The 144,179-nt window shown below is 45.7% G+C and overlaps 1 protein-coding gene across 1 annotated transcript; it reads right to left on the reverse strand.

The window, feature by feature from the left end:
* Positions 1-13,867: 13,867 nt before the first annotated feature.
* LOC135873822 (ATP-dependent translocase ABCB1-like) lies at positions 13,868-79,309 on the reverse strand. The gene is made up of 20 exons (XM_065398436.1): positions 79,286-79,309; positions 77,888-77,947; positions 66,616-66,726; positions 64,095-64,220; positions 62,334-62,537; positions 61,669-61,839; positions 57,493-57,654; positions 56,376-56,600; positions 53,126-53,272; positions 52,072-52,176; positions 51,331-51,408; positions 49,865-49,948; positions 44,156-44,359; positions 36,843-36,943; positions 35,020-35,160; positions 34,359-34,515; positions 24,809-25,006; positions 23,722-23,928; positions 15,580-15,726; positions 13,868-14,065 (listed from the first exon to the last, which is right to left on the reverse strand). Exons 1-20 carry the CDS (start codon positions 79,307-79,309, stop codon positions 13,868-13,870), a joined length of 2,850 nt encoding a protein of 949 aa, XP_065254508.1.
* Positions 79,310-144,179: the final 64,870 nt, after the last annotated feature.

Genomic DNA, 144,179 nt, shown 5'->3' on the forward strand with positions numbered 1-144,179 from the left:
CCCCCTCAAGCCTACAATTCTTGGGGATAGGAAGGTCTCATGCTCGTCACTACTCTGAGATGCCCCTTTAGGTTATCCTGCTGTTTCTTGGTTTCCTTCAGCCAGAGACACACATCTTCCTTCTCCTTTATAGCATCCCTAAATTCTTTCCTCAGGCTTGCCAGGTCTCCTTCTGCCCTTAGGCTGCCACTGCTAATTGGGCTTGTATTTTGGACTCCCCCAGTCCCTTTTCTCTCAGAGTCTGGGTACCCACAGTAGCCTGTTCCACCACTGTGTTTGTTCCTACCTCTCCCTGGGCCCCCTCTGTCCCAGTCATTTTTTCCGCGACCTCCTTACTACCTCCTACTGAGCGTGGGAGATGACTCCCTGGCAGGTCTACAGCTGTCACCGCTGCATCCACCCTGACAGTCTCTGATCCAACCTGGTTCCCGGGCACCCCTTTCCTATCCTGCCTTCTCTTAAGGGGGCAATACCTTTTTGTGGCCCCAAAAGCCCTCATCGCACCAAAAGCAAGCTCCTTGTCTCTTCTTGGCCATGGGTCTCCCATAGTCATTCCCTTGTTCAGCCCCATCCCCTGGGCTAGCCATGACCCTGCAACTTATGAAAGGGCACTCCCTCTGTAGGTGCCCCTGTTGCCCACAGGCCTAACATGCCCATCCTCTCTTTGTTCTCCTGACAGGGGGATTATTTTGGGCTCTCGATCCTTTCCACTCTCTGATTGAGGCTTCAGTCCCCCATCCCAGTAGGGGCAATCTCTTTTCCAGTGTCCTTGCCACCCACAGGCATAACAATCAGTCAGCCCAGCCACCGGTCTCCTGGTCCTGGTACCTGGCTTCTCCTCATGCTCTCTGTGGCTTCTATTAAACTTTCTCCATAGGAGCTTTACCAGGGCCTGCTGTTGCTTAACCAGCTTCCCCAAATAAGTCTGGAGGTACCACTGTGTCTCCCATTCCTTCTGTTGGTTCTCCTGGATTTCATGCAGCAGGGTCTCGAACCTTCAGTGCTGTCTGTCAGTCCCTTTCTACCAGGGTACTGACCCCAGAGTCCAGCCTGGGATGGCACAACAACCCTCTGCAAAGAAGACCTCTGCATACTCTGGATCCATCATCCCCACCTTCAATATCTCGCCTTTACTCTCTCTAACACCCGTGTACCTGGGCAATCGTCCCCACAGTCCTCTCTCCTCCCCTTATCTCAGGGGTGACCTTGTGCCCACATTCTCCACCACGTGTAATGGGGTTCACTCACCACTCTGGTGCCTCCTGCTGGATGTCTTTGGAATTAGCTCTGCATGGTAGTGTGCCCTCTTCAGGTGGTGCCTCACTGCCATCACTCCTGCTCTAGGACCCACATCTCTCCAAGGACCAGATCATCCTCTTCAGTGACACAGCCCTCCGGCCTTGCCACACACTGGGGTTCCCCCTTCTGGGGGACCTGCAGTCCTTTGTTCAGCCACTTCCCTTAGTGGCAACTGCAGCGAACTGTCTGGCCACATGCTCGTGGCCCCAGCATCCTCTTTGCCCTTGCCTCAGGGCCTCAGCCTGTAAACCCCAGTAGCCAGCTAGGAGCTCTCTCTCACTCCCCTGGTCCCTGCTTGCAGCACTGCTCTGTCCAGGGTGCTGGCAGTTCTCTCAGCCCTCCAGAGACAAAGAGTATGTCTACACTACGAAATTAGGTCAAATTTATAGAAGTGGTTTTTTTAGAAATCGTTTTTATACAGTCGATTGTGTGTCCCCACACAAAATACTCTACGTGCATTACGTCAGCGGACTGCATCCACAGTACCGAGGCTATTGGAATTCTGGGTTGAGATCCCAATGCCTGATGGGGCAAAAACAGTGTCACGGGTGGTTCTGGGTACATGTCGTCAGGCCCCCCCCCTCCCTCCCTGAAAGAAATGGCAGACCATCATTTCACGCCTTTTTCCCTGGGTTACCTGTGCAGATGCCATACCATGGCAAGCATGGAGCCCGCTCAGCTCACCGTCACCGTACGTCTCCTGGGTGCTGGCAGACGTGGTACTGCATTGCTACACAGCAGCAGTTCATTGCCTTTTGGCAACAGATGGTGCATTACGATTGGTAGCCATTGTCGTCATACTCCTGGGAGCTCTTTTAGCCGAACTCGGTGAGGTGGGTCGGGGCACCTGGGCAGACATGGGAGTGACTCAGCCAGGTCATTCCCTTTTCAAGTTTCGTCTCATGGAGACTCAGTCCTGCCAGCAGTCGTACTGCACCGTCTTCTGGCGAGCAACCAGGAGATGACGATGGCTAGCAGTCGTACTGCACCGTCTGCTGCCAGCCTAAGATGTATAAGATAGATGGAGCGGATCAAAACAAGAAATAGACCAGATTTTTTTGGTATTCATTTGTATTCATTTGCTCCCCCCTCCCTCCCTCCGTGAAATCAACGGCCTGCTAAACCTAGGGTTTTGAGTTCAATCCTTGAGGGGGCCATTCTGTGTGACAGTTGTTTGTGTTTCTCCTTGATGCAAAGCCACCCCCTTTGTTGATTTTAATTCCCTGTAAGCCAACCCTGAAAGCCACGTCATCAGTCGCCCCTCCCTCCATCAGAGCAACGGCAGACAATCGTTTCGCACCTTTTTTCAGTGCAGATGCCATAGCACTGGGAACATGGAGCCCGCTCAGATCAACGCGGCAATTATGAGCACTGTAAACACCACACACATTATCCAGCAGGATATGCAGAACCAGAACATGCCAAAACAAAACCAGGCGAGGAGGCGATGGCAGCGCGGTGACGAGAGTGATGAGGACATGGACATAGACTTCTCACAAAGTATGGGCCCCGGCAATGTTCATATCATGGTGTTAATTGGGCTGGTTCATGGCATGGAATGCCGATTCTGGGCCCGGGAAACAAGCACAGACTGGTGGGACCGCATAGTGTTGCAGATCTAAGATGATTCCCAGAAGCTGTGAAACTTTCGCATGCATAAGGGCACTTTTATGGAACTTTGTGACTTGCTTTCCCCTGCCTTGAAGCGCCAGGATACCAAGATGAGAGCAGCCCTCACAGTTGAGAAGTGAGTGGCAATAGCCCTGTGGAAGCTTGCAACGCCAGACAGCTACCGGTTAGTCGGGGATCAATTTGGAGTGGGTAAATCTACTGTGGGGGCTGCTGTGATCCAAGTAGCCAGCGCAATCAAAGAACTGCTGATATCAAGGGTAGTGACTCTGGGGAAAGTGCAGGCCATAGTGGATGGCTTTGCTGCAATGGGATTCCCTAAATGTGGTGGGGCGATAGACGGAACCCATATCCCTATCTTGGCACCGGAGTACCAACCCAGCGAGTACATAAACCGCAAGGGGTACTTTTCAATGGTGCTGCAAGCACTGGTGGATCACAAGGGACGTTTCACCATCATCAACGTGGGATGGCCGGGAAAGGTACATGACGCTCGCATCTTTGGGAACTCTGGTCTGTTTCAAAAGCTGCAGGAAGGGACTTTCTTCCCAGACCAGAAAATAACCGTTGGGGATGTTGAAATGCCTATAGTTATCCTTGGGGATACAGCCTACCCCTTAATGCCATGGCTCATGAAGCTATACACAGACAGCCTGGACAGTAGTCAGGATCTGTTCAACTATAGGCTGAGCAAGTGCAGAATGGTGGTAGAATGTGCATTTGGACGTTTAAAAGCGTGCTGGCGCAGTTTACTGACTCAGATAGACCTCAGCGAAGCCAATATTCCCATTGTTATTACTGCTTGCTGTGCGCTCCACAATATCTGTGAGAGTAAGGGGGAGACGTTTATGGCAGGGTGGGAGGTCGAGGCAAATCGTCTGGCCACTGATTACGTGCAGCCAGACACCAGGGCGGTTAGAAGAGTACAGGAGGGCACGCTGTGCATCAAAGAAGCTTTGAAAACCAGTTTCATGACTGGCCAGGCTACGGTGTGACAGTTCTGTTTGTTTCTCCTTGATGAACCCACCCCCCTTGATTCACTCTACTTCCCTGTAAGCTAACCACCCTCCCCTCCCCCTTCGATCACCACTTGCAGAGGCAATAAAGTCATTGTTGCTTCACATTCATGCATTCTTTATTAATTCATCACACAAATGGGGGATAACTGCCAAGGTAGCCTGGGAGGGGTGGTGGAGGAGGGAAGCACCGGGTGGGGTGGTGGAGGAGGGAAGGACAAGGCCATACTGCACTTTAAAACTTTAAAACTTAAAAACTTAAAAACGTATTGAATGCCAGCCTTCTGTTGCTTGGGCAATCCTCTGGGATGGAGTGGCTGGGTGGCCGGAGGCCCCCCCACCACATTCTTGAGCATCTGGGTGAGGAGGCTATGGAACTTGGAGAGGAGGACGGTTGGTTACACAGGGGCTGTAGCGGTGGTCTGTGCTCCTGCTGCCTTTCCTGCAGCTCAACCATATGCTGCAGCATATGAGATTGATCCTCCAGCAGCCTGAGCATTGACTCCTGCCTTCAGTCAGCAAGCTGACACCACTGATCATCTTTAACCCGCCACTTACTCTCTTCAGCCCGCCACTTACTTTCTTCAGCCCGCCACCTCTCCTCACGTTCATATTGTGCTTTCCTGCACTCTGACATTGTCTGCCTTCACGCATTCTGCTGTGCTCTGTCAGTGTGGGAGGACAGCATGAGCTCAGAGAACATTTCATCCCAAGTGTGTTTTTTTCGCCTTCTAATCTTTGCTAGCCTCTGCGAAGGAGAAACATATGCAGCTGGTGGAGGAAAAAAAAGGGAGAGTGGTAGTTAAAAAGACACATTTTATAAAACAATGGGTACACTCTTTCATGGTAAACCTTGCTGTTAACATTACATAGCACATGTGCTTTCATAACAAGGTCGCATTTGGCCTCTTATTGAGGGTATGCCGATTTGGTGTGAGAAATCACTCACACAGGACCGGGCAACACAATTCGGCTTGCAGGCAGCCATGGAAAGCCACAATCTTTTGGCTTCTTTAACCTTCATAACACGTGGGAATGGCTTTACCCCTCCCCCCACTGCGTGGCTAACAGCAGGGAACATTTCTGTTCAGCCACAGGCAAACAGCCCAGCAGGAACGGGCACCTCTGAATGTCCGCTTAATAAAACCACCCTATTTCAACCAGGTGACCATGAATGATAACACTCTCCTGAGGATAACACATCAAGAACGGATATTGTTTGAATGCCAGCAAACACCGGGACCATACGCTGCAATGCTTTGTTCTGCAACGCTTTGTTCTATGCGCTACTGGCCTGGCATGGTAAAGTGTCCTACCATGGAGGACGGAATAAGGCTGCCCTCCCAAGAAATCTTTTGCAAAGGCTTTGGGAGTACATCCAGGAGAGCTTTATGGAGATGTCCCTGGAGGATTTCCGCTCCATCCCCAGACACGTTAAGAGACTTTTCCAGTAGCTGTCCTGGCCGCGAATGCCAGGGCAAATTAATCATTAAACATGCTTGCTTTTAAACCATGTATAATATTTACAAAGGTACACTCACCAGAGGTCCCTTCTCCGCCTTGGGTGGGTTCGGGGGGTACTGGCTCCAGATCCATGGTGGGAAACAGATCCTGGCTGTTGGGAAAACTGGTTTCTCAGCTTCCTTGCTGTAAGCTATCTTCAACCTCCTCCTCATCATCTTCCTCGTCCCCAAAACCTGCTTCCATGTTGCATTCTACTCCATTGACGGAGTCAAAGCACAAGGTTGGGGTAGCGGTGGCTGCACCCCCTAGAATGGCATGCAGCTCATCATAGAAGCGGCATGTTTGGGGCTGTGACCCGGAGCGGGCGTTTGCCTCTCTGGTTTTTTGGTAGGCTTGCCCGAGCTCCTTAATTTTCACGCGGCACTGCTGCGAGTCCCTGTTATAGCCTCTGTCCTTCATGCCCTTGGAGATTTTTTCAAATATTTTGGCATTTTGTTTACTGGAACGGAGTTCAGCTAGCATAGATTAGTCTCCCTATACAGCGATCAAATCCTGTACCTCCCGTTCGGTCCATGCTGGAGCTCTTTTGCGATTCTGGGACTCCATAGTCACCTCTGCTGATGAGCTCTGCATGGTCACCTGTGCTGATCAGCGCGCCACGCTGGCCAAACAGGAAATGAAATTCAAAAGTTCGCGGGACGTTTCCTGTCTACCTGGCCAGTGCATCTGAGTTGAGAGCGCTGTCCAGAGCGGTCAAAATGGAGCACTCTGGGATAGCTCCCGGAGGTCAATACTGTCGAATTGCATCCACATTACCCCAAATTCGACCCGGCAAGGCCGATTTCAGTGCTAATCCCCTCATCGGGGGTGGAATAAAGAAATCGATTTTAAGAGCCCTTTAAGTCGAAAAAAAGGGCTTTGTTGTGTGGACGGGTGCAGGGTTAAATCGAGGTAACGCTGCTAAATTCAACCTAAAATTGTAGTGTAGACCAGGCCAAAGTCTTTCTACCCTGGACTCATAGCAGAGAACTGCCCTCCTCTGCCCTGCAGCTCCCTTTTTATATGGGCCTGCTTGGCTGCTTCCTTCAGCCCTTCTGTGATTGGTTGCCTACTGCACAGCCTTCCTTGGGCTCTATTAACCCCTTAGATCCCAGTGTGGGGCAGGCACCCCACCACAGTGGGGAAGGGAACCGACCTGCCTGTCTGACTCCTAGCCTCAGGACCTAACAGAGTCAGGGAGGGAGGGAAAGGCTGGAAGCAGGCAGCCTCACCTATAGAGCACTTCTTGGATTAAATCCTGTGCTTTCTTGGCTACTCTGCCATGCCTGCAAGGGGCAGAGGAGCTGGCACTGCAGCAGAGCTCAGAGATGGTTAATCCCCCAAGTGGTTAACTGACCCAGGGAGGAGAGGAATCTTGGAGAGGGGGAACGCTGCTCCCCACTGCCCAAAAGCTGGGCAGAAACAGCTCAAATTGCAAAGTACAGGCAGGAGCAACAGAAACTGCCCCAGTCTGGTGCAGTGGAGGCAGAGACTCTGGCAGCAAGCAGGAGCAGAAGAGGTATGGCCAAAGCATGTGGAGCTGATCTGCCTCCACGAAGCTGCAGAGAGAGGAGAGCAGTCTGGATGCCCAGAATTGTGGGAGACACTGGGCTGCAGAAAGTACTGCATACAAGCCCCTTAACCACTGACTTGTACAGTGTGTGTGTTATAGTGAAAGAACTATTTCTACCATTAGGGTTACTATGGCAGTGAGTTCCACATACACTGGCATTTAAGTGGCAGGGGCTGGCACAGTGGCAATCATGCAACAGTTAACTTTGCTTGAAATAAGTCTAATTGAAATGGTAGCTATAGTGCCTGTGCCCCGTGGGAGGACTTATATGGGTGGACATGAAATATGTTACAGGTGTGCGAGGCTACAGGGCGAGCAGCCTGATAAATTTCTCTAGTGTAAGCAAAGCCTGTCTTCAAATGGAGACTCTTCCTTTTGAAAAGTTTTTGCTGTCATTGTGTCCCTTTTTTCTCCTGGTGTAGGAGAATGAAGCAAGACACTGCCAGATCTCTGTATGTGTCATTTGAACCCCTTTCTCCTTTAGGGTATTTTGTAGCTGTTTTTCAGCACCATTGCATCTATTATCCACGGCGTAGTTCTATGTTATAATGCAGATTAAGAACAGGCATTTTTGTGTCACAAGGGTAGCTATTTTCCTCGTGTAGACAAGGTCTTTGAGAGAGATAAGATGAGTGAGATAATCGCTCTTATTGGACCATTTCTGGTGGTGAAAGGGACAAGCTTTCGAGGTTACACAGAGATCTTCTTCCTCCTGAAGAAGAGCCCTGTCAAAGCTTGAAAGCTTGTCTCTCTCACCAAGAGAAGTTGGTCCAATAAGAGAGATTTTCTTGTCCCCCTTGTGTCTCTAACGCTATGTCTCCACAGCAACTAGACACCCTCGGCTGGCCCATGCCAGCCAACTCAGGCTTGCAGGACATGGGCTTCAGGGCTGTTTCATTGCTGTGTGGACTGTGCTGAAGCCTGAGCTCTGGGACCTGCCCATCTCACAGGGTCCTAGAGCCCGAGCTCCAGCCCAAGCCCAGAAGTCTACACGGCAATGAAACATCTCCGCAGCCTGAGCCCTGCGATCCTGAGTCGGCTGATATGGGCCAGCTGAGGGTGTCTAGTTGCTGTTTAGACATATCCTAATATCCTGGGACCAACACAGCTACAACAACACGGCGTACAAGGTCTTTGAGAGCACTTTCACTTCAAACTCTCCAGCAATGTCAGGTGAATAGACTTTAATGATTCTGCAGAGTATTTTCATGGTTCCCCTAATTGGGAAAAGTCATATCCCATTAACATTTAAACAGGCCAGCTCTTGAGTGACAGGAATTTTCCTAACTACTGATATGACATAGACCAAAAAGCTCTCCATTAGCCAGACATATTCACAATTATAAACACATAAGTAAAAAAGTCATTGGTATAATATATGTCGATTACAGCCAAGAATAGACAGATTATTTATTGCCTGTCATGGATTGTGTCACAGAATTTCATAAACTCGCTCAGAATTTAAATTAGACTCATAACGCTAATCCCTGGAAAATAAAGACACACTGATTTAGCATTTCAGCTGAATTGAATAAACTCTTATTATTTTTTCATTTCCCTAAATTATAGCAAATCTGTTTTTAACAGGGAGAAAGTTTCTAAGGATCTGAGGGTTGCAAATGGTTGTTCCAATGAAATTCTTCCTTATGCCCATAAGGCCATCATGAAGTAGCTTCTTTAGTGAGTTATACAATCCTCTGCAGATTTGAGATTGGTGTGAATAGGAGTTTTATAGACTGTAGAGGAGGTGAAACATTTGGGAAGGAAATGATGCTAAATGTTAAACTCAGCTACCACTGTGGAAATTGTTTGGCTGACAACCTGGTGACAGGTAATTCAAAAGTATGGATATCAGGGGAATGGGGAACTACAGCACCCATTGGGATTGTCCTACACTCTTGCAAATAAGAATACAAGGACATTTAACTCCTTAACACCAGCAGAATTGGCATCTCCTACTATCAGTTTGTCTAAGTATTTATACTATGCTCCTCACCATGGCTGCAGTTTGAATTAGCATGTATCAGTGTAAATTTGATTCCTGACCCCAAAGAGTTCATCAAATTTGACAGCAATTTATGCTGAATTTACAGGTGAGTTGAATGGTTAATTATGTTTTGGCTGCTCTCCAATATCTTGGTGCACTTTTTCTCTCTCAGGACTTCATACATTAGCAATAACCTAGCATGCTTAGATAAGCACTAACTAGAGTGACCAGATGTCCCGATTTTATAGGGACAGTCCCGATTTTTGGGTCTTTTTCTATTACCCCTCACCCCCGTCCCGATTTTTCACATTTGCTGTCTGGTAATCCTAGCACTAACATAACATACGTTGTAACATACATGTTTTATGCCCCTCCCCCTTCTTCAATGGGTTTGAGATGCCATTAGAGTCAGTGAGTAGATGTGGGCTGATGTTTTTTCCAGAATGCTGGTGACAACCAGCATTGTGGGCCAGGCTCATGGCCACACTGGTGCAAACTGGCCACATTGGGCAGGGGAGGAATCCTCTTAAGTAGGGAAACCCTCTGGCCGTGCAGCCCAGACAGCCTGCAAACTGGCCAAGACACGCTCTAGTGCTGCAGAGTGGCAAAGGTGCTGCCCAGTGTAGCAGCTGTGGCCAGGCAGAAGCGGGTGGGGTTAAAATGCCATTTTAGCCTACAGGTCCTCCGGCATGGCTCCTATGTCTTGTACCAGGTTGTTGCCTGTCGGTTCCAGAATTTGGCAGCTGCAAAGGTGGCTTAATACCACATTTGCCTCTTCACTGCTGGCCAGTATCTCGACCAGTTTGCAGGCTGTCTGGGCCTGTCTCTCCAGCTGATCTGGACTGGAAAATGCAAGTGGGTATCCTTCACTGGTGGGGTAAAACTGGGGTAAATATTAGAGCAGGCTGGTGGGGGGGGTGATTATGGTGGATTGGGAGAAGCTACCAGAGAATATGGCTGATTATGGGCCCCCCCCCCATGAGTGGGAGTGTTTGGCCATCATTTGTTACCATTAATGCTTGCACCACAGAGATCTGGTTAGATTGATGCAGCACAGCCCACATACTTGAACAGGCATTTGACTGTGTGGGGTTTCTGTTGGAAATCTGAAGAGGTGAAGACTTTGTTCTGTTTTCTTGGTCACTGGCTGTTTTATGTCATCTGGGATTTGCTTTTGTTGTGTTGTGTTTTATTGCTCTGGATTGTAATTATAATGGGAGACTGATATTGGTGTGCTTTATTATATTTACACTGAAAATAAATAAATATTGGTTCTTTTAAGTAGTGGGGGTGTAGAATTGTGGAAGACGAAGTGAACCGACCCATGTTACCTTCATCGTATTTGCCATTTTCCTGTTAAATTTCCTCCTTCGAAATACAAGTGAAGAGGCCAGATGTATACAGTGGGAGGTTTTCCAGATTCATTTTTTAAGAAGTGAGATGCAGCCACAGAGCCGTGTCCTTTCTCCACACAGAAGATCAGCATCATCATTGAACACACACTCCAAGCATAGACTAAAATACACTAACTAGCAAGAGCTGGTTGTTCTGGCCCCAGCAACTTCTAATCCCACAATATTTTAAAGAATGATCTGATACTTGACACCTCCAGGCCTTTTATTTCAAAACGATTTTTCCAGCAATACAGACTTGATTGAATTTGGCTGGCTATTGCCACAGAAGAATGCACTGATGAACAACGTTAAGCAACATGCCAAGGATGATGTACGTACAGTCATCTTCCTGTACGTCATATGTAATGCTGACACCTTTCTCTAAGATGGCAAAATGATAGGACCACATGTCTAATGGATGTGGCAGCTCATATGTACTGTCGGTTGACCGAAGCAGAGCCCTTTTCTAAAGCTTTAATGTCCAATTGTGCATGTCTCCTCCAATGTTTTGCCCAGCTCTATTAAAACAAGTTCAAAGTTATCACATTGGAAACAGATTGAGCAGTAAAAAGAACAGGAGTACTTGTGGCACCTTAGAGACTAACAAATTTATTAGAGCATAAGCTTTCGTGGGCTACAGCCCACTTATTCGGATGCATATAGAGTGAAACATATATTCAGGAGATATATATACACACATACAGAGAGCATGAACAGGTGGGAGTTGGTAAGACAACTCCCACCTGTTCATGCTCTCTGTATGTGTGTATATATATCTCCTCAATATATGTTTCACTCTATATGCATCTGTCATAACTATACAGGGAAGGGTAACAGCTCTCCTGTGTACAGTACTAAAATCCCTCCTGGCCAGAGACTCCAAAATCCTTTTACCTGTAAAGGGTTAAGAAGCTCGGGTAACCTGGCTGACACCTGACCCAAAGGACCAATAAGGGGACAAGATACTTTCAAATCTTGGGGGGGGGGGAAAGGCTTTTGTGTGTGCTCTTTGTTTGAAGGGTTTGTTCGCTCTTGGGACTGAGAGGGACCAGACATCAATCCAGGTTCTCCCCATCTTTCTAAACAAGTCTCTCTTATTTTCAAAATTGTAAGTAAAAGCCAGGCAAGGCGTCTTAGATTTACTTTGTTTTCTCAACTTGTAAATGTACCTTTTACTAGAGTGTTTATCTTTGTTTGCTATACTTTGAACCTAAGACAGAGGGGGTCCTTTGAGCTCTTTAAGTTTGATTACCCTGTAAAGTTATTTTCCATACTGATTTTACAGAGATGATTTTTACCTTTTTCTTTAATTAAAAGCCTTCTTTTTAAGAACCTGATTGATTTCTCCTTGTTTTAAGATCCAAGGGGGTTTGGATCTGTATTCACCAGGAGTTGGTGAAAGGAAGGAGGGGGGAAGGGTCAATTTCTCCTTGTTTAAGATCCAAGGGGGGTTGGATCTGTATTCACCCGGAGTTGGTGAAAGGAAGGAGGGGGGAAGGGTCAATTTCTCCTTGTTTAAGATCCAAGGAGTTTGGATCTGTATTCACCAGGGAATTGGTGAGAGGTTTTCTAAAAGCTTCCCAGGGTAGGGAATGGTGGCAGCGGACCAGAACTAAGCTGGTAGTTAAGCTTAGAAGTCCTCATGCAGGCCCCTACATTTGTACCCTAAAGTTCAAAGTGGGGATACAGCCTTGACAGCATCCGAAGAAGTGGGCTGTAGCCCACGAAAGCTTATGCTCTAATAAATTTGTTAGTCTCTAAGGTGCCACAAGTACTCCTGTTCTTTTTGCGGATACAGACTAACACGGCTGCTACTCTGAAAATTGAGCAGGAAAGCATTTTGGCCTCCACTCTACATTATCTGTGTTGATGTGACTATGAGATCCCATTAACTAGCTACAGATGTTCTATAGTTCATACATTACGTGACCTTAAAATAAACTAAGTTTGGCAATTCTCTCTGTGTAATATTTGAATGATTTTCTACATTTTTTATTATAGGCTTCACCTTTACAGTAAACAGACTTAACAATTGGTTCCAGTGTAAAAACAAAGCCAGACAAAGGGACACATTTGATTCCAGTTTGGATAATGGGGAAATACTGTGAGAACAGCCATTGATTTCTCTATAACCAGAAGTGAAAAGTCACTTTCCTGCACACGTCATGGAGGTGCCAGCAGAAACTGACCAGCCCTTCCCAATGTGTCTACAGAGGATCAATGGCCCATAGTGGGAGTAGCCCTTCCTGGTAGCTTCTGAGAAAAGCTGATTGGGCATGAGGATGAATGGGGAAGAGTATTTTGGCGAGGTTGAGAGCGAAGTTTATATGTTTTTTTATATTTTGTTTCCCTCATAGACCTAGAAGCAGGGAAACAAAAGGGGCAAAAGACATTATAATTATTTTTAATTTCTTTCTGTCACAAGTAAGCAGAGGCATCTGAAAGTGTGAAATATTCCAAGCTCCTGTAGGGTGTAAATACTAAACAAAAACCAAAGGTGGTTTTGATTTTGTCCTTGGCAAACCAAAAGGTGAGTTTGCCAGAAGCAAACTCAAAACAGAGCTGCCCGAGTCTGTCTGTCTGTCTGTCTGTCTCTCTAATAAGTAGATGACATAGGTTCCTCAACTGTTGTTTAAGCATGATGGTTGACTATATTAAGGAAAAACACTCTGATAATAAATAAAATATTATAACAGAGCTGTGTAAACCACTATGACTATACATGGATCGATCAACATTTCTAAAACTCCATTTAAAAAGCTGAAAAAAATGTTTAAATCTAACTTCATATGGTAAAACCCCCACACACAGTTTTTTGTTAAATAGCTATTTACATGGTTGACATTAATCAGCTCCAAAAGGCGCCATCATGGTCATTGGGTGAATAATAATTATTTTTAAGTCTTTTTGAAATAGCCTTAATGGTTTCAAAAGAACCAGTACGTTCTGTGAGGTCAATAATACAGGTTTTAACAATAATTTATAAACAAACAGTTTGTGATCTATTTTGTCAATACACCTCTATCCCCATATAACGCTGTCCTTGGCAGCCAAAAAATCTTACCGCATTATAGGTGAAACCATGTTATATCGAACTTGCTTTGATTCGCTGGAGTGCGCAGCCCCGCCCCCACAGAGCACTGCTTTACCGCGTTATATTCGAATTCGTGTTATATCGGGTTGCATTATATCGGGGTAGAGGTGTATATATTTCCATGAAAGGCTTGTAATCATTAATATAAAAGCAGATTAAAATTAACCAACACGCCCCAAAGGATTTTACCAATAGGATTAAGTAACACTAAAGCTGTGACACAAGTTAAAAATAAATGTCTCGTCTCTGTTTTTTACTACATGCCTGTGTATTGAACCTGCAGACATGTCAGTAATGAGGTGCATCCTTAATATTACTTAGCTGTGGGTTGTGTGTGTATTTATATAAATAGATTAGTTTGTAACATTAATGTTAATGAGAAACTTGTGCATTTACAAGTGCATAGTAATGTCCTTCCTTTGCCAGCAGCTGGCTGTGAGTCCCTTGTTCCACTACTTTTCCATTATGAATCACTGCTATGACATCAGCGTTCTGGACGGTCGTCAAGCGGTGAGCAATAATAATGCAGGTTCGACCCTTCCTGGCATCGTCCAAGGCTTTCTGGACAATCTGCAGACAGATGCAGTGAAAAACTTATTACTTGGAGAATCTTCCCTTTCACCTTTGCCTTTATAGTTCACATTATCACTTGGGTGTTCCTCACTGGGGTTTAGGAGTCCGTACTTCCCATGCATGAAGGAGGCCTCAAACACAGGGGCCTGATATTCCAACCTTTATTTGTGTGAGTAATTCCACTGAAGTCATTGAGACTACTCTCATGAACAAAGGCTAGCAGAATGAGCTCCATAAGGATCTAGTTTGGACCAACATAAAACTTAGATTAACATGCAACACAACTAATTTGCAGAGGTGTGATATTGGCTCCTTACCAAATGTGTGTGTTCTATTTGACATTGCATGCTGTCTGTTTCCAACTACATGCCAAATTTAGAGAAACTAACAACCTCTGACCTCCCTGCCATATGCACTTGTCCACGTGTTTGTCAGTCAGACATGCACAATACTTAGATCAGTTTGGAGAAATCAGACCAGCCAAATACATAGACATGACTAAAACTTGTGTGTTCATTGATAGTACCAGCAATGCCAGATACTTCTTGTTGTCCATAAAAATCCAAAATTCAGGATCCTGACATCTGGCTCACAACTGGATGGCGGTTTGCATGGTGGCATTTTTCACTTCTACTGCACCCCCATCCAAATGAACAGTTTATTCGTCCCTATGGAGTCTCCCCCCTCTCCTGGAGATGGTGGATGCAGTGGGGAAGCTCAGCCAGCTCAGCAGCAGAGGATAGCTTAATTACTCTCTCTTCACTGCACAACATCTCCTGAGAGGTGGGAGGTGTTGCTGAAGCCTTTTTTCCAAGCCAGCTGCTCCTGCTTGTCACCTCTTACCCTCTGAACGCAGGTGGATCAAAGGACTGGGAAGCGGACAGAGGCAGGACAACATTAAACTTCTTCATTGTTCCATTCTGTCCTGACAGCCAGCAGTTCTACTGGCAGAGTGGATCCCTCTCGGTCTCTGTAGCAACACCTGTTCACCCAGACAGAGCAGGAAATAGTGCAGAAAGAGACCCACTTTGCTGCTAGTGCTGCTGGCTGAAGGGACGAGGAAGGAGCTGGTGACTTGCCTTACAAGGCCTCCTCTAGTAGATCACAGTCTACTGTTTGAAGACACCTGTCTCAAACTCAAAGCTGCTAATTATGAATGGGATTTTCCAAAGTGCTCAGCATTGGCCTAATTGTGAACCCATTAAAAGTCCCATTGATTTCATAACTGACTTTGAAGGAACTGAGGCAGGCCCAAACTGAGGAGTTCTGAAAATCCCACTTTGTCTCCAGCCCCAAGTATTGCTGACTACCATCAGCTCCCAATTTAGACACCAGGAGTTGAAGGCACTCTACACCTTGCAAAAGCAGGCCGTAGACAGAGAGTGAGCTAAGGATTGTTCTGTGGAACTTTCAAAATTGTATTGTAGATGGAGCGCCTGTGCTCTTGCAGTGAAGCATTCGAACCCCATAATTTTGTGTGTATTACAAATGGTAGAATGCATATTACTAACCTTTTCACTTTCCATGTCAAGAGCAGATGTGGCTTCATCCAGAAGCAGAACTGCTGGCTTACGAACTAGAGCACGAGCAATTGCTATTCTTTGTTTCTGACCTCCAGAAAGTTGTGCTCCTTTTTCACCCACTCGGGTAGTATACTTCTGTATAAGTAAATATTAATTGTGAAGGAAAGTTAGAAAAGGACAGTTACCTGTTCCGTAACTGGTGTTCTTCGAGATGTGTTGCTCAGGTATATTCCACAGTAGGTGTGCGTGCTCGCCACGTGCACCAGTGCCGGAAGTTTTTCCCTTAGCAGTATCCGTAGTGGGGGAGCCCCGCTGCGACCCCTGGAGTGGCGCCTCTATATTGCGCTATAAAGGGGGCTGAGCACTCCCCCCACCCTCAGTTCCTTCTTGCCAGATAATTCCGACAGAGGGGAAGGAGGGCGGAATGTGGAATACATCTGATCAACACATCTCGAAGAACGCCAGTTACGGAACAGGTAACTGTCCTTTCTTCTTCGAGTGATTGCTCATGTGTATTCCACAGTAGGTGACTCCAAGCTATACCTGATGGAGGTGGGTAGGAGTTTAAGGGTTACCCGGGCGGAGTACCACCCTACCAAACCCGGCGTCATCCTGCGTTTGGGAGACGATCGCATAGTGCGATGAAAAGGTGTGGACAGAGGACCTTGTAGCAGCCCTGCAGATGTCCTGAATAGGGACATGAGCCACGTAGGCAGCCGATGAGGCCTGAGCTCTCATCGAATGAGCCTTTACTATAGAAGGCGGGGGAACCCCTGCCAGGTCATAACACGTGCGTATGCACGAGGTGATCCAGTGGGAAATCCGCTGGGTGGAAACTGGTCGCCCCCTCATGCGCTCAGCCGATGCAATAAACAGCTGAGGGGATTTCTGGAATGGACTGGTTCTGTCTAGGTAAAAAGCCAGCACTCTACGCACATCTAACATGTGCAGGCGCCGTTCCTCATTGGAGGAATGGGGCTTAGGACAGAGGACCGGGAGGAAAATGTCCTCATCTATGTGAAAAGCCGAGACTACCTTCGGCAGAAAAGCCGGGTGCGGGCGGAGCTGGACCTTATCTCTATGGAAGACCGTATATGGGGGCTTGGAGGTCAGGGCCCTAAGCTCCGAGACCCGGCGGGTTGAGGTGATAGCCACCAGGAACACCATTTTCCATGACAAGTGGGACCACAAACACGTGGCCAAGGGCTCGAAAGGGGGCCCTGTGAGGCGGGAGAGCACTAGGTTCAGGTCCCAGAGCGGGACCAGGGATCTAGCGTAAGGGAAGGCCCGATCCAGCCCTTTTAGGAACTGGGACGTCATGTGGTGTGAAAACACCGAGTAGCCCTGCACCGGGGGGTGGAAGGCCGAGATGGTCGCCAGGTGCACCCTGACCGAAGAGGGTGCCAGCACTTGGGTCCTAAGGGACAGGAGGTAATCAAGGATAAATTGGACAGATGCGGAGGAGGGGGAGGAACCCTTCTCCCTCGCCCACCTGGAGAACCGATACCATTTAGCCAGGTAGGTTTGACATGTGGACAGTTTCCTGCTCTCCAGAAGGACCTGTCTAACACCCTCAGAACACCTCCCCTCCTCCTCATTTAACCATGGACTGGGAGAGGAGGTCCGGTCGAAGCGGCAGCCTGTGCGAGGGGGCCACTGAAAGCTGCAGGAGGGTCCCGTACCAATGCTGACGTGCCCAATCTGGGGCTATGGGGATAATCTGCGCCCCGTCAGCCTTCACCTTCTGTAGGACCTTGCCTATCAGGGGGAAGGGCGGGAAGGCGTAGAACAGGCGGCCCGACCATGGGATTAGGAATGCGTCTGATATCGCCCCTTTGCCCTCTCCCGCCATGGAGCAGAATCGTGGGCATAGGCGATTCTGGGCGGTGGCGAACAGATCTACCTGGGGAGTGCCCCACTGTAGGAACAGCCACCTGGCCACCTCCCTGTGTAGAGACCACTTGTGTTGTTGGGAGAAAAACCTGCTTAGGTGATCCGCAAGTGTATTGCGCTTGCCGGGCAGGTGAAAAGCCCTCAGAAGGATGTCGTGGGCTATACAGAACTCCCACAGGAGCTGGGCTTCCTGGCACAAGGCAACGGAACACATGCCCCCTTGTCTGTTGATATAATACATCGCGGTCGTATTGTCCGTTAGGACTCTGACCACCTTTTCCCCTAGGTGCTGGCTGATGTCTATGCACACCAGGCACACCACCCTGAGCTCCCTGACATTTATGTGTAGGGACAATTCCAAGGGTGACCATCTGCCCTGGGTTTTGAAGCCCCCCACATGGGTTCCCCATCCCAGGTCTGAGGCATCCGACACCAGATCTAGTGAGGGAGGGGGTTCCCGGAAGGGGATACCCTGAAGCATTTTGCTCGGGAGGGACCACCATTCCAGGTCGGCCACTATATAGGGTGGCAACGTGACGACCTTGTCCAGGCCGTCCCTGGCCTGGGAATACTGGAAGGCCAGCCAGAGTTGGAGGGGCCTCATCCTGAGCCTGGCATGTCGCACCATGAAGGTGCATGATGCCATATGGCCTAGGATTTGAAGGCACACCCGTACCATTGTCACAGGGAAGGCCGTGACCGAGGCGATGAGACCTTTGAGCATCTCGAATCTGTCCTGGGGGAGGGAGGCCGTGTCCACCAGTGAGTCTAACAGTGCCCCTATGAAGTGTATGCGCTGAACCGGGACTAACGTGGATTTTTCCTCGTTTACCACTAGGCCTAGACTCGTGCAGGTGTCTAGCAGGAATTCCATCTGCGCCTGCACCTGGGACCGAGACTTGCCCTTGAGCAGCCAGTTGTCCAGGTAGGGGAAGATCTGCAGTCCGTTCCTCCTGAGGTGGGCTGCGACCACCGCCATGCATTTGGTGAAAACCCTGGGGGCCATAGAAAGACCAAAGGGGAGGACCGTAAACTGGTAGTGGTCTGTCCCTACCAGGCAGCGGAGGAAGCGCCTGTGGCCCTCGAAAATGTGGATATGGAAGTATGCATCCTGAAGGTCCAGGGCTGCGAACCAATCTCCCGGGTCCAGGGATGGGACAATAGAGGCTAGGGACACCATACGGAATTTGCAGTGAACCAGAAACTGGTTGAGATTCCGCAGGTCCAGGATGGGCCTGAGCCCACCTATCGCCTTCGGGATCAGGAAATACCGGGAGTAAAACCCTTTGCCCTGGAATAACCCTTTGTCCTGAGGTAACCTCTCCACCGCGCCTAGGGTGAGGAGGCGCGTCACCTCCTGACTTAAAAGGAGGGCGTGTTCTGGGTCCCCCGGGGCATCCCGGGACGGAGGCTGGTGCGATGGGGGTGAATCGAACTGCAGCCTGTACCCCTCGGCGATGGTACTGAGGACCCACCAGTCTGATGTTATACGGGACCAATGCACTCTGAAGGCCAATAAACGGTTGCCAAAAACCAACTTTATTAACTGGGGGGTTTCCCTGGCAACAGGCCAGGTGGCCCCCCGCAAAGAGTCAAAAACGCCTCTTCCCCTGCCTCTTGCCCTTCTGTAGGGATATTAAAGAAGGTACTAACAGTGATTCCCCCAAGAGACAGTGACCCCCTCATAATTTGTCCCCCATACTTTAAAATGTAACAGTTTCACCAAGTACAAAAATCTCTTGGGTCTTCTGTTAAAACTTGTAAGCTACTGTCTGTAGAAACCATTGATTATATCTATCCTGTGAAAGATACTTTACTACTATGTAAAACTTACAAACAAGTTAACTGACTTTGTTCTTGAAGTAATTGATACAATGTAAACAAACACTATAAGCTGTTAAGTGACTTTCACTTCATTCAATGGCTCCTAGGACAGACCCCCCACCCTCTGTGATTAAAGGGCCGGGAGTCTCAAATGAATTAGCACACACCCCGAAAGTGGTGGAGACAGTAAATTAAAATATGGTTAAGGTATGGAATGTATGCTGATGAATGCTTGATATACATGGATGGTTAGGGAGGTGCCAGCCTAGAAAGGAAGTATCCATCGGCCGAAGAATGTGTCAAGTGGATGACCAGAAAACCCCCGGAGGGTAAACTGGGATCCACCCCATCACCTGTAAGGATGAGAAACACAAACTTTGGACAGTGTGGAGCCACCAGGAATGTGCCACTTTGGACAGGAATGTGTGCCATCTGCTGATTGAGTCAGCAATAGCAGGATGAAACAGCTCCCATAAACTAACATAGGAATTAAATCCTATAAGAATGAACTCTCAAGACTGAGGACTTTGAGTCTCTTTGGTTCTGCTGCCAACCTCCAGGAGCATCAGATGCATCTGACACAGACTCGGCTCCATCCTCATGACCAAGATACTTGGCCAGTAACTTGGCATGAGCAACTTCTAGGCTGGTAACTATAACACCTATACAGAACTTGAATGAATGATTGTGTGAATGAACCTCTCTCTCTCTCTCTCTCTCTCTCTCTCTCTATGTGTGTGTGTGTGTGTGTGTGTGTATAAGAAATAAGTAGTCAAACAACGTTGTTTACTTTTATCTTTTGCTTTATAAGTATATTTACAATAAATGTGGCATCTTTGCCTTATCCCTCTTAATAAGATCCTGCTGGTTTTTATTCTATTGGTATAACACTTCGAGGGTCCGGGGCGTGGGGCCGAATGGGACTGGCGCTGTGATCTGCGCCTCTGGTCCCTAGGCCTCTTGGGCGGGGGCTCGTATCTGCCCGTTGCGGGGGGAGCCGAGGGCTGCGGTCTGGGTTTGTCCTTGGCTGGTGGGACATACAGACCAAGAGTCTGCAGGGTGGTGTGGGAGTCCTTCATCCTATGCAGATGAGTGTCTGTCTATTCCGCAAATAAAGCCTTGCCGTCAAATGGCAGGTCTTGCATCAGGGACTGGGATTCCACTGACAGCCCCGACAGCGAAAGCCACGATGCTCGTCGCATGGAGATAGCCGAAGCCATCGAACGAGCCGCTGTGTCAGCCGCATCCGAGGCGGCCTGGAGAGCTGCTTTCGCAGCCGTCGCACCCTCGTCAACTAGAACCCTGAATTCCTTCCTGTCCTTTTCTTGGAGGGAGGGCTCGAATTTTGGCAGAGACCCCCACAAGGTGAAGTCATACCTGCTCAGGAGTGCTTGATGGTTTGCCACCCTGAGCTGGAAACTTGCAGAGGAAAAAACTTTTTTCCCAAAAGTGTCCAGTCTCCTGGCATCCTTGTCCTTGGGGGTTGGTGCGGGCTGGCCGTGTCTTTCACGGTGGTTGACGGACTCCACCACTAGTGAGTTTGGGGTAGGGTGGGTGTACAAATACTCATGCCCCTTTGTTGGCACAAAGTATTTCCGCTCTGCCTTCTTGGAAATGGGCGGCAGAGAGGCCAGGGTTTGCCATAGTCCAATCGAAATGTTGGCTACCCCTTGGTGAAGCGGTAGGGCCATGCGGCCTGGTGCCGAGGAGGACAGGACATTAAACAAATTGTCCGACGGCTCCTCCATCTCCTCTGGCTGGAGCTGGAGGTTGGTGGCTACACGCCGAAGGAGCTCCTGATGAGCCTTGAAATCCTCCTGAGAAGGAGGGGGCAGCGCTGCTATGGACTTGTCCGGTGCCGATGAGACGACCGGTGCAGCCCCTAGGGCATCGGGCGGTGCCGGTAGGTCGCACTCCGCATCCAGGTCCGGGTGCGGTGCCAGTGGTGCGGCACCTGAGGACTACTCTCGGTGCCGAGGCGGGGACACCGAGGGCGCTTGGGATGCCCCAGCCACAGAGCGGGGCCTCAGCGATGCGGGCGCCTGGGGCCACGGTGCCCACTGGCACCACTGTCCTTGCCATGGCGCCCCTTGCCACTGAGCCATCTGGGGTCCTACCAGGGTTACATGTTCCTGGGGGACAGCGCAGCCTGGGGAAGGACAGCTGGGAGCCGAGGCAGAGGTGGCCGAGGCGCGCATGGTGCCGTAGGAGCGGCTCGACCGGTCCCGTCCATGTCGGGTCCGGCCCCGGGATTTATACCTCGACGATGATGAGATGTATACATCGGAGGTGCTATCTCTGGAGTCCCGTCGGTGACCGCGGCTACGACGACGCGGTGCCGGTGACTGTCGGGATGCACTCCGAGCATGGCGCGCGCCGTGATATGGTCGGTGGTGCCGATGGCGTCGAGACCTGCTATCACTGCGGCTGGACGAGGAGCGTTGACACTTTCTGTCCCGGCGCCTGCGGCCCCTGTGAGCCGAGGAAGACTCCGGTGACTCGCTCCCAGGCGACCCCGACAACGGAGTGGAGGTCTGTCGCGGGCTACGGGAAGGCCCCGTGGATCGAGCAGGGAGCTCGACCTCCGACCTGGCCGGTGAGGGCTGGTGAGCGGCCAACGGCAGCTTTCCTCGGGACCGGGGCCCCAACTCGGGCGGCCCACTCTGTACCAGCATGACGAGGATGTCGCGCGCTGCCTGGGCTGCCTCCAGCGTGGACGGAATCCTCATCGTCAGGGAGGCGCGTGCGGACGGGGCCGGACTACTCCGCTCCGCACGAGTCGGAGGTCTGGGTCCTGAGGGGGATCGTGGGCTGCCCAACTCGGGTCTGGCCTCACCCGTGTCCTTGTCTCGGCGCCACTGGGTCTTGCCTTGCTTCTTGGCAGGGGAGCGGTGCTGACTGGTGGATGGGGCTTCGCTCCACACCGAGGACGTGGTGCCCGGCGCCGGGTCAGATCGGCGCGCCGGTGCCGGAGCCAATGCTGACTCAATAAGCAGGGCCCGGAGTCGGATCTCACGTTCACGCTTAATCTGGGGCTTGAAGGACTTACAGATTTTACAGTGCTCACTTATGTGAGCCTCGCCCAGACAGCGAAGACACTCGGAGTGTGGATCGCTTCTGGGCATGGAATTGTGACAGGAGTCGCACGACTTGAAGCCTGGGGCTCAGGGCATGCCCCGAGCCAGGCTACTAACTGTAGAAACTAGTAACGGTCGAAGATCGTACTACTAAGGAAGACGCTGCAGCAATGCTTGTGCACAAGTTCAGACTACCTTCACTAGCGGCAAGAAGGAACTGAGGGTGGGGGGAGCGCACAGCCCCCTTTATGGCATGATATAGAGGTGCCACTCCAGGGGTTGCAGTGGCGCTCCCCCACTATGGGTACTGCTAAGGGAAAAACTTCCGGCACTGGTGCACGTGGCGAGCATGCACACCTACTGTGGAATACACATGAGCAATCACTCGAAGAAGAACAGAAAGTTATATTTTTAATAGCAGATAATGTACTATATTAAGCATTTCCATCATGAAAGAAAAAAGAATAATGTAATTGTTTTTAATAAAAAATAAAATTTTATAAGATTTTATTAACTGTTTGAATCAAAATGCATATCTACAGCTACACGTATATAGATAACTGCTCTGTAATGAAAATTCATTTCAGCATTAGAAAAAGACTAACTCCCAAGTGGTGAAACCACTGATGTGTCTAGTCAAAGACACCTGTACTTAAACATATAGAGCTCAAGAGACTTTTATAAATTCAAGGCCCTAGAGACCCACACTCAGGAGGTGACCCTTTATTTCTTACACATCCAAAACTTTCTTCTAAGTACATTTTTAAAAATTAGGTGGTAATGAAAAAGAAATATTGTTTTTTTCAATTTTCAATTGTCATTTTCAATTCCATGTAACTTTACAGGAAGCCTGATTTATTTGGGATTTTCCAAGGTCTTTCTCCATTTTGAGAACTAAGTCCATGGCAAACATGAAGGTTAAAAATGTACTTGAAACATTTTACCTTTCAGATAAGACTAAAACTACAGAAGGTTTCAGCCAAACACGGAAAAAGAATTGGCAAAGTTAATGAGAAAATGAAAATAAAGGTTTAGAATTGAATGTCTCTTTTATAGTTGTTATAGAACATCACTGTGGTAGAGGAAAACAAGAAAACTGGAGCTCAGATTTTGCATTTGAATTAGCTAATTATGACTGCGTATGTGTTAATACATATTGCAAGTTACATTTTTAAACATCAGCTTCCTATTTTCCTCTTTGAGAATTGTAAACACAAAAAAATAAGCTTTTTTTAAACAACAGAAAAGCATATTGTTTTGCATTAATGGGAGTTGCTTAGATAGGTCCCTGTGAATATTTACCCCACACTAAGAATGGAAAGACTTTTTCATTTACCTCTGGGAGATTTTCTATGAAGGTGTGAATATTTGCTGCTTTAGCTGCCTCTTCAACTTCCTCCTGACTGACAACCCTACTGTCGTCTCCGTACTGGATATTTTCAGCAATGCTGCAGTCAAACAAAATAGGCTCCTGTGACACAATACCCAATTTGGACCTTAACCATTGCAAATGCAAAGACTTGGTATCGAACCCATCTGCAAACTAGAAACAGAAAAAGGGAAAAATCATTCCCTGCAGAATGCAATACTCCTCCTCAGGTGTACAATGTACATGTGAAACACCAATCTGTAAAAATCCTCTGACCTGTGTTAGAGTTACAGTAAAAGTAAAGTGGTCAGTGAACCACTTCTGATCAAATAATAGATGATCAGATCTTTCATCCAAAATTGAACTGAACCAAAACTCTTTGAAAATTCAAAGGAAGCTCAGATAACCTTTTCCTCTCAGAAGTATTTTTTTGTGCACATCTGCTCTGCTAGCTTTCATAATAGATGTGGAATTGCCATCTGTAAAGAGATGTGCCCACAGAATTTCGATCTTTACTGATGAGGGCAGGGACCAGATCTCATGAGAAAGTCTGTTCATGAGCTTCTTAGATCTAGACAGTTGAAGAGCTCTAATAAGAATCCACATCTTTGGGCATTTATTGAAACATCCTTTGACTCACCATCTCTAGGCTATTCTTCTTGGAGCTCCCATCATCATTAATAGGACTTGCATCAAAAGTCTCATCAAGTGAAGAATTAGACCTCAAATTGTGTCATGTTAACATGACTACAGGACTAGTGACAAGGGTTACATTATGGGAAGTATATTCTAATGCCCCCTCCAATATATCAAGTAAATCAACAAAGAGATGCAAACTACTGATCTAAAGCCAGGACGGGGAGTCAGAAGATCCAAAGTTCTACTCCCGGCTCTACCTTAAGCAAGTCCCAAGTCTTCTCTGCAGTACCCGGACCCGTAACAACACTTATCCACCTCAAAGGGGTGTTGTGCAGATGATTTAATGTTTGTAAAATACTTTGAAGAACAGTTCTATAAGCTCTAAGCCTTAATAGCTTCACAAATCTCTTCTTACCACTTGTCCTGCCATAGGGTCATAAAATCTCTCCAGCAGCTGAATGGATGTGCTTTTGCCACAACCACTGCTCCCCACCAAGGCTAGTGTCTGTCCTTTATTAACCTTCACGCTGAGTCCTTGCAAAACTTGAGCTTCTGGTCTTGTAGGGTATACAAAATGGATGTCCCTGAATTCAATGTTACCATCAAACTGACTCTGGAAATGGTAAAAAATATAAATGTATGAAAGAAGACCTGTCTATCTTGTACAGAAGCATCAAACACAACTCAGTATGGTCATTTAAATGGAGGAGTTGACAAGTCAGTTGGAAATGGTATGGCATTTTCAAACCCAGAGCATTTTTGTCAGTTTATTATTGCTTAAATATGCAGTGACATTGGATTGGTATCTTCTGTGTACAGGACCTCCTTCTTGAGTTGTTCTTTTCTGCATCTCTCTCTCATTTATATCATTCCCTTTCAGCCTGGTTCGCATGGACTATCATTACTTTAGGTAAGTAAACAACCCTAATACCTCTCTTTTATGTCATCAATGCATATAATCCAGACACTATCATTGTGCGTGGAATACATAGTTCCTGCCCCTGGGAGTTCACTCTCTAAATAGTGTAATTTCAACACATAGTACACAGGATGAACATAGTACAAGGTGAACATCAGATCTCAGATTGGGTTAAACATTTTTACTTTGGTGGATTATTCATAGTTTTCAAGGACAACTATGTATTAAGTGTAGGTTTGAATAAGGAAAGGGTAGCTGATTGGCTCTCTTATGTAGGAAGGGAGCTCTGCGTATAAGAGGTAGCAAGGAAGAAGACTTGAAGACAAGGGCGAGTGAAGGAGATGTTAGGAGAGACTGCGGGAGCCTCCTCTGATGCCTGGGGGATGGGACAGCTCCAGGAGCACAATACCAGCACTGTGAGTACAATGGGCTCTTACAGCACCTAGAGAACTGGACTTTCAAGGTTTAAACTCTTTGGGCCAAATCTTAGCTGCACTGAAGTCAAAGGCAGCTGCTTCACTGGCATCAGGATTTGGCCCCGAGTGGTTTCACTTTCAATTAACGTCTTTATCCGCAAGAAGATATTTCCCCTGGAGCATTAGTAGTCTGGGTATGTGCAGCTGATTCAGGAAAGTAGTCAAGCACATGTGTGACTTACAGTTGTGCACATGAGTTACTGGCATGCTTACAGTATGTGCCTGAGTCCTTTTCTGAATCGAGGCCACTATCCAAAAGCTAGAATTCTAAAGCAATTTCAAGTTTCTGAAAGGCTGGTTCTGCTTGTAAAAGCATTTATGGAAAGCACTGAGAGACAATATGAAATGTTTTCAATTTACAAATACAAACATGAGTTTCTAACTGTCAACACTGGACTTTGAGAGACAAGCTGGGTTCTTTCCATCTCACGTATAATCACCAGGAACAAAAGGTTCTGCAGGCCAAGTTACGTCCTCATTAATACTTGTGCAACCCCTTTGACTTGAATGAGGTTACACAAATGGTGTATGCAGTGTTGTTATAGCCATGTCAGTCCCAGGATATTAGAGAGTCAACATGGGTGAAGTAATATCTTTTATTGGACCAACTTCTGTTGGTGAGAGAGACAAGCTTTCGAGCTTATACAGAACTGAAGAAGAGCTCTGTGTAAGCTCGACAGCTTGTCTCTCTCACCAACAGAATTTGGTCCAATGAAAGATATTAACTCACCCACCTTGACTCTCTGTTACACAGATGTAACCGACTGGAACTTAGGGTATGTCTACACTATGAAATTAGGTCGAATTTATAGAAGCCGGTTTTATACAGTCGATTGTGTGTGTCCCCACATAGAATGCTCTAAGTGCAATAAGTCGGCGGACCGCGTCCACAGTACCAAGGCTAGCGTCGACTTCCGGAGCGTTGCACTGTGGGTAGCTATCCCACAATTCCCGTAGTCTCCGCCACCCATTGGAATTCTGGGTTGAGATCCCAATGCCTGATGATGCAAAAACAGTGTCACGGGGGGTTCTGGGTACATGTCGTCAGGCCCCTCCCCCTCCGTCAGAGCAACGGCAGACAATCGATTCGCACCTTTTTACCTGGGTTACCTGTGCAGACAACATACCATGGCAAGCATGGAGCCCGCTCAGCTCAGCTCACCGTCACCATATGTCATCTGGGTGCCCGCAGACATGGTACTGCATTGCTACACAGCAGCAGCTAATTGCCTTTTGGCAGTGGATGGTGTATTACGACTGGTATCCGTCGTCGTCGTACTCCTCAGTGAGTTCGGTCAGAGGCACCTGGGCAGACATGTTTTGTCTCCTGGAGACTCAGTCCTGCCGGCAGTCCTATTGAACCGTCTTGACGATGATGGCTAGCAGTCATAATACAGCATTTTCTGCCAACCACCCAGAAGATGCCAATGGCTATCAGTCATGCTGCACTGTCTGCTGCCAGCTTAAGATGTAAAAAATAGATGGACCAGATTTGTTCTGTATTCATTTGCTTCCCCCTCCCTCCGTGAAATCAACGGCCTGCTAAACCCAGGGTTTTGAGTTCAATCTTTGGGGGGGCCATTCTGTGTGACAGTTGTTTGTGTTTCTCCCTGATGCACAGCCACCTTTGTTGATTTTAATTCCCTGTAAGCCATGCCATCACTCGCCCCTCCCTCCCTCCGTCAAACAATAGTTTCATGCCTTTTTTCAGCCCAGACGCCATAGCACTGGGATCATGGAGCCCGCTCAGATCACCGCGGCAATTATGAGCACTATGAACACCACGCGCATTGTCCAGGAGTATATGCAGAGCCAGAACATGCCAAAACAAAACCAGGCGAGGAGGCGATGGCAGCGATTGCAGCGCAGCGACAAGAGTGATGAGGAAATTGACATGGACATAGACCTCTCACAAAGTACAGGCCACAGCAATGTGCAAACCATGGTGTTACTGGGGCAGGTTCATGCCGTGGAATGCTGATTCTGGGCCCGGGAAATAAGCACAGGCTGGTGGGACCACATCGTGTTGCAGGTGTGGGACGATTCCCAGTGGCTGCGAAACTTTCGCATGCATAAGGGCACTTTCATGGAACTTTGTGACTTGCTTTCCCCTGCCCTGAAGCGCCAGAATACCAGGATGAGAGCAGCCCTCACAGTTGAGAAGCGAGTGGCAATAGCCCTGTGATAGCTTGCAACACCAGACAGCTACCGGTCAGTCGGGAATCAATTTGGAGTGGGCAAATCTACTGTGGGGGCTGCTGTGATCCAAGTAGCCAACGCAATCAAAGAACTGCTGATATCAAGGGTAGTGACTCTGGGAAAAGTGCAGGCCATACTGGATGGCTTTGCTGCAATGGGATTCCCTAAATGTGGTGGGGCGATAGACGGAACCCATATCCCTGTCTTGGCACCCGAGCACCAACCCAGCGAGTACATAAACCGCAAGGGGTACTTTTCAATGCTGCTGCAAGCCCTGGTGGATCACAAGGGACGTTTCACTAACATCAATGTGGGATGTCCGGGAAAGGTACATGATGCTCGCGTCTTCAGGAACTCTGGTCTGTTTCAAAAGCTGGAGGAAGGGACTTTCTTCCCGGACCAGAAAATAACCGTTGGGGATGTTGAAATGCCTATTGTGATCCTTGGGGACCCAGCCTACCCCTTAATGCCATGGCTCATGAAGCTGTACACAGGCAGCCTGGACAGTAGTCAGGACCTGTTCAACTATAGGCTGAGCAAGTGCTGAGTGGTGGTAGAATGTGCATTTGGACGTTTAAAAGCGCGCTGGCGCAGTTTACTGACTCGGATAGACCTCAGCGAAGCCAATATTCCAATTGTTATTGCTGCTTGCTGTGTGCTCCACAATATCTGTGAGAATAAGGGGGAGACATTTATGGCGGGGTGGGAGGTTGAGGAAAATTGCCTGGCCGCTGATTACGCGCAGCCAGACACCAGGGCGGTTAGAAGAGTACAGCAGGGCGCAGTGCACATCAGAGAAGCTTTGAAAACCAGTTTTGTGACTGGCCAGGCTACGGTGTGAAACTTCTGTTTGTTTCTCCTTGATGACCCCCCCCCCCGGTTCACTCTACTTCCCTGTAAACTAACCACCCTCCCCTCCCCCCTTCGAGCACCGCTTGCAAAGGCAATAAAGTCATTGTTACTTCACATTCATGCATTCTTTATTAATTCATCACACAACTAGGGGGATAACTGCCAAGGTAGCCCGGGAGGCGTGGGGGAGGAGGGATGGAAAAGGACACACTGCAGTTTAAAACTTTAAAACGTTAACACTTATTGAAGGCCAGCCTTCTGATGCTTGGGAAATCATCTGGGGTAGAGTGACTGGGTGGCCGGAGGCCCCCCCACCATGTTCTTGGGCGTCTGGGTGAGGAGGCTATGGAACTTGGGGAGGAGGGCTGTTGGTTACACAGGGGCTGTAGCGGCGGTCTCTGCTCCTACTGCCTTTCCTGCAGCTCAGCCATATGCTGGAGCATATCAGTTTGATGCTCCAGCAGCCGGAGCATCGACTCTTGCCTTCTGTCAGCAAGCTGATGCCACCTATCCTCTTCAGCCCGCCACTTGCTCTCTTCAGCCCGCGATTCAGCCCGCCACCTCTCCTCTCGTTCATATTGTGCTTTCCTGTACTCTGACATTGACTGCCTCCACGCATTCTGCTGTGCTCTGTCAGTGTGGGAGGACATCTGGAGCTCCGAGAACATATCATCCCGAGTCCGCCGTTTTCTCCTTCTAATCTTCAGAAGTCTCTGTGAAGGAGAAACATTTGCAGGTGGTGGAGGAGAAGGGAGAGGTGGCTAAAAAAGACAAATTTTAGAGAACAATGGTGTAACGGGGTGGTTACCCCGCTCCTGCCTGAGGGGTTTAAAACAGCCCTGGCAGAGGCTGGGGCAAAGGGAAAAGCTACTGGGCTGATTGGGGAAGTAGCCACAGCTGGGCCACACCCCAATCAGGCCCCAGCTGGCCCTATATAACAGGCAGGGAGCCAGGCACTCAAGAGTCTCTCTCTGCATTCAGAGAGAGAAGGGCCTGGCTGCAGGGAGCTTGACACAGGGTACCTGAGTGGTGCAGGGCTGGGGAAAGGCTGAGGAGCTGGGGAGCTCCAGCCTGGAAAGCCCCAGGCTGCAGCCTAGCGTTGGGCTAGAAGGTACTGGGGGTTGCAGAGGGCAGCCCAGGGGTAGGCCAAGGCAGCAGGTCCAAACCCAACCTTACCTGTGATGAGTGGCCTATACTGCAGTCTGCCCCAGGGAGCGGGAGCTAGTTGGTGACTGGCAGTAGCCTAGTGCTGAGGCAAGGTGGGGATAGTGGGTGGGGGTTCCCCAGGGAGGGGAGACCTAGCGTGTGGGTACTGCCAGGGGGAAGCACCCCGAGCAAAGGGGCACCGGGGTCCTGGGAGGGACACAGGAGCCGAGAAGGAGAGAATGAGTCGGATCACCGGCCTGCAGAGGGTGCTCCAGAGGCTGGTGAGCTAATTCCCTAGAAGACCAGCAGGAGGCGCTGCAGGGGTGAGTCCGGACCCTCTTACATATGGTGGAGAATGCGGGCATAGCGGTCCGCCCCTGACACAAGGGGCCAGGGCAAGGACTGTGGACTATTGCCCAGCGCAGAGACTTGAGCAAACACACGGTGGACCCAGAATGCGGGACTATTATTGGAGAGCCTGTGTGGCGCGTCTCGCCGAGCAGCAAGCCAGGCTGCTTCAGCTGCTGCGAGGGAGGGCACAAGGACCTCATTGGGGGCCAGGCACCTTGGGCAGGAGGCCAGTGCCAAGGCCGAGGAACTGTTGGGCCTGTGGGGAACCAGGACACTTGAAGAGGGAGTGCCCACATGGAACTCACAGGGCCCAGGCGAGCCCTGAAGGAAGGGCTGTGCCAGAGACAGACCATGGACAGACTCGAGTGCCCCCTGTGAAGCCAACAGGGGGGCTCCAATTGTGTTGGGCCTGTGGGGAGCCAGGGCACAAGAAGGGGGAGTGCCCTCATGGAACTCGCAGGGTCCAGATTAGCCCTGAGGTGGTCAGGGGTGGGCACTGGCTGTGCCTCCTCTGCCACAAGGGGTGCCGAGGAAAGCAGCCTAGCCCCCAGAGACGGAGGGGGAGGCCAGAGGATCGGGCCGGGTCTGAGACTGCCCCGAAGGAGGGGGTGGTGACGACCAGGGCCCTAGAGAGGGGATTGTCAGGGGCAGGGAGGCCCCAGACAAACCTGGGATCCCATGGGGGAGCTGAAAAGGCTACCAGGGGAACCCAAACCCTGGAGGAGGGGAGCAGGCTGCTCCTTGCACTGGAGAGCCTGCGAGCAGAGAGGGATCTCCTGGGGGCCCAGTTGAGGAAGATGCTGGGCAGATAGATACCCCCCCCTCCCGGTGGAGGGGATCTTGAGGTGGGGGGGGGTGTAACGGGGTGGTTACCCCGCTCCTGCCTGAGGGGATTAAAACAGCCCTGGCAGAGGGCTGGGGCAAAGGGAAAAGCTACTGGGCTGATTGGGGAAGTAGCCACAGCTGGGCCACGCCCCAATCAGGCCCCAGCTGGCCCTATATAACAGGCAGGGAGCCAGGCATTCAAGAGTCTCTCTCTGCATTCAGAGAGAGAAGGGCCTGGCTGCAGGGAGCTTGACACAGGGTACCTGAGTGGCGCAGGGCTGGGGAAAGGCTGAGGAGCTGGGGAGCTCCAGCCTGGAAAGCCCCAGGCTGCGGCCTAGCATTGGGCTAGAAGGTACAGGGGGTTGCAGAGGGCAGCCCAGGGGTAGGCCAAGGCAGCAGGTCCAAACCCAACCTTACCTGTGATGAGTGGCCTATACTGCAGTCTGCCCCAGGGAGCGGGGGCTAGTTGGTGACTGGCAGTGGCCTAGTGCTGAGGCAAGGTGGGGATAGTGGGTGGGGGTTCCCCAGGGAGGGGAGACCTAGCGTGTGTGTACTGCCAGGGGGCAGCACCCCGAGCAAAGGGGCACCGGGGTCCTGGGAGGGACACGGGAGCCAAGAAGGAGAGAATGAGTCGGATCACCGGCCTGCAGAGGGCGCTCCAGAGGCTGGTGAGCTAATTCCCTGGACGACCAGCAGGAGGCACCGCAGGGGTGAGTCCGGACCCTCTTACAAATGGGTACACTCTTTCACGTTAAATTTTGCTGTTCACATTACACAGCACATGTGCTTTCGTTACAAGGTCGCATTTTTCCTCTTATATTGAGGGCCTGCCGGTTTGGTGTGAGAGATCACTCATGTAGTGCCATGGTAAGCCACAGTCTTTTGGCTTTTTTAACCTTCTTAACATGTGGGAATGGTTTCAAACAGTAGCACCCTCATTTCCCATACCAAGCACCCATTGGGTTGGCCATTTAAAATGGGTTTGCAATGTAAAAGGAGGGGCTGGGGTTTCAGGGTTAACATGCAGCACAAACCCAACTACCCCCCCATACACACACCCAATTCTCTGGGATGATCACTTCACCCCTCCCCCCCACCATTTGGCTAACAGCGGGGAACATTTATGTTCAGCCGAGCAGGAATGGGCACCTCTGAATGTCCCCTTAATAAAATCACCCCATTTCAACCAGGTGACCGTGAATGATATCACTCTCCTGAGGATAACAAAGAGAGATAAGGAATGGATGTTGTCTGCATGCCAGCAAACACTGGGACCATACGCTGCCATGCTTTGTTATGCAATGATTCCAGACTACGTGCTACTGGCCTGGCATGGTAAAGTGTCCTACCATGGCAGACGGGATAAGACAGCCCTCCCCAGAAACCTTTTGCAAAGGCTTTGGGAGTACCTGAAGGAGAGCTTTCTGGAGATGTCCCTGGAGGATTTCCGCTCAATCCCCATACACGTTAACAGACTTTTCCAGTAGCTGTACTGGCCACGATTGCCAGGGCAAATTAATCATTAATCATTAAATACGCTTGCTTTTAAACAATATGTAATATTTACAAAGGTACACTCACCAGAGGTCCCTTGTGTGCCCTCAGGGTCTGGGAGCACGCCTTGGGTGAATTCGGGGGTTACTGGTTCCAGGTCCAGCGTGATAAACATATCCTGGCTGTTGGGGAAAGCGGTTTCTCCGCTTCCTTGCTGTGAGCTATCTTCATTGTCTTCATCATCATCTTCCTCGTACCCCGAACCCACTTCCCTGTTGCGTGATTCTCCATTGATGGAGTCAAAGCTCACGGTTGGGTTAGTGGTGGCTGCACCCCCTAACATAGCATGCAGCTCTGTGTAGAAGCGGCATGTTTGCGGCTCTGTCCCGGACCTTCCGTTTGCCTCTCTGGCTTTGTGGTAGGCTTGCCTTAGCTCCTTAATTTTCACGCGGCACTGCTGTGCGTCCCTATTATGGCCTCTGTCCTTCATGGCCTTTGAGACTTTTTCTAATATTTTGCCATTTCGTTTACTGCTACGGAGTTCAGCTAGCACTGATTCGTCTCCCCATATGGCGAGCAGATCCCGTACCTCCCGTTCGGTCCATGCTGGAGCTCTTTTGCGATCCTGGGACTCCATCATGGTTACCTGTGCTAATGAGCTCTGCGTGGTCACCTGTGCTCTCCACGCTGGGCAAACAGGAAATGAAATTCAAAAGTTCGCGGGGCTTTTCCTGTCTACCTGGTCAGTGCATCTGAGTTGAGAGTGCTGTCCAGAACGGTCACAATGAAGCACTGTGGGATAGCTACCGGAGGCCAATAACGTCGAATTCCGTCCACACTACCCCAATTCCGACCCACAAAGGCCGATTTCAGCGCTAATCCCCTCGTCGGAGGTGGAGTAAAGAAACCAGTTTAAAGTGCCCTTTAAGTCAAAAAAAGGGGCTTCGTCGTGTGGACGTGTCCAGCTTAATTCGATTTAACGCTGCTAAATTCGACCTAAACTCGTAGTGTAGACCAGGCCTCATTATCAAGTCTGCTGATGATGCACAAGAAGGAATAGAATCTAACTCACTCTCCCCCACAGCTGCATAGTTTACAGGAGTAAAAAGAAGTGAAAACATACTTGTATTGCTAAAGAAAGCAGTTTAACTCTGGGCTTGTCTTCACTACCAGGGAGATCGACACTGCTGCAATTGATTCAGCGGGTGTCGATAGCAGAGTGCTCTCTGATCGAGTCTGGTACTCCACTGGAACGAGAAGAGCAAGGTAAGTCGATGGGAGAGCATCTCCCGTCAATGCAGCACAGTGAAGACACCACGGTAAGTCGACCTCAGCTACATCGAACCCAGTTACATTATTCATGTAGCTACAGTAGCGTAATTAGGTTGACTTACCCCGGTAGTGTAGATAAGGCCTCACAATACACCCAACAGACAGAACAGGTGAATGAAATGTCATTCTTCCAGTCATTTTTCAGAACAGAACCGCACTTAAAAGTATTCTATTAATTTCTCAAGCAAAAAGGTATTAAATGGCACTGGGCAAATATAAAATTATTAAGTTATTGCTGTTAAATTTTACCCTACCTGTCTGGTCCTGTCTTCTGTGACATTGCAAAAGGCAATTTAACAAGATTAATACAATTAAGGACAATACAGTACCACCAGGTTTGTTAGTTTCAAGGACTTTCTGAATGGCCTTACCAGTTTTGTACCCTCTTCACTATAGCTGTCAATTAAGGGTTTCCGATCCAAAAGCTGAAAGATTCGTTGGGCAGAAACTTTAGCTTTGCCAAAATCTGGTGCCAAAGAAGCGGACTGCCCAACATTCATAGCACCAAATAGAACTGAAAAAAAGGCTCTGAAAATCAAACACAAAACATCTTTCAGTTCATCTAAAGAGAGACTTTTTTATTATTGTTCATAAATTATAAATATTGTTTTCCTTATTTAAAACAAACAGACTTAACACTATCTATAAATCTGAGAATTGTGACTTTTTAGAACTTTATGGCTTAGAAAAATTACACACAAAGGATTAGAAACAGAGGTTTACAGCTACAAATATTTTTATGGGTGACTAATGGTATGTAATTTCTCCATGCAGAAGCATTTCACAAAGCCCATTGTCTGCAATGAAGTGTCAACAGTAAAAGTTTCTCCATAGTAAATAAACTGAGCCAGACTCTATACATGCCAACACACCTGTTTCAAGCTTCCTCTCCCAGAAATAACCCTTCTGCCTGAATTGAACTCCTGACTGGATTCTAAACTGTTGGACCTCTTGCACTATTGCCTCAGTAACTAGACTGATACACAATTACCATGTGTTGAAATCACTGTCTTTGGACTGATGTGTACTCACATAAATACATTTTCAAAGTTTGTATAACAATTAGCAATGAGCCATGCCCCGAATCTGAAGATTGCTGCCTCAAGAAAGTAGTTTGCACATTGGGCTATTCCATAGGTAAGTCCATACAGGGGGGCTTTTGTTAGAGAGTCCCTGATAAAAGAAAAGATTTATGTTAAAGGAAAAAATTGTCATGAAATGCCAAGAGCAGAGACTGGTCGGGAGAAGTTCAGACCTTTGGATTAGGGGTGGCAAACCCTATACCTCACTCACTCAAATAATAAATAATAATAATTAATAAAGCTGCATGCTAGGGGCTCCATGAAGGTGCTTCTAGAGAGAACTTATGGCAAATGAGATCCCTTAATCCCAACTAGCTGTTTGTTAGATAGGTCCTTATGATAAAATTACCTTTAATAGTCAAAACATTTTAACACTTGAATGCTGGTTTCCAGAATAAATGTTTATGGATGGCCAAAGCAATCTGACACAAAGCAAACTGATAATTTCGATAAGTCTCTTATGATCTTTGAATGCTTGAATTTTTGGACAATTTGGATAAATGTAGTGGTCACCATAGAAAAATCAATGTCTACAACACAGCATAACTGAAGCACTGCGGATATTGCCTGTTCTGAGTACAGGAGGGGGGAAAGTAGCAACTCAGACCCTCTGTACAGTGGTGACTTTTAAATGGTGACCAATGTTGTTGTGTGGGACGGTAAAACTGGATCACCTTAATTATGTGCAGACCTTGCTGTGATAAAAGAAACTGGTTCTAGTTCTGACAAAATGATTTGTCAACAGAAAATGCAATTTCTGCACATTTGAAATTTTCCATTGGGAAAAAAGTAACAAAATATTTTATTCTGGGTTGGTTTGACCTGAATTGAATTATTTCTGCTTTGCACCCATAGCCATGTGACTCCGATAATGCATTATGCCACTCAGTCAGAGGGGAGACCACACTGCATCCTGGGAGATGTAGTCCACCCAGGGAGCCTGGCCCATAAGAGAGGCAATGTTCCAAAACAGGGAAATGCAGTTTGATGTTGAACTAGATAGAAACAAAAAGTTTCAGGTCAGTTAAACAAAAGAAAAATTAAATATTTCAATTATTTGGGAATATAAAAATATTTTGTTTTGAGAAAAAAATACAAAAATGGAATGATTTGCCATTTCTAAATTGAATTTTTTGTAAAAAAAATTTCTTTCCGTGAACAAACTTGATATATTTTCACATTTTGTCCCACTTCAGAGCAAAACAGAGGTTGAAATATTTCCCACAGGATAGAAATTCAGATTTTCACTCATCTCTAGTGCTCATATATTTTTTAAATGTTTTCCAAAATAGTTTCTCTATAAATCATAATATTGTGATACAATGACCTGCCAGGACTAGAGGCAAGTGCTAAAGCTGAGAATCCCATTTCTCCAATGAAATATATATATTTTTCTCATTCTGATGGTTTATAGAATATTGAATCATAAAACTGTCATTGGCAGAGGACTATCATTTTCAATCCCTGCTTTAACTTAAAACATATTTAAGGGGAAAGAAACAAAATGGATGGTAGATCATTTCATTTATACCAGGTCATTACATTCTCTCTCTCACACAAATATTGCATCACACCCAATAGCATCTAAGAACATATTTTAAAGAAACTGAGTAAATAGATTTTACCCTGCCAAAATCTTTTCAAATAATTTATGTGTTTAATATTTTCAGTCTGCAAATGAATGTAATATGAATAAATCTTGAGTTGTTTTAAATTAAGAAAATATGTATTCATTGCTTTTAAAAAACAGAATTGTTTGAGAGCAAATCCTACCTGTATGGACCATTCAAACTTGCATTATATCTCTCATAGAATGCATCTTCACTAGTTAATGAAGCCACAGTTCTTATATTTTCAACTGCTTCTGTTGAAATCTAAATAGGGAGACAAGACAGCTATGAAGTATTCTCTTATGTTTGAGTCTCCTCCTACCATTACGTAGTTAGCACATCTGTAGCACTTTTCATCTTTTGCTCTCCAAGTGTTTTTCTTTAAAAAAAAGGAGATTAAGTATCATTCTCAGGGAAACTGAGGCACAACCATTAAATTATTTTCCTAAGGTCACAGTGGTCTTTCTACTAAGTCAACAAGACTGCTATGTGATTCCTAAGTACTCCTCCCCCCACCTGTACATTTTGTTGCACAGCAGCATTAGCTGGCACTTTAGAAGCCATTAAAAGGTAAGAAGTTGCTCCTTGCTCTGAGTACACATATCCCAGGCAGCAGCTCACTGGAGGGCTGCACGCTACCTTGGTTATGCAGCCTGAGCGGCACATTGAGCTGGGTGAGCCCCACACTCCTACTACCCACCCCCAGTGGGGACTCCTGTTCCTGCTTCTGCCAGGCTTCCCCAGCCATGTGCCAGGCCCACCCAGTCCTCCAAAGCAGGCCCTTCCCCCACACACTTTGGCCAGCACTCCCACAGGGGTGACGTGTATTTTTGCTTTTCATTTTCTGGATTTCAGATGTTTAAATTTGCATGATCATTAGCCCCCCTGATCCTGGCTTCATTGGGGGGCAAGGTGAGAGGCTCAGACACTTCAAGAAGAACAGGGTCCCTAGATCCCAGCTCACATGGAGGAGCAGGGCTCCCCCAGATCCAAGCACACACAGAAGGGGAGAATTCAGGGCTGACACCCCACCCCCAAATCCTCAACTTCCTTTGCCACCCCTCATATTCCCCATCCTCTCCTCTCACACTCCCCCAATCCCCACCTTCCCCCTTATCTGAGCTCCCAACTCTTCTTCCCACCCCTACCACCCATCCTCATTTATCCCTCTCCTCATGTGCTGGCTTCCTCCTTTCCCCAGGGGTGCTCAAACCCCCCACTCAGCTCCAGGCCCCGCCCCCAGTCCACCCCTTCCCCCAAGGCCCCACCCCCATCCCACCTCTTCCCACCCCACTTCTTCCTGCCCAGTTCCTCTCCTTCCCCCGAGCGCACCTCATCCCCACTGCTTCCCCTTTCCCCCCAGCACCTCCTGCGCACGGCGGAACAGCAGATTGTGGTGGGCAGGAATCGCTGGGAGGGAGGGGGAAGGAGTTGATTGGCGGGGCCACCGATGGGCGGGAGGCGCTGGGGGGGGAAGGGAGGGAGCTGGCTGCCAGTGGGTGCTAAGCATCCACCAATTTTTTTCCACCCACAGAGTCAGCACCTGTGCCCCCATCCCTTGCTCTAGACCCCAAACAGCTCCCTTCTTCCCACTTACTCTTACACGGCAATCACCCCTTGTAATTAATTTTCTTTTCAAACATAGTTTGAGAGCCTTCTTAATTATCGGCTGTGCTCAGATTCCATTTCTCCAAATTAAAACAAAAGTTTACATTTCATTTTCAGATTTCTGCTCAGGGTGGGCTTAGAACTGCAAAGCGGCTAGAATCTGTGAACTTAATTTTTTTCCCCTGGAGGCTGTGGGGAACCCCATACTCAAATGACCCATCTTTGGATCACTCACCCTACCCTATGCTTTCATGACACATAGCAAATTTCAAGACAATCTGTGTAAACACACAGATTTTAGCATACTTAGTAGTCATCCTTTAAACAGGAAGGGCTTCCCCACCTTAGCTAGAGCAGAGCTGGTGCTCAGTTGAAATGCTGTATAAAATTAGAAGGCCAGTGGAGCAGAGGTGCTCCACACATCCATCAGCATCATAATAGTCTCAGAGAGCTGTGAAATGGCCCATTCATTTCAATGAGATGTTCTCAGCTGAAAGTGAACACCCAGCCTGAATTCAGCCAGAATCTAGCTCTGAGTAGGGTGACCAGACAGCAAGTGTGAAAAATCGGGACAGGGGTGGGGAGTAATAGGCACCTATATAAGACAAAGCCCCGAACATCAGGACAGTCCCTCTAAAATTGAGACACCTGGTCACCTAGCTCTGAGACATATGAACTGCTCCATTCATGCCAGTGGATTTTTCCATTCCCCCTCCCCAAGACTGTAGAGTTTCTGACATGCCCATTCTCAGCTCCTCACCCCTCTCTCAGCAGTGTATTCTTGGGGCATACTCTGAGCATGCCTGTTCTAAGCTTCCCACTCAGTGCACCCGGATTTCCCTGAGCCAAGCTCACATGGGGAGAGGTAGAGAGAGGGGGCCAGACTCCCTTAGAGGGACAAAGCACCCCAGATTCCAATTCATGTGAGGAGGTAGGGAGGGGGGCTTAGATGTCTCCAGAAAGCAATGCCTACTGCAGACCCTGGCTCACATGAGAGGGGGCATGGAAGGCAGATAGATCCCCACGGCTGGGCAAGGTAGCTTCAGAGCCTGGCAAACAGAGGGGGGTCAGGTGCAGGGCTCAGACACCCCCAGAGAGGCAAGCCCCCCCCCCAATTTCCACCTCACATGCAGGGGGTGGACAGAGAAGCTAAGACTCCCCTAGAGAGCTAGGGGGTCCCCGAGATTCAAGCACACACAAAAGGGACAGACGGGGAGAATGTGGAGCTGCCCCTATTCCCCCCAGACCCTCTGCAACAAACCCTCATGTCTGCTTCCCAGTATCCATTCCCCAAACCCAACCTCCTCTACCACCCGTTCCCATTTATCTCCCTCCCCATAATCCCCCCTCTTCTCCGTGCAGCCCCAAACCCCTCTCACCCTATTCCCTTAACTCCTCCATCCCCTAAAATGCTCCTCTCTTGCCAGCAAGCATTTGCACGCCTATATTTTAAAACAAAAATACTTTGATGACATTACACCCTCCTCCAAAATAAAAGCCTGATAGTAACAGATTTTAGCAACATGCCAGCCAAGCTTTTCCAGATTTTCAGCAAAGGGGGGCCGTGAACTGTCACTAGCTGGGGGAGTTCAGGAACAAACACTTACTGTGCATCTCTTCAGTCTATCCAGCTGCTTTGACCATATTCTACCTGCAAATCCTTTGGAGTTCGCTTTACATACGTGCTCAGTGTAACTTGTGGAGTGCTTGACCTTTACTCAAGAGCCTAAGTGGATGGCCAAACTCTTTTGCTGATAATGTTCTGAATCTTGCTTCCCCCAAAGGGCTAATGGATGCCATGCATTCTCTGGAGGTCACCCTCAAGTGAGTGAGACCCTTGTGCCAGGATTAGACCCGTGGTCTGATCTCTAGATGTGGGCAAAAAAACATTTCTAGAATGAACCTTTAGAAAAGCTGATTATTTGGTGGGAAATAACATCTTGAAAACCCCTTGGTCAAATGACCCCAAATTTGGATCACTACACGTATCTTGCACCCCCATAAGGTTCACCAATTTATAGTGGTGCACCTCAGGAGACGGTAGGGTAGGGTTAGTGACCCAAACTTGATATCTGTTGAGCCAGACGTTCTGGAGATATAAGCCCTAAAAACAGCCATTTTTAAAAAAAAGTTTCTAGGTGGTGGGTGTTTAAAAAAACCCAAAAACGTAGAGCTAGAACTCTAGATCTAGAATTCATAGGTAGATACTAAGGACTGGAAGATGAATCATAGACCACTGGATGGCTGTGAACTCACCCTTCAATTAACACTGCTAAAGATAAGTTAATTACAACACCCACCTAAGACAAAAGGAATTTTGAACTGAGTGGCTGGAGATTGCTACAATGTGAGAGTCATAGGAGGTAATTTCATTTTGGGAGAAATGCAATCAAAGCATTTGGGTGGAAAATTGGATGTGTAAACTTTCTTGGAATGAGGGTTGCCACTTGCCAAACCTCCAGGATTGTCCTGGAGTTTCCCAGAATTAAAGTATCAGAGGAGTAGCTGTGTTAGTCTGTATCCACAAAGCCACCAGACTCCTTGTTGTTTTTCAGGAATTAAAGATTAATCTTTAAAGATTGTGTCATGTGAGGAAACCTCCAGGAATAGGTTCAACCAGAATTGGCAACCCTGCTGGGAGGGTGGATTGGGGTAACTAGGAATAGGTGGTAGGGGAGATAAGCGGTTCAGGTGATGGAGGCACGTGACCCCCCAGCTCTGCCAGTGCACCCCCAGCCGTGCACTGCAACCCATGTGCCCCCTTTGCCAATAAACTCAAGCCATCCTGCACCTCAACCTTCCTGCACCCCAACCCCCAGCTTGGTCTTGGCATCCTAACTCCCTGCATCCCACAGCTGTCTTTGCACCCCAACCCCTCATGCTCCCCAACTTTCCTGCAGCCCCAGCCCTTCCAGTGTACCCCAACCTTCCTATACCCCACTTCTACCAGTGCACCTGACCCATTGGACCTCCCAGCTCTGTCAGTGCACCCCAACACTACAGGAAAGCTACTGGACGCACATTAATTGGAGAGTTCGTGGCCTACCAGAAACCATTACAAGCTCTGACATTGCACTGTTCTTGAAGATGGGGCACATCTATCGGAAAGGGGTCAGAGGATTTTTCTCTCAAACATAAAATTGTCAGTGTTTTGGAACACAAACCCTATCTGTGATTTCTCCACCAGCCTGCTACAAACCCCACCCTCTAGCCATTCTGAAACACGACCAGGAACACTATGCCACTGGAACACAGCTGTCCTTCACCCCAGGCACTGCATGTGAGTCAGCTTAGAGGAGGGAGGAAGTGACAGCAATAGAAAAGTTAGTACACAGGGAGTGAAAACTTCAGGGAGAGGTGTTCCCTGCTTGCAATAGGGAGGCCTCTGTATGGTAGTGGGGATGGGGGAATGTAGTGAATGGGTCAGAAGTATGGCAGGGGAGGTGTGCTGAAGCAGGGCTGGTGAGGCACAGCTGATGAATGTGTGTGTCAGGAGGTGCAGCTGGCTCAGAATGCTAATTGTGGAACACTAGATGTACAACTACCTATATGGCCACTACCTCCTAACGCCACCAGAGCTTTTCCTGTTTAAAAAACAAACAAACACAAAAAACCTTGGACATTCCATGGCAAAGAACGCCGTTAAATGCAGAGTTAAGGTTGCTTGTGGGTATGTCGTACCCCTGTAGAATGCTGTGTGGAACAAAACTCAAACTACTGAAAACCAGGAGATGCACAAGTAAGGTTGTGCATGCAAGCTTACCTCTGCCCTCTTTCCGCAGTGCCCAGTTAACACCCATACCTTTGCTCTGCCAACCCCGCAGCCGCTGACATGTACAAGCTCTTTACCTCCTTTTACAGCCCATTCACTGTCACCCACAGAATTCCATCTAACAATATTACAGGACAAGAAAAAAAAAAAAAGGCTGCCCACCCCATGTTCCCTACAGCTGGCAGTAGCCGATGGGAATTATTTGCATATACTCCAGTTGCAATCAGGATGCTAGGTGTACCTACACTAAATGGTGGAGACAGTAGCTGGGCCTGCTTGGTAAGTGTGTTGGTGATGTGAGGATGTGTGGATCACTCTGAGGTATGTGAGAGAGCAGAGCAGAGTTTAGGACAGGAGGAACTCTGTGTTTGCCACCCTCCAATGTCCGAACAAAGGGAGGAGCTAGGTATGTACCTTCAGGATCCTGTGTACCTTATATCATTAGCAGGGCACAGGGGCTGTATTAGAAAGGGTATTTTCAGTAGCAAGCTGGCATATAAGCAATCATTATCTATGCACACTCCAGGCAAAGTGAGCGTGCTCAGTGGCAGATGGAGCTGAACTGAAGAGCGGAGGAAGTAGTTAGCTCTGCTTGGTAGGTGTGTTAGCGAGATCTATGGATGACTTGGAGATGTGTGACAGAGCTGTGACTGAGATATAAAGAGATCTATGTGTGTGAAAAGGCAGGAGGTGGATGTGTACCTTCAGGATGAAGTATGTTTTTGTTTGTTTGTTTAAATGGAAATATCCTATCTCCTAGAACTGGAAGGGACCTTGAAAGGTCATTGAGTCCAGCCCCCTGCCTTCACTAGCAGGACCAAATACTGATTTTGCCCCAGATCCCTAAGTGGCCCCCTCAAGGATTGAACTCACAACCCTGGGTTTAGCAGACCAATGCTCAAACCACTGAGCTATCCCTCCCCCCAAATGTCTCAGTTCTATGGGGAATTGTGTAGGTTATGTCAGTAACAGGGCACGGGGCTTTAATTACAAAGATATTGCCAGCTGTGAGGTGGAATTTGAAAGGATTCTAATGCTTTCAGGATGGCTAAGTGAAAGTGTACGTTGAGATGGTATCCTGTATGTAACAGTAGCCCTACACTTAAGCTGGGAGGTGCGAGTCCCAGCTCGCATAGATGTACCCACTGTGCATAGCTATGGTGGCATGAGCAGTGGCTTGAGCTACCTGCATGAGTACAAACCCACCCAGACCCCCTGGGCACATACTACTTGTGAGGCTCTCCCAAGCCACCGTCCTGGCTACACTGCTCTTTTTAGTGCATTAGCTCAAGCAGAGCTAGCATGGGTATGTCTATGAGACCTGGGAATCACCTCCCAGCTGAGATGTACCATCAGGGCACGGGAGCTGTAAAAGGCTGTAAAGCGGTTCTCACATTGTACATGTATGATATTCTTTCTGGGGAGTTGGCTAAGTGTGAGAGTGAGCGCCACGATCTGGAACCTTCTGAATCTTTACAGTGCCAAGGACCAGTGAGAGTACATGCACAGTGAGGCATAGCTGAAAGAGGCTAGAGGGAAGCTAGCATGGTCAACCTTCCCCTAACCTTTTTTGTCCTTTCATAGTGTAAGATGGAATCCTGGGGGTGACATTGAATGGACTGTAGAAGAAAGTGAAGAGCTTAAACATTTCAGCAATTGTGGGGTTGGCAGAATAAAGGTATGTGTGTTAATAGGGAGCACTGGGGAATTACTGAAAGAGGGCAGAGTTAAGGTTGCCTGGGCAACTTTAACTCTGCAATTCCTGATGTTCAGAAGTTTGAGTTTTGCTCAACTCAAGATTCTCCAAGGGGATGACCTGCCACCAAGCAACCTTAACTTTGGGTTAACATAATTGTTTTGCCATTGAATTTCAAGGCAATATGAGTAACTGTGTGGATTTTAAAGCAATAAGAAAAAAAGTAATCCTCAACCTTAACTAGAGTGGAGCTAGCATCCCACTATAATAGAATGTCTCTCTTTATCACTGTTTTATTTAATATATTTTCAGAGTAATTTCTGTAGAAAATCACCACTGACAATGTTGTCCTTAAAACGATATAACATTATACCCATTTAGTTTATATTGGAGATCTTACTCGTCCGGCCTCTTCCAAAGCTTTTTGATCTTTTGATGCCTGACCAGCCACAGAGCTCAGTTGAATAGCACTTGCAGCAATAAGGAAAGGAATGCAGGCCAGGATAAGCAAAGTTAATCGCCAGTCATATACAAAAGCAATAATGATGGCGGTCAGAAGGGTAGCGGCAGTCTTAGTGAACAAGCCAAGTCGGCTTCCAGTAGCCTATTAAAAGCAAAAGAGTCCAAAGTTAATTCGTGAGACACAAAATATAGATCAAATGTATGAAATCATCGTTCACTCAGGATAAATATTCAGAGGGAGAAGAATCGTAAATGTTGTGCATTTAAAATGGACAATTGTATATGCAAAAACCCATATGGACAATTACGTATGCAAATACCCCTACGTGTGGGTGAGGTTCAGGAAGCCTGATGAAAATGTGGCCACATGGGCTCAATTCAACAAAAAATATCAGGGTCCTCCTGTGCCACAACAAGGCACAGAAATCATGAAGAGCCAACAGCCTCTAATTTGGGGCATGTCAGTTATTGGGTGCCCAGCTTAAGGCACCTAGGGCCTGATTTTCATAGGTGCTGTACATCAGCTGGAGATAATGGAAGCTGCAGGTTCCTTTAATTAGGCACTTTGTTTTCAGCAGCGTTAGCAGCAGGAAATGAGCGTTCACACCAAAGAGCTCTTCTCTCCCTGAGGATCTGCACATCCATGTCATCAAGAAATGTAAAACTGATAATTGGCACAAGGGATCTATGTAAACTGTGACAATACTCATGGCTCAGCTGAGCAAACTGTGGATTTTCCAGCTGGGGGCCAAACTGGAAAATTGGGGGGGGGAGGGGAATTGATTTGATTAGATCTGAAACAATTTTAAAAAAAAATTTTGTCGAATAAAAAAATAATACTTCAAATTGACCAAAACATTTTGGTTCACTAAAAACTCTCCCCCTCCCCCCCACCCACTCTTTTTTGGTATTGATTTGGCCATTTTGCAGTGTTTTTCTTCTCTTTTTTATTTGGTCAAATTTGAAAATGAAATACCATTTCAAAACAAAAGTAGAAATGGCATATTTTTAAATGGTCAAAATGAAACATTTAGACTTAAAACAAATCTCCCTTCCTATCTCTTTTGACTATTTGTCAAATTTTACCCAAATTCATGAATAGATTTGGGGTCCCTAAAAACACATATTTCAGCAAAAATACCATTCACTGAAAACATGTTGGCCAACTCTACTCATGCCTGCAGATGAAATGGAAAGTTTTGTGGAAACAATCCATCTTTCAATTATCGCACTGTGGACAAACCAAGAGAACCTTGGGTGGGAAGTATGATTCTTTCTTTGCTAGCCAGAGGCTTTCCTGCCCTCAAGAGACTTTTGTGTTCAATAAAATTATAAAACCAAACCAATGCCAAGATGAATTATTGCCATATACTCTAGGGGCTTATACATAAAGATCACTTTGAGACTTCAGCTAGCACAACATATGGCTGCCCACGTACTTAGCAGTAGCCGTGTTGTCTCTCTAATAGCCTGGAACCAAGGTAGGTGAGGTAATATCTTTTATTGGACCAACTTCTTTTGGTGAAGAAGACCTAAAGAAGAGCTCTGTGTAAGCTCAAAAGCTTGCCAATCTCACCAACAGAAGTTTGTCCAATACAAGATATTACCTCACCCACCTTGTCTCTCACTCACTGATATTTCTTTGTTCTCCAGAGCAGGGGTTCTCACCCTTTTCCTTTCTGAGCCGCTCCCCGCCCCAACATGCTATAAAAACTTCATGGCCCATCTGTGCCACAATAACTGGTTTTCTGCATATAAAAGCCAGGGCCGGCATTATGGGGTAGCAAGCAGGGCAACTGCCTGGAGCCCCATGTCACAGGACCCCCCGCGAAGCTACATTGTTCAGGCTTTGGCTTCATCCCCATGTGGTGGGGCTCAGGGAACTGGGCTTCAGCCCCATGAGGTGGGGCTTTGGCTTTCTGCCCTTGGCCCCAGCGAGTCTAATGCTGGCCCTGCTTGGCGGACCCCCTGAAACCTTCTCGCAGCCGGTTGAGAACCACTGCTCCGGAGAATGAAATGTTCTGATGTTCATTTTGATCTGTTAAGCTTTTTTAATAGTTTGGATCCCATGCACCACCTTCTTCCTGTTTTACCTTGACAGCTGGGATGATGGACCTTATCCTCAAGAATTAAGTTGCAGTTTTTAAAGGTTCAAGTAACACTGGTCTACAATTTTTGAGACGTCGTCTGCTTCAGAGATAAAATGTGCTATTTATTATGTATTTTGATGTGCTGAATTCAAATATGACAATTAAAACAACTGATTGGCTACTGTTTCTAAGATATTTAAGTTTTTACATTTTATGTCTCTGTATATTGTGTAGATAGTAGAGTTTTAATCATAAATTGTAAACCTAGGTCTTTTCATGTGTTTATGGTTGCTTTACATGATAATATTTCACCTGTCCTGTTTATGTAACAGTTTAAAAATCAGCAAAAGGGTTATATAAATAAAATTTATTATGAAACAAAAGGCAAAAAACTATTCTGTACATAGTTTAGTCCTATTCAGTGTCTACTCGGCGCTTCTTGGCTTGTCTCTTGTATTCATTAAATGGAGCATCTCTTGTCACTGTCCAGCAATAGTCTGCAAGCATTGATGGGCTCCATTTGCCCTGATAGCGTTTCTCCATTGTTGCAATGTCTTGGTGAAATCGCTCGCCGTGCTCGTCGCTCACTGCTCCGCAGTTCGGTGGAAAAAAATCTAGATGAGAGTGCAAAAAATGTATCTTTAGTGACATGTTGCAACCAAGGCTTTTGTATGCCTTGAGGAGGTTTTCCACCAACAACCTGTAGTTGTCTGCCTTGTTGTTTCCGGGAAAATTTATTGCCACTAACTGGAAGGCTTTCCATGCCGTCTTTTCCTTGCCACGCAGTGCATGGTCAAATGCATCATCTCAAAGAAGTTCACGAATCTGAGGACCAACAAAGACACCTTCCTTTATCTTAGCTTCACTTAACCTTGGAAATTTTCCACGGAGGTACTTGAAAGCTGCTTGTGTTTTGTCAATGGCCTTGACAAAGTTCTTCATCAGACCCAGCTTGATGTGTAAGGGTGGTAACAAAATCTTCCTTGATTCAACAAGTGGTGGATGCTGAACACTTTTCCTCCCAGGCTCCAATGACTTTTGGAGTGGCCAATCTTTCTTGATGTAGTGGGAATCTCTTGCACGACTATCCCATTCACAGAGAAAACAGCAGTACTTTGTGTATCCAGTCTGCAGACCAAGCAAGAGAGCAACAACCTTCAAATCGCCACAAAGCTGCCACTGATGTTGGTCATAGTTTATGCACCTCAAAAGTTGTTTCATGTTGTCATAGGTTTCCTTCATATGGACTGCATGACCAACTGGAATTGGTGGCAAAACATTGCCATTATGCAGTAAAACAGCTTTAAGACTCGTCTTCGATGAATCAATGAACAGTCTCCACTCATCTGGATCGTGAACGATGTTGAGGGCTGCCATCACACCATCGATGTTGTTGCAGGCTACAAGATCACCTTCCATGAAGAAGAATGGGACAAGATCCTTTTGACGGTCACGGGACATGGAAACCCTAACATCACCTGCCAGGAGATTCCACTGCTGTAGTCTGGAGCCCAACAGCTCTGCCTTACTCTTGGGTAGTTCCAAATCCCTGACAAGGTCATTCAGTTCACCTTGTGTTATGAGGTGTGGTTCAGAGGAGGAGGATGGGAGAAAATGTGGGTCCTGTGACATTGATGGTTCAGGACCAGAAGTTTCATCCTCTTCCTCTTCCTCGTCTGACTCAAGTGAGAATGATTCTGGTGCATCAGGAACCGGCAGTCCTTCTCCGTGGGGTACTGGGCGTATAGCTGATGGAATGTTTGGATAATGCACAGTCCACTTTTTCTTCTTTGACACACCTTTCCCAACTGGAGGCACCATGCAGAAGTAACAATTGCTGGTATGATCTGTTGGCTCTCTCCAAATCATTGGCACTGCAAAAGGCATTCCTTTTCCTGTTCAACCACTGGCGAAGATTTGTTGCACAAGTGTTGCAGCATATGTGTGAGGCCCACCTCTTGTCCTGATCTCCAATTTTGCAGCCAAAATAAAGGTGATAGGCTTTCTTAACCATAGTGGTTATACTACGCTTTTGTGATGCAAAAGTCACTTCACCACAAACATAGCAGAAGTTATCTGCACTGTTCACACAAGTACGAGGCATCTCTGCTCACTTTGGCTAAACAGAAATGTGTCCCTTTGCAAAATCAAACACTGACAAATAAGAGAGCACGACACTGTAGGATTTCTAGAGCTGATATAGGGCAATTTGTTCAGCAGAGTGATGTAAGCTTCGTTATGATTGCATCATCCATGACTTCTAGGAATAACAGGATGCAATTCATATCATGTATGACGCAATACCAGCTTCAGATTGCATCATTCACTGTTTTGCCTAAAAAGCAAGTACTGTCCAAACCCAGTCATAGATTTATTCATAGATCCAGTCAAAGATGTATTTTAGTCATTTCTGGTTTAAATTGAGATCCCTTCCCTTTATAACTCACTTATCCTCCGCCATTCCCAAGTCAAGGGTCGTATATACTGACCCAATAGCATATCTTGAAAACTAGAGCCAATCAACAATTTTAAGCATCATTTTTGTTCTCAGTGACCCAGAATTAGTAATGTTTGACTACATTTATTTCAGAAGCATTTTGGCTGTAGAGCAGTGTAATTATATGTTCAGTCAAATATTTGATTGATTCCCACTCTGTGCTGGCCAGTAAAGAGGAGATGGGAGGGAGTATGAAATCTAGTGAGTCTGAGGATCTAGTCAGTCTAGTGAATCCGGGAATTGAGGAAGATTATTATTATTTAAAGACGAGTGAAGTAGAAATTTAATTTTATTTTAAAATATTGAATAAATCAGGAAACTTATTACTCTTTGCTCATGAGTGAATTTATTTTAAAAAGTATGGCTGATTTTTTTCTTCAAAATTTTTTTGATCGGGTCGTGTGGTGGGAAGGAAAGGGGAGATTGGCAAATTCTGCAGAATTTGCCACTTACCTGCAGGATTTTCAGTGGCTCCTATCCTACACCACTCCCCGAAGTCTCACAGTCCCTCGTGCTTCTGCCATCACTGATACTCTGTATTAATGACAACTCACTTCACCCCATAAAGCCCACATAAACCGTCTTTCTGTGTATGAAATGCAGTGTACAGAGCTGGGAAGAAGAAATGTACCCATGTCAACATGAGTTCAGGCATTGGCTGCAATGCAATTCTCCCACACTACAGCCCCTCCAAGCAACTGAAGTGGGGCTTTAGGGCCACTTCATACACTGAAGACTTTGCTCCATCAGGCAGTTTAAGTGGTGCAGAAGTGCTTACACTGGCCCTTGGACATGGCTAACTTTTAAAGTTACTAAGGTGTTTACTTAGCCGCTTACAGCAAGGAAATGGAAGGTGTACGGACATCTGCCGAAGCTTTATAATCGTCATAAATTGGGACTAGTGAAACGGTTTCCAAGATGTTGATAGTGTGCTATTTAAATGTGTCAGCCAGTCTCTAGAGATGATTTACCAACTCGTTGTCCAAAATAATTTCATCGTCCCTGGGCAACACTGAAATTCATATTTGTAAGCAAAATGTAAAAACAAAAACAAACATACCCCTTTGACTTGTGAAGCATCTGTAGCTAGTCTGGTTAACAAAACCCCTATGGCATTTTTAGGATCGTCGTACCACCCAATCTCCTGCAAAGGAATAGATGGTTCCGTTATTTTTGCTTTTGCAAATGAAATGTTCTTATCGTAACTCAGACTTGTCAGAGTCATTTCTACAATGTATGGACATTTAAAGCTTGACTAGCATGTGTGTGTGGGGAAGAGAGAGAGACACAACATAACCATTAAGATACTCACTTTTCTTTTGTGATGAATAACATTTGTCAGATAAACTGAAAACGATCTTAAAATAAACTATTCTTACCCTCAGAACATTAAACTGTTAACAGTCCAGGTGCTAACACCTGCAAAGATTTTAGAATTTAGAGTCACGTATGTGTCATACACCATAATGACAGGTTTCAGAGTGGTAGCCGTGTTAGTCTGTATCAGCAAAAAGAACAAGGAGTACTTGTGGCACAAGTACTCCTCGTTCTTTTTACACCATAATGAGAGTGCCTTCCACGCCCATACCAACATCTGATACGCACAGTGCTCCTCTCGTCCACGTTTTATATTACACTGACTTCTGTAGACCTATTCCTGATCAATATGGGTGCATGTGGGAGGAGAATCAACTTTATTATCTTTAAAGGTAGTGGAAAAGAAGGAGAGGTTTGGGGTTTTTTTTGTAATTTTCCCTCTCCTCCCCTATCCCCTTAGAATGCTTCTGTGCATATGCAGAACCCTGTGATACCAAGCGCTACCAATGGGTGTGCAGGGTGCCTAATCATTCACCCACAGAGAATCCTCTGCAAGGAACAAATAGAGGTGTGTCCTTTCCCAGGGATCCATCAGCAGGGAGTATCCAAGGGCAGTCATTTTGCAATAATATTATTGTAAATCATTCACGATCCAGCTGGTCACCTTGACTAGAGAAATCACTCTAGTGAGCAAAGATAATGCTTTGAGAACCTATATACCTGTTATGATATGTTCCGTTTGCTATGGAGTTTGATGCAAACAGATCTAAACCTATTTATCTAAACATTTATATCATGACCATCAGGGTCAGATAGAGATTTAACTTCTGTTTTGTTAATCTCTGCAAATATACCAATGCACTCAGATACATGCATGTTTTATACACTCTTCAGGATGGTCGATATTGAAAGAGATGGCATCAAAATTAGACAGCTCTCCTAGCAGCACTGAGTTAATTTGTACATGTTTTTGCTTTATTTTGTTTTGCACGTGTGCTCAGAGACTTGCCGCTTGTGCATTGGTAAAGTTTCACTAAAAGGATGGGTTGTCTCGAAGCTGTATTGGAGGGAGGCTCTACACAGGCTGCAGAGAACCAGGAATTTTCATGCTGTTATACACACATCAGCCCACAAAAGCCATCTGGCTCACATGGCAGGAGTGCTGCATATTTGCTGTCTATCGCTCTGACCCAGAAACGTGGCCCATACCTGTTGAAGCAATGCTTTGAATGACAAAGATCGCAATCTCTTGGTCAGAACTTCTCCAGACTTTCCAAACATGAATCCCTGAAAAGGGAGAATGGGAAATAAAACAGTTGAATTGTATGTGCTGGGCTGTAAAGTCATATTTAGAACAACCCGCTGTAAATGTGATGATATTTCAACCATTCAGCCACACATTTTACAGAACCTACACAGTGTTTTGGGATATGGTTTCACATGTTAGTTTAAAGCTGGTGAAAGGTACCACACACATTCCTGAAAACTGAAGTTTCCTCATACTGCCCCCCCACACGCTTTCGCAGCCAGCTGCAGAGGTCAGCAGTGGAGTCACCTTCCCTGCTTACTCATTCCTTAGCCTCACTACTCACTCTGCTATCTAACAGTGCCGACTGGGCCGGTGTTTTTTGTAACATACACACCAATGTAGTGGAACTGGGCTGTGCCCAAACGCATTCCCCCAAGGACACAGAACGGTCAGCAGCACCTTTCAGACATTGAGGCCCTGGGCTGCTTTGTAACTGGCAATCGGGAAGGGTATGGCTCTGTATTCCATACCAGCCACTTGAGTCATTCAGTGGCATGGCTCTGGAACAATTTTTAAGAAACATAGTGCATACAAAGTTGCATTATGTCCCCAACATAGCCTCTCAACGAGATCTGAAAATCTTGACCATAATGTATGTGACCAGATACTCAGCTTTGACTTTTTAATGTAGTGAAGTTTACCTGGATTATGTGTGTTACTAAGCTGAGCACTCCCAGTACAAGACACATTAGAGAAAGCAATGTGGTGGTTTTGCTCCTTTTTTCAGGATCTGTTTCTTGAAAAGCCTATGTAAGAAAAGCACAAAGTGACCACCAGTTACAATAGCTCAGGAAACACTGTAGAAACTATTGAACTTCACCTCCTCTCAGCTCTTCCCCGGGACCTGAACTCTGCCACCTCTCAGCTTTCTGCTGCTGGCCAGGAGGTCACTCCACCTCTCCCAGCTGACCTGCCTCTCATCAGCTGCTCCTTCTCCAACCCTCCACCAGACCCTCTCCTCATTTGCCTGGGAGCTGCAGTTCCACTAAACCCTGCCTCCAGGCTGCCACTTCACCAGCTCTTATCTGCCTTCCACTGAATGCTGTCGTTCCGTCAGACCATCCACCTCCCCTCCAGCTGACTACAACACCCCTCTTCTCTTGCCCGAAGATAAAAGATTTCCTAAACATCTTGCTCCAACCATTCCCCCTGGCTGCTGCTCCAACTCCCAGCAGCTTCCAACAATCATATACTGGAATCCAAAGGAAGACTCCATTTCTTTCCTGCAATGATTCAGGAATTAAGGGGTTAATTATTCAGACGGCCCCTTGGACGTCCCTGGTACTTACAACCATGTTGGAATGCAAAGTACCTTGAAGGAGCTTACTGTCTGAAGAGAATGGGTACAATGCAAAGAGTAGGGTCGGGTACAAGGCAGGGAATGTGCTCAACAGTGGAGAGTGGTAAACGAAAACTGAGTTTGATAAGGGAACGTGATTTGCTTCACTGGAAAGGTGAAGTCATTCCAAATACGGGGCTGGAAAATAGGCAAGAAATCTCAAGTGGGGAGAGGAGATCAAGGGCTTGATCAAGTTCCTACTAAAGTCAATGGAAAGACTTGTAGAGTTCATTGACGGTGGGAGTAGAAGGAGGCTCTAAGGCATCACTAGAGAGGACTAGCTGGAGGGTCGAGCAGGATTTAAAGTTCTGCATTTGTGCTTGGTTCGTTAGTTTACCATACAGTTCTGAACTTACCCCAATGATTTTTCCATATAGAACAGAAAATGCAGGGTGGATGCCACCAGAGAAGGCAGCAGCAATCACGCCAAAGAATATATGCAGCCACTCAGGTTTGTTCAGAGCCAGAATTCTGGAATAAGGCACAGCCGGGAGATTTTCCTCCTACATAAGAGATAAAATTCAACTGTTCCCTGAAAGTTGTGGAACATGACAATTTCCGCAGCTAGGGGGTAAATCAGTAAACTGTCCTAGCAACTGTTCACAGATAATTCACCCCAGCCTCCAACATACACACTGAATGAGCAAACATATTGAAGATTTGCCACTCTGTAATTTAAGGTCTTAAAACTGCAATTGCAAGTCAAAAAAATCTGCAGGCATAAATTTAACAAAAGGTTAACTGGGGGGGTGGTGGATGGGATGGGGTATATATAGTTCAGTGAAATATCAAATAGGGTCAGTGACCATGGATTGCAACTTTAACACATGAATCATTATAACGACCTAAAAGTCTCACTGTTCAGAACACAAAGAGATCAGTCTAGTTCAGCCTCTGCTAAATGCTAGTGGTTTGGCAGTAATACAATTGGGTCTACTTATGTCAGTTAGTCTGTATTTTGTAAAAGACAAAACAGACTATCATTACCAGATGCATGGAAAAGGCATATGAAACAGTGATTTAGGCTTCATTTCCCTTGAAAAATACATGGCAGCTCAGTTCAGCTTCACTGAACTATTCAAAATGTCCATACATTTGTTGAGGAAGTTGTGGAAAATGAAATGAAAACATAGGAACTGGTACAAATTATTAGATGAGGTTTTCAGCCAGTTGCGATGGCCTCGCCTGGTTATCTTTGCCTGTGTTTCAGAGACTGGAAAAGCCTGTCCACACTTCAACCATACAAGCCTGCTGAACTTTGTGACATCAAAAATTGCATGTCTTCCCATCTGATTTCTTCACTTTACTGCAAACAGTATGAATTCTGAAGCCATGTATCTTGCCATCTATTTCCTCTGACAAGGCCCAAATGCAACGGTTATGAATAGATTAAAAGTGTGTTCTGGACTTCTGGGCATTGTAAGAATGCATCCAGTGCTTATTGTTTGCATCGTGTTCTACCAGTAGACTGTACTATAATAAAAAAAGAGCTCCTAGAGCAGGGTTTCTTCACTGGTGGGTTGCGACCCAAAATTGGGTCATCTGAACGTGTTAAAGGATCACAGGGCTGGATGGGCTCAGCTCCCCTCTCTGGCTTTGTGACCAGGTGCACGTGGTCGCAACGCCACTCTCACAAATTTGGTCTGGTTGGCCCCCTCATCAGGGGGGCCAGGCCAAACCTGAGCAGTGCTGCAACTTCTGAGGTTGCAACACCTGGAGGAAGGAGCCAAGCCCAGCTAGCCCTGCGGGACAGGAGCTGGGAGAACAGCTGGTATCCCAATCTCTGGTAAACACTGGCTCCCTGATGTAACCCCCACCTCACAGCTGGGCAACACTCCCTCTTCCATAACCCTTGTCCTGCACCCCACTTTGGACCCCATGATGTAGCCTTCCCCCACAGCCAAGTGATCCTCCCTCTGTCATACCATCTATCCTGGCTCCCAGCCCCCTCACCTCCTTCCCTCAACCTCTCACTGTAACCCTTGTACCCCAAATCCCCCCACTCCTTTACCCTCTTCTCTCCAGGGGCTGCATCAAATGTCTGTGGTTTTTGGGGAGCTATCAGTTTGCCACCCCTCCCCTAGACCTGTCTGCCTCCATATCCTTCCCCCAGCCCCCAACTGCACCTCCACACCCCTCTGCCCCCATTTCCTTCCCCAGACCTTCCAACTTCTTCCCCATTACATCCCCAGAATCCCAGTCTCTCCATTTTACCTTCAGCCCTTATTCCTCTCCACCCCTTATTCTCCCCCCCCCCCCACGGGCTGTGTGTGTGGGAGGGTTGTGTGTTTTTGGAGGGGGTGTCTTGGTTTACCACCCCTCCCCCCAGTTGCTGGTGGGGGGAGTTCCCCAGCTATTTACATCTGGCTAGAACATCTGGAATCTTAGCTCTGAGGCCCACCAAGCCCCTGATGGATCCCTGCAAAGGGGGTGGAGGGAGGAGTATTGAGTCTAGGAGTGTCTCAGGAAGTCTCTGGGTCATAACAGACCATTACAAATAGGGTCTGAGCTGAGAAAGGTTGAGAAACAAACAGAAACATCTGGCAAGGTTAGGTACGTTATGGATTCTGAAATTGTATTCACTAATCAAACCTTTTATTATAGGAGAAATCCCAGCAAAACTCCCATTGATTTCAAAGTCAGCAGGATTTCACCCTAAATTTATATTCTAGCTCTTTGCACTGGCAGATGATTGAAAAATGTTCTGTAGGTCTTCTACAACCAGCCTCATACAAGGATGTGAATAATTATACTGTGTGCAGTTCAAACTATATATATTCTGCAATAAAGTCCTTGCTTGGCCCCATGGCCAAGGTCTAATCCAGGGACCACTGAAATTCTTTTAATTGACTTCAATGAGTCCATTGAAGCAGGGCCTAAAACCTGAAGCCCTTACCTGGTTTTTATTCAGTTCTAACTCAGGAAAAATACTTAACATGAAGGGGAATTTTGTCTGAATAAAAATAGAGTAAGGACCTCAGGAGCTGGCCCAATTGAAACAGAGAGAGAGGTGGTTGGAGAAAAAGGTAAACCTTTTCTATCGTTTTAATTTAGGCTGCATTTCAAAATAGAGTTTTGAACATTTTCTCTGTTTAGTATGTGACCAACACTATTATTAATTTTGATAATTTCCATTTATATAGCACCTTTCATCCCAAAGTGCTTTAAAAACTGGTATACATATCACAAGGATCGTGTCATCCACTGGTAAAATGCCATGTCTGTGTAAGTAGGTATAATTTAATTACTTGAGTAGGAACGTGGCCAGGACAGTGGCCTTAACACCGTGATCTTATGAAGTTTGACAAGAGGTTGAGAACTTGTTTGAACATCTTAATAAAAAGATAACAAGCATAAAGCTCCTTAACACCATATTGTGTATCAGGTTAATTTGGTCTCAAGAGGTCAGACTGATTTATTTAGACCTGTGTTCTCCCTGAAGATTCCCAATTCAAGTATTCACCCAGGTCAATGATGCATATGACAGGATCATAGCAAAGGTGACATGGCTTAAGGCCTTTTAAAAAAAGAAAACAGAATCACCTTTGTTCCTATTCTCACAAGCTATCACTAAACTTTAGGATTAAACTAAATTTTAACACTAACCTCTTTCTCCTTTGTTTTCTTCTTCTTTTCAGATGACTTTTTCTTAGAAGAGGTCTTTCTGCTTTTATGCCTTCTGGATCCCTTAGGAATGCTTCCCATCTCAATGATTCCTGGTTCTTCAAAACCACCACCATCAGTTAGGTTCTCCATCCTGAGATCATCTAGATCCTCTTCCTCATAGTCTTCATCTTCTGACATCCCATTTTGAGTGTTTCCACCATGACCCTAGTGACAAGCAAAGAACAGTGATACACAGTCACAAGACACTTTGCAGCAAGGGGAAGGAACAGTATACTTGGTATGGAAACAAACAAAAACACTGGTTTCGTGGTCACTTTCACATTGTAATTTGTATAGGCCAAGTTCTCTGCCAGGATAAGTTGGTGCAGTTGCAACTTAAACCAGCAGAGAATTTGGCTCTGTATGTCCCCCCCCTGCTATCTATAAAGGTCAGTCAAATCTGGAATCTAACAGCTCTATGAGGTCATCCACCTCTTCTGCTCAGTTATGTTTTGACTCATTACTTTGGGTAAATATGAAGCACTGCTACCGGTGAAAAACAACCACTTCCAACTCATAAAGAAGATTGAATGATCAACTTTCACTCAACTAGAAAACATGCAGAAACTGCAAAGCGAAAATGGCCCAGCTGTTTGAGTGCAGAACCTGCATGTGTCAGCAATAGTATCAGTGAGATCATAGGCGCCGACACTGTGGGTGCTCCGTGGCTCAAGCACCCACCAAAAAAAAATAGGGGGTGTTCAGCTCTCCCATGGCTGGATAATGTTTTGTGGGCCCCTGGGCTGTGGCCCCGCCCCTGCTCCGCCCCAAGGCCCCGCCCACCACTCCACCCCAGGGCCCCTCCCTTGATTGGCCTCTTCCTCCCTAAGGCCCCACCCGCACTCTACCCAGAGATCCCATCCCTGCTCAGCCTCCCCCTCTCCCTCTCTCCCCCCTCCCCCCGAGTCCCTGCCCACAGGTCACACAGGAAGGGCACCCACCAGCGAATACAAAAATCAGCACCTGTGAGTGAGATATACAGATAATTTTCTGGAGTAGAGAGATGGCCAGTACATCTGAAGCATTTAGTCAGGAGTGCTCGATCACATCTCATTACCTGCTGCATCACAAGAGAATAGTAGACACCCTTCTGTGTCATGAGTTCATTGTGTGTTCCCTGTTCAACAACAACACCGTTGTGAAATCCAGCAATAATGTCAGCTGTCCGGATTGTGGAGAGCCGGTGAGCTATCACAATGGTAGTACGTCCAGCCCTAGCCTTACCGGGGGAAAAAAACGATAGATTTACTTTAAAATGTGGTGGAAAAAAAAAAATCTCTACCTAACAGCACAGCAATAGTGTGGAAAATACAAGCGTAAAAGCCCTTCTGACCCTTTATAGCTGATCATTATTTCCATGCATACTGTCTGATTTAACAGCCAAAGGACACTTCTGATTACAAAATACACATTTATAATAATGACAGGGAAAAGTGGATTAATTTTATAGGCTACTATGCAAGTACCAATTCCTATAGCTAAGGTTGCCTGACACTTCCAATTGTAAGATGCTTATAACTTTGCCAAGATTTAATTATTTGGGCTGAAACTTTCCATGCTGGTAAATGCCTCGGCTGTCTTTTTTTTTTTTTTTTTTTTTAATTTCAGCAAAAATGGTTCAATGGTTTCTCAGAATGAGGTTAGAGAAAAAATAATGTTGTTTTGCACATATTAAAAAAATTCTTATAACTGTTTAATTGAGAAGCTTTATCACCTAAATGCTCGAGAGCAAGGACTTGAAATTTGGAGGAGATGGGCATGTCTCACTGGTTATCAGGGATGTGCCTTTTACCATTCCCATGAAAATCTGTCCAAATGTGGCCGAGTTATGAGGCTCTGAAAATCTCAATTTGCATGTGTTCAGTAGAGACTTCTTAGAGCTCAACAGCTAAATTCCCCAAAGAGACAGTCTGAGCTCGCTGCATTGTATGACAGGAGTGCACATGCGCCATCCCCACAGAGAGACTAAGCATGTTCCAGCTCAGGACTGTGGGGCCTGAGCAGGACTTTGCCTGCAATTTCTCCTCCCTATAGTCAGGGGGAGTTGTGGCTCCAGGCACAGGAAACAAGAGTAGGGAGAGCAAAATGAACAGTGATTATGGAAGGAATCAAAGTTATGCAGGAAACCCACCTTATTTGTTGCAGAAGTTGTAAGGTGTGTAGTGAATGAGGCAGAGAATTGCAGGAAAAGAAAGGATGGTCTCGTTGTTATAGCAGTTGAATACTGCCCTGGAGAACTGGATTCTAGCCCTGTCTCTGCCACAGAGTTACTATGTAGGGTGACCAGACAGCAAGTGTGAAAAATCGGGACAAGGGGTGGGGGCAAATAGGAGTTATATAAGAAAAAGACCCAAAAATCATGACTAGCCCTATAAAATCGGGACATCTGGTCACCCTATTACTATGTGATGCTGGTACTAATTGTGTAGTCCTCATTTTCTGGATGCCTGACTTGAGGCAGTGGGGTCTGATCTGCAGAAGTGCTGAGCATTCACGACTGCAACTGAAGTCAATGGGAGATGTACTTTTAACATATATAGCGCTGTATAATGCACAATTCTCTGAAATATTGAGTCCTGGGCATCGCAGATCATGCACCCAAAAGTAGTATGAACTTTCAACATTAACATCTCTGTGTCTCAGTTCCCCTTCTGTAATATGGGAGTAATACTACCGCCTTACCTGTCGGGGGTGTTGTGAAGATAAATTCATTAGTGTTTATGAAGCACTCAGATACTAGAGTGATGAGAGGTATAAAAAAGCCCATGAGGAAGTTAATAATTTTGCTTTCAGAGCAGGGTTTGAATGGCATGGGGGCATACATTGAATGCTGAGGATAAAAAGAAATATTGACTAGCACTGAATGTTGAATAGCACCATCCTGTGCACTGAATGAAGCAGGGGCCCTGTGGAAGAAATAGTATGTGTTTGTAGCAATGGGACTCACCCCTGCAGCGCCTCCTGCTCTCTCTTCTGGCAATTAGCTCATTCAGCCTCTCGAGCACCCTCTGCTGGCCGGTGTCCCGCTGCCGTTTGGCTCCATGTCCCTCCCTGGACTCCAGTGCCCCTTTCACCTCTCTCTCTCTCTCTCTCTCTCGGGGTCTCCCCTCCGCGGGGAACCCCCATCCCCTATCCCTACTTCACCTCAGTTGTAGGCTACTGCCAGTCACCAACTAGCCCCCGCACCCTGGGGCAGACTGCAGTGTAAGCCACTCATCATAGGCAAGGTTGGGTCTGGACCTGCTGCCTCTCTCTGCAACCCAGTGCCTCTATGGGGCCTTGGATAACGCCCTGCAGCCTGGGGAGTTACCAGCTTTTTAGCTCCCCAGCCCCTCTGGCCTTTCCCCAGCCCTGCCTCACTCTAGGCACCATGAGCTTCCCAGCAGCCAGGCCCTTCTCTCTCTGAAGGCAGAGAGAGATTGCCTGGGCTCCTCGCTCGCAGCCTCTTATAGGGGTCAGCTGGGCTCTGTTTGGGGCGTGGCTGCAGCTCTGCCTGCTTCCCCCCCCAGTCAGCCCAGTGGCTGCTTTCTCCTCCCACAGCCCTTTCCTAGGGCTGTTTTAAGCCCCTCAGGGCAGGAGCGGGTGTCCACCCTGCTACAGTGATCATGTAACCGAAGACTGTCCCCTAATGCAGACACACAAGGGTTTATTAATGCTGACCAAGCAACTTTAATTCGGTCATTCCCTAAATTTTGAGTGCTTGACTTCGGAATCTTAATGATCTTTTCATGTAGTGTGTGTGTGTAATTCAGTATAAATAATGATATTATCTATGCAGAATATAAGGGCTCAGCACCCAAATACTACCCTCAATTACACTGTGCACTACCGCTGATATTAGGGTTGCCAACTCTGACTGAAGCTATTCCAGGAGATTTTTTTTCCCAACACGACAATGTCATTTTCTTAAAACATCCCATTAAAATCTCCTGGATTGCTTCCAATGGTCACTGGGAGATCGATGCCGATTCTGGGAGACTCCAAGCCAATCCTGGAGGGCTGCAAACCTAATGGATATCAGTGTGGTCAGATGGGTATAAGTGAAGGCAGAATTTAAGCCCATAGACTTAAAATTTATTGCAGATAAATGCTGGGGGCCATATAGTGCCCTTGAGCCATGCATAGAACTTATGCTATTCTGTGTTTACTATTACTGAGTACTAGTGGGAGGCCGGCTTTTTTATAGAGCTTATTTTTAGGATACACCACTGGTTATATACAAATACACATCAGAAACTTAAAGCAGTGCTGCAGCCCAGTCCTGTAGGCCTCACTCAGGCAAAGCTCCAGATTCTGTCTCCGACTCACCGTGTGTCCACTTGACCTGTCCGTGCCTCAGTTTCCTCATTTGCAAAATGGAGAAAATAATTCCTAAGTCCCAGCAGTGTTATGAAGATTATTAAAACTTCTGTTTAGTGATTGGAGAAGACAAAGTGCTGGATAAGCACAATGTATTTTTATTATTGCCCTGTAGAAATCCATACAATGCTGGCACCTTGCTTTGATAATGTAGGAGTTAAATTCCTGATGCCACATTCACAGTTTACCACCAGGCAAGCAATTGTGATGTGAGGCAGGATGTGGTGCAGGCCAGCATTAAAAAAGACGACTTCTGTCCACATGCAAATATCCTGGCAATCAGGAATGACGCTAACAGAAACAGAGCCTGTGATTGCTTTAGGGTTGCCACCTGTCTGGGTTTTATCCGGACAGTCTGGCTTTTGGCTTCTGTGTCCAGGTGCGATTTAGGGTTTCCAGGTGCCCAGCTTTTGGTGACTTGGCAACCCTATGGCACCTGAACCAAAAGTTCAGTTACCGCAGGGCAGGGAGAGTGCCAGGTCATTAATGCGTACCAGCCTCTGCTCAGCCGGGCCACCTCCTACCTGCAGGCAAGCTCCTTGAGATGGTACAGCGAGCAATGGGGGGGGGGGCGTGGGGAGAGGAGCGAGTGATGGAGGCAGGGCCTCTGGGAAAGAGGTGGAAGAGGGGGAGGGGCTTCAGGGGTGGCAACCCGAGATTGCTTAATGGAGTTTTGATTAAATATTACAGGGTCATAGCCTGACACCAAAATTTGAGCATGCATCCCTATTGATTTCAATGCCCTCCTTGAAACCAGTGGAGAGCTGTGCTTAAAAACGGATGGCATGCTATAATCTTTAATGTCAAGCTTGCCATATGGTTGTTGTGCTTCTTAATATTGATTGATTGATAACTCTAGCAATAGGATTCCTACCTTATCAAGAGCTGCTTGCACAATAGATTCACTCTGAGTGTCCAGAGCAGACGTGGCTTCATCCAGCAGCAGAATCCTGGGATTCCTTGCCAGGGCACGGGCAATAGCAATTCGCTGTTTCTGCCCTCCGCTCAACTGAGCTCCCCTTTCCCCCACCATGGTGTTAAATTTCTGAGAAAACAAGAGGAGCATAGAGATTGCAGAAGGGGTCAGTTGAAATCCTTTTACACCCCCACTCCCATCATATTGTTACCATCACAAACAGAAATTCCCTCTTTTAAAAGTTTTGTGATGGATACTCCAATAAACGCTTTAAGAATAATTACTTCTAAAAGAACTGTCTTGGCCAATTACATTCAGTGTTTTTGGTAAAAAAAATCTCTCATTGTCCATAGAAATTCCTTATCCACCCTATTAAAAAATGTTGCCACGTAACATACAGTTAGTATTGTAAATTAAGAACATTGTGGGCCAAATTGTCAATTGGAATAAATGACAAAACATTAGTGAAAAACTAGTGAAGCACCGTCTATTTGCACCAGCAGTGAATTTGGGCCACAAAAATTCAGAAGAACCGAGAGAGAGAGAGAGAGAGAGAGAGAGAGAGAGAGAGAGACCAAAGAATCCGTCATAGTTATAAGGTGCTCAAAAGTACATGAACTCACATCAGGCAGTCTGGATATAAAATCAAAAGCATTGGCTTCTTTAGCTGCTTTCTCAATTTCATAATCAGTAATACCCTCTCTGCCACAGCAAATGTTCTCAGCTATTGTTGTAGCAAACAAAATAGGCTCCTGGCTTACAAGGCCAATATGTTCTCTTAGCCACTTTATATTAAGTGTCCGAATATCTCGTCCATCTAAGGTAATCTGAGTGGAAAGGCATAAATGAAGAGTTTGAGGAAATGTATTATATTTAAAATAATTAGTTGTTATAATGGTAAAATAATAATGATATAATAATTGACTTAAGTATTTGTTTAGCAGCTTCTCACATGGAATAAAGCAATAACATTTAAACAAAATGACCAGGAAAAATTAAAAATATATCTTCACGATCACCTCAGATTAGAAGAATGGAAGGAGCAGGATAAACAAAAAGGATATTGTCGGAGCAGTGTTTTATAATTGTACTTTGAGAATTAATGTATGATTTGATTTCATCCTGCCAGCCACCCTTTTTGAATAGCAGAAAGGAATGACAGACCAGAACAATCCTTATGATTGATTATGGTCACCCTTTTGTTTTAGGATAAGTTATAATGTCTACTATGGTTTCCTATATGTATTACAAATTAGGCACTCTAGTTAAATATACATTTCTTTGTTTTAAGGTTTTAGTATGTAAGAGACAGGATCTTGTATTGTATCTATGTTAAGGAGATTAGAGGAATGTTGAGGGCCTAAAGCCCCAATGTGAATTGTTTTAGTTATAAGATTTAGCAAGGCTTGATTTACAATGTATTCTGCTGAATATAAAATACTGCTGTCTCTATACCTTTGAAGGTTTCTGTAAGAGATTGTTTGTGTGAATGAGGAATGCATGCATCAGGAAAAGGTAAGGTGTGAAAGCTATCACAAATGTCCAGATGGTCAAGAAAAAGTGAGAGACTTGGAAAGACTAGGAGACAATCAGTAAACATCCATTGTATCTGATGCTAAACATGTTAACAGCATTGACGACCTCAAAGGTGAGGCAGGCACCACCGAAGGTGAGACAACAAATAGGAGATAACGATGGGAAGCCCGACAATAACCATCAAATGATAACAGCAGAAAACCCCAAGATTAACACCACTTAAGGACAGGATGACATTGCAAAATTCATGGGCTCAAATGGGAATTTAGAACTATAAAGCTGGGGTGTTTTGTCATGGAACTCTGGGTTCAATCCTGCAAAGCCTCGGAGCACCGGATCGTGATCGACTTGTGCTCAATCTAACTGGCCATTAGATTGACTCGAGCTACAACTAACTGGTAACTATCAACATAAACTGGCAGGAGTGTGTGTGTGTGTGTGTGTGTGTGTGTGTGTGTGTGTGTGTGTGTGTGTGTGTGTGTGTGTGTGTGTGACTAAAAAGCATATGCTAACTGTTGTATTTTCAATAAATGCAGTGTATTTGCCTTTTCTCCCTCAAAAGATCCCATGTGCTTTGTATAGCATAATAATATCCTCAAATATTTAAATCCAAATTTTGACTTCCCTTCATATCAGTAAAGTCCTATCTAGGTTTTTACAATATTCTCATCATCATGGCATACAAGTAATGAAAAATCAGTTTCAGAATTTCGTTGGATGCTACGTATCTTTTGTTCTTTTAAGAATCCAATTTTGTGTAATGTCCTTTTAAAGTATAGGTGTAATCTAGTCAGGAAATTAATCTTCATCCTAGTAGCCAGGAATATCGACAGTTCATGCAAACTAACCTCTCCTTGGACTGGATCATAGAATCTCTGTAGCAGCTGAATAGCAGTACTTTTGCCACAGCCACTGGAGCCAACCAGAGCAATGGTCTTCCCCGATTGAACTTTCAGGTTCAGGCCCTTGAGAATCTGGAAATATCATCTTTATATGTTAGTCCAGTAAATATAGAGCTACTTAAATAAATGGTTTGTTTAGAAAAAGATCTATTAAGATGCTTGGCATCACGATCAAGCCAATAATGAGAGGTCTGGTCTAACAGTGTATTGAACTCCCAGGCCTGCTTTCAGTCCTTTGTTCCAACCCTGGTTGGAAAGCACTTTGAAGATGACAAGAAAAAGGTTTTATTACTAATAACAATCTTGCTTTGTTCTCTTCTTATTCTATAAAGACTGTCCTAAGAAAAAACCTTTGGCTCTGAAAACAAAGTGGGTGTTTTAATATCCCCAATGGAATGAAGAGTCAGGGTTTGACAATCTCTAGAATTTACTAGGGAGGGATTAGTTATGGAGTAATGACATTTTGTTGCTATGTTCACATTTAGGAACATTTTACCTCAGTCCTTTTATCCCATCTTATAAATGTCTAATATTATTAGTGGCCAAAATATTTGTCTCCTATGGGAACTCTTATGTATATTGACATTTAGGCTGATTTATGACTACACTTTTTTTTGCAATAGAAGATCAAAACAACAGTAATATTGTTCTCGTCTCCTTATACTATACCAGAAGAGCTCCAGTTTTCCAGTAAGCTGATAGCAGATAAGCTTTGGTGTTTGCTTGACCAAGCAAGAGCATCATTCTCCACCCCTTTAACATCATTTCTCATCACAGCCATCCCATCTCTAACCTCCCTTTTTAGGTAAGGCAGGAAAGGGCATGTCAAGTTAACGCTGACAATAACTAGAATCTTCAGCTCTCTGTGACCCGGTTCATTCCAAATTTAGGTACGAAATGGAGATTGCCTTGATCTTGTATGTTGATCATCTTTGGCTGGTTATTGATGAGAACCAGGTATCCAGGATGCTTCTTTTAGCTTTGCCAGCTACCTCTGATACCATTGATAATGAGCCACTGCTGACACAGGGCGAACTCTGGAAGGGATGGATGGAATCATTCTTGAATGGCTCCATCCCATTCCAGCCACAGGCCCAAAGGGTGGCTCATCCGGTCCAGAGTTTCTCGTGTGTAGAGTAATGTGGGATTCTGTCTTGTCACCCTCCTGCTCAAATTTGTATGCAAGACCATTAGGGGAAGACAGTGAGAAAGTACAGACTACACTGTCTTCAGTATTCAGATAACATAGCTCTAGGTCTCTGTTTCATAAGACCCAGCTGGGAGAAGTTGACTGGCTTAGCCAGCAAGTTACAGGGTGGGTTTGATGCAGGCAAGTCAGCTATGACTCACCTCAGAGATGACTGAGTTTATGCTTGTAGGTTGGAGGAACCCATCCGAAGAACTGGCACAGCTAACAGCAGCACACTCAAGTGAGTTTGTAACCTGTTGGATCCACAGCTGCTTTTGCACGCAGGAAGCAGTAATAGCTAATAGCATTTTGTTTGTCTTTTACACTTGGCCAGAAGGTTCTGAACTTTCAATTCTGGTACTGATGTCAATCCAGAAAGAAGTATTGGATTACTGCAAAGTACCATACATGAGACTGTACAACAAGATGACTCCCCTCACAAACTTCAGCTGGTGGAGAGTATGGCAGTCTGTTTCTTAGAGGGCATTATCTGTAACAAGAATCTTACCTCCATGCTCTGTGATCTGCACTGGCTTCCATTTCATTGTCAGGAGTGATATAGAATAATGGCTTTAACCACTAGACCTTAAAATAGGTTGAGTCCTGGCTATCTCCAAGATTACCTCTCCCCACATGGGATGTCACAGCAGCTGAGATCTTCTGAAGCACTGACACAAACAGCTTTCTGGATTTAACCACATGAGGGCTGGTGGTGAGGCATTCTTGGTGAGAGAGCTTGAAAGAAGAATTTGCTTCTGATTCAATTCACCAGAGGCCAAATTTACTCACCTTCAGGTTATGCTGTAAGTCCCATTTGTTCTCCCTTGCTTTTTCCAGCAGGTGAAAATGAAGAAAAGGTGGATGATGGTGGTGAAGGCAGAGCTTTAGTTTTGGAAGGACATTCATCCTGCATTATTGTTGTATTTTTATAACTAGTATAATAACATTTCACTCTCACATAGTACATTTCATCCATATATCTCAAAGGACTTTAAAGAGGAGGTCAGTATTACTATTCCCAATTTACAGATGGGGAAACTGAGGAAGAGAGAGGTGAAGTGACTTGCCAAGTGTTACTTTGCAGGACAATGGCAGAGCTGGGAATAGAATCCAATGTTCTTTCAACTAGACCATACATCCAGAGTACAGGATGGACATTTTATTTTAATTCATTTTTTTTAAACACATTAAATTGATAAAATATCAGTTTTCTTTTTGGTCACACAGATAATGGCAGCAGCTTTTCACTGCAAAGATTAATTTAATAAGAACACTTACTTTAACATCAGGTCTAGATGGGTAACAGAAATGGATGTTTTTGAATTTAATGTCTCCTTTGAGCTTGTCTGGTCTGTATCCTTCCTTGGCACTGCTATCTAGAAGACGGTGCTGGAGAGAGATTTTGAAAAGGTATTACACATTTTTGTGATTTTACAGTTGTGGCTTTTGATGGATAAGTTGTTTAAGACAGTAAAAGAAACACTGCAACACTACATAGCAGTTTAACTGATCAGTGGTTGCTGAATTTCACCCCAGAGGATTCTGCATATCAGTGAAATGCAATCCTTGTGTATACCCTGCAAAGCATTTTGGGATAGGGGACATGGGAAGAACAGGAGTAACTAGAATAATAAAACATCAACTATACCTTAAATCATCCATCTCCCAACATTTACAATGGGCCCAAATCCCTTAGCTCCCTCCCAACATCTGCCTAGGCAGAATGTGGGTTGAGAACTAGTTCTTGGAGGAGTGATGCAGCCTGTAATTGTTGGTGGGCTTAAAATGCACAAGCAAAATAAACAAACTGGGGATTTATTACAAAGTCTTCACCCCTAAAAAGATACCATCATCCTGAGGCTCCCTGGTCTGAAGTCCAATGGAAAATTAGCCTGGTGCTAAATAGCCTGACCTGGAATTGCTCCTCCACTTCCCAGGTTGCTGATCTCTGTTGGACTGACACTTTTCAATGACCCAGTAACCACCGGCAGAGTTCAAAACTTCTCTTTGAGTAGGAATGGGAAGATTAAAGGCGACCTCCTCGGCTCTCTCTGCTCCACTCCAAGACCAGCACAACCAAAAATAAAACCAAACCCTTTGTCTCTGAGTTCTGGTTTCCGATTGGTTCTGGTAGTAGCTTCCAGCTTGTTCTATCTCCATCCAGGACTCTGCCCTTATATAAATCGATGGTATGCCCACATTTTGAATACTGTGTACAGATGTGGTCTCCTCATCTCAAAAAAGATATACTGGCATTAGAAAAGTTTCAGAGAAGGGCAACTAAAATGATTAGGGGTTTGGAACAGGTCCCATATGAGGAGAGATTAAAGAGGCTAGGACTTTTCTGCTTGGAAAAGAGGAGACTAAGGGGGCATATGATAGAGGTATATAAAATCATGAGTGATGTGGAGAAAGTAGATAAGGAAAAGTTATTTACTTATTCCCATAATACAAGAACTAGGGGTCACCAAATGAAATTAATAGGCAGCAGGTTTAAAACAAATAAAAGGAAGTTCTTCTTCACACAGTGCACAGTCAACTTGTGGAACTCCTTGCCTGAGGAGGTTGTGAAGGCTAGGACTATAAAAGTGTCTAAAAGAGAACTGGATAAATTCATGGAGGTTAAGTCCATTAATGGCTATTAGCCAGGATGGATAAGGAATGGTGTCCTAGCCTCTGTTTGTCAGAGGGTGGAGATGGATGGCAGGAGAGAGATCACTTGATCATTACCTGTTAGCTTTACTCCCTCTGGGGCACCTGGCATTGGCCACTGTCGGTAGACAGATTACTGGGCTGGATGGACCTTTGGTCTGACCCAGTATGGCCATTCTTATGTTCTTATGCTCTGTTAGATGAGGCCAGACAATGTTAGTGGCTTATTGAAGGAATGCACAAACACATAAAGATTACCCCAGGAACTGTGTGCAATAGGAACCTCTGAATGATAGTGCTATACAAAGGCCATCAGATGTAGCTAACTGCTGCAGAGAGCAGTCTCACGTACCTACAGTGTGAGAAACTGCTATCTGTAGGAATTAGCTTCATCAGATTGCAGTGTTACAGGTCTCCCATGACCTTCTCATAAACAAACGATGGAAATGCAACCTAGATGGAGCTAAAATAAATGGGTGCAAAACTAGTTGGAAAGCAGTCCGACAGTAGTTATCAGTGATTCACAGGCTGAAAGGGCTGACTCAGGCTGAAAGGGCATAACAAATGGGTCTCTCTAAGGATCAGTTCTGGATAAGTTTCTATTCAAAATCTGAATCAGTGATTGAGATAATGGCATAGAGAGTACAATTATTAAGTTTGTGAATGATAACAAGCTGCACACATTCTAAATGGGAAATGACTTCCTAGGAAGGACGACTGCAGAAAGAGGTCTGGGGGTCACAGTGGACCACAAGCTGGATATCAGTACTGTGGAAAGGGATCTATTCCAAAAAACAGAAGATCACTCTGGGATATCCACTCTACTCTGCGCTGATTAGGTCTCAACTGTAGTAAAAATTGGAGAGAGTCCAGAGAAGGGAGAAAAAAAAATAAGGTCTAGAAAACCTGACCTATGAGGGAAGTAGCATCTTTTTACAAAAGCTGTTTCTTACAATCTATAAGTATAAATAACAGCTACAGATAGCACATTTCTACACTTAGCAATTTCACATATACTACAGTGCAAGAAACTGCTACCTGTAGGCATTTGCTACATCGGGTAGCAGTTTACTACAATAGCAGTTTCTTATACTCCATTACCTATCGGTAACTGCTACCAGTAACACAGTCCTACCCAGAGCAGTTTCATACACTACACCTGTCTGGTCCCGGACAGGATCGGACCCGCTTACTTTCACCTCCGCCCCCCGCAGTGGCCACGATCCCTTTGCTTTCAGTCCCAGCGGCCAGGGCTCCCTTGGTGCGTGTCACTCCGAGCTGCCATTGGCCATGGAGCGCGCAGCCCCCAGAGACGCGGCCCCGATCCTGCCGGGGAAGGTGCCCTGCTGCCCGCGTGCGGCGGCCGGGGAGCGCCGCTGAGCCCCCGTGGGAGGAGAGCGAGTAGCGCGGAGAGGCTGGGCGAGGGGTTTGCTCGGACACGCCGCTGGCGCCAGAGCGGCTGGAGCTTCCCCATCGCTCAGCCCTGAGCCGACCCCAGGCGACCTCCTGCCCGGGGCGGGGGTGTGTGACTGTGGAGGCAGCTAGGTAAAGCCTGTCTCGGGGGATGGGAGAGATTCCTCAGCAGGAGACTGTCCCCGTCCCAGCGGTTCTGAGCCTCACCTGCCCGCTGCTCCCTGCGCTGCTCCCAGAGCGGGTGTGACTGCGGAGTGTCCACACCTGCCTTCACCCCCTAACCAAGGCAGAGTCCCCGGTGTGGTGTGTCCCAGACGCTACTCTTCCTAAACCTCAGTGCCCGCTTTACCCTGCCCCTTATAAACAGCAGGCTGCTTCCCGCCGCCCAGTTTTCAGCTACCTTGTTTCCCTTCCTCCATGTACCGAAGGATCAGGTTTCAAGGTAATGCTCTGGGGCCCCCTTTGCACATCTCCTATCAGTGATTCCTTCCCCACAGTTACCCCCCGCCCAAAAGAAGAAAACCATTTCTGGTGAAGACATGCTGCTGTGTGGACCAGAAATGGGTAAAAGGACTAAAGCCTCCAATTGTGGTTCTTTCCTGCTTAAATGAGTTTAAATGTCTCCTAAAAAGTTCAGAGAGTTGATTCAGAAAAACACCCCAAAGCTAAGATTCTTCACCACACATGTAGGGACGTCTATCAGTTACTAAGGGAAAACTTATGCAGACCTTACAGTACCCTGTGGCTCCCCACCCCTTTCCACTGTGCAAAAACAAAATCCCATAATTATCTTCCTCTCCATCTGGGTGCTGATATCATCCTCATCATGCTGGAATCTGAGCGCCCAAGGTTTTTGGAAAGTCAGGGAAACCAGTGGTAGTTTTGCCTGATTAAGGTGTTCAGGCATGGGCACTGGGTGATGATTCCTCTTTTCATTCCCCCGCACAAGGTTCAGGGTAAAATCATACAATTCCCTTTGAAATAAAAGGCAACGTTTCCCATCGCTTTCTTCACCCCCGCCCCCCCACCCCACCATTACCTTTTACTTTCCAGCTGGACTTCAATGTTGCTCAAAACCCTACACCTCAAGTCTGTTTATTTCTAGGGCCCCACGCTCTCATTACCATTACATTATTTTTTTAAGCTAGGCATTGTACAAAACACATTGTGACAGGGACTGACTCTTCCTAAGAGTTTATTAACTCCTTGGCTTCCATAGCTCAGAAGTCTGTGTCTGTAGATTAGCAGGGGGGAAAGGTGAGAAGCACAAATAAATGATTGTCCCAAGCCCCAAACTGTGTTATTCCCAATGGAGTCAATGGAATTTTTGCCATTTCAGTGGGAACAGGAAGAGGAACAACTCCTGCATCCGCACTAGGAGCGTTTTGCCGGTGTAGTATACTGGGATAGCTTTACTGGCAAAGGCTTTTCAAGAGTAGACCTGGCCATCGGTTTAGCTGTGCTCATGGTTGAACTCAGATACCATAGCAATGAATGCCATATAAGAATATAAGCAGAATTAAATAGGAAGGTCTTGACTAAAAGTTTGAAGCTGCTAAGCACCCACAACTCTTATTTGAAATCTCGAGGAGTTGTTGGGTGCTTGGCACATCAGAAAATCAGGCCATTTTACTATTACAGTAGAACCTTGATTTTATGACCACCAATCTGACGAACAACCAGTTACAGGATCATTTCCTCCTCCTCCTCCCCCCCACCCCCCGACTGGGGAGAGGAAGTAGAAAATCACAGCATGAATGTGATCTGATGAAGAACAAGTTGACATCCCTTCACATTTTGAGGCCTTCTTCAGTGTGTTGGAAAATGTTTTGCTGTGGTTTGAAGAACAAGAAGAAAGTGATGCAGTGCACCATGCTGCAACTCACACTGTACCTACTGTCAGTTCGAGATATTCAATTTTATGAATTTTTCAGTGTTATGAACTCCTCAGTCCCCAATTAGTTTGTCAAACAGAGGTTCTGCTCTTTTTGTGTGTAGAAGCCCCAGCCAAGACTGGAGCCACATTGTGCGAAGCATTGTAAATACACGTTATTCAGCATTATCAAAATGCTTTTCCCCCCAAAATAAAATGTTGTCAGGGTTGACACAGTCCCACAGAAAGTTTAGATTTTGATGAAATGGCATTTTATGATGGGAAAATGTTCGATCTGAAAATTTTTGACCAGCTGTTATGTTAATAAGCAATTTTAAAAAGTAAAAACCAGGGAAGCAAAGGGAAAGTGAGAGGAGGAGAAAGGAAGAGTTAGCAAATAATTCCTGCAGTAACCCGGTGAGATATAAGGGCCCCACTTATCACTTGGTAGAAGACCAGGGAAAGTCAAAGCAAATTGCATTATTTTTTAAAACCTCCTTTATAAGTAAAAGATGACCACAATTATTTAGAAGTTGAACAGAACTGATAGTAGTGGACTGAAATAAATGCGATGGTAACTAGAACGGACATAAGCTTATAAATAAAGCTTCAGTATTTAACTGTTGTGGAAGAAAAACTTTATTTTTAGGTTGGAAGCAATAAAATTAGAGACAGCTTTATTTAGGACATGCAATTGTAAGGGAAGAACGTAGCTGACAGAGATCATTTTTGTTTTAGTTTTTTTAAAGTACAAGCAATATTACACAAGCATTTATATAGTTTAGTGGCATGTATTAATTAAAAACATTTGTAGTTTGTTTATGTTATGTTTTGCTTATTTTTGTATTTTGTATTTTTGTTTTTAAATATTGCTATTTTAAGGCTGGGTCACATTGATTATTTTGCTGTTTTTATTTTCTTTTGATGTGAGCTTTGCTTTTATAGGTTCTGCGATATTAGGCTAAGACTTAGCTTAATAGTTGCTTTGTTTTTGATACTTAAATGGCAACTTAACCCCCCCCCTTTTTTTTTTTTTTGCTTTTACACTCCCCCTTTTGTGCTTTTTTTAGCATAACTAACATTTTTAAATTTTTAATTGCATTAAGCTTTGTATTTTTGTTTTTAGCTTAGGAGGATTAGAATTAGCCTTATACGTTTTAACTGGATATAACAATAATGCATGATTAGTATGAACATGAAAGGCATTTTTGTTATTACATTTATTACAACAACAACAACTTATTTTTAGACTAAATAAAAGCAATACACCCATTAATGTTTTTATTGTAATAATATGCTTGGGTTGTTTTACTGCCTTAGTTATATAGCACATTACATTATAATTAGTACATAAAGTAAACACTTTATAGGCTGTATGAAAAGCATGTTTTTTTATTTAATATATATTTTGAAGCACATGGATTTGACCCTGCAAGTTAGAAATTTTTTGAACCTTTGATAGGAGTAAGCGCAAATTTTGAAATTGGTTAGATATTAAAGTGGTTCAATTAAAAGAATTTGATACCTAAGGTTTGATTGTAGGACTTGTTTGCAGGCCAATAAATAATGTGATTTTTTGCAGTTATGGTGAAATTTTTTAGATATTATGCTGAATTATTTAATTTTACATGCATTTTTTTATGGGCTTGGCAGGATTTGGTATGTGGGAGCCTACACCTCTCCTATTGGCCCATATGCTTGGAAGGAGCACTGCGAGTACTTGCACATTTATTTTGAAAATGTTTAAGTATGTTTTTATGGCCACAAATTAGATGGCATTTTTGAAGCACTAGTCAGGGCAGTGGGCCACGCTTGATGCTTGAGATTATTTTGAATGGCCACTGGTTGGTCATTTAGGAAATTTTGAATTTTTGAACATGCTAGATTTTATTGCAATTTTTTTTTGCCTTAGTGATTTTTAATATTATTTTTGATAACAGCTTTTGGGTTATTAAACTAAGGGCAGAAATAACATGTAATTTACTAACTGTAGCTTGCACTTGGGTTAGCTGTCCTTTAGTAATAAGACTAGTGGCTTTTTTTAGTTGATTTAATTTTTTATTATGTTGTTGGCCCTTAAGAATATTTCAAATTGCTGCTGCACTATTTGCACCATTTTATAAGTGTTTAGCTAAGCTTTTTTTTTTTTAGAGGAGACCTGGGCTTTTAGCTGTGCTAGCCAAATAGCAGCCCCTTTGAGCGATTTAGATACATGAAAGTGATTTGAAAGCTGGATAGGGGCAGGGTAAATTTTACAGTTTTTAATGTGGCATTAATTATTGTTATTTGATATTTTAGTATATTTTTTGGGGGGATAGCATTATATTATATTTATTGTTTAAATATTTTTAGGTACTTTTGAGAGGCATTAACATTAATAGCATAGGAAGGAGTATTTTGTAATATGGTACAGGTTAAATTATTAGTTACTGGGATTATTTTAGTACATTTAAAATTTTTAGTAGCAGAACATACTCTTTGAGTATGAGTTTGATTATTTATTAATTGCGTAACCAAAACAATAAGAACTTTTTTTTATATACTATACACTTTTTGTTTGGCCATTCTATTAACCCCATTATAAAACTTTAATTTTAAATTTTTGAAGCTTATTTGTAGTGATGTTATATATATTTTTTTTTTTAATAGTTTTTTTCTATTTAATTGTTTGCTTATATGGGATATTTTGAACTTTAAAAATAATTTTTGTAAACAATATTTAAATAAATTACTAAAGTGTGAAGGCTTTGGCCATTGGGTTTTATAAGATATATGGCATTGTTTGTATTTGGATATATTACAGGGGTAATAGTGTAATGGAGGAGATGGCGGGAGTAGTGGCAACAAGGTGCCTTTGGTATTTGTTATTTAAAATGTAATTAGGGAGGGCAATACATGCTGAAGGTACTTATTTAAAAACACAGGGCGCAGCCTGTAGAATAAACCCCAACATTTAATTAATACCACATTCCTAAGCATGGGTTTTACAAGGGTTTTTTTTTTGCCAGTGTATAATTTTTTTTTTTTTTTATTAGGGTTAGTTAATAATATTTTTGGGAGTTAGGAATTTTTGGACTTTGGCAATTTTAGCGGAGCGAGTATTTTTTTTTTTTTTTTTAAAGCAATTGTGGCTTAGCATTATAAAGGGGAGAGGTCACCAGCTCATTACCCTGTAGTGCTTTGGTTTTTGTAGCAAATACTGAATTCAGGTTAGCTTTGCCAGTGGACAAGGGAGAGGTTACTAGCACATTACCTTGTTTTTCTCTTTTGCTGTTTAGGAGGAAAAGAAATACTAGAAGGAGAGACAGGCTGATTAACAGTAGGAGTGGAATTATTTTGAGGCGGAGGGGTTTTTTTTGCAGTGAGAAACATGGGTCCAGGCAGTTAGTTTTTGGCACTTTACAGCGGTGTTGGTAGTTAGCAGGACTTGGTAAGGGCCTTTTTAGCGTGGAGCCAAAGCAGTTTTTTGTTGGTGGACCTTTACATAGATCCAATTTTTTGGTTTCAAGGAGTGGCAGGGCTGCTAGGGTTTTTGGGTAGCGCTTTTTTTATTTCTGAGAAAAGAAACCTAACACATTTTATTAATGCTTGGCAGTGTTTTGCAGATTTTACAGCTGCTTGGGCATATTTAAATCCCTTTTTTTTTTTTTTTTTTTTGTTAGCCAATTTTTAGCTGTGAGCAGCGTCTTTGAACAGGGCCAGCATTTTATTTTTGGACTAAGCTTGCTAGCTATGGTTTTTTTTGTTTTGTTCTGTTTTTTTTGTTTGTTTGGTTTTGGGGGGGGTTGGCTTTTTTTAATTTATAGGAAATTTCTACTATGATGCATCGGGTTTTTTTCTCTCCCTTTTTTTTTTTTTTTTTTAACCTGAGGGCATCATCACAACCCCTTAGTCCGGACTGAACACACTTGTGTTCTTTTTTGAGGGCGTTACCACAACCCCTCAACTCAATAGGTCTGACCTAAGCCACACATTGGCTTACCCTGGGGCAACAACACATTTCCCAGTCCCGTATACGCATATTACTGACCTTACATGGGGCAACCAATTCCCCGACACTGTTCTGCGTCTGATCTTTTTGCATAAGCAAAAGTTCGCATGGCGTGAGCCCAAAGGGATAGACGGCCCCACGGTCAGTCCTCCTCCGACACCCCAGCAGAGATTTCAAAAGGTCTCTTGACGCCTGGGGTTCGAAGGGGAACGGTCCGTAGTAGTGGTCACTGCCTCAGCCGGGCGTAGCCATCCGAGTCACACGGCACCAAATATTGTGGAAGAAACAAACTTTACTTTTAGGTTGGAAGCAATAAAATTAGAGATAGCTTTATTTAGGACATGCAATTGCAAGGGAAGAACACAGCTGACAGAGAGCATCTTTGCCTTAGTTTTTTTAAAGTACAAGCAATATTACACAAGCATTTATACATTTTAGTGGCATGCATTAATTTAAAACATTTGCAGTTTGTTTATGTTATGTTTTGCTCTTTTTAATTTTTGTTTTTAATTATTGCTATTTTAAGGCTGGGTCACACTGACTATTTTGCTGTTTTTATTTGCTTTTGATGTGAGCCCTGCTTTTACAGGCTCCGCAATATTAGGCTAAGACTTAGCTTAACAGATGCTTTGTTTTTGATACTTAAATGGCAACTTAAACCTTTTGTTTTGTTTTGTTTTGTTTTTACACTGTCATGATCCACAACACTATAGTTTACAATCGTGTCTCTGTAGTATTTTGGGCCATTACGTAGAATACCGTAGACTGTTTTGTTTATGATTTAAGGAAGATGTGCGCTTTGGAAGGAAGAATGCCATTTCCCTTTTTAGGTGTTCCATTTTATCAAACCACTCAATTAATTTTAAAAATCATCTTTGGTTAGAAATAGAAAATCTTCAGGCCCAAATGTCAGACTTTGAAGCCAGAAGCGACAACCGGATCATCTAGTCTGACCTGCTGTATATCACAGGCCACCAACACCCAGGCATTAAACCCAACAACTGAAATTAGACCAAAGTATTAAATCCCTCAGGAGATTAAACTGTCACAGGCAGAGAATAGGAGGCGCGGAGGTGCACCAGGCATGACAAGGAATTGAGTTAATAAGATATACCCTGATGATTCTAACACAATAACTGCACCACATGCTGCAGAGGAAGGCAACCCCCTCCCGCCCCCAGCTCACTGCCAATCTGACCTGGGGAAGATGCCTTCCCAACTCCACATATGGTGGTCAGTTAGACCCTGAGCATGTGAGCAAGAGCCAGCTGGCTAAGCACATCAGAAAATTCTCAGTAACACCTGAGAGCAGGGCCCACCTCATCCAATGTCCCATCTCCAGCCATGGCCATCTCTGATGCTTTAGAGGAAGGAGATAAACACCAGAATACAATGCGGGGCTGGAGAAAATCCCTGCAGGTGACCAGCTGAAGCCCTTAAGCATGATATTTTAGGAACATAAAACATGAACCAGAAGGGACGCTCAGGGCTGTGAAGCCAGCTCCCCTAACCAACCACATCATACAATCCCACTCATAAATTTGTCCAGCTCTCTCTTAAAATTAAGTTGCTTGTCCCAGCAACTCCTATTGTGAGGCTGTTCCAGAACTTCACTGTATTTGATTGCCCTTCCAAGAGGCAGCTGCTAATGGGAAGGGCCTAATCACTACAGTGCAGCATCAGTCAAGTTGAGTTAACTAGCATCAGCCCTAACTGGTTAGACTGGAGAGTGGTATCTGCTTAAAGGAAATACTGGTTACAGCTGGACTATACCCACTATAGCATTCATAAAAAACAAGCTACACTTTGTTTTCCTGAAGTGATTGAGCTGAAAATACCCCAATGTGTGGCAACTTTCACATTAATATATCTGCATGTGGCAATGGTAAAATAATAGATACCGTTTTTGGCTTACCACCCCCACCCCTGATATAGTAGGCAAATACCAGGAAGATAGAATTCCTTTCTTGGGTGCCTCTCCCAGCAGTACCCAGACCTGGTTGGTGTTGGACAACTGTTACAGAGTTAAGAGTTTGGTGGCTAAATCCTTCCTTCAGTTACAACCATGCAACCCGGGTGGGGTTAGAATTGTGTAACTGAGGGCAGAATTTAGCCCATTGTACCAATTCTAGTTGATAGTGTAAGCTACTACATTTTAAATAGAGACATAATTAGTACTCCATCACCACCACAACCAACAAAAATTCCTTCTGCTCCAATATTTGTTAAAAATCAGGAGCTGGGGTGGAAACTGAGGGCACAACACTCTGCAGTTTCCTAGGTCACCTCCACAATCCCAGCATTCCCCACTGTCACACGCACCTTCCCTAGTTCTAGGGCATTATTGTGAAACATAAAACACAACATTTATTATGACATTTATAGTCTGGAGGTAGCACCTCAAGGCCCCAACACAGCCAATTCTTATTAACTAAACTAAAATTTATTAAAAAACTAAAGAGAGAGTATGGTTAAAAGATCAATATACATACAGGCATGAATTCAATTCATTGAGGTGCAGATTCATAGCAGAGATGGTGAGATTTGTAGTTGCAAAGAGTTCTTTCAGAAATAGTTCATAGGTTATAGTCCGATGTCCAAATATCATATTCAGGGCGTACCAGCATAACTGGGATCTCGGTCTTGCGACTCAAAATTCTCCCGATGAAGTCCAAGTAGATCTGAAATGACAGAATCAAGACCCAAAGATCTTTTATACAGTTTCATGTCTTTTGACAAGTTGGAGTTCCTCAGGGAACAAAAGGTAATTAGGATGACTTTGAAGGAGGTCCATCACTGGTACTTAGCTATACGAATTAACATAAGGCCATTTGCTTGTTCCTCCTCCATTCACAGTACATTTCAAAGAGAGTTGAATACCAAGATATCCCATGTTTACAATTCATTTAAATGATAGGATGTTCTTTTGACCTCTGAATTATCAGAATACAGCATAGACAGGGACTGTTGATTACATTGTCAACCCTACTCATACATATGTAAACACACAAAAACACAAACATTATCTCCCCACATGTCTTTTGAGGGTTATTTATTTTGCAGGATATTTAACCACTTCTAGCCGTGCGTCACAGCACCTATATCCCCACCCCAGAGAAAAAAGTGTTCCAATTTTTCACACTTGTTATCTGGTTACACTAGCTTCAAGTCCCTTTCATCCAGGGGGATCCCAGTATAAAATCCAAGCGTGTTTAAGATGTCCTTATGTGCATCATGAATCTCACAATCATGTCACTGAATCAAATTGCTGCCTTGCCAAAAGTGGCAAGAATGGAATGGATTTCTATTTTCTGTGAGGATGTATACGGGCATTGACTTTCAGTCAATGTCTAATATTTAATCTTGATAGGGGAATGGCAGAATAAGAGGCTAAAAATAATAGTACTTGGCATTTACAGAACACCTTTCATCAGAGGCTCTCATACTGTTCAAATACCGGAGTGGTAAATTTAACTCAAACATACCTAAGAAACCCAAAGGAAATTTAAAAATAAGTTCACTATCTTGGTAATCCTTATGGGTACTTACTGGTTGTGTTATTCTCTTTGGAGGACAAATGCCTGGGAGGTCGCCTGGCATGGGGAATCTGCGGGGCGATGGGAGATGAGAGCATGGGTCTGTGATCAGGGCCAAACGACAAACAAAGTTACAGAGCCCAGCCCCTGGTGAGGGCAGGGCAGCAAAGAGTCTCTGGCTCAGGCCTGCACTCAGGCTGTGCAGCAAAACAGTCGAGCCTCCTAACTGTAGCGGAGGACCAACAAGCGCAGGCTTCTTGCCTAAGAGAGGGGGAGACTGCCACCCACGGATGGGGTGGCAGGGGGGATGCAGGCCCATCCACTCCCCTGCGTCCCAGCAGAGCCCTAGCAGTGCCAGAGCGGTCTGCCAATGGGTCAGCGGGGATCCTGAGCGCACCACACTGACTCACTTGCTGACAGTGTTGCAGCCAGACAGGGGTCGGCTACCTCTGGGCCACTTCTTAACTCTCCCTAAGGGCGTACCTGGCTCTGTAGAGGGTCGTCCATGTTGTCGGGGAAGAGGGCCTCTGTCAGGGCTTGCAGCTCCTCCGTGTTTGGGTCTCTAAATGGCCCTGGCCACTCCTCAGATTCCTCAGGGTCTGTGGCAGCTTCCCAGCTCGGGAGCTTGCAGGAAGCCTCTGGTGCCTCCAGCACCTGGGCCCCAATTGAGTTTTCCAGCCCGACTTTTGTACTTCCTGTCCCGCCCACTGACTTCCGGCTGGAGGGTTGAGCATGGCGTGGCTCTGCCCACCAGGGTTCAGTGAGGAGCCCCTCCCCTCCGGGTCTGTGGGCGGCCAATCCGCCTCACTACAGTCGGTCAGTTGAAAGTGATATGTTTTTGTTTTTGTTTTAGGATATAAATGATGCAAGACTTCCACTTCAGAAAATTCTTTGTAAATTTAATAACAGCTGTATTTGCACTGCCAAGGACCTCCTGCAGAGACTGAATAATTTTTGAAAAATTAAGAACCTCAGGAAATAGGAATAGATCTTCAAATTTTGAACAGTGCTTCAGAAGAACTGCAAAATTAAAGCCAGAATTTATCTAGTTCATTGGAATTAGTAGCAAGCAATACTCCTGCTTCTGAAGAAATGAGATCATCTGAAAGCAAATGGAAGGAGTTATGTGAGGCAGCTGAACACGTAGCCAAGGAACCTGTAATTGCCTTTTCCCCTCAGGCAGTAGCAAAAGTTGACCTCAGCACTGCAAACCAGCAAGGCCACAAAGAACAAACAAAATATGCTCCAAGCTGGCACAGTTCTTTGTTTCTGGCACACAGGATCAGTCGTCTGCATATGATGTTCTGAAGAGCAGTCAACAATATATAAAAACCGATTTCTGCTATCCTGTGCTGGATGAATTCTTGCTAAGCTTGGCAGATGATTCACCTCTAACTCTAGTTAGCTGTCTGATTTTTTTACATTTTATCCTTCAAAAAGATCCATGAGTTTATAAGGGCCTAAGTAGCTCCTTGGCCCTTGCTCAAAGTTGGGCTCCCCCACCCCCCCGCAAAATCTGAAATGTCACCCCTACAGCAGATTGCCACTTCAGTAAAGATTGCTTAGAATGGAGTTAATAATGCTGACACTGACACGGTCTGTAAAGCTGTATTCTAGTCTAAAATCCGGAATATTGATAAAATACATGTTCTGAAAAAGAACTAATTTGACAACAGTTAACCACATATGAACAAAAAGACTATACTTCCACTACACTCAATTCAGTTTTTAATCTTTCTGGAATAAAATCACTTTTATTCCAGAATATTACTGCACATCCAAAATGGAGTAACTATTCCAGAATAAGGTGATTTTTATTCTGGAATGCAGTGTTCACGTAGGGAACTGTTCCGGAACAGCTATCGCAGAACAGCTTATTCCCATCAATTACTCCACGCTGACAAATAAGCCCTAAGGCAAACTGAGTAAGGGTTGCACAACCAGGTGCTTAATGATCATCCTTGAAATAATAACACATGATGCACTTGCACTTCCCTCTGTGGTGTATGTTTCATATAATAGCAATATTTTTATTGTAAATGACGGTGAATGAGACCATTGACTGTGGTATTTAAAAAAGAAAATAGAAGTGGGTAGAGACCTTAGAAGTCATTCTTGAAAGTTTGGGTTTTTCTTTGAATGAATCAGCCCCAAAATAATACAGTGTGTTGAAAGTCCAAAATAGAAAGAATAAGAGGAGCATTCACAAAATCTCATTGAAAAATGGCTCAGGACTGTATTATTCTTAGTTATTTTGGATTCTACCTTACACCCAATGAGGGAGGCACAATTGGGACCAAAATACTTATGTCTTTTATTGTTACATATCCAGGTCCATTTCTACTGCAGTGCCCCAGAATTCAACATTCAAAGACATCACAGCTACCAGTACTTCTAAGGTTGCGAAAGAATGGATCCACCTTGCAGGTGCTAAGGTAAGATGAAGGTTTTTAAAAATATATTTTTAAAACCTATTATTTGCATCTGGATATTTTTCTTCATATGTGAAAACATGTTTTAAAAATCTGACACTGGTGTACAGCAGAGAGTAACAGCTCTAAAAGTGTGGTAACAGTCTATTTGCACTCTACAATTTGCAAGGTGAATTGACATTCGGAGAAGTCACTTGGTTTATTCAGTCAATGCTCCCACGCATTCAGAGATTATTAAAAATTCCCAAACCTGTGAAACATTTGTTAATTTTATTGTTTTGTTGGTTTGTTATAAACTTAATTTTAAGAACAAGGAATTTAACTATAAGGGGTCTGAGTCAGCTCCCATTGAAATCTATGTTCAAACTCCGTTGCTGAAAGATTAGTCCTTTAGGCTTGGTCTATAAAGCCACTTATGTCGACCTAACGAGGTTAGTGTCTACACTACAGCCTTACTCCCGCTGATGTAAGTTCCCTACTACACCAACACAATAACTCCACCTCCAGTAGAGGCATAGGGCTTATGTTGTTGTAGTTAGGGCTAGGCAGTGTCTGTGTAGACACTGCTCCTTATGTCAACTGTTGGCTGTCAGTCTTGTCAATTTCATAGTTCCTCTGGAGCCATGAAGTTGACAAGAAAGTCAGCTCCTGGCCCCCCAGCTGGGTGGCAGGTCTCTGCTCCAAGTCAGGCTGCCACCCAGGGTCCCAGCTTGGGCTGCTGCCCAGGCTCCCCACTGGAGCCCTGCTGCCCCATGAGGTCCTGGCTGCTTGTTCCCAGCTGGTAGCATGGTAACCAGACTCTGGGTGTGGATCTCCCTGCCAGAGGTGAGAAGCCCGGGCTCTCAGCCCCCCACAATGGCTCTCTTCAGTTGGTGGAAACACTCCTGGTGAGGACATGCACCTTTGACAGAAGGAAGGTAGTGTGGACATCAGCCAACACAGTAATTACTGCAGTGGCTGTAAGTCAACGTAACATAGGTCTGCTTAAGATTGTAGTGTAGACAGGCCTTTAGTTTCCTGGATAAAGCTTAACTGATCCTGCTATGACCATTTATTGCTGGAGTCAACAAACAACAGATGTTTTTATGTATTGTGCCTATGATGTCCTGTAATAACTAACCACAAATGGATATAGGTGGAGAAGAGAGAGCCTTAACTCTGAATTTCCCTGGTTTTTTTTGGTTTGGATCACAGTGTTAAAGGGAATCACCAGTGTTTTTTCTATCAAATCTCATATAGATATTTAAAAAGAAAGCCATAAAAATAAAAAGTAATGTTCAAACTTGTTTTCTGCTTCAACATTAATTTCAATGGGAAAATCCCTCTACTTTGAACATTGTTTTCAGGTAAGTTTCAAAATGTATTTAAAAGTGGTGGGGTTTTTTTTGGTTGGTAAATTATTTTTTCTTTATATTTGAAATGACACTTCCTTTTCATAGCGAATGTACAATAACATTTTCAAAAATATTGTAACCAGGTGTAATCCAATATGCAGCATAATCCACAAATTCATTCAATAATAATTAGAACTTATTTTTTTTTAACGGCAAAATTTACCCCAAAAATTGCAATATATTTGTTATAAAAGTAGCTTCCTAGCATGAAATATTTAAACCCCTTAATACAGATTTGAATAGAACATGATCTTACAGACAACATGGTGATATAACATTAATATCAACCAGACACGTGGCCATACATTCAACTAAACTAAACTGAGTCCTCCCTACAGAAACCAGGACTGTTCATGTGAGAGACAAGTCAAATTTGAACAATGTTAATGTTTAATGTAATATGTCTTTAGTATTCTATAAATACATTAGGAGTAAGAGGAACACAAAGGAAAGTGTAGGTCCACTGCTTAGCAGGGAAGGAGAGTTAATAAGAGATGACATCAAGAAGCCTTGAGGAGTTTAATGCCTGTTTTGTTTCAGTCTTCACTAAAAAGGGTAACTGTGACCAGAGGCTTAGCACAATTAATATTAACAACCTGGGGAAGGAACGCAAGCCAGAATAGTGAAAGAACAGGTTAAAGAATATTTAAAGAGGTTAGATGTATTCAAGTCAGCAGGGCCTGATGAAATTCACCCTAGGATATACTTAAGGGACTAACTGAAGCAATCTAGGAACCCTGAGCAATGTCTTCAAGAACTCATGGACGATGGGTGAGTTCCCAGAGGGCTGGAGAGGGCAAACGTAGTACCTATCTCTAAAAGGGGAACAAAGAGGACCTGGAGAATTACAGATCAGTGACCCTAACTTTGATAGCTAGAAAAATACTGCAACAAAGTATTTAACAATCACTTTGTAAGCACCTGGAAGATAATAGGGTGATAAGTAATAGTCTGCATGGATTTGCTAAGAGAACAATCATCTCAGGCCAACCTAATTTTCTTTTTTGACAAGATTACTGGCCTACTGAATAGGGATGAAGCAATAAATATAATTTATCTTGATTATAGTAAGGCTTTTGACACTGTCCCATATGACAGTCTCATAAGCAAACTAAGGCCTTGGCTACACTCGCGGATTCACAGCGCTGCCGCGGCAGCGCTGTGAAGCGCGAGTGTAGTCGCGCCACCAGCGCTGCGAGAGCTGTCTCGCAGCGCTGCAAGTACTCCACCTCTCCGAGGGGAATAGCTTGCAGCGCTGCGAGGGAGCGTGCAGCGCTGCAGGCGCTGATTACACTGGCGCTTTACAGCGCTGCACTCGCTGCGCTCGGGGGGGGTGTTTTTTCACACCCCTGAGCGCAGCAAGTGCAGCGCTGTGAATTGCCAGTGTAGCCAAGGCCTAGGGAAATGTGGGCTATATGACATTACTATAAGGCAGGTGCAGAACTGATTGAAAAACCAAACTCAACAAGTAATTACCAATTGTTCACAGTCAAACTGAGAGGATTTATCTGTACTGGGGTCAGTACAATTCAACATTTTAGATAACTACATGGATAATGGAATGGAGAGTATGCTTATAACACTTGTGAATGACACCAAGCTGAGAAGGGTTGCAAGCACTTTGAAGGACAAGATAAGAATTCAAAATGACCTTGACAAATTGGAGAACAGGTCTGAAATCAACAAGATGAAATTCAATAGACAAGTGGAAAGTCACTTATGAAGGAAAAATCAAATACACAACTCCACAATGTAAAGACAGCCATACTACGGAAAAGGATCTGAGAGTTATAGTGGATCACAAATTGAATATGAGTCAACAATGCCTTGCAGTTAGGAAAAAGGCTAACCCCATTCTAGGGTGTATTAGCAAGAGTGTCATATGTAAGACATACTTCCACTCTACGTGGCTTTGGTGAGGCCTCAGCTGGAGTATAGTGTCCAGGCTTGAGTGCTACACTGTACGAAATATGCGCACAAATCGGAGAGAGTTTTGTCGCCAGAGGAGGGCAACAAAAATAATAAAAGGTTTAGGAGACCTGACCCTGAGAAAATGTTTAAAAAATTAGGTTTATTTACTCTTGAGAAAAGAAGACTGAGGTGGGACCTGGTAACAGTTTTCAGATATGTTAAAGACTGTTATAAAGAGGACGGTGATCAGTTGTTCTCCATGTCCACTGAAGGTAGGACAAGAAGTAACGGGCTTAATCTGCAGCAAGGGAGATTTAGGTTAGATATTAGGACAACCTTTCTAACTATAAGGATAGTTAAATATTGGAATAGGTTACCAAGGGAGGTTGTCGAATCCCTGCCATTGGAGGTTTTTAAGAACAGGTTGGACTAACACCTGTCAGGGATGGTCTAGATCAGGGGTCTCAAACACGCGGCCCGCTGGGCTCTTGCATGTGGCCTGCCAAGCTCCCCACGCCCCCCCGCCCCTCTGCCTACCCGCGGGATTGCCCTCTATGGTGCTGCGAGCCCCGCGCAGCTCTCTGAAGCAGCTGGCAGCACGCCCCTTCGGGCTGGGGCGGGAGGGGGAAGGAGGCAGAGGGCTCCTGCATTGCCTCTTTCCAGGCACCGCCCCCCGCAGCTCCCATTGGCAAGAAACAGGGAACCGCGGCCAATGGGAGCTTTGAGGGAGGTACCTAGAGCAAGAGCAGTGCACGCACGGAACCCTCAGCCTCCCCTCTCCCCCAGGGGCTGCAGGGATATGGTTCCAGCTGCTTCCTGGAATGGAGCGGCGTGGGGCTGGGGGCCAGGGCAGGCAGGCAGGGAGCCTGCCCTGGCCCTGGTGTGCGCCGCTGCCACCCTGGAGCCGCTCTAGGTAAGCGGCGCCGGGCTGGAGCTCGCACCCTGCACCCCTCCTGCACCCCAACTCCCTGCCCTGAGCCCCCTGCCACATCCCACACCCCAACTCCCTGCCCTGAACCCCCTGCCACATCCCACACCCCTCCTGCACCCGAACCCCCTGCCCTGAGCCTCTTGCCACATCCCACACCCCTCCTGCACCCCAACCCCTGCCCTGAGCCCCCTGCTGTATCCCACACCCCTCCTGCACCCCAACCCCCTGCCCTGAGCCCCCTGCTGTATCCCACACCCCTCCTGCACTCCCTGCCGAGCCACCTGCCTCACCCCACACCCTGTTGCACCCCACCCACCAACACCCTGCCCTCAGACCCCTGCCGCTCCCTGCACACCACCTGCACCTCAACTCCCTGCCCTGAGCCCCCGCTGCACCCTGCACCCTTTCTGCACCCCCTGGGCACAGCGTTGGGGTGGGGACTTCAAGGAAACAGTTGGAATGGGGCAGGGAAGGGGTGGGAAGAGGTGGGGCAGGGACAGGGCCTAATGGAAGGGGTGGAGTGGGGGCGGGGCCAGAGGCAGCGAGGGGGGTGTCAGTGATGCGGCCCTCGGTTCAATGCACTAGTCCTCATGTGGCCCTTGTGGTCATTTGAGTTTGAGACCCCTGGTCTAGGTATACTTGGTCCTGTCTTTGCACAGGAGATCAGCCTAGATGACCTCTCAAGGTCGTTTCCAGCCCTACATTTTATGATCCTACAATGGGAAAGTGTAAACAGGAAGTTAAAATGGAAGTCTATATGAAACCTTAAGTATGTCATTTGCTACTGTATCTGTGTAGCCTCTAGGCTTGAATTTATATCTACTGGAGCTTGCCTGTAATATTGGTCTGCCTTCAAAAAATAATTTGTTAGAGAGATTAAATGGTAAAGAGAGAAATGGTCTGTTTGTGTTTGCTGTGTCCACATTTGCCCATTGGAAGATCTCTGTATGGCTTTCAGGAACTCAGAAGTCAACCAGAATTTATTTTAATTTGAAAGACTAATTATTCCCAAAACAATGCAATGAAGAGAGGGTTAAAATTGTACACTGTATAGAGAGGTATATTTCTACACCTCAGTAAAAATAATGCTATACCCCAGAAGACTCTTTCAACTAGTCTCCATTGATTTCCAATTGAGGACCAATAGCTCCAGGGATTTGGAGATATCAATAGACCTGTTACTCTGTTTCAAATCTCAGGTGACAACTGGAAGTAGCAGTTGGTGATCAGCTGCACAGGCGCCAACTTTCTTTGGCGCCGGTGAGTGCTTGTGCCCCCCCGCCCCCGCCCCCAGCCCTGCCCTGACTCCGCCCCCTCCCTAACCCTAATGGACCCCTCCCCAAATCCCCACCCTGGTCCCGCCTCTTCCCTGAGTGTGCTGTGTTCCTCCTCCTCCCCCTCCCTCCCAACGCTTGCCGCGCGAAACAGCTGTTTCGCAGCACAAGTGCTGAGAGGGAGGGGGGAGAAGCAGGACGCGGTGGCGCGCTCAGGGGAGGAGGCGGAGGTGAGCTGGTGTGTGGGGGACGGGTCTGGGAGCTGCCGGTGGGTGCAGAGCACCCACCAATTTTTCCCCGTGGGTGCTCCAGCCCCGGAGCACCCATGGAGTCAGCGCCTCTGATCGGCTGTGACTACTAGAGACTATGGATGGTTTAGTGACTAGGAACTCTACCTGGAACTTAGAAGACCTGGGTTCAAGTCCCTGCTCTGTTACAGACTTCCTGTGTCATCTTGGGCAAGGCACTTCGCCTCTTTGTGTCGCAGGTCCTCACTTATAAAATGCAGATAATAACACTTCTCTACCTCACAGAGGTTGTGATGCTAAGCACTGCAGTATTTACACACTGATGTAATAACCTTTGAACAAAGTATGTCTTGTGAGATATCATTTAAAAACTAATTAATCCTGATCATTAACATTCTTGTGTGATGTATGTATGCAATGTGTATTAAGAGTTATGAATATATGCTGGAATTATTATTAAAGTGTGTCAGGGGAGTTTACAACAAGACAGCAGAGGGAGGAGATGGCAGGAAACAGAACAATTTGCATTTCAGCAAACACAATTGAGGGAAGAAAGAGCATGTACCTCCATGTTGCCTTCCTCACAACTTGAACAAACTTCACTTTGAGGGGTAACCTTCAGAAGAATCTATTTTAAAGGTTTGCGTGTGTATAAACATAGGCGGTTGAACCTCAAGTAATAAGCAATTGAATCAATGGATTGTAAAAAATATTACTGTATTATAAGAGTGTATAGACCAAGGTCTTTTCTGAAAGCTAATGACACACTAGTGATGATATCATTATGAAATGTGTGTATTACCACTATCTGAGGATATATGGATACTTAATGATGTTATGTTTCAAATTCTGCAGGCAAACAGGGAGGAACAGTTTCTCTCCCATACAGGAGAGGAGGCAACTATTTACCTGTCTCCTGTGTAAATTAAGCATGCTGGAATCAAAACAATGGAAACTCCAGTTACATACAGGGGGCTGGGAAGCCCATAGGAAGCAAAGAACAACATGAGGTCATCCTGCCTCTTGAAACAAAGTAATTGAACTTTGGAAGATATGAGCATAGACAGAAGGCTTCTTTGGCATCCATCACTAGACACACAAGGGAACCGAGCTCTTGCAAGCTAAGGAAGATGGGTCCTTCAACCAAGGGTGGGAAGGGGGTGAAGTCTTTGGAACTGAATATAGATGAGAAACCTACTTTAGTAAAGATCTTTCAGCCTAAGAAGACAAGGAAAGCCAGCACTTTGTACTTTTGTGGAAGGTCCTGACTGAAGGAATGTCAGCCATGGCTAGGAAGAAGAATGAGAAACCGTCTTGAACAAAGCCTGTAACTTGCTAGATTAAGGTTTAGACTTTTAGAAGCATGTTTTCACTTTGATTTGCTGGTAACCCTTTCTAACTTTATTTCTTTTAGTTGGCATCACTTAACCTATGTCCTATTGTTAATAAAATTTGTTCTATTTTTATTATAAACCAACTCCATGGTGTGTTAACTGGAGTAAGTACACCCTTCCCTTTAAAGTTACTAGGCTGTGATATGCTTTTGGGTCTTTAGAGGAACAAATGGACCTTTTTATTTCTCTGAACTCTCCAGGAGAGGTCTGGATAATAGAGAACACACTATTTTGGGAAAATTCAGGACCAGGAGTTTGTTGCGGTCATCTTTCTGGTTGTAACCAAGGCTGCTGGGAGTCAGAGTGGGGCTGTGGTGTAGTAGACAGGGTGCTGGGGTCAGAGCTGCTGAGTTAGGGTTGCCTAGCGCACAGAAACTTCAGGGTGTGACCTGCATGCTTGTAGGCTGGTTGTGAGCATCCCAGGATGGGATCTAAGTAGCAAAGCATTGTAGACCCATGGTGACAACCTCTCTCTGGTCAGCATAGCACCGCCAGATTCCATCTCAGAGGTGTTGTGAAGATAAATACATTAAAGTTTGTGAAGCAATCAGGTACTGTGGTAATGTGGGTCCTGTAATTATCTTAGACTAGATAGACTATTGTGATTAATAATGTAAAATAACTTGCCTCTACGGCTACCTTCTACTTCCCTGTTTGTCTATTTAGTCATCTGGTGTATATTGTCAGACTGCGCTCTCTGGGGCAGGGCCTCTCTGTGTTATTTGTTAGTACAATGGAGCCCTCATCCCTCTCGGAGGTCCATAGTCTTTACCATATAGAAATAGTAAATAATAACAGGAACCAGTTAAAATTTTTCTAGTAGGTCATTGGACTACAGGAGTCTATACATGGCTCATTTGATGGGGTTAATTTAGCCTCGGCTCTCCAGTGAGGTAGCAATACTTTTTGGATGGGGAAACTGAAGCACAGAGATTAATGGCTTGCCAAGGAAGTCAGTGGCGGAAAATGAAATTGAACGTAGATCTCCTGTTTATCAGTCCTGCAGTCACAAGGCTATCTGTCCTTCCTGCCATTCATATCAGTAAGCATTTGGTATATTATGCCTGGAATAGACAGTGAGAGATTGGGGTGTGAGGCTCCTCCCATTATAAGGTCCTGCCCTGTACATGTTCCTATTAAAGTCAATGGCAATTTGAGGTATGCAGGGAATGCATATTTGGGATGATAAAGATGCACAGTTTGACCACTGTATAATGTGAGCTTTGATATTAAATCTCGCAAGATCTCTGGTTAGTGTTACACTTCCCCAAAATGTTACAGTTAAAATTCAGATGTTGAAACTGTTCATAACACAGGCCCAGTGGAACTGAACTGAAAGGAGGCGACACATCATGCTTTCCACCCCATCAAATGCCATGTATAGACTCCAGTAGTTCAATGACCTACTAGACTGAGATGGAGACGATTGGAGATGCTAAGAAAAAGAGAAACTTCCTTATTGTTCTTGGCTTTTGGATTTTGTGAGCATTACGCAACATAGCAGTAGTCCCTTCCTCACCTTCACTCAGCTTTTTTTTTAAATGTCTCCCTAACATTGACTTTATATGACATGCAGCACAGTTTTTCAGTGTCCTTTTGGTGTGTCAGATATACTGTCCTCGGCTTTATCAAAACTACCTTATCTTACCAACCACTTCCAGAAATCAAAAGCACTATCTGAATTTCTCTCAAATGTTGCCTTGAATATTTATAGGTTCATGTTAAATATTTTCAGCAGATAAAAAACCCATCCACTGGGAATGGGTGGGTTGAAGAACCCACCTTTCTTAGCTTGCAAGAGCTCAGTTCCCTTGTGTGTCTAGTGATGGATGCCAAAGATGGTTTCTGTGTATGCTCATATCTTCCAAAGTTCAATGGGAAGGGGGATAGCTCAGTGGTTTGAGCATTGGCCTGCTAAACCCAGGGTTGTGGGCTCAATCCTTGAGGGGGGCCCTTTAGGGATCTAGGGCAAAAATCTGTCTGGGGATTGGTCCTGCTTTGAGCAGGGGGTTGGACTAGATGATCTCCTGAGGTCCCTTCCAACCCAGATATTCTATGAACCTATACCTGGAGGTAATGCAGGAGAACAGAGATTGCATGGGGAATTGGCTGGCCTCTGTACTCAGAATAAACATCCACAGAACAAAGGTTTGGCTATATGGATAAGAGGACAGCTTTATAATAGTGCAGAGGGTGATATAGCAAACCAGGAGCACAAGATCATTAACACCTGGTGAATAAGGTAGAGGTTGATCCTCATTGCTGAGTAAAGTAACAAAGTTGGAGAATCTATACATTCTATTAGTTCTTTTGTGTGTGGACATATACTAATAGAAAATATAACATGAGCCCTTCTTACACCATCTTGAACTTCTTGTATTAGTTTACAAATCAGGATATTTCTCTTCCCCACTGGCAGCATCCTAACATTTTTCCTAACTGATGTAATATCATCCAAACAATTTCTATAATTTAATGATAAGGGCCAACACCATGTGCTAGGCATTTTAGAAATTTAGCCTGAGAAATTGATCTGGGCAATTTCCAGTGGAGGAATGTGGAAACCTTAAGGGGTGGGGAAACCAAGATTTTTTATTTCAAATTTTGGAAAATGGTCTGATTTCTTAAACAAAACCCCTCCAAAATAACCTGAATTCTGGCTTTTCCACCTAATCAAAACCAGAATCTATTTTCTAAGCAAAACATGAACATTTCTGGACATTCAAAATTTATTTCAGACTGTAAAATCAGTTGGCATGGAAATTGGAACATTTCTAACCTCTCAGATTTTCCTGTGAAAATATCGCTTTTGTGGAAAAAAATTAAGTTACTGTCTCACAAAATGACCTAGAACAAAATAATATAAAATTTTACACAAGAACCCTCATATCTTTCTTTAGTATCTAGTTGCTATAAGGACAAGGTTTATTATTTTTAAATCTGCTTAATCAAAGTCTCTCTCTACTCCTCTACCTGAAGCACTGATGCCCAGAAATGCTGGATCCAGGATACCTCCACTGAACCTTTGTCTCCTACTCTTTTAATTTGCTGTTTCCTATTGTCACTCCAATCTATCTGCCAAAGTTTCCATCTGCTTTGGAAGTACAGCACTTGGAATTTTTTCCCATTGATGTGATATTTCAGTGAGACTTTTCCAAGTGACATTAAGTTCCTTTCCCAAAATGTCTAAGTGTCTTGTGTTTGTGTTTCTTGTAGTTTCCAGGGTGTACCCTAGCAAAGCTGTCTAACCACTTGACTATCAAAACACCTCCAAAGTGATGAGATTTCTAGACAGTAAGTGCTGCTGGCTAAGTTAAACGAGACCAGAAAGATCAAAGATTGATACATTTAGTTTCCTTCCTTATAAAAATTACTTTTGATAAGCACAGAGACTTCATCCGTTCCTTTTCAGACAACACATTTTTCTCTTCACAGGCATCCAAGATTCAATATTTTTTTAAAAAGTATATATTTCGTGGCTAAAAAGAAAATCGACAAGTTTTCTGACTTGAATTCAAGAACTCCACTTCATCCACTGGAGTTACAATCCAATCCAATATCTTATCAATAAATTTAATCCTTAACATAGTGCCACCACACACACCTCAATTCCCCCGGTACATAATAATCATAGAATCATAGGAATGGAAGGGACCTCCAGAGGTCATTTAGTCCAGTCCCCTGCACTCATGACAGGACTAAGTATTATCTAGACCATCCCTGACAGGTGTTTGTCTAACCTGCTCTTAAAAACCTCCACTGAGGGAGACTCCACAACCTCCCCAGGCAATTTATTCTAGTGCTTCCAACCTAAATTGCCCTTATGCAATTTAAGCCCATTTCTTCTTGTCCTATCCTGAGGTTAAGGAGAACAATTTTCCTCCCTTCTTGTAACAACCTTTTATGTACTTGAAAACTGTTATGTCCCTCCCGCCACCCATTCTTTTCTTCTCCAGATTAAACAAACCCAGTTTTATCAATCTTCCCTCATAGGTCATATTTTCTAGACCTTTAATCATTTTTGTTGCTCTTCTCTGGATTTTCTCCAATTTGTCCACATCTTTCCTGAAAAGAATACTTTCCTGGATACAATACTCCAGTTCCTAATCAGCATGGAGTAGAGCGGAAGAGTTACTTCTCGTGTCTTGCTTACAACACTCCTAGTAGTACAACCCAGAATTATGTTTGCTTTTTTTGCACCAGTGTTACACTGTTGGCTCCTATTTAGCTTGCAATTCACTATGACCCCCATATCTCTTTCCACAGTACTCCTTCCGAGGCAGTCATTTCCGATTTTGTATGTGTGCAACTAATTGTTCCTTCCTAAGTGCAGTACTTTGCACTTGTCCTTATAGAATTTCATCCTATTTATTTCAGACCATTTCTCCAGTTTGTCCAGAGAATTTTGAATTATAATCCTCTCCTCCAAAGCACTTGCAACCCCTCCCAGCTTGGTATCATCCGCAAACTTTATAAGTGTACTCTCTATGCCATTATCTAAATCATTGATGAAGCTATTGAACAGAACCGGACTCAGAACTGATCACTGCAGGACCCCACTCGTTATGCCCTTCCAGCTCCACTGTGAACCACTGATAACTACTCTCTGGGAACGATTTTGCAACCAGTTATGCACCCACCTTATAGTAGCTCCATCTAGGTCATGCAAGACAGTATCAAAACACTCAAGTCAAGGTATACCACATCTACCGCTTACCCCCTATCCACAAGACTTGTTACCCTGTCAAAGAAATCTATTTAGTTGGTTTGACACAATTTGTCCTTGACAAATCCCATGCTGACTGGTACATATCACTCTTTATCTTCTAGGTGTTTGCAAATTGATTGCTTAATTATTTGCTCTATCATCTTTCTGGGTACTGAAGTTAAGTGGACTGGTCTGTAATTCCCCGGGCTGTCCTTATTTCTTTTTTTATAGATTGCACTATATTTGCCCTTTTCTAATCCTCTAGAATCTCTCCCGTCTTCCATGACTTTTCAAAGATAATTGCGAATGTCTCTGATATCGCCTCAGTCAGCTCTTTGAGTATTCTAGGGTGTATTTCATCAGGGCCTTGTGACTTGAAGACATCTAACTTGTCTCAGTAATTTTTAATTTGTTCTCTCCCTATTTTAGCCTCTGATCCTACCTCATTTTCACTGGCATTCACTATTTTAGATGTCCCATCGTTACTAACCTTTTTGGTGAAAACCGAAACAAAAAGAGTCATTTAGCACTACTGCCACTTCCACATTTTTTGTTACTGTTTTCCCCTCCTCATTGAGTAATGGGCCTATCCTGTCCTTGCTCTTCCTCTTGCTTCTAATATGTAATAATGTATAATAATATTTCCTTTTCAATTTTGGGTGACTCAGGAATGTGAAAATAATTAACTATTGGCCTTCTACCCCATGCAATCAATTTTAGATTCCTACAGCATGGATTAATGAAGGGCCAATTCTCAACAAGGTATTGCCCATGTTAGGTCCATTATTATTGGTAGGGGACATTCATGGAGCAAAGGGAGCTATACAGCTGATATACTCATTGCTTAAGTGCTGTCATCTGAATTTAGCAGTCAGCATTTTGTGACTATGCTTCAACTTTCCCCTCCCCCATAGGCGCCAACTTTTCCCAGCACTGGTGGGAGCTCGGCCCCCCTCCTTGCCCCCGGCCCCACCCCGACTCCACCCCTGCCCTGCCTCCTCCCGTCCCTGCCCCACCCCCATTCCAACCCCTTCCCCAAAGTTCCTGCCCTAACTCTGCCCCCTCCCTGCCCCTATTGGACCTCTTCCCCAAATCCCTGTCCTGGCCCTCCCCCCCACCCCTCCAGCTTTCCTATCCCTATTCTGACCCTTCCTGCAGGCTCCCACAGCTGGCTGCTGCAGCCTGGTCACTCTTACTCCATAGGGGATCTAGTAAGTTAAAAGTGAAAAAGCCTCCAGCCTGCCAGACCTATTAGCACAACATTGAAACTGTTAAAGAGCCATTCAAGGGGTAATTTAACAGGCATTTGCCAACCCCCAGGTATATACTGTCAGTTTCTGAATTTACTAACAAAAACAGTTGTGCATTACTGTAATATTTACTCAGAACATGTTAGTCTACAGGACCTTAGTTTAAAATTTGCTTTCAAAATATTTCATTAGTGAGTTGGTGAAGATTATAAAATCACATCTCTAAAAAATCCTTGCATAGATTTTTAGATGCACAATCATCTTTAGCCTTAAATGTTTGGATCTTCAGACATAGTTTTTTAAATAAATCCTTCAAAAGACCACCCTTATCTAAAATACACATTTTCATTTTAATTACTATAGTAAAAAAAAAAAAAAAAAAAAAAAACTTGCTTCCAAAGTCCTCTCTGTCCATCCCTTTTTCCCTTCACTTGAAGAGAGCCCTTAAAGGGACAACACCCCTTTCCTTCCAGATCGCTGGACAAAGAGTTTCCCTTTCCTTCCTCTGACTATATGATGAACTAGTTTTAAGAGAACCCTCCAGCAAAATCAGTATCTTAGTAAGATATAAAATCCTTTGTTATGGCTAAAATCTTTGGAAACTTATTTTTTAAAGTTGGTGAAATTTCATAAACATGTCTATTGTTAGGGAGATCACACAAAGTAAATTAGTGTTCCCTTTTTCTAAAAGCAATGAACATTCTTATGAACACACTAAACCTCTGTGACTGATGTGGGGAAATAGAGCAGGGTGGCCTTCTTTCCGATAACCAAGATCCTGGGCCTGAAGACCCTGAAACATCTCCCCTAGAAATCTGCCATACTGAGGACTTTCGTGGGTAATGGGGTAGGCCTAAAAGCCTGAACCAAACTGCTCAAATTAGTTTGTGAGGCTATGCCCAGTCAAAAGTAGCAACAGAGGAGGGAATGACACCCCCCCCCCCAGCAGCACTGGTGAAATATGTTCATGGCTAATGAAATATAATAACCGCTTGTGTGAAGCAATAGGTAACTTTAGCTAAATGCAAACTGACTCATGCAATTTCTCCTTTGCATGATCTATGACCTATTCCGTGATTCCAGCTATCTGCAAACTAGCCCCCCCCTTAAGCCTTTGCTGAAATCCCCCGGAAAATGACATAGTTCAAGTCTTAAGAAATGTACCAAAGCTAGGGCTGAATACCACCCCTGCGGAAACCACCAAGCGCCCTTCTACCCAAACAAACACCCACTCCTCGGAAATTAGGTCAGAGGGTAGGGAGGGGGGTGAGAGGACTGACCCCAACCCCAACACCCTAGCTCGTGATCACCCCAAACCCAGCCTGTGATTTGCCCCCGAGCTCGTGTTCACCCCATGCCCAGCTTATAATTGGTCCCCAATTTCTTAACTCATGACGTATTGTTTGTACCCTGCTTGTGGTTTAATGGAATAAAAACAGCTTGTGAGCTGTCGCTAGGTGTGTTGGTCTCCGGACCACACCCCAGTGCGCACTGGTTTGTATGTCAATAAACTGGCCTCAGGCTCTGAGTCTGTAAACTAAAATGACTGCGTGGGGGTCTTTGACCACGACAATTTGGGGGCTCGTCCGGGATCACTCGAAGTCCCACCGGACCGGAGGACCGTGGACCGCTTCCACACCGATCCCAGGCGCCAGGTAAGAGACCCTTGTCTCTATTTGGGCTTCGGTGGGGAGCTGCCCATAGGCTCTGGGTTCAGGTAAGGGCGCGCTGTGATCCGAACCTTTTGAGGTAAGACTCATTTGCCTGACACCTGTTCGTTTTGTGTGTGTCTGTTCTGTAACTTGTCTGTTTAAATTCTTGCATCATGCTGCGCTCTCTTAGGCTATAAGCTAGGGGGGAGGGCGTAGGGGACTGTCTGTTTTGTGGTGTGTACACGAGGTCTTAGACCCAACGGTTTCTTTGGAACAGCCTCGGTGAAATTACTGGGACATCCGTCTGGCAGTTAAACACTTTTAGAGTGCCAGCCCAGAATAAAAACAAGTTTCGGATGACAGGAGATTATTCAGGCAGGAACAGAGGCTGAATAGGCTGGGTGATCTCTCCGGGATATAAAGGAAACCACCACTGACTCAAGAACTAAGTGGCCCGAGGACTAGAGGTAAACAACTGAAAGGGTTTCTAATCTTGATAAGAACAAGAAGTACGCCAAACTCCTATGCTTTGCCTTTTTAAGCTTTCTATATTGTTGCTTGCTTAGCTTTGTGGCCATATCCCTCTGGGCAGTGGTGATCTCAGAGGGAGGTGAGGGACCAGCTGCAGGAGCACCCCGGGAAAGTGGACCCCATAGTGAGTAGGGGCGTAATCCACCGAACCTGTAGGACGCGGGTGGACCCCTTAAGCGAGGTGGGGTATAATCCCCTGAGTAGAGTAGAGGGGGGGCGGAATCCACTGCCTGGACTTCAACAGGAGTTGGGGCGTAATCCAGGAGGACCCGGTGCAGCCGAAGGGGCCGGAGTAGCTCCCACTAGCAATAGGCTGGTGGACCACACTAGCAATAGGCTGTGTGAACTGATGAGACCTGCGGCCCGGGGATTGACAGGACTCCCACTAGCAATAGGCTGGGGGCTGGAAAGGACTGTTATAGCAAAGATCCCAGTTTAGGTGTGGTGTGATTGTAGGTCGTAAGGTGGTTCCGGGACCTGCTACGGGCGGGGTAAGGGACCGTGAAGTGAAGTAGCGGAGACCCCCGTTTTGTGTAAAGTAGAGTAGTAGGTCCCCACCCTTTTCTACCCATTTAAGTGACAATTGTGTCCCTTCTCGCTCGGAGAGCGGGAAGGCCCCGGGAAACCGTCCAAGTACTCCTAGGCAGTGGTGCAACCCATCCCGTTCTCTTGAAGACGGGCCGGTGCTCCCTGCTGGGGGAGGAGTGTACGGCGACCACCTCCTTGCTCGGAGAGCGGGGGGGCCCCTAAGGAATCCGTCCTAGTACTCCTAGGTAGTAGAGTATCCCATCCCGTACTCTTGAAGACGGGCCGGTGCTCCCTACTGGGGGAGGAGAGTACGGTGACCAAGGCTTTCCTAATTTTTCGTGTGATTGACCTATGACCAAAAACCCTTCCCCGAATCTTATCTTCCTCTGGAGCAAGAACTCGCGTGTGGGTTGGATCACTGTGGAGTAAGCTCCCTCCCCTTGCTGTGTTTGAGGGGGAGCCCCTGGAAATCGTTTGCCAAAACCTGGGGCAATCGGGCATCCTACTCCGTTCCTCTCAAGGGTGGATTGGTAACTCGTTGCCGGACAGGGTGCATGCGAGGACCTCCCTTATAAATCCTCCCCAGTGGTGTGAATGTTGAAAGGGGTGAGGCTACACCCAGGTTTAAAAAGGAGCAAGAGGGAAGGATTGCTCTCCCCCGGAAGAGAGAGCAGAGCTTATTGCAGTGTTCTAATTTGTGTAATATAGATTTTAGTGTTGTTTAACTATTCTTCCAGCATGATAGCAAGTGTTTTAGTGTTGTTGTGTTGTTTAACCACTCTTTAAGTATAATAATAATTGTTTTGTTAAATAATTGGTCCTCTTCTACAAGGAGAGTTGGTAAAAACAGCCCACCCTCCTTGCTGAATTGATAGTAAAACAGTGCCTGTGCCCATTAGAAAAAAAAAGGATTGGGCCCAAGCGGGCAGACAACCGCAGTTTAAGGAAGTCAGGAGAGGGGGGGGGGTTGAGGGGTTAACTCTGTAGTTGCTGGTGAAAATTAAGTAATTGCAGAGTTGGCTTCTTGCTTTCTTTCTTTTATAATAGTAATTGCTTAAATAATGATGTGACGTGCAGTCTATATGATTTTATAAAAACTTAATAATAAGTCAATATAATGTAACTGGAATAGTTTTAGAGAAAAATATGGTAATAAGTGAATATAACGTGACTGGGATATGCTTTATGCAAAAGGTCTCTTGTAAGGTATCATTACAGAGCTTATAATCTACTAAGTATAGTCATCTGATTTGTACCACTCTTGTATCTAAAACTGGAAATATAAATTGTATCTCTCTATCAGTGTTATAGAGGGCAAACAATTTATAAGTTTGCCCTGCATGGGCTTGTGCAAGGTAAAACGGATTTATTTGGGTTTAGACCCCATTGGGATTTGGGCATCTGAGTGCTAGAGACAAGCACACTACTGTGAGCTGTTTTCAGGTAGACTTGCAGCTTTGGGACAAGTGATTCAGCGGGGTCTGTGTTAGAGCAGACTGGAGTGTCTGGCTCAGCAAGACGGGGTGCTGAAGTCCTAAGCTGGCAGGGAAAACAGGAGCAAAAGTAGTCTTGGTACATTGGGTGGCAGCTCCCAGGGGGGGTTTCTGTAATCCAACCCGTCACAAATGGCATAAGCGGTAAAACTATAAATAAATGTTAAAAAAAAAAGGAAATTCTTGGTTTCTTTGCAGCCATTCCTTTGGGAGTGTCTGTAAATAATCCAGGCAAAAGAATATTAAGGTAAAATCATTTGACTATATAAAAAAGGTTAGTTAAATTTGTTAAGAAACGCTCCTGGTGTGTATAATTTTTTTGTTTATAAGTTTAAGATGTTTTCTAGTGTTGTTTAATTTTGGTATTTAGCATTTGATCCTCAAAGTAATTTAATGCTTTACAAAATTTAAAGTGTTTAAAATAAAGACCAAAGTTGTGGCTGCAGCAAAATAGTCAAAGCCAAAAGAATAAAAAAAAATAAAAATTTAAATCTGTTTTGGTAACGAATAGCAAGTAAAGGCTAATATCAACTAAAAAGCCACAAATAGAAATCTTGAAGTGTTGCTGGGTACACCTTGTACCCTGTACACCTTTGGCACTCCCTGGACGGTTGCGCCTCAGGTGCTCTGGCCCTATTTGCTCGCGTGCATCACCGAATGACCGTGCACCGTTGATTGCTGCAGTTGAGTAAAACTTTTCCTCTGTGAACCAGCACTACTGCCGGTAACGTGATGATTGGGCAAACAGCACTTCTCCCTCTTTGAAAACTTTTTCTAGATATTTGAATTAATTTTATTCAAATGTTTAAATGTTATAGTTGTAGGTATGTGTTAGTCCCTCTTTAAGAACTCTTTCTAAATATTTGGATTGATTTGTTCAGGTGTTTGAGTGTTGCAGGCATTTGCTTTTTTTACGGGAAGATACATTACTATGTGTTAGTTTTGGTGGTGTGTTTTCTTGTGAAGGGGGGCAGATGCAGGATCTTGGATGAAGGTTTTGCAACAGTTTTGCATTGGTAGAATGTCATGCGGGGGCTGTTGTGGAGCTTTTGCTTAAAATTTTTTGTATCACGGTCTGGCATATCTGAACTGATTATAAAAGAGCTATGTGCAGCTTCACAGATCCAGTATGTGTGCAGCTTCACAGCTCCAGTATGGCCAAATACCCTTTGAAGGCCACTCCCAATCAAAGGACCAAATTTAGCCCTCATAAAAATTTTTACCAGGGCACCCAATGCAACTACCAACAGTGCCCTGCTAGCCTAGCTCAAATGAACAGTCATTTAATAAATTACACAATAGTCAGGCACTAACGAAATGTGTTAGGTCTTTTTATATACAGCAGTCCTGCCACTCGCTAAAACCAGAGACTGGGTCTGCATAAGGGTCCATCAGCAAAGAACTGCCCTGGCCCCATGCTAAGGGACTCTTGTCCGCTGACAAATCCATTAAGCCTTCGGACCTTGCTAAGAAAACAACTTCTCCACCTAAGGCCATAATAAAGCCTCCAACCAAGCAAGGTGATTGTGCTGGTAACCCCTCCCTTGCAGCCTCATTGCCGGACAGCTAAGTGAACTGAGACTACGAAATCTTGAAGAATAGCTTGCGGAAGCTAGCCAAAACTACCTGAAGATGAAACTTTTAATATTCTTCAGCCTCTCCTCCTTAACGAACTTGGGGTGGGAAGGGAAAAAGTAATTTTTTTGTTTTGTTTTTGTTTTTCTAAATCTTGGCCAATCAGTAGCCTCCGGTTTGGCCTGTGTCGTATTGCAGTGTATTCCGGCTCTATATGGTTGCCCATTGTTGTAGTCCCCGCTCCCCAGCTACTCCCCCTCGTATCTTCTCCAATTCCCATACAAATCTGTCTGGCCGTAGCCTCAGGAAAATTCAAGTCTCGGAACAACGAATGTGGTATAGCACATCCTACCGATGAAATTGTTGTTTACAGTGGTGAATTGTGCTAAATGCTACTATAAGAACCACCACTTTCTCATTTCCCTCTCTGCTTCCCAAATAACTACCTAGTACCCTGATTGTTTTCAGAGAGTGGCCATTCAACTGGCCCAGCTTGTGCAGTGGGAAAGTTTTTATTGGGGAAAGGGAGGCGTAGTAGAAGGAATCTTACATAACCTAACTAGAGTAGCCGCTATTTGGACAATAGATAAAACCCGGGATCCAAAACCCTGGGCGAATTGTCTATGGGACTGGGTTATCCACCGGCAGGTATGGAAAGTTAAACCACCCCATGAACCTAGCCATTTCATCACCACTCCCTATGATTTCGCTGCTCAACATATCTGGGTGGGTATCGGAACCTTGTGGTCATTATGGCCCTTGGAACCCCCACAGCTATTTTGCCTCCGCAAATTGCATCCTGGGGAAATGATCAATGTATTGGACATGGCCTGTTGGGAAGAAGAAGCAATTGGAAAGGACCCAAAGGGAAAATTATTGTTTAGCAAAAAGGATGGGTGTGCCCTGCCATCTCAGCCCCAAATCCCCATTCCATACAGTCTTAACTTAACCACTGCACAAGGCAGCCGCTTATTACCTGGCCTGGTATGCCCCAACTCTATGTGTCTCTCAACCCAGCCATCCCTCTTACTTTTAATTGGACTCCTCTCCTCTCTAACCGTTTTTTAAATTTAACCTCTCTATTTAACCTCCTCTCCAACCTATCTCGCTTTCAAGCCCAAATACATGTAATAGAAGTAAATATAACAAAACAGTTAAAGCCTTTCAGGCCATTTATGGATTAGGTGCCTTATGTTCTTCTCATAATATTGCGTGTTTTGTCTCTAAAGAATTGGCTCAGCTTGCACCCAGCCTTTCCACTTTTATAGTTGTAAAGATTTTGCTTGGTATTATTTTAGCTGCTTGTTGTGGATTGTTAATTGCCTTTTTGTGCTGCTTATGTAGAGTTTGTCCTAAATCCCAGCCTCAGCCACAACCACCCCTCAGGGCACTGTTCTTTTCCACCGATGTTAATAATCTTTCAGACCCAACTGTTGACCACCTTAGTATAAACTCGGAGTCTGAGTATTGCCCAGTGACCTCCATTCTGAATAAGGATAGTGATGCCTATATGGCATCAGAGGAGGGAGATTGTGGGGAAATAGAGCAGGGTGGCCTTCTTTCCGATAACCAAGATCCTGGGCCTGAAGACCCTGAAACATCTCCCCTAGAAATCTGCCATACTGAGGACTTTCGTGGGTAATGGGGTAGGCCTAAAAGCCTGAACCAAACTGCTCAAATCAGTTTGTGAGGCTATGCCCAGTCAAAAGTAGCAACAGAGGAGGGAATGACACCCCCCCCCCCCAGCAGCACTGGTGAAATATGTTCATGGCTAATGAAATATAATAACCGCTTGTGTGAAGCAATAGGTAACTTTAGCTAAATGCAAACTGACTCATGCAATTTCTCCTTTGCATGATCTATGACCTATTCCGTGATTCCAGCTATCTGCAAACTAGCCCCCCCCTTAAGCCTTTGCTGAAATCCCCCGGAAAATGACATAGTTCAAGTCTTAAGAAATGTACCAAAGCTAGGGCCGAATACCACCCCTGCGGAAACCACCAAGCGCCCTTCTACCCAAACAAACACCCACTCCTCGGAAATTAGGTCAGAGGGTAGGGAGGGGGGTGAGAGGACTGACCCCAACCCCAACACCCTAGCTCGTGATCACCCCAAACCCAGCCTGTGATTTGCCCCCGAGCTCGTGTTCACCCCATGCCCAGCTTATAATTGGTCCCCAATTTCTTAACTCATGATGTATTGTTTGTACCCTGCTTGTGGTTTAATGGAATAAAAACAGCTTGTGAGCTGTCGCTAGGTGTGTTGGTCTCCGGACCACACCCCAGTGCGCACTGGTTTGTATGTCAATAAACTGGCCTCAGGCTCTGAGTCTGTAAACTAAAATGACTGCGTGGGGGTCTTTGACCACGACACTGATTAATTTAAAATAATGTCTTTATGGAGTTGAATATATAATAATCTGGAATGATTACTTTATGAAGGCTTAAGAGTACATTTAAAATATAAAATCAGTTTAGAAATACTGATTAAGAAAATGTAAAGCAGAGAAGAGCTGCATCATGTATTCCATAATATTGAATGTTGTATTCAGGAAGACAGCTGACTCACCCTTACTACAAAGGGTTTGCAAATAAATGTCTGACAAATTTCAGGGCATATCAAAAAACCTGTGACTGACATTTTTTATTCCCAAGTTTAGTGCTTTTAATTAGGTACCTTCTGCATGTCCATTCTGCGTGAGGGAGAGGGTACGGGGGTCTCTGCGGGGAACTGTGACTCCCCGCCACCCTGAGGTAGGCTGGGCGTCTCGCTATCTTTTGATGCCTCGTCCACCCCCGCACCGGGCTATGAGCCTGGGCTGACGTCAGGCATAAGGGCACTGGTTTAATAATACTGCGTAGGGCTCCATAAATCCTAAGGACAGCCCTGCATCCACAACACATCAAAATGAGAGGGAAGAAATCTCAGCGCTTGTCTACATGACACCACAGTCTGGTCTATGGGAGTGTAAATTGTAGAGAACTCTAAAGTGTTCCCCTTTTTGTGACAGATTTATGTTACCAGTCTGAGTTGTCAAGTGATTAGGCTGAAGCTGCAGGATTGTTAGGGGAGGAGATGAAGGAACACACCAAGTGACTAATTTTAAAGCTTTATTAATTAAATAACAGCTGGGTTTTTCCCAGGTCACTCAAAGGAAGGAAGAAAGCATTAGTGCCCAAGCCCTCACCCGCTTTCATACTCGCACACACACAACCAAAGGCTGGCCAAGCCCGAGTGTAACATAAGAAGAAGAGGGGGAAGGGTGGATGAGAGTTCTGATCTGTGCACAGGCCATCCAGGGTCCGCTGTTGATCTCTGACTTGCTTCAGCTCTCGCACTAAGCCCTGGGTTTTTCCAGGGGCGTTTTCATCCAGGGATCCTCGTCTCCCGTGCTTTCTGTACCAGTCCAAACCGGACTTCTGTGGCTCCCTTAGGTTCCCCAAAACACACTGGCTTCAGGGATGCAAGACTGTTGTTTTTTAACTCACTGGCCTTTGCAATCTTTCTTGTTTTACAGGTCTGTTTTGTTCAGTTCTCCTTTCCCACAGGTTTTTGGCTGTTTGGCAGCAGGGAGCTTGTTTGTGTGCATTGGCCTTGAGCGGCAATTTCACTCCTTATCTTCGAGCCTAGCTGAATCAACGAGTTAACCCGTTCCTTAGTCCCTTCCTCCCGCTTTGGCCTCTCGGAACCTGCAAAGGCATCTTTCACTCCACACTCACACCTCCAAACCTTCCCAAAATCCTTTCCAATGCATGTAAAAGCATTAGCAATATACAGTGCTAGTGCTTACCCAGGGGACCCCCCGGGGGGCAGTTTTATTGTGACATTCCCCCCTTGATCCCGAATCAACGTTCTGTTTTGAGGGGTCACCACTTAGGTTTCCACCCTCCTTTCGAAACCATGGCCAGTGTTACCGTTGGCCTCCTACACAAGCAGCAATATAACCCAAACAAAATTATTAGGGCAGCAACAATTGCATACACAAGCCAGTAATGGCTTCTGGCTTTATTAGTAACATAGCATAACACATTCCCTTGTTGACATAGATGCCCCATCCGAATGGCAGTGGCAAAGGCAGCTTTCTCCACATTGAAGATGTGCTGCAACTCTGTAAAGCAGGAGGCATTTATCTGGAATACCGTGAGTTGCTCCCGGATGTGCATCAATGGGAGAAAAACATTGGGCGTAATCCATGAAAAATTAAACACAATATAGTTAGAAATATTAACCTTACTTGGCATAATTGTGGGCCAATGCACGGAAAAATGTTGCACCTGAGAGTTTAACAGCAAATCAAGGGGCACCCTGGGGTAGGTGGTCCTTCAGACACACGCAGCGGTATTGGTAAACATATGCGCCTTAGTGGGGGCGTATCCCGATGCCTCCCCTTTTCAGCAGATGTGTTGACTCACCTCATAAAAGCGGCCTAGCATTGCTTTTTTTTTTTTATTATTATAAACACACACCACACACACACACACACACACACATTATTTGAGGGGGCTTTATAGGCCATAGCTGCCAGGTGTTGCCCAGGTAATACACAGTGCCACACTTCCAGGATGACGCGCTGCAATTGCCCCCTTGCCAATGGACAATAGACCTTTTATACCATGGCCAATTTTGGATAATGGTAAAATTAACAAAGGAGGACAAAAACATCGGAAACACAAGGAATTTTATAAAAATATGCCACCATATATACATTGTATTACAATGAAGGATTTTGAAGGCTTGAAGCAGCAGGAGCAGTTTTACCACTTTTTTTGCGGTGTTCCTGGGCTTTTGCTATTACTGCCTGTTCTGTTAACAAAGCAAAGGAAAGAAAAAGGAAAATGTAAATGCACCTATTGGGGAAAATGAGACACACAAACTTTTTAAGCCATTAGTTGTCCCATTACAGCCCACCCTGGCTTCCGTTATGGATGTTGTTTGCCCGGTTTAGGAGGTTACAACAATGATATTGTATTTAGGGATTAATACTTGCTATTGCCCACCAAAGGGCCTTTTATTTCGCTTCAGTGTTCCACCACCATGTGAGGAACAGGGTCTGCCCCTTGGGGGTCCATGGGTGGTCCGGGGCCACCCACCAGGTATTTTGCTGTGGCCCTGCTGTGTTTATTTGGACTATGCATTGTGTTTATGGCTCTTCCCCTCCAGCCTTATGCCACACTGTGGCTTTGGCCCCATCACTTGCTTGAACCAGGGAGAGGCTTTGGAGGTACTTTCCCTCCTCATAATTATAATTATCCAGATAATCCCATGAGCAGATGGAGACCCCGATAGTCCAGGCAGATGGCAGGTCCACAACCGAGGCCCACGACGCCATGACCGGAAACCTAGGGAGAAGCATGTGTTTTGAGCTGATTGGCATGCGCCCATTTTAGTTTACCTGGTAGCTGAAGTTTGTACACTACTGGGGAGATGCGATTTACAATGGGGTACGGACCCACCCTCTTAGTGTTCAGAGTGTGGGCTGCCTTTTTTAGCTTTTGCAACATTACTTTGTTTTTAATTTGCCATTTTTAGATGTTTTTAATGACGATTTTTTTACACTTGGCCTTTTTTAATTTAAAGCGGCCTTTACGGCTTTGAGGGTTTTACATAGTGTTTTTCTTAACTGGGCAAAGCTGAGACTTTTTTGGTTGTGGCAAACAGTAAATGTGATTATTGGTAAACACTGTATTTACATTACATTTACATTTGTTTACTAGTGGGTTGCTAACACTAACCTTTTTTTAGGAATTAACACAGACACATTGCCCATTATACAGTTTATATAATATTATATTCTTTAATTTATTTTATATACAGGATTTTAGTAAAATGTTTTTACTACAGGGCTTTGGAGCAACAGGCAAGGACAAGCACACCCACTTTTGAGGAGTTTACTTGGTACAACCTCTGGTGTTCAATAGCTTCCCTCCCTCCCCAGCCCACTGGCTCGAGGTCTGGGGTAGCCAGAAGGATTTTATGTGCCATATAAGGAGTGGGCTAACTTAATATTTTTGCTTTTAGAGCTTGTTGGTTATGCGTTTTTAATAACATTTTTTTAATTAAAAGGTTTGGCCTTACTCTGCTAGAGTCACACTGCATTTATTTGTATTGATAAGTATTAGACAGTGATTTTTTTTTTTGCTTTAGCAAGTATATTAAAACCTTAGTATTACCCAAAACATTTTGTGTTTGAAGGTGGACAAAGCACGTATTTCCATTTTAGTACATTTTATAGCTGTAGCAGTATGTTTTTTTATTTCTATTTGTTTTTGTATTAGGCTGTTTCGTAGCTGGGACAGAGAGCTTAATTTATTTTTAATTACCTTTAGGTATACAGTATTTATAATTTTTGCTTTAAAACCAATTTCCCCTAATATGGTGTTTACTACCTGAGGATGTTTTTTTGGAGTATTTTTTTTTTTTAAATACACAATAGTGCTAGCAACAAGACAAACACCACAAGACAAAACATAGAACACAAAACACAATTATTATTGTGACCGTAGATTTATGGTATTTGGGGTTGCTTTATAGCGGGTATTAGCTTTTTTTGAAAGACAAAAACAACATGTTTTTACCCCTTGGAGGGTGGCAGATTATTGCTTAAAATATATATATTTTTATAAATACCCTTGCTGATTGCAGGCAAAACAGAGGAATTACCCCCATATTTTTTTGTGTTTGTTTTATAGGCAGGCCAGTTTATAATGGTTTTTACCTTTCTTAGTTAGGTAATTTGCATTAACCCAGATGCTTTTTGGCTTGCTTTTGGATTCAAAACCATTAGCATCTTAGAGACTTTGTTTTAAAAGGGATACAATTAAAAGTAATCAAAACTCTGGTAAAAGTTAACTTTTGCTTTTAAAACCTACAAAAATTTGAAAAAGGAAACAACCTATTGTGGCTTTATTTGGAGCGCGAATAGGATTTTAATTATGTAGCATGGTATGTTTGCAATTTTTTTTACCCCTTCTACAATATACACTGCACATGTTCTGGGGAAAATGCACATTTTTTCACACTGTTTTGTTTTTAATATACCTGTATAGATTACATTTTTTTATATATTTGGGGCAATTAAGTTTTAATAGAACCCCCCTTATATTTTTTTTTAGCAAATCTGACTAAATTGTTTATAGTTAAATTATTTTAGTTGGATAGTTTTTTTGCCTGGATTATTTACAGACATTTTTTTTTTTAAAGGGCTCATTTTTCTTCAGAATGGCTGCAAAGAAAACAAGAATTTTTTTTTAACACTTTTAAAAAAATATTTTTAAAAAAGTTTCACTGCTTTTTTTTTGCCTTTGCAGAGTTCACTTATTACTTTTTTTTATAATTACTTGCTTATTTTTTAAAATGATACCTTACCTAACTTAGAAGTTACCATTTTAAGTACTATTTTAGGGATTTGAATTTTCCATGTCTGCACTTACTCCTTTCCTTACTCCTGCCACTGTGCCCTCAGGGCTTCCAACCTGTTTTTAATTTTTTGTTGTTGTTGTTGCCTGCCTGCTTGTTTGGGGCCAATTTTGTGTTGTTGTTGTTGAACCATCCCTTTTCATGAGCACAGGCTTGGGTTGCTGCCTAGTTAGTAATTTGCTCTTTTAGTTGCTTAATTTTTACTAGCTGCCGGGTACACACTTCTGCCCTTTTCCCCAACTTTTTTTTTATTTTTGACAACATTTGGTACCACATAGCCACTGCAGTTTACATCAATCCCATAGCTGCCCCTAAGTTTTTACCCTTCTGTCTCTCATACTTGGCGTACAGGTTTAACTAATTTTGCCAAGTATGCACGCTTTTTTTGAAGCTTTGCCACAGATCCCCAGGGATTGTATCCCCCTTGGTGAGGTTCTTACCCCCCCCCCTTTGAAAGATGCAACAGAGTCATGTCCCTTCTTGTCGCCCCTTCCATGGCACGGGCATCAAGTCCACCAGCCTCCCGTGACACCAGCGGGCCAGGCAGCGGGACTCCCATGTCCGAGCTCCCTAATGCCCATCCGTCCTGCCTTGAACCCATTGTTGATGCCATCACCCATGACTGCAGGACTTTTGAGTCTGCAGTTGTACCCTTCTGTTTCCTGAACATGTTGTCACAATTTGTTAGTACAACTTTTAAGGGTTTTTTTCGTTACTTGAGATTTTACGCTGCCCATGCCAGCTCCGGGACTTACAATGTTAACCCAGCCTGCGCCAGAGGGAGAAACGCTAAGCCTTCCCCTGTATTACTCAGCCTACCACCACCGAGGGTCCTTACACCAAATATAAAACCCTTCATGGGCAGAGCGAGAAACCCTAAGTTCTTCTTTTATGCTTAGTTATGCTACAGCTGAGGGTGTATGCACCAAGGATTTTTTTTTTTTTTTGCTTGGAGCGGGGATTTTTATGTTTTTTTTAATTGCCCCACCCTATTACAACTGGGGGGTATACCCACCTGCAACTATGTCCCCCACCGCCCAGAGTGGACCAGGATGAAGAGAGGAATGCTAAACCACTTTTTGTTTTTTAGCCATGCAACGACTGAGGGTGGGCATACCTTTAATTATAAAATCCTTAACATGAAATACCAACAGTGCCGGGCAGAGCAAACATGAAATACCAAGGGCAGAACAGTTGGTGCGCTCAATATTTCATTGTATGAAAACAGACCTCCAATCCACTTTCTAAAGCATAAGAAAGTAATATTGTTGTCAGAGAAGGGATGCCTGTTGAAAACTTTTACTGTCTCTTTATCATACAGTAAACCAACAAAAGGTTATGTCTTGTATAGCGTATGAAAGGTTATTTACTATAAGATTACACATGTTTTTAATGCTCTGTAGTTTGTTTGCGTAGCCCTTCCTATTTTCTATCAAACTATATGCTATCAACACAGGAGGAGGAGAATCATCAATCAGTTTTAGAAATACTTATATAAAATTCCTGAAGTAGATCATCGAGCATGACATTATGGATGAGTTATGTCAGGTCAGTTGTGAATGATGTAAACACTTTCTAGGACTACCTTAACGTAAATTTGTTTGTCTAGTAGCATTGCCTCCCTCCCTGGTTATCGTAATGAGAAACGAGGAGTGCATTAGGTACAGTAATTGAGACTGAAATATTTCTAGATAAACAAACACTAAAAAGAACTTGGGGAGCTGGATTTTTTTCCCCCATTTTTTTCTAATCACTTTAACTTAATTGGAACTGGAAAGGGACTTTTAGCTGCATCCACCGTATTATTTTTTTATTAAACATAATACTGAAGACATCCTAAACTACTCCCTTGTTTCAAAAAGCTGACTTATAAATCCTGACTATTAGCTAATGGACTGTTAGACCTAAGTGACTAACATGGAAAACAATGAGAAATGGAACTACAATACTAAAAAGGACAAAAAATGATGTTACTGTGACATCAAACGGTGAGCAAAAATGAAGTAACATCAGATAGGCACAGCTCTAGCGAGGAAATGAAAATGAAATATTCCAACGAAGAGTAAGTGTCATCTTCAATTAGTCATGCTGTAGAGGAGCAGACTCACCCCTGCAACACCTCTTGCTGGTGACTTCTGGGAATTAGCACAATCCAGCCTCCAGAGCACCCTCTGCAGGCCAGTGGCCCCCATGTCCCTCCCAGACCCCAGTGCCCTTGTATCTGGGGTGCTGCCCCCTGGCAGTACATCCCTCAGTACTAGGGTCTCCCCTCCCTGGGGAACCCACACCCACTATCCCTACCTTGCCTCAGAATAAGGCCACTGCCAGTCACCAACTAGCCCCCGCTCCCTGGGGCTGATTGCAGTATAGGCCACTCATCACAGGAAAGGAGGGTTTGGACCTGCTGCCTTGACCTAGCCCTGGGCTGCCCTCTGCAACCCCCAGTACCCCTTGGCCTTCTACTAGGCCACAGCCTGGGGCTTTCCAGGCTAGAGCCCCCCAGCCCTGCTCCACTCAGGTACTCTGTCTCAAGCTTGCTGTAACCAGACCCTTCTCTTTCTGAAGGCAAAGAGAGACTGCTGAGCTCCTGGCTCCCAGCCTCTTTATACAGGCCAGCTGAAGCCTGATTGGGGCGTGGCCCAGCTGCAGCCACTTCCCCCAATCAGCCAGGGTTTTTTAGAGCTGCAGCCCTCTGCCAGGGGTGTGTTAAGCCCTTCCTGGCAGGAGTGGGGTAGCCATCCCGCTACACATGTCCTTACCATCAGCTTTTAAAGTTCTGTGAATAAGGGTCTCTATTCATGTGCACAGTCATTACTTGTGCCTAAGGAGACACAGCTACGGTAGGCATCGTACCATTGGCATTCACCACACAGACTGTTTGAGCAATTCATTTCCAAAAGCAATTGGTTTCATAGTGTCAAGTATCAGATGGTTAGTCTGGATCTGTAAAAAGTGACAAAGGTGCCACAGGACTCTTTGTCCTTGGTTTCATAGTGTTTTGCAAACACTATGCTGCATCACAGTCAGAGCCAGGAAACAATAGAGACAGCACTACTGACAACATGACACTACAGACAGAACACTATAGACAACGTTTTACATGGCACTTTATCTAGACATTCTGGTGTGGCAGGCCAAAAGATAAATCATTTCAGCCAGGTAAAAGATAATTCTCCTGAAGGGTCAGACTCAACTGTTCTGCCTTCCGCTGTGTGTGGGGGGTGGGAGTGAAGGGGCAGAGGATACCTCCACATGGTGCAGTTTTGTAGCAAATACACATAAAATACCATGAAGCAGAGGTCTCAATATGCTTTACTGGGTTAGATCCGTGTAAACTGGACTGATACAAGAGTGAATCAGGCTCTGTAACTGATAGGAATTTTCTTGCATTTACATCTCTGAGAGTTTTGCCTGCAAGGACATCTGACACTAGAAAGGCAAAAAAAGAAGGAGAAACTTCATTGGGTGAGACCTGTAGACTCAATACATTACATAAAGCCAATGAGATATGCTAGAGAGGTGTGTACAGACCTCACTGATAATCTGCCTCCAATGATTGCCATTGTTCTTCAACTCCAGCCTGTAGTTGCTTTGAAAGGCTTTTGGCTACAGCCAGTTAGAAATGCGAGACAGCAACATTGCTTTCCTTTCACTCATATGCAGAACTACTGAGCCATTGTCACAATCTAAGGTACATACAATGTACCATTACATCTGATCACTCATAGTCTCTAATGGGGAGAGTATGAGACTGCCTACAATGGCATGTAGCCGATTTGCGACTGCTAGAAGCAAATATCTCCAACGGCTAGTGATGGGACACTAGATGGGGAAAGCTCTGAATTACTACAGAGAATTCTTTCCCAGGTGTTTGGCTGCTGGGTCTTGCCCACATGCTCAGGGTCTAACTGATGGCCATATTTGGGGTCAGGAAGGAATTTCCCCCTGAATCAGATTGGCAGAGACCCTACTTTTTTTGCCTTCCTCTGCAGCCTGGGGCACGGGTCACTTGCAGGTTTAAACTAGTGTAAATGGTGAATTCTTTGTAACTCAAAAGTCTTTAAATTATGATTTCAGTAACTGAGCAGAGGTTCGGGGTCTATTACAGGAATGGGTGGGTGAGGTTCTGTGGCCTGTAGTGTGCGGGAGGTCATACTAGATGATCATGATGTGTCCTTCTAGCCTTAAAGTCTATGAGTCTAATTCATTTATCCTCACAATGCACCTGTGAGGTGGGGAAGTGCTGTCATCTATATTTCACAGAGGGGGAACAGCAGCACAGGGAGACCAAGTGACTTGCCCAAGGTGAGACAGGAAGTTTCTGGTGGAGCAGAGAATTGAATCCCTGTCTGTAGAGGTCCAGGCTAATGCCCTAACTGCTTGACCATACTTCCTACCAGGGAACAGAGCATACTTCCTGCACCATGTCTCACTGAATACATAATTCTTAATAAACATATCAGTTTAGAGAATCTGTGAGATCTCTGATGTCATTGCTGACTCACACGATGTGGTGTTCCATCCTTCTTTCATACCCTCTGTCCCTATAAAACTTGCCTCTGATTTTCACCTAAATCACTCCATCAACCTACCTAATCTTTTCCCCAAGCCCCATTCAATACCTGGGGCAGCCAGGCTGCAATGGTTAGAAACTAAGCTTAGTAAGCCTTGCCATCTCATAAATCACACAGAGCCATTGTTACTCATGGGGATGATGTTAGAAGGCCACCCAGACATTGTCCAAGGTGGCAGTGAAGATGTCCTGATGCTGAGTATTCTCTGGTTGTCCCAGCCTTGCCCCATCTCTGCAACCAGAGGATAGCTGGGTTCCTGCTCACCCAGGTGCTCACTAAACTACATGGGGAGATTTTCAAAAACTAGGAAATTTGGGAGCTGAAGTTCCACTGGGACTTGGTAAAATTTTCAAACACATCTAAGCAATTCAGGAGCCTAAGTCCCATTCAAAGTCCCACACAGTTACTCCTGGTTAATAAAAACGGTGAAGGAGATATTCAAAAGCACCTGGGCTTCTAAATCCTTTAGCTGCTTGTGAAAATCTATCTCATGGTATTTACTGAGCAGGAGTGTTAACTGGAGAAATATTATGGTAAGCGGAGAAAGAAGAGCTTGCTGTTTCTACTTACACATTTTTGCTTTATTTCCTTTTTACTCAGAACTGAGTCAATGAAGCTGTGGGAAGCTCAATGAGTCAGAGAAGCTGTGGGCTTGTCTTTGGTGTGATTGGGGGAGTAGCATCTTGGACAGGTGGACAGGGAAAGAGGGGAAAAAACCTCCCTCCAAAGTCCTCTCTCTTTCCTTGGGCCATTATTAGTCATGTGCACATGGTATTAACATGTCCAAATATTTTAAATTAAAAATGTTAATATTGCCTCATTATTTAATACCAAATATAAGGGAAAAATGTACAGTGTAAAATAATGAATAATAAACCAATAATCTTTTAGGCCTTAAAACTAATTAAAACTGTTCCAGATCATATTAGGCACAAAGTCGTAAGTCATAGCATCAGCAATCCAGTTGCCTTCATTTAAAGCTCACTCTGAAAACATACCTTCTTTTGGGACCCAATTCAACTCCCATCAAAACCAATGGAAAGATGCCCAGACTTAAAGGGGAATTAAATCGGGGGCCTTAATTAACTGTTAACTAAATCCATAGGATTCAATGTGTGTTAATAGAACAATATATATTATTTTAAAATCTAAACCATTATTTCTCTAAGATAAAGCATGCTTCACATAATACTAAATACAGTTTCTCATACTTTGCTCATTTGATTTGGGTTGATTCTAGACAACTTGAGATGAATGAGATTGTGATGACTTCACTACCATCCCTTTTTCAAACACAGGCATTTTATTTTAATTTTAGGCAATGTCTCTTTCTTTCCCAGTCAGCACAGTTGGAGCACCCGGGGCCTTTTAAGGGTGAACTGAAAAGGTTTTGTAAATGAACAATGAATGAATGATCCCCCAATACGTGAGTCAATTATAACAAATACTGAGTATTGTCTTTAAAAGCCACCTTTGAATTCAAACACCAAGATGTGCATGTAACTAAATGGAGTACCCGTGTGATCTTACTTTTGTAATCCTCATCTTTCCTTGCCCCTTCACCTTCTACTGTTTGTTATCCTATACATAGTGTCTTTTCTTATATTATATTTTATGCTCCTCAGAGAAGGGATGCCTGTTGGAAAAAGACAGTTACCTTTTCCGTAACTGGTGTTCTTCGAGATGTGTTGCTCATGTCTATTCCACAGCAGGTGTGCATGCTCGCCACGTGCACCTGTGGCGGAAGTTTTTCCCCTAGCAGTATCCATAGTGGGGGATTGCCCCCCCAACCTCTGGAGTGGCACCTGCCTGGCGCGGTATAAGGGGAGCTGCGTGCTCCCCACCACCCTCAGTTCCTTCTTGCCAGACAACTGTGGCAGCGGGGAAGGGGGGCGGGATGTGGAATAGACATGAGCAACACATCTCGAAGAACTCCAGTTACGGAAACGGTAACTGTCTTTTCTTCTTCGAGTGATTGCTCATGTGTATTCCACTGTAGATGATTCCAAGCTGTATCTGCTGGAGGTGGGTAGGAGTTCACAAGTTCTTGGGATGGAGTACCGCCCTGCTGAACCCAGCATCATCCCTGGTTTGGGAAACTATCGCATAGTGCGAGGTGAACGTGTGAATCGCAGACCACCTGGCGGCCCTACAGATGTCCTGAATGGGGAGGTGGGCCACAAAGGCAGTCAACGAGGCCTGCACCCTCATCGAGTGTGCCTTAACAATAGGCGGCTGGGAAACACCCGCCAGCTCATAACAGGAGTGAAGTGATCCAGTTGGACAGTCACTGAGTGGAAATCGGCTGGCCTGTTGCACACTCAGCCGAGGCGACAAACAGCTGTGAGGACTTTCTGAACGGCTTGGTTCGCTCTAGGTAGAAAGCCAGAGCCTGCCTCATATCGGGCGTGTGTAGGCGGCGTTCCTTATTAGTCACGTGAGGTTTGGGGCAAAGGACTGGTAGAAAAACGTCCTGACACATGTGCTAGGCAGAGACCACCTTCGGGAGGAACGCAGGGTGTGGGCGGAGCTGGACCTTGTCCTTATGAAACACAGTATACAGTGGCTCGGAGGTCAGGGCCCTGAGCTCCGAGACCCGTCTGGCCGACGTGATAGCAACCAAGAAGGCCACCTTCCATAAGAGGTGAGACCAGGAGAACATGGACAGCGGCTCAAACAGCCGAGCCAGCACCAGATTCAGGTCCCACTGTGGGACCAGGGGCTTAAAATATGGGTAAAGCCAGTCCAACCCCTTAAGGAACCGGCTGGTCATAGCATGGGAGAACACCGTGTGTTCTTGCACCAGGGGATGGAAAGCCAATATGGCTGCCAGATGCACCCTGACCGACGAGGGTGCCAGGCTCTGGGCCCTCAGGCGGAGGAGGTAATCAAGGATAAGTTGGATCGGATACACCTTGGTCAGTCGCCCACCTAGCAAAACGAGACCACTTCGCCATGTAGGATCGGCGAGTGGAGAGCCATCTACTCTCAAGGAGGACGTGCTGAACCGGAGCGGAACATGTCCTCTCCTCACCACCTAGCCACTGAGCAGCCATGCCGTGAGGTGAGGAGCTGCCAGGTTGGGGTGGAGGAGACGGCCCTGGTCCCGCAAGAGCAGATCCAGGCAGAGCGGCAATGGCCATGGCGGAGCCACTGCCAGGCCCAAGAGGGTCCTGTGCCAATGCTGCCTGGGCAACGCCGGGGCAATGAGGAGGACCTTGGCCTTGTCCGTCTTTATTTTCTCTAGGACCCTGCTGATCAGCGGGAATGGAGGGAAGGCGTATAGGAGGTGGCCTGACATGGGCAGGATAAAGGCATCGGAGATAGCGCACTTCCCCAGGCCCCCCCTGGAGCAGAACCAGGGGCATCGTTGGTTCTGTCGGGGTCGCGAATAGGTCCACCTGGGGAGTTCCCCACCTCTGGAAAAGCTGGAGGGCCACTTCCGGGTGTAGGGACCACTCGTGCTGAGAGGAAAAGTCCCTGCTCAAGTGATCCGCCCTCACATTCTGGGCGCCCGATAGGTGAAAGGCTTTTAGGTGGATGTCGTGGGCTATACAGAAGTCCCACAGGCTGAGGGCTTTGTGGAAGAGGGCGGAGGATCAGGCCCCACCTTGCGTGTTGATATAGAACATCGAGGCCGTGTTGTCCATGAGAACCTTGACTACCTTGCCCTTCAGGTGTGAGCGGAAGGCCGTACACGCCAGCCGCACTGCCCTGAGTCCCTTGACGTTTATGTGAAGGGTCAGATCTTGCAGAGACCACAGGCCTTGGGTCTGAAAATTCCCCACATGGGCTCCCCAGCCCAGGTCCGATGCATCGGACACCAGCTCCACGGATGGGGCTCTGTCCCTGAATGGGACCCCTCGGAGCATGTTGCTTGGTGTGGACCACCACCGTAGGGAGGTAGCCACCGAGTTTGGCACGGTGAGGACCTTGTCCAACCTGTCTGTGGCTTGGGAGAACTGTGAGGCCAGCCAGAGTTGTAGGGGCCTCATTCTGAGCCTGGCGTGGCAGACCACATACGTGCACGCCAACATGTGACCTAGCAGCTGCAGGCAGGACCTGGCTGTCGTCACCGGGAACCTTACGATCAAGTCGATGAGCCATTCAGGGTCTCGAACCTGTCTGGGGGGAGAGAGGCCCTGGCCAACGTTGCATCCAGGAGCGTCCCGATAAACTCTATGCATTGGACGGGGACTAACGTCGACTTGGTGTTGTTTACCAACAGGCCCAGGACAGTGAATGTGGACAGGAGGAGTGCCACATGATCCCTCACGTGCGACTGGGAGGTGACCTTGACCAGCCAGTCGTCCAGATAGGGGAATATCTGGACCCCCTGGCGCCTGAGGTAGGCCGCTACTACCAACATGCACTTTGGAAAGACCCTGGGGGTAGTGGACAGACCAATGGGAGGACGGTGAATTGGTAGTGATTCTGTCCCACCACAAAACGGAGGAAGCGCCTGTGCCCCTCGAATATGTGGATGTGGAAGTACATGTCCTGTAGATCAAGGGCTGCGTACCAATCCCCGGGATCCGGGGAGGGGATGATGGAAGCCAGGAAAACCATGCGAAACTTGAGTTTTACCAAGTACCGGTTCAGACCTTGCAGGTCCAGTATGGGTCTGAGCCCCCCTTTGGCCTTCGGGATAAGGAAATACCGGGAGTAATACCCCTTCCCCAGGAACACCTTGGGCACCGCCTCTATTGCTCCTAGTTCCAGGAGCCTCCCGACCTCCTGCTCGAGCAGAGCCTCATGCAATGGGTCCCCCAAGAGGGATGGGGGTGGGGGGTGATTGGGCGGGTAGGAGGTAAACTGGAGGGTGTAAGCTCGGGAGATGGTGTTGAGGACCCAATGGTCCGAGGTGAGCCGTGACCACTCCGGGGAGGAACGCACACAATCGATTGGAAAAGGGGAGCTTTATTGGGGGTGGATTCCTGCTGAAAACTGGTGGGGTACCCCCGAGCGTTCCGTCAAAACCGCCTTTTACCCGCCTGCTTGCCCTTAGAGGACCCAGGCTGGGGGGCAGGCCGGTATTGTCTTTGCGGGCATTTCTTATAGTCCTGTTGCTTCTTGTGGGCAGCCTCATATTTCGGGAGGGCAGCCTGGGTGGGAGCCTGCTGTGGCTTAAACTTGGGTTTTGCCAGAGCAGGGACATAGAGGCCATGGGTCTGGAGGGTCATGCGAGAGTCTTTCATGCCGTTCAGCCTTGTGTCCCTTTCCTCCGCAAACTACGCCTTCCCGTCAAAACGGAGATCTTGCATCAATGATTGTGCTTTGCTGGATAGCCCAGAGCAGAAGCCAGGACGCCCGTCTCATGGACAGCGCCGAGGCCATGGACCGTGCGGCCGTGTCCCCTGCATCCAAAGCGGCCTGCAGAGACGCCCTTGCAGTGGCTGCCCCTTCCTCCACGAGTGCCTTAAACTCCTTTCTATCGCGCTCCTGGAGGGAGTCCTCGAACTCGGGGAGGGATCCCCAGAGGTTAAACTCGTAGCAACCCAGGAGAGCCTGATGGTTTGCTACTTTCAGCTGGAAGCTTGATGACAAATAAATTTTTCTCCCTAAAGCATCCAGCCTCTGAGAGTCTTTGTTCTGTGGGGTCGGGGCTGGCTGCCTCTGTTGCTCCCTGTGGTTGACCGACTCAACCACGAAGGAGTTGGGCTCCGGGTGGGTATACAGATACTCATGCGCCTTAGTGGGTACGAAGTACTTGCGCGCTGCCTTTTTAGAGATGGGAACCAACGAGGCTGGTGCTTGCCACAGGGCATTTGAAATTTTCGCTACCCCTTCATGGAGCATCAAGGTCACCTTGCCCGGTGCCGAGGGGAACAGCACATTGAACAGGGAGCCTGAGGGCTCTTCCATTTCCTCAGCCTGGAGATGGAGGCTCGCTGCCACCCTTTTTAGCAAGTCCTGATGGGCCCAGTAGTCCTTCTGCGGAACAGAGGGGGGCGGGCCACAATCAGCTCCTCAGAACAAGGCGAGGAGGCCGGTGTGGTGCTTTGGGTGTCGGCCGGCACCAGAGGGTCCACCACCTGGTCGGACTCCGGGCATGGCACCAAGGAAGCGGGGCCCATCAACCCTTTTCTTGGCGGCCTAGGGATGGAGGCCGATGTTACTTTCGACGCCCCGGCCACCGAGCAAGCCCCCACCGGGGGCTGCACTGGAGTCCACGGTACCCACTGGTACCACTGGGCCAGCCATGACACACGGTGCCATTGCACTTGCTGAGGCACCGGCGGGGCTTGCCAATCAGGCTGGCTAGCCTGGCCTGTAGACGGGCGACTGTGAGCGGAGGACGGGCTGGCGTACGACATGCTGCTGCCTCCGGACCAGGAGTGGCGGGGGTGACCTCGAGGTAGGAGAACGGGACTGACGGTAGTGGGTGCTCCGCAAGGGATCTCAACGGGTGGACCCACGACAGCAAGGAGCCAGCGATTGATGTCCGGCACTACGGTGCCTTGGCGGAGACTTTGAGCAGGATTCCAAGTGGGAATGGCATCAATGGTCATGCCACGACCGACTGTGGTACCGCCTTTGAGACGAGGACCATTGGTGATGTCCGCCGTGGTCCTGTCTGTGCTCGCTCCATGAAGACGAGCGGTGCCGGGAGTCCCGATCGGATGGCACCCATCCAGACAGTCTGGCCGGCGTCGAGGGCGATCCACAAGGACTGAGCCCTGAACAGTCCCTGGGCAGCAAGCGGTATCAGGAACGTTCCCTCAACCGAGACCGGTACCGGGTCGGTGGTGACTGCGGTGATCCCAGTGGTGGCTTGCCTCTGGAGCGTGGGGCCGACATCGGTGGCGCTCCCGGCACCGGCATGGACATGACGTCCTTAGCCACCTGGAGGGCTTCGGGCGTAGATGGCATCCAGACATCTGGATAGGCCTGCTCCGAAGGGGCCGGGCTACGCGCTCTGCATGAGTCGGAGGCCTAGGGCCCGATGGGGACCGAGGACTACCCGACATGGGTCTAGTCTCTGTTCCCGACTTCCCTCAGAGCTGTTGCAAAGAGGGAGTCTTTCTGGTCCGCTTGGCATGCCCCGTGGAAGGGGAGCAGTGCTGACCAGTCGAAGGTACTGGAGGGTCTCCGTGCACGGACACCGCGGTGCCGGGTACCGGATCGGAGTGGCGTGCAGGGTCGGGTCCAGCGCTGACTTCATCAGGATGGCCCGCAGTCTAATGTCCCTTTCTTTTTTAATCCGGGGCTTGAACGACTTGCAAATCTTACACCTTTCGCTGATATGGATTTCTCCCAAACAGCGCAGACAGTCTGTGTGCGGGTCACTCCTTGGCATAGAACGTCTAGAGGAGCCGCACGACTTAAATCCCGAGGCACGGGGCATGCCCCGGCCCGGGCTCACTAACTAACTAAACTTCACTGAAAGCTAAACTGACTACAGGTACTACTGAACTAACAGTTCTGGGGACAAGCTGTAGCAAGGCTGAAGATGAGCAGTTCCGACGCACCTTCACTGGTGGCAAGAAGGAACTGAGGGTGGGGGGAGCGTGCAGCTCCCCTTAAACCGTGCCAGGCTGGTGCCACTCCAGGGGTCGCAGGGGGCGCTCCCCCACTACACCTACTGCTAGGGGAAAAACTTCCGGACCCAGTGCACGTGGTGAGCACGCACACCTACTGTGGAATACACATGAGCAATCACTCAAAGAAGAACTTTTATTGTCTCTGTATCATACCAGCAAACCAACAAAAGTATAGCGTATGAAAGGTTATTTACTTTCTGAAGTTTGTTTGCCTAGCCTTTCCTCTTTTCTGTCAAACTATATGTTATCAACACAGGAGGAGGAGAATCATCAATCAGTTTTAGAAATACTGATATAAAACTTCCTGAAGTAGGTTATAGAGCATGAGATTATGGCTGAGTTATGTCAGGTCAGTTGTGAATAATGTAAACACTTTCCATGACTACCCTTAATGTAAATTGGTTTGTCTAGTAGCGTTGCCTCCCTCCCTGGTTATCATAATGAGAAATGAGGAGTGCATTAAGTACAGTAATTGAGACTGAAATATTTCTAGATAGACAAAAACTAAAAAGAACTTGGGGAAAAAATCCAGTTCCCAATTTTTTTTCTAATCACTTTAACTTAATTGGAACTGGAAAGGGACTTTTAGCTGCATCCACCATATTGTTTTTTATTAAACATAATACTGAAGACTTGCTAAACTACCCCCTTGTTTCAAAAAGCTGACTTATAAATCCTGACTATTAGCTAATGGACTGTTAGACCTAAGCGACTAACTTGGAAAACATAATGAGGAATGGAACAACAAAGGAGGAAAAATTATGTTACTGTGCCCTCGAATGGTGAGCAAAAATGAAGTAACATCAGATAGGCACAGCTCCAGCAAAGAGTAAGTGTGCTGTCATCTTCAAATAGTCATGCCCTTACCATCAGCTTTTAAAGTTCTGTGAATAAGGGTCTCTATTCATGTGCACAGTCATTACTTGTGCCTAATGAGACACAGCTACCGTAGGCATCGTACCATTGGCATTCACCACACAGACTCTTAGAGCAATTCATTTCCAAGAGCAATTGGTTTCATACTGTTTTGCAAACACTATGCTGCATCACAGTCAGAGCCAGGAAACAATAGAGACAGCACTACTGACAACATGACACTACAGACAGAACTCTATAGACAACGTTTTACATGGCACTTTATCTAGACACTCTGGTGTGGCAGGCCAAAAGATAAATCATTTCAGCCAGGTAAAAGATAATTCTCCTGAAGGGTCAGACTCAACTGTTCTGCCTTCCGCTGTGTGTGGGGGGTGGGAGTGAAGGGGCAGAGGATATCTCCACATGGTGCAGTTTTGTAGCAAATACACATAAAATACCATGGAGCAGAGGTCTCAATATGCTTTACTGGGTTAGACCCGTGTAAACTGGACTAATACAAGAGTGAATCAGGCTCTCTAACTGATAGGAATTTTCTTGCATTTACATCTCTGAGAGTTTTGCCTGCAAGGACAGCTGGCTCTAGAAAGGCAAAAAAAGAAGGAGAAACTTCATTGGTTGAGACCTGTAGACTCAGTACATTACATAAAGCCAATGAGATATGCTGCCTCCAATGATTGCCATTGTTCTTCAACTCCAGCCTGTAGTTGCTTTGAAAGGCTTTTGGCTACAGCCAGTTAGAAATGTGGGACAGCAACATTGCTTTCCTTTCACTCACACGCAGAACTACTGAGCCATTGTCACAATCTAAGGTACATACAATGTACCATTACATCTGATCACTCATAGTCTTTAATGGGGAGAGTATGAGACTGCCTACAATGGCATGTAGCCGATTTGCGACTGCTAGCAGCAAATATCTCCAATGGCTAATGATGAGACACTAGATGGGGAAAGCTCTGAGTTACTACAGAGAATTCTTTCCCAGGTGTCTGGCTGCTGGGTCTTGCCCACATACTCATGCTCTAACTGATGGCCATATTTGGGGTCAGGAAGGAATTTCCCCCTGAATCAGATTGGCAGAGACCCTACGTTTTTTTGCCTTCCTCTGCAGCCTGGGGCACGGGTCACTTGCACGTTTAAACTAGTGTAAATGGTGAATTCTTTGTAACTCAAAATTCTTTAAATTATGATTTCAGTAACTGAGCAGAGGTTCGGGGTCTATTACAGGAATGGGTGGGTGAGGTTCTGTGGCCTGTAGTGTGCGGGAGGTCATACTAGATGATCATGATGTGTCCTTCTAGCCTTAAAGTCTATGAGTCTAATTCATTTATCCTCACAATGCACCTGTGAGGTGGGGAAGTGCTGTCATCTATATTTTACAGAGGGGGAACAGCAGCACAGGGAGACCAAGTGACTTGCCCAAGGTGAGACAGGAAGTTTCTGGTGGAGCAGAGAATTGAATCCCTGTCTGTAGAGGTCCAGGCTAATGCACTAACTGCTTGACCATACTTCCTACCAGGGAACAGAGCATACTTCCTGCACCATGTCTCACTGAATACATAATTCTTAATAAACATATCAGTTTAGAGAATCTGTGAGATCTCTGATGTCATTGCTGACTCACACGATGTGGTGTTCCATCCTTCTTTCATACCCTCTGTCCCTATAAAACTTGCCTCTGATTTTCACCTAAATCACTCCATCAACCTACCTAATCTTTTCCCCAAGCCCCATTCAATACCTGGGGCAGCCAGGCTGCAATGGTTAGAAACTAAGCTTAGTAAGCCTTGCCATCTCATAAATCACACAGAGCCATTGTTACTCATGGGGATGATGTTAGAAGGCCACCCAGACATTGTCCAAGGTGGCAGTGAAGATGTCCTGATGCTGAGTATTCTCTGGTTGTCCCAGCCTTGCCCCATCTCTGCAACCAGAGGATAGCTGGGTTCCTGCTCACCCAGGTGCTCACTAAACTACATGGGGAGATTTTCAAAAACTAGGAAATTTGGGAGCTGAAGTTCCACTGGGACTTGGTAAAATTTTCAAACACATCTAAGCAATTCAGGAGCCTAAGTCCCATTCAAAGTCCCACACAGTTACTCCTGGTTAATAAAAACGGTGAAGGAGATATTCAAAAGCACCTGGGCTTCTAAATCCTTTAGCTGCTTGTGAAAATCTATCTCATGGTATTTACTGAGCAGGAGTGTTAACTGGAGAAATATTATGGTAAGCAGAGAAAGAAGAGCTTGCTGTTTCTACTTACACATTTTTGTCTTATCTCCTTTTTACTCAGAACTGAGTCAATGAAGCTGTGGGAAGCTCAATGAGTCAGAGAAGCTGTGGGCTTGTCTTTGGTGTGATTGGGGGAGTAGCATCTTGGACAAGTGGACAGGGAAAGAGGGGAAAAAACCTCCCTCCAAAGTCCTCTCTCTTTCCTTGGGCCATTATTAGTCATGTGCACATGGTATTAACATGTCCAAATATTTTAAATTAAAAATGTTAATATTGCCTCATTATTTAATACCAAATATAAGGACAAAAATGTACAGTGGAAAATAATGAATAATAAACCAATAATCTTTTAGGCCTTAAAACTAATTAAAACTGTTCCAGATCATATTAGGCACAAAGTCATAAGTCATAGCATCAGCAATCCAGTTTCCTTCATTTGAAGCTCACTCTGAAAACATACCTTCTTTTGGGACCCAATCCGACTCCCACCAAAACCAATGGAAAGAGGCCCAGACTTAAAGGGGAATTAAATCGGGGGGCCTTAATTAACTGTTAACTAAATCCATAGGATTCAATGTGTGTTAATAGAACAATATATATTATTTTAAAATCTAAACCATTATTTCTCTAAGATAAAGCATGCTTCACATAATACTAAATACAGTTTCTCATACTTTGCCCTTTTGATTTGAGTTGATTCTAGACAACTTGAGATGAATGAGATTGTGATGACTTCACTACCATCCCTTTTTCAAACACAGGCATTTTATTTTAATTTTAGGCAATGTCTCTTTCCTTCCCAGTCAGCACAGTTGGAGCACCCGGGGCCTTTTAAGGGTGAACTGAAAAGGTTTTGTAAATGAACAATGAATGAATGATCCCCCAATACGTGAGTCAATTATAACAAATACTGAGTCTTGTCTTTAAAAGCCACCTTTGAATTCAAACACCAAGATGTGCATGTAACTAAATGGAGTACCTGTGTGATCTTACTTTGGTAACCCTCATCTTTCCTTGCCCCTTCACCTTCTATGGTTTGTTATCCTATACATGGTGTCTGTTCTTATATTATATTTTATGCGCCTCAGAGAAGGGACAATGTCTTTCTCTCTGTGTTGTACAGTACATAGTATATTGGCACTAACATAATAAATGACATCTCAGGAAAAACTGGTGTATTGTCAGTAGGTGTGACAGAATTCTGTTGCGAGGTTTAATATGTCTTCAAATTTCAGTGGCACAAAGAAATAGTTAACTAAATATTAAACAAAAATGGGGAGAATGTGGGCGCAAATTACATGCAAACCAGTTCAAAGAAAATTACTTATGGAGAAGTAGGAATGGACATTATAAATTAGAGACATTTAAGTAGGATATGGATTAGTCAGGCTTACTAGTCTAAATAGCAACACGTTCCTCACATTCAATTAGTTATTTCAAATATTTCCATGTGTGAGAGTGTGAAGTTTAATATTTTATAGCAGGGGTCGGCAACCTACGGCACGCATGCCAAACACGACACGCGAGCCGATTCTGAGTGGCACGCTGCCTGCCCGGTGAGAGGAGGAGGAGGAGGAGGGGCGGAGGGGCGGAGGGGCCGGAAAGCGCCACGCTGGGGGAAGAAGCGGGGGAGGAGGGAAGCTTGGCTGCCGCAGGACCAAGCTTCTGCCTCCTGCCCCTGCAGGAGAGAGCGGTGGGGGGGGGTCCCGGCCCCACGCCCCCCGCCCCACTCAGCCCCCCCGCCCACTGCTCTCCCGTGCGGGGGCAGGAGGCAGAAGCTTGGTCCTGCGGCAGCCAAGCTCCCCCCTCCCCCATTTCTTCCCACAACGTGGTGCATTCCGGCCCCTCTTCCTCCTCCTCCCCGCTCTCCCTGCCGGCGACAGCCCTTGCGAGGGGGAGCGGAGCCGAGCGGCAGCGTGCTCCCTGCTCCGTAGAGGAGGCAGAGAGAGGTAGGGAGGGGCCTTGGGGAAGGGGGTGGAACAGGTCATATCCCTCCCAGCCCCCTGCCCTGATCTCCCCCCAACACCCAGCCTTCTGCCCTGCACCTCCACACACCCCCCCAGCCCTCTGCCCTGACCTGCCCCCAACACCCAGCCTTCTGCCCTGCACCTCCACACACACCCCAGCCCTCTGCCCTGCACCCCCCCACACACCCAGCCTTCTGCCCTGCACCTCCACACACACCCCAGTCCTCTGCCCTGACCTCGAGTCACCCCCAACCCCCAGCCTTCTGCCCTGCACCTCCACACACACCCCAGCCCTCTGCCCTGCACCCCCCCACACACCCAGCCTTCTGCCCTGCACCTCCACACACACACCAGCCCTCTGCCATGACCTCGAGTCGCCCCCAACACCCAGCCTTCTGCCCTGCACCTCCACACCCCCCAGCCCTCCTCCCTGACCTTGAGTCGCCCCCAACACCCAGCCATCTGCCCTGCACCCCCACACACCCTCCAGCCCTCTGCCCTGACCTCCCCCCAACACCCAGCCTTCTGCCCTGCACCTCCACACACACCCCAGCCCTCTGCCCTGACCTCGAGTCACCCCCAACACCCAGCCTTCTGCCCTGCACCTCCACACACCCCCAGCCCTCTGCCCTGACCTCCCCCCAACACCCAGCCTTCTACCCTGCACCTCCACACACACCCCAGCCCTCTGCCCTGCACCCCCCCACACCCAGCCTTCTGCCCTGCACCTCCACACACACCCCAGCCCTCTGCTCTGACCTCGAGTCGCCCCCAACACCCAGCCTTCTGCCCTGCACCTCCACACACCGCCAGCCCTCTGCCCTGACCTCAAGTCACCCCCAACACCCAGCCTTCTGCCCTGCACCCCCCCACACACCCCCAGCCCTCTGCCCTGACCTCCCCCCAACACCCATCCTTCTTCCCTGCACCTCCACACACACCCCAGCCCTCTGCCCTGATCTCGAGTCACCCCGCTCAGCCCGCTGCAGGCCTAGGTGAACAGAACCCCAGGCTGGAAGCGGGCTGAGCAGGCTGGCAGCGTAAGATCAGCATTTTAATTTAATTTTAAAGGAAGCTTCTTAAACATTTTGAAAACCTTGTTTACTTTACATACAACAATAGTTTAGTTATATAATATAGACTTATAGAGAGAGACCTTCTAAAAAACGTTAACATGTATTACTGGCACGCAAAACCTTAAATTAAAGTGAATAAATGAAGACTCGGCACACCACTTCTGAAAGGTTGCCTACCCCTGTTTTATAGTATACCCAAAATATTTATAAAAATGTACTTGGGCAGGACACAAAATTAAGACAAACTAGGACTTTTTTATACTCACCCAAATAAAGGAGAACTTGCTTTCCTTTAAAATTCACGATATTTCTTTCAAGCATAGAGGTTTTGCTAAGAGTGATGTCTTTTCTTGGCTAAATACTAAGGCGATTATATTCTACTTACCTGAAAATGAGTGACACCACATCTCTGCCATGTATACTTCTATGTACCCTGGTTCGTGGTTTTCAATCTTTACTATCTAAGGATCTTATTTTTATTACTATCTCACAAAGTGCTACTGGGACAGCTAGCTAGTTTAGTACTTATACGGTCTCATTAGTGTTGTTACTGAAGCCCAGATTCTCAAATATATTTTGCTGCTGATTTCAATGGGAATTAGGCACCTAAATACCTTTGAGTATCTGGGCCTGACTGCCTTCCAAACACTAATGAATTTATCCGCAGAAGGAAATTTGGAATGTGGGGGATTGATATGTATTTCCTCTAGAGATAGCCTAGAGCCTTTTAAGAGCAGATGACAGGACCAAGTGATGCTCTCTTCCCCCCACCCCTTCCAGTTCTAGTCAGAATCTAATGAATTATTAGAAGAGCACAGCTGGCAGCAGTCCTGGATTTTACACTCCAACCCATGTATCTTCACTATGTTAAAATAAGGCAAAAGTAAAAAATGTATTTACAGAACTAGAGCAGAGACTTTCCAATCCCTCATGTTGAGGTCTTCTGGAAGGAAGCCTGGAATGCCACCTACATCTCCTACTTCTGTTCCAATCAGCCCCATATCCTATGTCAGATACAGCACCAAACGGAGAAAGTTTGCTAATAATTTCAAAGCCCTCTAAACAGAACAGATGCCACCCTCATTGCCGAGAATCCTAACTGTGTCTGGTGCCAACCAACCTTTTTTTCCTATGTGTGTTTTCCTATGTCTAAAACCAGGTTTCAACTGGAAATACCATGAACGACAAGCTGCTCAATGATTTGATTAAATGTCCCTTATTTTCACCATTTGGTGTAAAAGATCAAACTTAATTTTTAAAATTATGTATATGGCACTGTAACGGGGTGGTTACCCGCTCCTGCCCTGAGGGGTTTAAAACAGCCCTGGAAGAGGGCTGTGGAAGGGCAAGATGCCTGGGCTGATTGGGAGGAAGTAGGCCCTGCTGGGGCCACGCCCCAATCAGGGCCCAGATGGCCCTATAAAGGCTTGAGCCAGGAGCTCAAGCAGACAGTCTCTGTGTTCAGAGAGAGAAGGGTCTGGCTGTAGGGAGTTTTACCAGATACCTAGATTGGGAGCAGGGCTGTGGAAGGGCCAGAGGAGCTGGGAGCTCTGGCCTAGGAAAGCCCCAGGCTGCAGGCCTGGCAAGGCCTAGTAGGTGTACGGTTGCAGGGGGCAGCCCATGGGTAGGCAGAGGCAGCAGGTCCGAACCCCTTTGCCTGTGATGAGTGGCTGATACTGCAGTCTGCCTTAGTGAATGGGGCTAGATGGAGACTGGGCAGTAGCCAAGACTGAGGCAAAGTGGGGCTAGTGGGTGGGGGTTCCCCTGGGAGGGGACACCCTAAGACTGAGGGGTTACTGCCAGTGGGCAGCACCCCAGGTACAAGGGCACTGGGGTCCAGGGAGGGACACAAGGGCTAGAGGACAGGCAGATCACCAGCCTGCAGAGGGTGCTCCGGAGCTGGAACGAGCTAATTCCCAGAAGTCACCAGCAGGAAGCGCTGCAGGGGTGAGTCTGCTCCTCTACACGTGGTGGAGAATGCGGGTATATGGTCCGCCCCTGATACAAGGGGCCAGGGCAAGGACTGTGGACTATTGCCTGGAGTAGAGACTTGAGAGCCTGATGAAGGACTATTATTGGAGAGCCTGTGTGGCCTGGCTCTCCGAGCAGCAAGCGGGGCTGCTTCAGCTGCTGCGGGGGAGGGCACATGGACCTCAATGGGGGCCAGGCACCTTGGGCTGGAGGCCAGTGCCGGGGCCTAAAGACTGTTTCACCCGTGGGCGACAGGGACACTTGAAAAGAGAGTGCCTCTACCGGACTGGAGTGGGGAGGCTCCACCCGGGACACCATGGAACCGCAAGAGTGCCCCCTGTGAAGTTAACAGGAGGGCTCCAAACTTGTTGGGCCTGTGGGGAACTGGGGCACCAGAAGAGGGAGTACCCTCATGGAACTCGCAGGGCCCAGACTAGCCCTGAGGTGGTCAGGGGTGGGCACTGGCTGTGCCTCCTCTGCCACAAGGGGCGCTGGGGAAAGCAGCCTAGCCCCCAGAGAAGGAGGGGGAGGCCGGAGGACCAGGCCAGGAGACTGCCCCAAAGGAGGGGGTGGTAAAGACCAGGGCCCGAGAAAGGGGATTGTCTGGGGCAGGAAGGCCCCAGATGAAAAGGGGAACCCACGTGGGAGCAGGAGGACCTACATTGGGGACCCAGACAGACAGGGGAACCCATGCAGGAATGGGACCAGCTACTGTGGGGACCCAGACTGCAGAAGAAGGAAGCAGGTGGCTCCTCTTGATAGAAACCCTCGGGCAGGAGAGGGACTTCCTGTGGGCCCAGCTGAGAGGGAAGCTGGGAAGATAAGAACACACCTCCCCCCGCCCCACCTGGTGGAGGGGATCTTGACGTGGGGTGTGTGTAGCGGGGTGGTTACCCGCTCCTTCCCTGAGGGGTTTAAAACAGCCCTGGAAGAGGGCTGTGGAAGGGCAAGATGCCTGGGCTGATTGGGAGGAAGCAGGCTCTGCTGGGGCCACGCCCCAATCAGGGCCCAGATGGCCCTATAAAGGCTTGAGCCAGGAGCTCAAGCAGACAGTCTCTCTCTGTGTTCAGAGAGAGAAGGGCCTGGCTGCAGGGAGTTTTACCAGATGCCTAGATTGGGAGCAGGGCTGTGGAAGGGCCAGAGGAGCTGGGAGCTCCGGCCTAGGAAAGCCCCAGGCTGTAGGCCTGGCAAGGCCTAGTAGGTGTAGGGTTGCAGGGGGCAGCCCATGGGCAGGCAGAGGCAGCAGGTCCAAACCCCTTTGCAGTATCAGCCACTCATTACAGGCAGTCTGCCTTAGTGAATGGGGCTAGATGGAGACTGGGCAGTAGCCAAGACTGAGGTGAAGTGGGGGTAGTGGGTGGGGGTTCCCCTGGGGGGGAGACACTGAGGAGTTACTGATAGGGGGCAGCACCCCAGGTACAAGGGCACTGGAGTCCAGGGAGGGACACAAGGGCCAGAGGACAGGTGGATCACCAGCCTGCAGAGGGCGCTCCAGAGCTGGAACTAGCTAATTCCCAGAAGTCACCAGCAGGAAGCGCCGCAGGGGTGAGTCCACACTGTTACAGATACCATAGCTATGCGTGGAGTTTTGCTGCCAAGTACAAAGCTCTCTGAGGAGTATGCAGTCTAAATAAGGCAAAAAACCCATGATGGGATGACAAATTAAATATGTGGGTGGAGGTATAGGTACACAACATAAAGAAAGAGTGAGGTATGCTTATTATTACTTAAGTTCCACCATGCAAAATTTATGCAAGCATTGATGCAGGCAGGGCTGGCTCTGGCTTTTTTGCCGCCCCAGGCAAAAAAGCCGCCCGCTGTCCCCCGCCCCCCGGCAGGGAGCGCGGCAGGGGAGGGCGGCGAGCCCGGCGGGGACCCCGCTCTCCCCGACCGGCGGGAGCGCCGGGGGGAGGGCGGCAAGCCCGGCCGGGGCCCCGCTCTCCCCGACCGGCAGGAGCGCCGGGGGGAGGGCGGCGAGCGCGGCAGGGGAGGGTGCCGAGCCCAGCCGCGGCCCCGCTCTCCCCGGCCGTCTGGAGCGCCGGGAGGAGGGCGGCGAGCCCGCTGCGGCTCGCTCTCCCCGGGTGAGCGCTGCCCCCCTCCAGGTGCCGCCCCAAGCACATGCTTGGTAGGCTGGTGCCTGGAGCCGGCCCTGGATGCAGGCCCAATATTTCACATTTACACATATTTGTTAGAACAGCTTAGATGCCTGCCTTTGAAAAGATAGCCCTTACATAGCAGAGATGAGAACTTTGGTATGAATCTGTATCTGCTTGCAGAAGTCCCATTGACTTCACTTGTGGGTTCTATCTGTTGTACACTTATAGGATACCCAGCAGAGACTCGCACTGCAGATAATGTGGTTGGACTGCAGTGTGAGAATACCTATTAGCACTTTCCTTCTTCAAAGGACCTCACAAAGGTTAATCCAAGATCCAGTTCTAAACAGCTTGCCCGATATCGCAGAGGCCCTGGGTCCTACTCCTAGTGAAGTCAAAAAAAAGTTTCATCATTGACCTTAAAGTTGTCAATGTCCCTTCTCCCAAATGGAATTGCATTAATGAAGAGTTAAGTGGAACCTTGATTGAGAAGCTCTTGTCAGCTAACCAGGACTTGATTTCCCTTGGGGACCAAGAACAGGTGGCTCCAGTCAACCTTAACTTCTCCTCATTACATTTTATCAGTGGGAACTAGGTCCAGGACAAGCTTACATGTTTTTAACAAGCCTTGGTCTTCAACAATAAGGAAAATAATAAGAACCGAGAAAAAATTGAATTGAATGAAATACAAACAAAAAAACGATTGTGCAATTTTTGAGTTATCTAAGGACAAATAAGTATCTGATTTTTTAAGCATGAAAAATTGGGCTTTCCTTGAAAGAAGAACTCAAAAATAAACCAATGTAAGGTTACTAAATTTACCAAAAATTTCACCCTCAGCTTGAGACCAAATATGAGATTTCAGGGCAATGGATTTTTTTTTCATGAAAATTGGCAATGTCCGAAAACAAAGGTTAATAATAAAAGTGCCTTTTTCAGCCTCAGTGCTACAATATAATGACACATACCAAAGCTGTTTTACAGATGCGGATATTTTTAGGGGGACCCGGGCATCTCAGACTACATTCTAATAAATGACTAGTGATTTTGGAGGCCTTACTTTCTGTGTGTCCAAAGTGACATGTCTTGGAGGGGCCTGATTTTGAAAAAGGGGCTGAGCTCCCACCATCTGAAAACAAAGCCATTTTAAGGTATCTTAAATTGGACACCTAAAATCCCAAACACCCCAACCAACTAGCCATTTAAAAAAAAATTAGGCCAAGATATAATTTTGAGTAGCTCAAAGCACTTCCCCTCAAGAGACACATACTCTTTCCATAAGAAGAAAGTTACAACTGGGTCAACTATTCTTTCCTATCGAACTGCAAATTACAAAATACAGTGAGAACCCACAGCAAGTCAAGTCTTTCAGGGGCATTATCACACTACAATGTTACCAGGAGACTTCATAGAAACTCTCAGCTGCTGACTGTGCAGTTATTATCCCTTGTCATACAGAAAATACATACCCAATTCCCAGGGAAAAAATTAATTCTTTACGGACAATATCATGATTCATTAAGCCATGGTCCATGTTAGGGCTGTGTGGAGAAAGAGAACCGTGACTCCATGATAGTGGTGTTTCTAAGAGTTGATATGGCTGATTCAGTCAGAATTCCTCTGCGGGAGCACACATCAGAGTGGGAGCTGCAAAACAGGGTGCAACATATGCCTTACGATGGGTGCTCTGCTCTCCCTTGCTTCCACTCCTTTCCAGTCCCTTTAGGTAGTCTTTGTACTTGAACCTGGGGAGCACAAGGCCTGTGACAAGCCCAAGCAGAAGTGCAGAGGGATGGGAAAAGGCTTCTTGCATCCTTCTCTACCCTGCAAACGCTCTTGCAGGAGCAGCAACAATTTAGCCCTTTACTTGTATTGTAACTTTGCATATTTCTGATCTTACCATACACAGTGTATTGCACTATGAAACAGGGCTGGTATGGGCACTTTTGGTGTTGAGTAATACATGATCCACAACTTAGCAATCTACCATCCTTGTAATGGTGCACTCTTTCTCCAAACCATTGACTCATGGAGCGGTGCCTCTTACTGTGTACCGTGTCATTAATGTCTATATACAGAAGAGGGTGGCTATTACATTGAATTTCTCAAGCCTGGAATTTCTCAAGCATGTGACAGCACCAGCACAGTCCATAGGAATATTCATCTCATTCACATTTTTTTCTCAAATATCTATTTTTAGAAAATGCATTAAGTGGATTCTTGCACATCCACAACATCCAGTCTGTTACTCTCGTCACATTGTAGTCATTCACCTTAAAAAATCCATGTTAATTAAATCTATCCTTAAATAAGAAACTACCTGAATGATCACACTAAAACAGTTCTTATGAGTTCATCTAGCCAGCCACTGGATGGCACAATTGCTTTACTTAAATAATGCTAAACCAGTTTATCTTTTACTGAATAAATAACTTGAACAAATGACATGAACAGTCTCAATTTGAACTACTTCTCTTAAAGAAATGTAATAAATGTAAGTGCAAATCCAACAAGGTACAGCAAGGAAGAAGCACAATGTTTGAATCCATAAGTGTATAACATTCTGCAAAAACTACTAAGTTTAACAAATAAAAAAAAATCAATTATTTGAGCAATAGACAAATGGCAGAACTCTGCTTTCATTTACACCCATGCAACTTCATTAACTTCAAGGGAGTGAACAAAGGCAGAAACAAAGGCAGGTAAGTCTTCAGTGGCAATACAGAAGTTTAACAGAATTAAATTTGGCCTGTTTATTATATATAAAAAAAAAAAATTTACTTCATAGGACCTAATTCCGCTCTCATTGAAGTCAATGGGAATTTCACAGTTGAGTTTACTGGGACTACGATTTGGCTCCTCATGTTTCCAGGACATTATTTATTATGCAATACACAACACAAACTATTGTATCTAACTGCATAGGTGCTGGAACAAGTAGTGCTGGGGGTGCTACCACAGCCTACTGGCTTGAAGTAGTTTCTATCATACACAAGGATTACAGTTTGGTTCAGTGGCTTTCAGCATCCCCACTGTACAAATTGTTCCAGCGCCCCGCCTTGCTGTGGTTCCTTTTTTAAAAAAAAAAAAAAAAAAAAAGAAAGATGTGAAATCAATTTTACATATGCAGTGGTATGGAGGGTTTAGATTATAGGCTACAACAATCTGGTGGGCTATTGTGTTATTGGGAATGGAAAATTCTATAGGGGTGACAATTAATCCTTGTGTAGAACAATGTCTATGCACCACAAATTTAAGATCTCAGGTTTAAGTGTAATTAAAGAGGGGCACAGTCCTTATGTTGAACCTCTGCACAAGGGTGAATTTTGCCGTCTGGCCCTGCTGTTGGAAGTTATATCTAATGGGTGTATTGCTGATTTCAGTAAGGTGAATGAGAACAGGTGTCTGCTCACACAAAACAAGGCACAGAAGTGGAGTCTAAGGATTTATGACTTTAAATTGGTTGGTTTTAAAATTTGTAAGGCACCTAGAATCCCAGACAGGCCCTGTAAAAACGAACGAAAATAAATATAACCATGAAGTTGTAAAAACGCAAAGCAACTATGGAGATTGAGAATAACTCGGAGTTTACATGTGGAAACAATGGCACATGGCCAGTTTAGAATCCCAGAGTCTCCCAAGCTGTAACAAAGCAGATTTTTAATAGGCATAATTCAGAAACAGATGAATAAACAGTAGTTATATGAATATCTGACCAATTCAAGTGTGGAGGAGGGATTCCTTGATGAGGAAAGGAGTGTTCCCTTGAGATTTGGAACCACTGGATAGAACTGAAAAAGCCCGTGTTAAATACTACCAAATACTCCTTCACAGATCCAAGACACCACTGTTAAGTAATAGCTTGTCATCATGAAAACAGTCCTTTTTAATAGAAATATTGATATTATTAGAATACAACAATTGCTGCACTAGTTGATGCTGTTATAAAAGGCGTATTGGCCATACTTCATTATAGATTTTTGCTGTGAGTTTACAATTTACAATCAGATTCTATATTCAGTTCATAAAACAATGCTCATCTTTAAAGGCATAGAATCAATTTAAAAAGAAAATTACATTTCTCTCTCTCAAAAAAAAAATCAATTTCTTGCAATTTCCCTGCTCCACTGGCACAAATTGAACGTGAAGCTGGCAGTGCTGGCTCGTGGATGATTACTCTAAAGTAGGAGGCTCCTCGGGTGGCATAGATCCACTGCATTGTAGAGGACGATGTTGCAACTTTGCAGTGTCACTGGGTCACTGTATAAATCAATGTGTTTGATTTACAGTACTTGTACAACAAATGAGAAGATAATAGTTGATACAGAATAAATATACTAATTTAGTCTCAGGGCTTCGCTGATGCCACAATCTGCAACCAATTCCTTAGCATGAATTAAAGCGCATGGTTACTTACAGCCAGCTCTTTACAATGCATATAATTTTGGGCCTGATTCAACCATGGCATTACTCCAGCTTTATAAATAGGGGTCAATCAAAGTTGCAGCCATGAAAATCATGTCAGAGACTGTGACATTTGGTCACCCCCATGAAATCTGGCCTTTGGCTGCCAGCTCTGAAGGCAAAGTGGAGATCAGTGGCTGATGGGCAGGCACCTAGCTCTGAAGGGAGCACCGCTGCCAGCAGCAGCATAGAAGTAAGGGTGGCAGTACCACTACCCCCAATAGACCTGTGACCCCCTTTTGGGTCGGGGCCCCCAGTTTGAGAAATGCAGCTGAGAAATCACACGTTTTTGTGGCTTGGTCATGGCATAAATAACAAATGTCATGGATGTGTTACACATCCACAAAATTTGCTATTTATGCTGTGACCCCAACCCATGAAAAATGTGGGATTTCTCTGAAATTTAAGTAGACACCTATTTATCAATGGAATTCACACTGATATAACACTGGAGTAATGCTGTTATGATTTTGCTATTTAACTTTACTCTTTAAGTGTTTATCTTTTTAAACATTTACAATTATTAACTATTCAAAGAGTTAAGGATTTTCACTGACTCCACTCTCTACGTTGCCAGGGAAAATGAATTGCAGATTTTGTCTTTCCTACTGTTGTCTAAGAAATAAACTTACTGACATATTTTACAAAACACAAATATTGAGCAATATATTTGGGGCTTATCATCTCTCTCAATGTGCCAGTACATCAAGTGAACATTCCCATTATCCAGCAAATGAACTTAGTGTCCATAGTTACCCCTTATATGAGCTTCTCCCCTAATATGGCTCCACCATTCAGGCTCCTGTGCTGAATTAAGTCCATTATAAATCTTGGGTGAAATCCTGAGTTCATTGCAAGTCAGTGAGAGATATGCCATTGACTTTAATGGGAGCTGAGATAACACTCTCCAGCTTTAGTTATAATACAAAGTGTTAGATGACTTTAGGACATGCACCTCATCAATACAAAGAATGTTGCATTCCCAAAAACAAAAATTAGGCCTGGATCCAACAACTGATGGCACGGACTGGACACACCTCTGCACCCAATTACAGGATTGGGGCTTTAAAAGGAGAAACACTTTTTTCAGCAATCAGTTTGTGAAAAGGATTCTATTTCTGAGAAGTTTCATCACAAGACCAGAAATTTCCCCTGCGGTCTTGAATTCTATCATGTCCCCATATCAAGTAATTCAATAAAGCAAATGCCATGGTCTGATGGCTTATTGTAGTGAATCAAATGTCCAAAGATGGAGTGTGGGCCTCACCCTTTAAAATGTGGCCATGAAAAGGAAATACACTTGGCACCTGCCCAAATCCCACATTTGCACATGCAGTCCATGGGATCACACACCTACTCTAGCTACCCAGGAGTACGTGCAAGAGCAATTTTTGGCAGGTTTGGCCATTGCATCTATGTTTGGAAATTTGGTCCAATTTATTTTAAAATACAAAGAGGAAGGTTCAACTTAATATACAAATCGGGCTAATAATACACATTTCCAGGATACGTTCAGCTTGTGCACTAATTTTGGACTCCTAGCTTCTTCCTTTGTCATAAAATTTCCTCTCCCTATTTGTCAAATTGATTTATGAACAAATGAACAATGAACAAATAAATTCCTAAGTAAAACACAGCCACCGAGAAATTAAATACAATTAAAAATCTTTTCCCATCTCACCGTACCCAATGTTAGTATTATACATTATAAAATGAACAGAAAACTGAGGACTCCTCCACGCGACTGAAGGGCCCCCCGCCGCCGAAATGCTGCCGAAGATCCAGACCGCTGCCGGGTGAATACAAGCGCCGCAGCTCCCCCGCTTTGCCCCAGGCCCCCTGAATCCTCTGGGTGGCCCTGGGGGAGGTTGTACCATATCAGCATGGTTAAAGCACCAAAACGTTTTGTACACATACAAAGTTGTTCAGTCGGTGTAGGTCCAATATAGGTCTCCACCCCCCGCCTTTCTTTTGGGTTAGAAAGTAGTGGGAGTAGAATCCTTTCCCCCGATGTTGCGTCGGTACATGTTTGACTGCACCTAGGTAGAGAAGATGAGCCACCTCCACGCAGAGAAGGTGCTCGTGAGAGAGGTCCCTAAGAGGGACGGGGAAGGGGAAAGGGTGGGTGGGGGAGATAGGAAATGGATGGAGTAACCTGACTGAGCTATTTCCAGGACCCAGCAGTCCTGCATGATCTGTTGCCAGACATGGTGGAAAGCCTGGAGGCGGTAGCCAAATGGGCAAATAGGCGGCGGAGTCAAGGGGTGGTCGCACAGACCCCAACCAGCACTTCAAAATTGTTTTTTACCTGATGGTGGGAAGTAGTTTGTTGCGCCTCATTTTGCCTGCACCTATGAGGTCTGTTGTGGTTTTTCCCAGTGTCATACTGTCTGGACTGGGGTCGGTGATATTGTTGTGCGCTGGGCCTCTGATAAGGTTGATACCGTGGTCTCCTGGGGATGAATGGGTATATGCCCAATGTGCGCAAAGTGGCTCTAGAGTCTTTCACAGTGTGAAGGACTTCATCTTTTGTTGTTGTTGTTGGAAAAGAGTTTATCTTTGTCAAAGGGGAGAACCTCCACTTTGGACTTCAAATCTTTGGGGATACCAGATGCCGAGAGCCAGGAAGAATGGCGCATCACCACTGCAGTGGTGCGGGCTGCTGGATCAGCCATGTTCATGGACGCTTGTAGTGCCGTCCTAGACACCAATTGACCTTCAACGAGGACTAACTTGAAGTCCGCTCTCCTGTCCTCCGGTATGTGGGAGGCAAATCAAAGAGCTTGTTGTAGTTGTCATGGTCATAGCTTGCAAGGAGGGCATAATAATTTGCAATTCTAAATTGTAGAGTAGAACAGGATGAAAAACCTTGCGGTCTAGGAGGTCAAGGCTTTGAGGTCCTTGTCCTTTGGAGTGGGCCGGTAGTGTGGCTGCTTTGTTCTTTGCTTTGCTGCTTCCACCAGAATAGAATTGGGTTGTGGGTGGGAAAATGAGAAATTGACGTCCCTCGTGGGCATGTGGAGGCATGAAGGTGAATTCTGAGGCTGATGGCAAGGCAGGACTATAATCTTAAGTCAAGGCTAATATAAAATCATTGAAACCGAAAGGGCCTGGTTCTTTGGCTGGAACTTGATCCAACTAATTTTTATTTTTGATAATATGTAACACAGTAGATGGTCCGTTTTCCCTCTTTCATACAACAATGTATTTTCTTAATAGGAAATTCAACTTTCTGCTGGTTTGCAGAACAGTCTGCATAAGCATTCTCCTTCATATCTATTCTTGAAGAAGAAGAATGAGAAAACATTGATCTCCTAATTGTTTGTCATATACAAGGTCACACTTTCAAAGTCCTGTCCAATAACTGAGCCATGGAAAATATGCATGTAAGTGAGTAAACTCCATGTATTCCCATGTGCACAGATACACAGAGAAATGTCATAGTTACACAAACGCATGTTTATGCTCACTCACAACTAAGGTATTTGATGGGTACTGTGCACATTGTGTGGCATATCCATTGCAGAGGCCATGAAACAATAGGCCCCCCAGACTACAACTTAGCTTGAGAATCCCCATTTATTTTAGGCTGAATAGTCCCGAAAGAAACAACTGTTTTTTTTCCATGCTGCAAGAGACCCAGAAGGCTGTGGCTGCAGAGCAGGTCAAGTTGACCCATTTGAGAGTCACTGTGCCCTGCACAATAGACTTCCTTCTCACCAAAAAAATAAAAAATAAAAAAATAATTACCAACATTGCTGAGAAGGCCCTTTGGGTCAATGGGTGAGATATCTGCAGTGAGGAGTCCTCAGTGGTGGAAATCACGATCTCCATCAGCCAAATTCAGACCTGTTTCGAGTGCAGTTCTGTTGATTTCAATGGAGCTGCAAACTCTTTTACAGCAGTAATGAATCTGGCCAAATGTGTTGGTTTCTGATTGCTAATTACAATTTGACTGAATTTAAAAATATATTGGAGAGCCTCCCTTCAGTAACTGATACCTGGATGATTTGTTTTGCTGGTAATAGTTTTATTGCATCTCTATTTACATTCAGAAATGTCATTACAGAACAACAACATTCATATGTTGGGGCATTGTTTGGTTTGAAGTCAAGAAAATGATTAAAGGCCAGATGATGATCTGGGCTGAGTGGAAAGCACAGGAGCTGACGCGGAGCATGACACACTCTCGCCATGCAGCCTTGGTAGGCCCTGGGTCCAGGTATTAGAGGTTGGTGAGTGCTGTGCACCCATTACTCCCCATCATGGGGAACAGATCTTATTTACTGGGTTAGCTAAACATTTAGGGGTCAGTTCTTTGGACATGCGCACACACGCACTCTCTCCCAACAGCATCAACGGGAGCTAGCAGCTTCAGTACCACAAGCTATTCGCTCATGCTGACAACACAAGAGATATCGCCCTCTCAGACAGTTTCAGGCCAGGCAAGTTTTCTGTACAATTAAAGTTTTATTTATTTCGTACATTTTAAATGTTTTGTTATAAACCCAGCGTTGCAAGCGCATATTTCCAAGGTTCTTTTCTTTATTGTAGATCAACAAAATAAAACCCTCCAACACCCTTCAAAATCCGCTCTTCTGCTAGTAATGCTCAGCTCGATAACAGCTTCTTCTCCTCGCTCCCCCCTCCCAATGATCCCTTTCTAGTTGCTATAGTGCCACCATGTACTCCAGATCTTTACTCAAACCATCATTGTGCTTTTTAACACAGATCTTTTTGGTCAGCTCTCTCTCTCACTCACGCAGACACAGACGACTCTTACACTTCTTTAGGTATGTTGGGTCAAATCTTGCCCTTAGCACTACGGGAATCCTGCAGAGACTGAAATTACACAATAGGGGAGTACGCCTACATCACTGTTGTCAAAGAAGTAGTTGAAGTCAGGACCTCTTTCATCCCTAGGCTCTAGAGGCTGTAAGATAGGTTTCCCTTCTCTTCTGAGAGCTTGAACTACAAGCTTTTTTCTTGTCAAGGGGATCTGCAAAACAATATGAGTAGCATTAGATTGGAGCCAAACCACCTTAATCCCTATTAGGGTCACTGACTATGCAATGAGATGAATGACGTGAATAATTATAAGACATTATGCTATAATGGTGCCAAAAACTATTACTATGTGGACAAATAGTCCAGTTTAATAGCTGCATTTCACATCCTATGTGGAGAAAGAGAAAGGCTTCATAAAGCTCATTTACCATCATTCCACAACAGGGGTGAGCACTGGGAGATGCACCACATAGCTTGGTACCAGGACCACTGTCGTTAATGGGGACAGGGCTTTGTAGGTGCATAAGTTTATTTGCTATAGCTCATACTTTGCCTCTAACAGTTCCTCAACTTCATCCTCTTCCACTGAAATTATGAAAATTGTGGTCATCGTTCTAACATTTGAAAGAAAAAAAAGACGTAAAATGATACATTTTTCCTTTTCTTAACATTTAGAACATTCTTTTCTTATGTTGCCCTATATCATTTCCAAGGTTTCTCTCTTGCGTTGCTGAGTCCAAGGGCTCATGTAAGTGACATACAGATTGTCATGAACACAGCAGCCCTTACTTGAATGCTAAGTCTTGTCCCGGCACTGTTGTGCTATTTTCAATTAAACAAAACAGTTCTTGCCAGAATTAGCAATTTATGGTCACGATGAAAGAATGACTAAGGGCTAGGAAGTGATTTTGTGAAACAAAACTGAGCTAAAAAGGTTAATTTTGGTGGTGTCACATCATGGGCAAGTTTTGAAAACAGCTCTGCTCATTTAGACTTTCTTGGCCCCCTGTCGGTCTCTGTAGTTGATCAGGTATGTCCTTAAAGCATAGAAGTCCTTTTCATGTCAACAGTTTGGCCTAGAATTTTGTAGGGAAACTATTATGACCAGAATCAACACAAGAACAAAGTGCATGTCCCTTTCACAATTTACATTTTGGCCAGTGTTAGAAAAGCAGCATAACTGTGTCTTATGAGGATACAGATGTGTACGGGGAGACTTTGGCAAACCAGTAAAGTTCTTGAAACCACTATGGCTTATTGTTAAAAAGCAACCTAGTCAGCAGGCTGTAAAATGGCCATGCAGCTTGACCAAGGCAGGAGGGGAGGGGGTTTTGGGTGCCACAGAAAGGGCAGCTTGACCCCGCGTCCGTCCTGATAAGAATTGTGTTGAAGTTGCTGATACATGCGTTTTAAAAGAGTAGGATATGCCCCAGGAATGTCTATTGAGGTCTCAAGGCTGCAAGTTCTGGAAAAACCCACACCTGGTTAATCAATAATCAGAAGGAACCTCTTGCTTGAAACTGCTTACTTAACAAGGTTTCTTTAAGGGACATGTCATTCTATTACTAATGTATAAATAAGGGGACTCGTTTGGGGACTCTTCGGGACTGGTCTCTCCCTCTGGATGCATCTTGTGTTCCCCACTGGCAGACGGGCTGCCACTGTGCCACTCGAGAGCCACACTCAGCTTTGGTAATTATCAAGGGTTGGGGGTGTTTTACTAATCTTGTTGCAGACGTGTGTAAGTGCTGAGTCTAAGGCCTGGTCTACACTACGAGTTTAGGTCGACTTTAGCCGTGTTAATTCGAATTTAGCCTGGACATGTTTACACGACGAAGCCCTTTCTTTCGATTTAAAGGGCCCTTTAAACCGGTTTCTTTACACCACCTCCGACGAGGGGATTAGCGATAAAATCGGCCTTAGGGGGTCGGAATTGGGTTAGTGTGGACGGAATTCGACGTTATTGGCCTCCGGGAGCTATCCCACAGTGCTTCATTGTGACCGCTCTGGACAGCATTCTCAACTCAGATGCACTGGCCAGGTAGACAGGAAAAGCCCCGCGAACGTTTGAATTTCATTTCCTGTTTGCTCAGCGTGGAGAGCACAGGTGACCATGCAGAGCTCATCAGCACAGGTAACCGTGATGGAGTCCCAGGATCGCAAAAGAGCTCCAGCCTGGACCGAACGGGAGGTACGGGATGTGCTCGCCATATGGGGAGATGAATCTGTGCTGGCCGAACTCCGAAGCAGTAAACGAAATGGCAAAATATTAGAAAAGGTCTCCAAGGCCATGAAGGACAGAGGCCATAACAGGGACGCACAGCAGTGCCGCGTGAAAATTAAGGAGATAAGGCAAGCCTACCACAAAGCCAGAGAAGCAAACGGAAGGTCCGGGGCTGAGCCGCAAACATGCCGCTTCTATGCGGAGCTGCATGCCATTCTAGGGGGTGCAGCCACCAGTAGCCCAACCGTGTGCTATGAGTCCCTCACTGGAGAAAGACACAGGGAAGTGGGTTCGGGGGACGAGGAAGATGAGGATGGAGATAATATAGATAGCTCACAGCAGCAAGGAAGAGGAGAAACCGGTTTCCCCAACAGCCAGGATATGTTTATCACCCTGGACCTGGAACCAGTAACCCCCGAACTCACCCAAGACCCTGAGGGCACACAGGGGACCTCTGGTGAGTGTACCTTTGTAAATATTACACATGGTTTAAAAGCAAGCGTGTTTAATGATTAATGAATAATTTGCCCTGGCAATCGCGGCCAGTACAGCTACTGGAAAAGTCTGTTAACGTGTATGGGGATGGAGCGGAAATCCTCCAGGGACATCTCCAGAAAGCTCTCCTTCATGTACTCCCAAAGCCTTTGCAAAAGGTTTCTGGGGAGGGCTGCCTTATCCCGTCCGCCATGGTAGGACACTTTACAACGCCAGGCCAGTAGCACGTAGTCTGGAATCATTGCATAACAAAGCATGGCAGCGTATGGTCCCGGTGTTTGCTGGCATGCAGACAACATCCATTCCTTATCGCTCTTTGTTATCCTCAGGAGAGTGATATCATTCACGGTCACCTGGTTGAAATGGGGCAATTTTATTAAGGGGACATTCAGAGGTGCCCCTTCCTGCTCTGCTGAACAGAAATATTCCCCGCTGTTAAACACGCGGTGGGGGGGAGGGGTGAAGTTACCATCCCAGAGAATTGGGTGTGTGGGGGAGGGGAGTTAGTTGGGTTTGTGCTGCATGTTAACCCTGAAACCGCAGCCCCTCCTTTTACATTGCAAACCCATTTTAAATAGCCAACCCAACGGGTGCTTGGTATGGTTAATGAGAGCAGTACTGTTTTAAACCACCCCCACATTTTAACAAGGTTAAAAAAGCCAAAAGACTGTGTCTTACCATGGCTGCCTGCAACCTGAAATCTGTGGCCTGGCACTGCGTGAGTGATCTCTCACACCAAACCTGCAGGCTCTCAATATAAGAGGAAAAATGCGACCTTGTAACGAAAGCACATGTGCTGTGTGATGTGAACAGCAAAATCTAACGTGAAAGAGTGTACCCATTGTTCTCTAAAATGTATCTTTTTTAACCACCTCTCCCTTCTCCTCCACCAGCTGCAAATGTTTCTCCTTCACAGAGGCTAGTGAATATTCGAAAGCGGAAGCGAAGGACGCGTGATGAAATGTTTACTGAACTACAGACTGCCTCCCACGCTGACAGAGCACAGCAGAATGCGTGGAGGCAGTCAATTACTGATTTTAGAAAAGCCCAATATGAGCGAGAGGAGAGGTGGCGTGCTGAATCGCGGGCTGAAGAGGAGAAGTTGCGTCAGCTTGCACACAGAAGGCAAGAGTCGATGCTCCGGCTGCTGGAGCATCAAACTGATATGCTCCTGCGTATGGTTGAGCTGCAGGAAAGGCAGCAGGAGCAGAGACTGCTGCTACAGCCCCTGTGTAACCAACAGCCCTCCTCCCCAAGTCCCATTGCCTCCTCACCCAGACGCCCAAGAACACGGTGGGGGGGCCTCCGGCCACCCAGTCACTCCACCCTAGATGATTTCCCGAGCAATAAGTGTTAAAGTTTTAAAGTTTTTAACTGCAGTGTGTCCTTTTCCTTCCCTCCTCCCCCACCCATCCCGGGCTACCTTTGCAATTATCCCCCTAGTTGCGTGCTGAATTAATAAAGAATGCATGAATGTGAAGTAACAATGACTTTATTGCCTCTGCAAGTGGTGCTTGAAGGGGGGAGGGTAGGGGAGGGTGGGGTGGTTGGTTTACAGGGAAGTAGAGTTAACGGGGTGGGGGGGGGCGGAGATTTCATCAAGGAGAAACAAACAGAAGTTTCACACCGTAGCCTGGCCAGTTACAAAACTAGTTTTCAAAGCTTCTCTGATGCGCACCGCGCCCTGCTGTGCTGCTCTAACCGACCTGGTGTCTGGCTGCGCGTAATCAGCGGCCAGGCGATTTGCCTCAACCTCCCACCCCACCATAAATGTCTCCCCCTTACTCTCACAGATATTGTGGAGCGCACAGCAAGCAGCAATAACAATGGGGATATTCTTTTCGCTAAGGTCTGAGTGTGTCAGTAAGCTGCGCCAGCGCGCATTTAAACGCCCAAATGCACATTCCACCACCATTCGGCACTTGCTCAGCCTGTAGTTGAACAGGTCCTGACTCCTGTCCAGGCTGCCCGTGTACGGCTTCATGAGCCATGGCATTAAGGGGTAGGCTGGGTCCCCAAGGATCACGATAGGCATTTCAACATCCCCAACGGTTATTTTCTGGTCCGGGAAGAAAGTCCCTTCCTCCAGCTTTTGAAACAGAACAGAGTGCCTGAAGACGTGAGCATCATGTACCCTTCCCGGCCAGCCCACGTTGATGTCGGTGAAACGTCCCTTGTGATCCACCAGGGCTTGCAGCAGCATTGAGAAGTACCCCTTGCGGTTTATGTACTCAGTGGCTTGGTGCTCCGGTGCCAAGATAGGGATATGGGTTCCATCTATCGCCCCACCACAGTTAGGGAATCCCATTGCAGCAAAGCCATCCACTATG

This window comes from Emys orbicularis, chromosome 2, assembly GCF_028017835.1.
Source record: "Emys orbicularis isolate rEmyOrb1 chromosome 2, rEmyOrb1.hap1, whole genome shotgun sequence".
Classification (NCBI taxonomy): domain Eukaryota; kingdom Metazoa; phylum Chordata; order Testudines; family Emydidae; genus Emys; species Emys orbicularis.

Bases quoted from the DNA above. Each gene is read 5' to 3' on its own strand.
- LOC135873822 (XM_065398436.1), bottom strand. From the start codon at position 79,309: ATGGACGACCCTCTACAGAGCCAG. The intron at 77,948-79,285 runs GTACGCCCTTAG...CTGTCATTTCAG, and splicing joins ACGACCCTCTACAGAGCCAG to ATCTACTTGGACTTCATCGG. The intron at 52,177-53,125 runs GTAAGTTCAGAA...TTTCTTACATAG, and splicing joins TATATGGAAAAATCATTGGG to GCTTTTCAAGAAACAGATCC.